At 43.2% G+C, this 121896-nt stretch overlaps 5 protein-coding genes across 8 annotated transcripts; all 5 read left to right on the top strand.

Annotated features, from left to right (window-relative positions):
* The first annotated feature begins 1207 nt into the window (after nucleotides 1-1207).
* Nucleotides 1208-59886, top strand: ERGIC1 (endoplasmic reticulum-golgi intermediate compartment 1). The gene is made up of 10 exons (XM_051631056.1): nucleotides 1208-1313; nucleotides 23389-23450; nucleotides 31208-31280; nucleotides 41045-41139; nucleotides 41778-41902; nucleotides 44270-44374; nucleotides 48323-48383; nucleotides 49482-49582; nucleotides 52311-52433; nucleotides 58147-59886. Exons 1-10 carry the CDS (start codon nucleotides 1294-1296, stop codon nucleotides 58252-58254), a joined length of 873 nt encoding a protein of 290 aa, XP_051487016.1. The 5' UTR covers nucleotides 1208-1293; the 3' UTR covers nucleotides 58255-59886.
* Nucleotides 59887-63307: 3421 nt separating this feature from the next.
* RPL26L1 (ribosomal protein L26 like 1) lies at nucleotides 63308-67501 on the top strand. Of its 2 annotated transcripts, none has more exons than XM_051631333.1 (4): nucleotides 63308-63376; nucleotides 64343-64515; nucleotides 65271-65411; nucleotides 67330-67501. In XM_051631333.1, the coding sequence occupies exons 2-4, from the start codon at nucleotides 64348-64350 to the stop codon at nucleotides 67456-67458; spliced, it is 438 nt and encodes a 145-aa protein (XP_051487293.1). In that variant the 5' UTR covers nucleotides 63308-63376; nucleotides 64343-64347; the 3' UTR covers nucleotides 67459-67501. The 2 variants fall into 2 exon arrangements, with proteins under 2 accessions (XP_051487293.1, XP_051487294.1); XM_051631334.1 differs by lacking the exon at nucleotides 63308-63376 and adding an exon at nucleotides 63600-63618.
* A 570-nt stretch (nucleotides 67502-68071) lies between these two features.
* On the top strand, nucleotides 68072-79391 carry ATP6V0E1 (ATPase H+ transporting V0 subunit e1). Its single transcript, XM_051631300.1, has 4 exons — nucleotides 68072-68249; nucleotides 70775-70822; nucleotides 75930-76057; nucleotides 78870-79391. The coding sequence occupies exons 1-3, from the start codon at nucleotides 68146-68148 to the stop codon at nucleotides 76021-76023; spliced, it is 246 nt and encodes an 81-aa protein (XP_051487260.1). The 5' UTR covers nucleotides 68072-68145; the 3' UTR covers nucleotides 76024-76057; nucleotides 78870-79391.
* Nucleotides 79392-81924: 2533 nt separating this feature from the next.
* CREBRF (CREB3 regulatory factor) lies at nucleotides 81925-108007 on the top strand. Of its 3 annotated transcripts, XM_051631065.1 has the most exons (10): nucleotides 81925-82037; nucleotides 91005-91182; nucleotides 92184-92309; nucleotides 93128-94208; nucleotides 94674-94775; nucleotides 98430-98624; nucleotides 100541-100730; nucleotides 101172-101245; nucleotides 101648-101770; nucleotides 102009-108007. In XM_051631065.1, exons 2-10 carry the CDS (start codon nucleotides 91174-91176, stop codon nucleotides 102122-102124), a joined length of 2016 nt encoding a protein of 671 aa, XP_051487025.1. In that variant the 5' UTR covers nucleotides 81925-82037; nucleotides 91005-91173; the 3' UTR covers nucleotides 102125-108007. The 3 variants fall into 3 exon arrangements, with proteins under 3 accessions (XP_051487025.1, XP_051487027.1, XP_051487026.1); XM_051631067.1 differs by lacking the exon at nucleotides 92184-92309 and having other exon boundaries at nucleotides 81948-82037; XM_051631066.1 differs by lacking the exon at nucleotides 94674-94775 and having other exon boundaries at nucleotides 81948-82037.
* Nucleotides 108008-108918: 911 nt separating this feature from the next.
* Nucleotides 108919-115813, top strand: BNIP1 (BCL2 interacting protein 1). The gene is made up of 6 exons (XM_051631406.1): nucleotides 108919-109025; nucleotides 109126-109218; nucleotides 109379-109470; nucleotides 109970-110071; nucleotides 110792-110910; nucleotides 113005-115813. The coding sequence occupies exons 1-6, from the start codon at nucleotides 108942-108944 to the stop codon at nucleotides 113199-113201; spliced, it is 687 nt and encodes a 228-aa protein (XP_051487366.1). The 5' UTR covers nucleotides 108919-108941; the 3' UTR covers nucleotides 113202-115813.
* The last annotated feature ends 6083 nt before the right edge of the window (nucleotides 115814-121896 follow it).

Below are 121896 nucleotides of genomic sequence, written 5' to 3'. Positions count from 1 at the left end.
TTTTTTTTAATCCAGCTACGGGCCTGGTTTCTAGGTGAAAAGAAAAAAAAAAAAAAGGAAAGATGTAAATCTCCAAGTGCAGAGATTATGACAGCAGGAAGAAGGGGAAGAAAGCTGCAGAATGAATTAGAAAAGCAGCATGTTGCACACAGCACATTCAGATTGCTGACATTTCCCTCTTTCTCTTGCCCTGCTTTTAAACCTAAAAGGCAAGAGTAGCTGTATTTTGTTCTTGCCCTGTAATCTAACATACACCACGAGTGACAGCACTTAATACAGCAGTGGATACACTTAACTGCAGCAATAAAATCCCTGACTGGTGACACTATTAAGGGAATGGGGTACGGAGCAGCGTGGGATGAGCCACACACATCCCATGGAATCTGGCAGGGATGCCCTCAGACAAAAGCACCAGTCCTTCAGGCAAAACGGCAAGACTGAGGAAATGTTCCACCTCAAGAATGGGCATATTTTTCTTATTTTAATTCACCGGCCTCCAATACAACTGCAGAAGTATTTCCAAGAGCAAGAGCCGCGCTGGGGAGCCGGTCTCTGCTGCAGGGCTGCTCCTCCTGCCTTTACGGACTCTTTGAAGCGCGAGACTTTCCCCAGCCTGTCACTGCGGCCTGACTCAGCCTCCAGACAGCGAGAACGCTGCGCTGCAGACACCATCACGAGCTGTTATTATTGCGATGTTGAGAACGCCAAGAGATGCCCAACAAAACCCGAGACCCGTGCGGGCTGCCGCGCCGGGGCCCGCAGGGCTGGGCTGACCCCGCGGCCGCGGCGGCTGCGGAGGGGCCGGCGGGCTCCGACGTGCCCCGGCGAGGCAGGCTGGGCTGAGCCCGCGCCGCCGGGCAGCACCGGCCCCGGAGCGGGGGCAGCAGCAGGTGCCAAGAGCCCCCCCGGGGCACCCTCAGGGCTCTCGGGGCGCTGCGGGCACGGCCGGGGGATGCGGCCACCGGGGGCTGAGGGGACCACGATGGCAGCGCCCTCGGGGCTGCGGGGCGCTGAGGGGACCCCTGGGGGTGCCGCGGGGGAGCTCGGCGGCCCCCGGGCTGGGAGGCGGGGCAGGCGAAGCCCGCCGGGTGCCCGCAGCGCCGGCCTCGGGGGGCTCGGCTCCCGCCGCTGCCCGTGACCCGGCGGCGGAAGCGGCTTCGGCCCCGCCGCCCAATGGGCTGGTGCTGCGCGGCGGGGCCGTCACTTCCTGGCCCTGCGGCCGGCGGCAGCGAGCCGAGAGCCGGGCCGGGGGCGGCGGCGGGGCCCGCAGCCTGCCCGGCGCCCGCCACCAACATGCCCTTTGACTTCAGGAGGTGAGTGCGGCCGGGCCAGCCGCCCGCCCCGCCGCGGCCACCGGCCTGGCCCGCCCCTCGGCGGGGCCGCCCTTCCCGCCCGGCCGGGGCAGGCAGTGCGGGCGGTGGGCGCCTCCCGGCCGGGGCGTCCGCCCGTGCGAGGCCGCCCCGCAGCATGAGGCCAGGCCCGGGCCCGGGCCGCTGGGCGGCCGTGGGCGAGGTGAAACCCGAGGGATGCCTGGATGGCTGGATGGAAGTAGGTCTAGGCAGTGAAGAGACCTGGGAAGCTGGGAGGCCGTGCCCAGCCAGCGGCTGTTGTTGTATAACACGGTTGTGCAAAACACAAAGGAGGTGTGTGGAGTTTCGAGCTGCCCCGGGCAGGAGGGGTGGAGCTGTGGGGCCTCGGGGGTGACCCCGGCGGGTGTTGGGCTGAGGGCCCCTTCTCCTCCCGCAGGCCCTTGGGCTCCCGGAGCAGCTCAGGAGGTCACTCTTGATAGTGAGGCTACCTGTGGGTAAAGCTTTCTGTAGCTCTCGTGCCTGGAAGCCAGCACAGGCACCCTCCACCCCTGGGCTTGGCGTTCTGAGCAGGTGTGAGCTGTGGGGTTTGGTCTTGTGGGACACCCGCGTCCTGTGGGCCACAGCAGTCAGAGACTGAAGCAGAAGCAAGAAACATCCCTTTGACTCAACGGAGCTGAAATAGTAACTGTGGATTCATTTTCTTTTTGAGCCATTCCTGAACCAAAGATTTGTAACTTTCCAAATTCATAGGTGCCATAGGGAAGACAAACAGTGGAGTTTTCTCATGTAGATTTTGCTAGAGCATTAGCATTACAATTAAAAACGCATGTTTTTGGGAATGCAGAGATACAGTTGTTACTTGATGCTTCTCATGTAGGACAGTTATTAACTATATATTTGCATTGCTTTTAGGTGACAGAGGGAAGTGATGATACTGCAGGTTTTTAGTTCTCCCTAGCCAAAGCTATGTATTGTATTTTTGTTGTTCTAAATCAGGCCTCATTTATACATGCCAACAGGATCTTGTATGTGATCAGTGGGACACTGTTCAACATGGAGGCAGTTGCTTCTGAATGAAAACTTGCTGAAGTTGGAAAAAGCATTTGCTGGATCATGTGGGATTCAGGGCCCAGAGCCCCGTTTCTGCTTTTGTGTAAAATTTGGTAGAAAAATTCTTCTCAACTTTGGAGACGTTTTACCAGCTGCACATCCCATTGCCATCTCTTTTTAGACTTGTACATGAACAATAAGGGGTATGGGGTTGTGTCTGTTACTTTGTAATAGCAGATAAAGAAAATGTTATTTCACATCTCTGAAAATGTAATTTTTGTTTGGTCTCAGAATGTGCATGTGGAAACACTGGCTCACCAAGAGTAATCATCTTAAGAGCCAGCACTAGTGCTTCACGTTGGAATGGAACAAAGACATTGAGTAAACGCTGAGTTGTAGAGTTTGTTTTAACGAGTTACAAAAACATACAGGCATCAGTTCAGATCCACCTTTTAAAAATTCACAGTTGCAAATCACTTATTTGTCATTCAGATTCGAAGCACCTTCTCAAATAATAAAAGCTTGCTGAAGTTCAGCGTTTCTGCAAAGATGAATTTTTAAAAGACAAAACTTTATCATCAAATGTACAGAGAAACTATTGTCCTGTTTTAGAAGCATGAACAGAGTTCAGGACCAAAAGTTTTGCAAAGGTTACAAGCTGTGTTTTAGCTGTTGTGGTTTTTGTTCATTGTGCAGTCAGTGGAAAAAAGTCTGCTGAGGTTGGAAAATTTTACTGTTGTAGGTAAAGTATGATGCATACATTAAAAAAAAAGTTCCGTTACTTCCTCCCACCTATAGAACATACAATACAGTACTCTCAGAGAAACAAGGTTACCACCTGTAGTAAGTTTGGATAGGTAGTGTTTTTCATGATGTAAAACACAAGGTTTTTCAGAGTTTCACCTGGACGTTCTCTTTGGCAGGTACAGTTTGGCAGCCTGTCTTTAGCACACACTTCAAAGTTGGTGTTAATGCCTGTTGGGTGATTAGAGGGTTGGATTGTTAAGAAACTTAAAAGTGCCCCTGCATATCTTCTGGAGTCCAAAATTCAGAGGTTCCAAGTGGAAAGGCATTGTGTTCTTCTGGATGCCACAGATTTCACAGGTCTGTGTTTCTAATATGTCTGAAGAAATCGCTGACCTTAACTGCTCTGCTAAGGCATTTGAGAAGGCCAGGGTTTTTTTTTTCTTTTTGTTGTATCCTCCCCTCACTTAGACCTTTTATTTTTGATATTTTAGAGTAGCAAGATATCAACAGCTCACATCAGTTGTAGAGAGGGGCATAGTAGACCAGCTAGAAGTTTGAGGCTCTAGCTCTGTTTTCACACAAAATAGGTCTAGGAGGAATAGGTTGCCACAGTGTCTTCTGGGGAAGATAGAGACACAAATTACAAGTGATGAAAACAGCCCATGGCCAAAAAGTCTGTATTATTCACCAACTACAGGTCAAAGAAAGCATTTCTGTCCATGTGACTAAATCTCTTTCCTTACAGGTTCATATTTGTCCAGACTGAAAAAGCCAAAGTGCTTGAAAAGGTTTCTTTGAAAGTTGTCTCCATAAGTTAGTCTCAGGCATATTTGTTGATAGCAGATATGGAAGTAGCTTGTTTTGTTCCTTGTACTTTTTTTTTTTCTTCTGTAGGACTTGTTTTCTTTGCTTATCAATAATTCCCTTTGCTAAAATAAAATGTGTTTAGTTTGTAAGTAAAATAATATTCTTCTAGTAATTTCAAGTGAACAATTATTGTTCTGTCCCAAGTATCTTTAGGGTTTTAATGATACTTAGCACTTAATACTTTTCATTTTTGAAAGCTTTTAATTTGCACTAATCTCTACAGTCCTGCTGTGATATTGGTAAGGACCCAAGCTTTCCTCTTCCAGATTGGAGACTTCAGTTCAGGTCTGCTCAATGCATGTCACGAGACACCAGCCTTCCTACAGAACTACTAAATCACTTTTTATTTCTGGGAGTCTGGGTTCTTTCTTAGTTTTTAAAACCTGTTTGGCTGCAAGACAGAGAAAGATTTTTTTCCTTGTTGCCTCTCCTCCTGGTTTGTTAGAACCTGTGTGAGCTTCATACTGATTTGATTGGGGATTTTGAGGTATGATCCTGAAGCTGAAAGGGTATTTCCCCCTCAAGCCTTTAAAACCCAGCATTGCCTGCGTACTTAGAGCATCTGTGGATGGTTAAAATCATAACTAGATTAAACTGTAGGCCTGGGTCATCTTGAATGGTGATTGTGGGCCAGCAGGTTTGTCCCATGTTGTTTCATCCAGTTAAAGGAGGGTTATCTTCAGCAGTGAATGCCAGTGCTGGACTTCAGGTGTTGAGAATTACAGAAGTAAAAATGAAGTGACGCGTAGAGAGAAATGCTGCTGCAAGATGCTTTTCTTAGCATCTGCATGTTTGCATGAAAGAGTTCCTGATGGCTTTGTAGCAGATACTGAAACTTCTGAACTATTTTGGTAGCTTTAACTGATTAGACTTAGAAAAACGAAAATATTCTGCTCAGAAAGCAAGATTTTGTTCTAATTGTGGGCAATTCTCCGTTGTGCCCTGGCCACTGTTTTTGGTAAAGAGTGGCATATATCCATGAATTCTTATTTTTATATTTAACTGAGAAATTAAGAATTTATTTCCCATGATTAATTACTGTGGTGGTTTCATTAGGGTTTTTTTCTTATTTGGTTCGTTTCAGTTTTTTGTAGATTTTTTTTTTTTTTTCAGTTTGATAGTCTGAATGAAGTGACAGTATGTTATACCTGGACTTTGAAGGTCATGGGAAAGGAGCAGGGATTAGAAGGGATTTAGATTTAAATGCTGATTTAGAGTGGAAGTTCTTTGCAGCAAAGGCTCTTATTCCATCTGCACAGCTCAACAGGCCCGCCCCCCCCCCCCCCCCCGTCAGCTGTTCTTTGGCACATCTGTGATAAAGGATACTTTTTATGTGGGTGTTCTGATTAATAAATATAAATATAAACAACATTTTTGTTGTTTTGGGACACAGGCTAGTCTTTGCTTCAGTTCCCATATGTCTTTTTAAATCAAATTGTCCAATCTTAAGTGAAGCTGACAAACTTCCAACCTTACTGCTTTTAGGAGAAGCAGTATGCTTGGTTTTAATTTAGACCTAAGAGTTGTGATGGCTAGTAGGCAAACTGATGCTCAAGATATCTGACCTGGCACAGTTGTGAAACCAGTTATAGAGACTGCTCCAGCAACATCAAGGAGGTCTAATGTCTGCCTTCAGTTCCCAGCCAGATTAATGAGGGCAAACCAGTAGATTGTAGGCGATTTAGAGTCTAAGGAAAAATATATTTTGTTAACTAAGCAACCCTTTGGACAACAATTTCTCATACAATTGTGAGCCCAAGGAAAATAATTTTATTTTAGTCTCCAGTCTTAAAAAAAGAAGGAACAAAATTGTCATTTGTAATCCTTCTATTTTTCTTTTGACAGGTTTGTGAGGGTCACAAAAAAAATCTTTCTGCAACCCCTCAAATTTCACTTAAATTGTATGGGATTTGTTTGGCCTATGTTTTAACATTTGCCAATTGTTAAGTAGAAAGGGTGACTACATAATGATTTGGCACTGTCAAATCAATATCAAATACTAGTGGAAATGTATGTGTTTGCTTAGAAGTTTTTATTTGGAATCTCTTTGTGAAGTCTCACCCAGCTCTGCGTTTCTCATCGTGGTGCTCTGTGATCCATCCACCTCCGAGCACAGTGTGTAACTAGCTGCATTAACACACACCAGTTCACTTGGCAAAATTACTTGCTGAACTTAATTTAACAAATGAGCTCATGATGCCTCTCCTATAGAACGTACATGGTGGTGATAGCAACAGGTAGGTGTGTTCTTGGCTGGAACAATTTGGGGAGGACAAAAGAAGAATAAATAGCTAAAGTCAGCTGGCTTGGCTTCTTTCTAGCTGAGTTGTGCCTACGGGTTTGTGTGTAGCAGTGACCTGTCAGAAGGGTTTACATGTGCACTGCACTAAGCTGTGTGTGGTCACTCTTGCTTCCACAGCCAGAGAAGTTGCCACTTGTACAATGATTTCATTCAAAATCTTAAATCCTGTCTGTGACTGAGCTGGTGGCCGTGGCTTCCTAAATTAATGCCTACATTTATACCAGTGACTGTAACGTTGTCCTGCGCTGGTTAGATTGCTGCCTCTGTGCTCTGAAGGGCCTTGCAGTTTTTCTGTCTAGCTACTGAAGTGGTAGCTTTATCACTTCAGAGCACCTGAGAATTTTGCAGTGTATTTTCATCTTGAACTGCAGCCACATCTGGTGAGCATGTTCCACTTTGCATTGTGCAATGTCACTGGTAAACAAGCATTCCAAGTGGTATTGCTGCCACCTTACGTAATTACCAAAGTTGATTTTGGTGCCAGGCAGTACCATGACTAACTTGGTTTCAACAATGGCCCTTTGAGGGCACCTGAGTAATTATTCTGCAGTCACAGCAGTCAGATGGGCAAGCAGAATTGTACAGACAGTGTCTATTGACATTTATGCCACAAATAACTGGTTATATAGAGCATGATCATGTGTAAATATTTCTTCCTATGTCTCCCCTAATGCATTATTTCTCTTAAGATATAGTTGGAGTAGAAAACTTTGCCTGAGTAAGTACAGAAGCATAAAGGTCTGGCTTTGTAGGAGAGTTTTGTATGGTTCTTTCTGAACTTAAACTGTCCGCCTTTGTTCACTCATCGATGACACAGATGCTTTCATAGTTCGTTGCTGTGAAAATGACTGAATCACGCTGTAAATGGGAGTTGAAGCAACACCACGAGCGTGGAGTGAGAAGCTGTGGAAGTTGTAGAGCTTGTATTCGGAAGTGTGCATGTGGATTTTTAGGCATGGAATTCAAGCGGTGGAGGTGGTGAGAAAAACATAATCTTACAATAAAAGAAGAAATAGTAGAATCATCTGGGTTTTGTTGTTTTTTTTTTTGTCTTCTATCCAAGCTCTGAAGTGTTGTCTAGGTATTTATGTCTTTATGTATTGAGTCAGCTTCACCCAAAATGCTGCCAAAAAATTGTTTAACCACAATTTTGCCACAATCTACAGTCTTCCTTATACTGAAACGTTGAATATTTTAGTAGTGTTCATGGGAGACATACACACATACAAGTAGGGACTGCAAGTAGATAGTTGGACAGTGTGTCTGGATGTTTGCTTTTTGTTTGGTTGGTTCTTAAGGATGTTTCCAAATTAGATGTATCTAGTTTAATCCAGAGAAGCAAGGAAGATTGGCATTTGGTAGAAGATCCTTCAAAATGCTATGTTACTGTACACAGGCATGTATTAGTACTAACAGGATTTCAGGGAGTCGTGGTGGCTTAGTGTTCATTACTTGGCTCCCCAACTGCTGTCCATTTCAGTAGATCACTGTGTGCCATGAATAAACAAGATTGGAGAGCCTGTTCTAACACCAGTACAGCCAGTAATGTAAATATGACTTTGTTTTCTGATAACGGTGAGGTCTGAGAGCCTCACTCAGATTCCACATCACTCTAAATCAAATGTGGCCTTACTGAACTGAAATCTGAGTCTGACTGCTGTGTTACAACAAGTTATATCTGAACTAACAAACACTTGTAGACCTGGTTCCCAACTACAAGTCTGTATCAGTCATGTTTTTGTAGTGGAGTAGCATCAATATGGATGTTTCTTGGAAAGTGAGTCAAAACCAGGAACTTCACTTGGAAGCCAGATAATATATAGGAGTTGTACTTGCTTGCAGGTAATGCAGTTTATATGCAACTAAAAAGTTGGACTGAGTTGTAGAAGCACATACAGAAATTCTCATCTCCTTGGATTGTGATATAAAAAGGAGAACGTGAACTGGTCACTGGTTTATTGATATTACTAGGTCAGCTACTGAAAAATACAACATTTGAATCCCTGCTGAATGCTCTGGGAAAGGGTATGCGTTTTGCCCTTAAATCTTGTGTATTAAGTGTAGCTTTTGTCGTATGGGAATTGCTTTGGAGGGTAAAGAAGATGGTGTGTGTTACGTGCGTACGTCAGTGAACACCATGGTCTGTTCTCTCAAGCCAGGGTTCTCCTATTCTGAACTCTTCAGCTTCAGACCAGTGGCAGTCCCTTTCCTGAGTCTCAGTTACTGGTTATTTTAAGGGGACCTTGCTTTGTTCACTCCCCAGACCAGTGGCTGAACAGTTTCTCTGTGCAGTGGTTTTCTTGGCCTTGTCCAGCGTGATGGCGAGTTTAGCAGGCATATAGGATTTTTTCCTTATTGATATGGAGAAATCTGTGCCATTCTGTAGGGTATGCATTGGCCTGTGTGCCTTTGAAGATGGAGCTATTTTTTTCACACACACACCCCCCCCTTTTTTTTTTCTTCTCCAGGTGCATTTGTTCATGATGTTTTGTACAAATCTCTTGATTTGTCTCTTTGATACAAATCTCTTGTGTGCTGTCCTAGTGCAGCTGGGATGTAAAACTTTCAGAAAGCAGCATCCACAAATTTACATGGTCCTGTTGCTAAATTAATCTTACCTGACATTTTCTCACTGTGTTCATCAGTACCAGGCAGCAGCAGAGTGTTAATGTTTTGTGATTCCTAGAAGCTATAGGAAAGACTATGGTACAGCTCTTTTTTTCCATAGCTGTGTTGTGGTTTTGCTCTGAGTTATGTGTAGGTAGTTTCTTGGAAGTCACTGTCCAAGCTTAAATTTTGTTAAGTGTCTGCTAGAGATCAGGAGTTGGTGTCTGTGGGGAGGGCTGAGGAGTTGGCTGCTGAGGCCAGCAGCACTGGCAGCACTGGGAGCCAGCAGCTGTGGGCAGCGAGGTGGAGGAACATGGCAGGAGGTAGGGGAACTCTGAGCTGCCAGGTCTTGAATTCAGAAAAGGAGTGATGTTTAACTGGGAAGCTCAGAAAGGAGGGAATGAGTGAGGAACAGTGCTGGAGGAAGTGTTTGGGGGAGATGAGGTGGTGGGACGTGCAGGGATGTGCTGGGGAACAAGGATATCTGAGTTTAAGGAGCATGAAGGCTCTACAACAGAAAGGGTTACAGTCTACTTACGACATTCAAGTATCTGAACAATTTACTTAGTTTAGGGAGCAGCCATATATGTTTAATCCTGTTCCTCATTCTCTCTGCCTCCTTTCTCTCTCATTTCCAGAATATGGTACTGCCACTCAGAAGATCAACAGTTTTTGCTTACAGTTCAGTGAAGGGCTGGATCCCTTTAAATACCAGTCCCCTTACATGAACATTTTTTCTCCATGACACTTTTCTTCTGTTTTGATGAAGCAGAATATAGTTTGCTCACTTTATTAAAAATACATTTCTCTTCCATCCTTCATTTTGACACCTACTTCACTGCCTAAAAGGAAATAAAATGCTTGCTGGCAAGACTCCGCCATTGAGTATTTGAGATTATAAGTACTTTCCTCCTTCTAATTACCTTTGAAATACGTTTGAGCCTAACATTTTAATTTGAAAAAAAATAAAAATCTGATGCACCACTTTCTCCCATTCTTCAGTTCCAGGTAGAATATTTTGCACTTTTGGCATATTTCAGCAATAGTAATTCCTCTGTATTCCTGGGCGATAGAGAACAAGCTTTTTATGCACTGAAAGAATAAAAGTACAAAATTTAGAACATGGTTGACAAAAAGGTGTTGTCCAAGACAGCACATTGGAGTCAAGGAGGCTGGCAGAAGTGAGAAAACAGGAGAACTAGCTCCTTGGAAAGCAATTAAACGGGAGCAGAACGTATTCATTTTTTTGGTGCCCTCTTTATGCAAGTGTTGTGGGGATTCATAGTCTTTTGAGCTAGAAATAACTGTTTGGGTTTTTTTCCTATACAAATCCTGTACCTGCTAAGTAACTAGGAGACTGGATGACATAATGCTGCAGGGGCTGATGCCTCCAATGTTTTCTCGGCCCCTTTCCCTAAATGTCCAATTACCCAAAGGCTGGATTATATAATTAATGATAGTCCTCCTGGCTAACCTTGTTTTCTTGTTCTTAGTGCTCCTCCTTGTTTCAGAAACTTCCTCTGTTAGTTTCATTATGTTCTTGGAACTAGAATTAAGAGGGAGGAGCTGGCTGGCTTGGAAACCTATTCCTGCATTTCACTTCTGGACTTAAAAGTGTGGAGAGTCAGCAGGTCAAAAAAAATATTTTGAGGATCATGCTTTGAAAACTGATGTGATGTTGTAAGTGAAGAGTCAATCATACAGAAATTGAAAATTCCAGACTTCACCTACTTGCAGCACAGATAAAACAGTTTAAAATCTCATTAGCCCCATCTCCTTGTCTGATTATTAGCATATCAGAGTGTGCTCAAAGCAGTTCGGGATTAAGCAGTTTCCCATGTAATTTTGAAGCCTTGAGAGTTTGTCCTTTAAAGCTCAACTTCTGCAGTGTGTGTGTTAATACCCACCCTATTGTGTGTAAATGAGGACTAGCTGATTACTTAATGGTGTTTGTATATTATCTGCTGTTACGCAGGTGTTAATCTTGTAAAGTGTGTTAATAACTGCCTGGTATTTATGAGTATCGGCTTATTTGTCCTGCTTTGAATCTGTATTTGCATCTGAACTCACATTAAGAGCCAGCCTTTGGTATTTGTATATTCAGTGTTTACTTTCCGTGTGAAACTTTTATTAACAGGATCACTTATTTTACTTTCCACATGCTTCAAAGTTTGTGTCCCAATTCACAAAACCATTCTTGATCAATATTGTTTGTAAACATGCACTCCAGGGACAACCCTCTTATCGAACCAAGGCTCAGCTGTTGCAGTGCACATCCAGTTTGTTTTCATAAGCACATCTTCCTGGAGCTTTCCTTGTACAGACCTTCAGCGTAGTTGGAACTTGGATCAGAAATGCTTTGTATTAGCAATATGATTTAAGCATTGGGCTTGGTAGACATAGTTTAATGGTTGGTAGAGTTAGGTTAATGATTGCAGAGTTAGGTTATGGTTGGACTCAATGATCTTAAGGGTCTTTTCCAACCAGAATGATTCTGTGATTATGATACTTCTGCAGAGTTTTCCAGTCGTAGATTTCAACATGCTTGATGAAAAGCAGGCAGATGTTGCCGGGTGTGTCTCTACAAAATGAAGATGCTGAAGAAGAAAGATTACACAGTGAGTCAGTGATGTGAGCAGAACAGAACTCAGGTCTGTAGGTTCCTACTGCTGCTACATCCCATCTGTGGGACTGCAGCTGGCTGTCCCAGAAGCTGTCCTAGGCTTTTCTTTGCACACTATGTTCTCATCTGCCGTCAGACAGGAAACATAGAAATTCCACTTAAACAAAGAATTAACAATTGCAAAATGAAGTGCTCAGAGAGTCATTAGTTCCTATTTTCTTCCTGTGCTGCTTACATCTTGCCAGTGTTTTCCCACTCAAATCAGGGTGATAGATTTAATCTACTTTGTTGGAAGAAGAGTTATTACATTTATTTTTTTTTAATCTGTGCTGGACTGTGTAGGAGGGAAGTGTTCTTGCAGAAGTGTCAGAGCACATGCTTGCCTTTGGATGGGAGTAAAAGCAGCAAGATCTAAAAGGATTTCAGCATGAAATCTTGAACTAATATTTCTCCATAGAAATAAAAAAATAAATAGTGGAAGGCATTAGGTTAAGGCACATCCACTTCCTTTGGAAAAATTTACTGGTGTGTAGAATGCTTCTTTCTCTGATAGATATGTGGAACAAAATCTTGGTTTTTTTATCTAGAACAGGTACAGCAAGGACCACAAGAAGTTGAAAATGCATAGGGAGTTGGAAGTCTCTGCTTTTTTTAAAGTAAGAGGTTTTACTTAAGAAGATAATCTGTTCTTGATGTTTCCCCAGTTAAAAACAAAACAGAATAACCCAAAAGAATTAGTTCTAATGAACTTCTACCCTCTTGTAGTTTGATTTTAATGCTCTTTCCAGTGTCCCCAGGAAAAGACCCTTGTGCATTCTGACATTCCTTTGGCGCTACCTTCCCTCTCTCTGCTGTTCAGAGGTCTCCTGCCCTCTCACTCAAGGGTTGCATAGTCTCTCAAGCCCATGGTTTCCTAGTTTAGACGCTTGCTCCAAACTGCTAGTCAGACTAGGTCTGACTTTTTCTTGTATCAGCTTTCGAGCATCTGGGGTACATAATCCAACCCACAAAACTGCTGACTAGTCTTCTGTGTCACCTTCCCACCCATCTGCTCATTCCTCCCCTCTCTCCCAGGGGATTCTGATGATGTCCAGCCCCTCTTTGGGTCCCTAGGCAGAGTGGAGTCTTACCCACTTGTTCCTTTACCTTGGTCCCCGATACTAGCTGTTCTCCAGGGCCATCATCTTTACTGTTTTGATAATTTCAAATATTCTCTAGTTAGGCACAAGGAATTAGTTAACTGGTCTTTCAGGCCATCTCTGCATACCCTACAAGTCAGCCCGCTGTTCCGCTGTTGAATAAAATCAATTTAACTAGTAAAAAGGTTAATCTTTTTCTTTCTGGTCCTGGTCACAGTAGCTCTAGGTATAGTTTTAACAACTGTGAAAAATAAAGGTCTCCCCAGTGATTCCAAACAGGTGACAGGGATTTTATTTTTTAAGTAGATGGTCTTTAGTTGATCAAAAATGCACTGTGTGTGCAACCATGAGTCAGCTGTGCTGTTTGTGCTACTTTTACATTTCCCTCAGCCGGAACAGTCACGTTAAAAACAATATTGGTGTTTCTAGATGTATCCATTGTACAAAAATAACAGTGTTGCTTTTAAAGATCTTATTGTGAGTGTCTGGTGTGCTTAATGGGAAGGAGCAAAGCTGGAAAGGTACGCTCTGTGTTAGAGGTACCTCTCTGCCTTTTGTCTGCGAGGGCATATGTATAAGGCTGCTTGTTTTTACTGAGAGTTAAATGGCTCCTTAAGAAGTTAAAAGCTACCTTCAGCTGAGTGCCTGGTGGCTTCTGCTGTGCAGTTGGTGTGGCTGCCCTGCTCCTACTGCCCAGCATTCAAAGGCTGTTGAGGCAGCTTTGTTGACAAAGCAGGGATTAATTGGCCCAAAGTCATTATTTGAGAGTAGTGACCCAAGGAAACAGAGGAACTGTTGCTGCCTATTAACTTTTTTTTTTAAGCTTTTAGCTAAGTGATTTGATTTTTTTTGTTTAGAATCTTTTGTTCTTCTAGTGGCACTGGAGTATCCTATATGCCTTCCAAGTTTTTCTTTGTTTTTCTAGCATCTTGTAATATTTTTTTTTCTTGTTTTTTTTTAATATCCGTCTCAAAGAAGCACTGAGAGATAATGTCCTGGGGCAACAATTTCTTCCCTTCAATCTGTTTTACTTCATATCTGTGTTGTAGAGTATGCAGAGGCAGGTGTGCCAGTTTCAGGCTGCTCTCTGTAAGCTGGCTCTTTCTCTGAAATGCTTTGTGAAACCTCCAAAACAAGTGGGTGAACACAAACCCCGCAGCACCTTCAGCTTTTGGGGAGGCAGGTTTTCTCTTATGCACTTTGTACTCTGATTCTTAAGCTTTGCTCAGATGCTGGACATCTCCTTGCCTGAGCAGACAGCATATTGCAAAGATACAAATTCTTGACACAAACGAGCATGCCTTTGGTGGGAAGGTTTCCCTAGAAATACCACTGGGTACTAAAAAAAAGGATGTTTTCCTTTGCCATTAATCTCCAGCCTGAATGATCTTGCTCTGACAACAGTTTCTCCATAACTTCCTCTTGATTCCATGAATTCGTATAGAAGATAGGCAACATGGCCTCTTTTTCTTTTTCCCCTTCTGTCTCCAAGCTGGAGGGGGACAGAAAGAAGCTCCTGAGATGTTGTGGTGATTAAATTTTTAATCTCCCCTTTGTAGCACCAACTAAAGTTTTCCTGGAGAGAGAAAATGGAGTCTATTTGTGCACATTTGTCTTTGAATGTCAGATGGACTTAATCCAACATTTATCATGACAGAGTGTCTTCCTACGTCCCATGTCCTTATAAATGATAAAGCATTTTATGCAAAGTGAACCATTGGGTTCTCAACTGTAAATGGTATCTCTGTTAAGAGCTTAATAGCAGCAGGTACTGAATGGATCATATAGTCTGTAGACACTTCTGCTGTCTCTAGGAATGCTTCTTCCAGAGGTGGCAGTAGTAGTGGTACAAGTGAGGTAGCCCATTCTGTGGACTGGTTGAAAACTCTTCAGAGCCATCGTTCCAGCTCATTTCATGTGCACTTAAACATGTTTCCTGAAGTGAGCTTGAGGTTGCTCATTCTTCTCTTCCCACTTCACACCCACCTTGATTTCCTGAACTGCTGATGCACCTCTTCTCTCATGAAATGACAACTTAAAAATAGATAACAGCTATACAAATCTTGTGGGAAGAGCTGATTGTGTCTGCTTCAGATCTATAGCTCTTGAGGGGAACCAAATAAAGATGACTTAACCAACCATCTCTGATTTCTGAATCGTGTCTGTAATACAGCAATAAAACAGAAATATTCAAGGAGGTGGATAGGAAATAATAAAAGGAATAATAAAAGTGTCTAGAGTGACAAGTCCCAAGGTTATGTCCTTGTCTCAAGGGAAGATGAATCCTTCTCAGAGTTAAGCATGATTCGTCTCTTAAATGGCAGTTTAATAGAAATAGATGGTTGGCTGGATTCACTGATGTCTGCGTGAAGTAATTAAAGAGTCTAGTGTAATTCAGAAGGATGTGGCCTAAAAATGAGTTTATTTAGAATGTCTAAATGGTAGATGCTCTCAAAGAAAAGACACTAGATGTTTTCTAACCTGTTATCAGAGACAGCTGCCTCAAGATGACTCTTACAGAAGATGAAATGGGTACCTGCATAGGCTTGACTGTCCAAGGTTGTGTTTGGCAGCTGCCTTACTCTTTGTGATCCTTCCAGAGTGTATATACTCTTCATCAAAAGCAGTCTCAAGTTGTTTTGTTTTTGAATGAATATACGTTCCTAGAAATGCACTGTGGGGAAGAGTTTTTCCTATCCATCTGAAAAAACAACAACCCAGTGTAATTATCAAGCAGCATACTTTATCTTCTTTTGACAAAAAGCTTTTTCTTTTAAGAATTAGTTTCTTGGTGTGTCTAACCTGAATGGGATGCCTCTGTGTTGCTGTATTTCTTGAATGTGACAAGTACAGTGTGTCATGGTAGAAATTCTCTCTTCCACTTTTAATTCCATTTTCTAGTGCATGTGTAATGCATGGACTTTGCAAGGAACAGGCAAGCTCTGTGTTATGTTAGTCAGGAACTGGCCTGTGTGTGGAGAAATACTGACATAAAGCCTTCTTGGATTCTTGGTATTTGAGGCCTGCAGCCACTCTGATTCACTTCTTTGGTTTCTCAGAGAGACTTAACAAATGGAAAAAAACAGCAGCAATATTGCACTTGAATGTACCTCCAGTTTGCAGGAGCTGTTACCTGCTGTTCAACTGCTTGAGGGCATTACCAGCACATGGGCAGAAGCAAAAGAGGAAACAAGTTTTGAAAACTGCTTTAACCATCTTGCATTCCCTTGTGCAGTCACAAGGAAACATTTCTTGCATTAAATGGCTCTTTAAAGGCCAGCCTAATCTTCTATCTCACTGTAGAGCAGAGGGCCTGCAAATTCAGTGCTACTGTCAGGTTTTAGAGCTTGCTTTCTTGGTATACAAAAGAGTCAGTGGTTTTAGTGCAGCACAGTTGTGTTTTTGAAAGGTTCTGAAAAGACAAGCTTATTCCTCCTTTCTGACCTGCACAGCTGTCTTGGGAGTGTATTAACCTGTACTACAGAGATGTAAATATTGTGTGAGAAGAGGGAATCAACAGAAATTTGAGTGATACAGTCTGTATCAATGCCCCACAGCCTCCTCCTGAAGTGCCAACTGCCACTGAAGACAAGGTTTATTATTGCTCATTTGTGCTGTGATTTAAACTTGAGCTTTTGACCAAGGGCTTTTGTTGATCTAGGAAGCAATCTCAGCTTGGGAAGGTGTATTATTCTTAATTTCTTCAGACAACCAACATGTCCCTCTGAATATGTGACCTTGGCCTTGCCACCCTCTTTTTCAATCTGCAGGCCCTCTGTTTCTCAGAGCAGTCATGTTTCTTGACTATGAGGATGGAGTTTTTGCTGACCCTAAACGGCCTGTGGGACAGTTTAGGCTGCAAGACTTCACCAGTTGTCTTTTTCTAATCCCTGTATCTTGGAAACCCTAGGGACATCTCCCCCACACCCTTTTTCTTCCCTTTGAGAGGAATGATGGTATCTGATAGGTTATGATGGAGGTGTTGCTCCCTACTTCCAGTGCATGAGCACTTACCCAGCGCTGGGTCTCCAACATAACACATGTTGAAATACAAACACTGGCTCCACAGTTCTTCAGATTTCTTACTGCAGTAACAACATAATCTTTATAGCATTTTTGAAGTTAACTTTTTGTATCTCTCCTTAATAATTTCCTCTTTGTCTAGTTTAGTCAAATCTGCTGTAGAATTGTCAATTGCTTGGTTAACTTAATAGTGAAGTTACGTTTTTGCTGCTAAGTTTGCAAGTCACTTTAAGTAGTTACTTGTTAATGAAGCAAATTGGTTCAGCAGCATCAGACTTTTTTTTTTTTTCCAAAGAAATCTCAAAGCTACTGCTGTGTAAAAAAATTAAGGTAGTTGTTCACTGTGCATCGGATTGAGAGTGAGTAATGTCACCAGGAATTAGTGATCTCAACTTCAAACGTGGTATCTGCTGAAAGACAGATGTCATTTCTAAAGCTGGTTAATACAGGAGGTGGAGAATCAAGCATTGTTTCAACACCTACATTCTTCTGTGTGAATCACAACCATGGACCCTTGCAGCTAAAACAAGATTACTTGATGTATTTAAACCACCATTGACCTGCTAAAGGTAGAATGTCAGCTGTGGTACTCATTTTTATTTTTTAATCATCTTTGACATCAGAAATGCAATTTGCTGTAATAAATGATGGTGTGCCACAGAAGTAGCTCTGATAGAGCCAGTATGCTTCAAAAAGAGGACTAATGTTTAAATATTCATTTCTTCTGGGAAAAACATAATCTGTCTGAAGAACAAAAAACATTTTTCCCCCTGCCTGTGAGCATTAAAGCTAAATTTCTCAATCCTCTGAGAAGTGGAAAGGGATAATCTGTTTGCTGCTGACTTACAGTGCCTGAATTCTGTTTTGTGGCCAACTGCCACATGTGGATGTGCTGCACTTTTCCTTGGCTGCTTGATTAACTGGAATCCAGAATCCAGTCCAAGAGCTGTGAAACAATCTTTCTCTTGCCCCTCAGTTAAATCAGTAAAACAGGCCTTGCAGAGGGTTGTGTGAAAACTTCCCGCTGCTGCTCACTCCAGTTGTGTTTCAGTGCTCCACAGCCAGGGCTAAAGCATCTGCTGTCCCTTTGCAGTGACTCCACGCAGTGAGTCAGTAGCACAGGGAAGTTTATAAGCTGTGCTTTGAATGTCCTCCCTAGGTGACATGGCCAGAGCATTGCTCCTTTGCTTCGTCCCTCTTACGTGCCAGGAAGAAGTGGGCACACTGAAGGGTTGCAACAAATACTGTAAATTGAAGGAGGAATTAGTGTTCTTCCTCCTCTGATGTGAAATCCTTTAGGTATCAGAGTTTCCCCTTCGGCATTCAAATTTAACCACCCTCTAGCTAGTTCTACTTACAGGTTTTTGGGTTTTTTTACTGCTTCGTGTTCTTTTCTTCTTGCTCATTAAAAAGTTAACAGCATCTTCCAGAGGTGTTCCTGTAGTATTTTATTGAAGCTCTTTTTAGACTCCAGAGATGTCAGAGAGTATTTTTTCTGTTTGGGGAAGTGGTCATCTTCAGTGAAATAATGTATTTATTACTTCATTTCCTGAAATACTTCAGATCCAGACTTGAAACTGTTCAGGTGTATCTAAAGCATACCCTGGCAGCAAGCCAGGCCCCTAGCAGCTCCTGCTGAGGGAGTGAGCTCATCCCTATACGAAGGGCAGGTATTTGAAGTATCTGTTCAAGAAAAACCTACAGTGTTTGGGTAGACATCATCTTCCCTCCCTGTCATCTGTGTTGTACTGTCAATCAGATAGATTTGAAAGGAAAGTCAGGAATCACCTCATGGCTTATGATGTCAGCTTCCTTCATTCTGTTGGGTTTGATCTATCATTGCCACTGCACAGCCTGCCCTGGACGTGACTGTGGCTGTCCCATTCAGGTGAGCTCTGCTGCGTCTGCGCTGGCTTGTTAAACACTTTGATGCTTTTAGTGGCACGTGAAAAGTGAAAACGAAGAGCATATCTTTCTGTCTGAAGAAAAAGAAATAAATATTAACAGCCCACAGTAGTCTAGATACAGCTTTCAAAGTCCCAATATTTACTGGCACTTGAAATCTGACATCCTTCAACTCCATTGAGGTGCACCCATCTGCAATTTTACCTCGCTGTCTACTTGTGCAACTGCAATAACATGAGACTAGACATGTAATTTCTGTGCTTCTGAGAGGGTTGCTGCACCCCTGTCCAGCAGACAGCTGGAGTTCTGCCTGGCTTAATCATGCTAAGGTCTGTGAATTCTTTGTTTGAACCTATTCATCAAAGAACCTTGTACTGCTCTTCTTTACAATGCTGTTTTGCCAGCTTGTGGACATTCCCATCAGTGAGGTGAGAAAGTTTTTAGTTACATTATTTCAGCATTGGATTGAAAAAAAAAGAATTGTAGCATTCTCTCATGTTATTTATGAATGTTGGTTCCTGCAAAACTCTGACACTGCCAAACAGCTCTTTTTTTCCCCTTTCTTTGTAACCATCCTGTTCATTGAAAGAAAAGACAATAGATAGACTAGAGGCGTCAGGAAATTCCTTTTTTATACTGATGACAGCCTAGTTCTATCTTTAGCCTTGATGTTCTGGTATTGCAAGGTCCAGTGCTTGCTTTATGAGGATACATACGATCTGGAGAAAGAGCTTTCCTGGTAAAAAGTTTGTTGTTTCCACCCTTCAGCTTGGTCAGTTAATTGACTTGAAGATACTACTTGGCCTTAGATGTCTCGCCATTCTGAGCAAAGGAACAAAGTTGCCAAAAGCTTGATACAAATCTCTTGCTGGTTTTCCTGTGGAAACTGTCCCTGTGTTTGCTTTGTAAGCGTGAGGGGATGTGTCCCTGCGTGGGAGTGGGGTACCCTGTGCGCAGCACTGCGGGTCCAAGGAGGGCATGGAGCAGTGACTGTGAGGCTGTGAATCTGCATCCTGGTGTCTCACAGTCCTTTTGGATACAAGACCATCAAGTGGATGTTCACAGTGCAGTGTGTCTCTCTGGGTTATGAGCTGCCTGGTACAACCTTTCTGAACATCCAGTCTTCCTCCAGCATTACTAATATCTTCCACTGCTTTGAATGTCCCAGTATCAGAAATCTGTAAGGCAGCTTTTGCAATATAAAGAGCACAAGGTTACTCTGTGTTCCCAGGGTACAAATACTCTTCCAAGTGACCAAGGCCTCAGGAACCTGGTGGTTTACTGTAATTTTTGCTGCAGGTTCTTGCAGGAACATCTGACCTGAGGGCAAGTAAAACCTGTTCCCCTTTACCATGTATACAACTCTATGGCCTCCTCCCTCATACATTACAAATCTTCCGTGGCGTCTAATCCTCATTCTTTTCTCTTCCCAGGACAGTGTAAGTGTTCCCCTGAAATTGCTTTGAGCTCTGTGACTAGGCAAGAAGGCAGTGGCAAAATTAGAGGAGTTTGTCTAGTGAAGTCTAGAAGTTAATCAGATTTTTAACCCTTAGGTCTGATAGGAGCTAGTCCTTTCACAGATCTCTGATTTCTTGGGGTTTAGGGTCTCCTGTTACAGTAAGTCTTGTAAACTTCACAGATTTGTTTGGGTTTACTTGATTTACTTACTTACTAGAATTATATGTCATTAATAAGGCCTTCTTTGGGGTTCCATCCTCTACTTACTATGAGGATCTCATCTCTCTTGTGTCTTACAAACAACTTCTTAAGCTGTCATTAAATCTTCTGCAATTTTAATCTTCTTCTGACTCAGAGTTTAAATCAGAGTTAAGAAGGTAGCTGTGTTCCCTGGCCATGCCAGCATCTCCACCATTCTCTTCAAAGTTTGATGTCTTGCTATCCTTTTGGGCTTCCAACGTGTCTTTCTCTGAATGCCTAATCCCAGCTAATGTTTTCATCATCCTGGATGATGATAAATAAATTGTACTTTCTCAAGCTATGGACAGTATCAGATGCTTTATGGGAAGATGCCTGGTACCCTCAAGAATATTTTTCCTTTGAGCATGTCTTTTACAAGCAGATGAATGTTCTCCCAGGATACATGCTCATACACAGTCCTTTTTCTTTTGGTTTGGTAGTCTTTTGGACTTACTGGTATCATGTGTCAGTGAGCAAAAGCTAGCCAACAGTGTTCGTGTCTTATTCCAAATCTGTCTCTTTCCGTTCCTTTGCTGTGAGTTGTTTTGATCATTTCAGCATCCCTCTGCAAGCTTGAATACACCTCCCCTGCTTGCCTTCCCTTCTGCTGCTTGAGTCAGGTTCTGGATGTCATCCTGCAAGCTTCTGAGTTAATAAAGTCTCGACCAAGTTTTCCTCCTTCCACCCTACCATGCAGCCTGTCCTCCTTGCCTCTTTTGCATGTGTTATCCACTCTGGATTCTGTGTTATTCCTTAGTGACTGCCCTTATTAAAAATATATATTAATATTACAAAACAAAACCGTAAAGCTTTTTGCAGTTCTCCTGGATTGTTCTGTACTCCTCTTGGTTGTACCTCTAAACTGCAAGTTCAAGGCTGGGCTGCTGTTTACCTGATGTTCTATGCAAAGCAAGTTGTGTATGCTCACTGTGCTCATACATCAAGTGACCCTTCAAGTGCTTTAAGGGCCTCATGTGACAACTGTTGTGAATGTGCTGTACTGTGCTTGCAGAGGCTTGAAACTCTTAAGTATAGACCCAGGAGTTCTCAAAACTCCAGGCAAATCCGATCCAGAGTCTTGCTTAAAGCCCTTTTTAGATGTGTGTCATGGTAGTAGAAGAGAGAGGGGATGTATCCTTGAGGTAGAAGATGTGGGAAGCAGAATAGCATAGAGAGGGTGGGCTGCCTTTTAAGCACTCAAAGCCAAGTGGTAAATGTGGCTGGGAGCTATTGATCGCTTTCTGTAGCATCCTTGTCTAATCCTAGCTTGCTTACAGCATGTAAAACTTAATTTGTGGGGTTTGGGAGTTACTTATGTGATTTAAATGGCAGTCTGAGATGACAGAACCCTGCCATGACATCAGCTTTCCACTGAGTTATTTTAAAAGTTAGATTTTTAATTTGTTAAATCTTGTGATGGGTCATCATTTAATACTAGTAAATATTTCTCATTGTAAGATCAGACTTCCTTTTATAGTATCCACATGCTGCTGTTTTTACTGAATCCAGCATAGAGCTATTTCCAATTGTTCACTCACTCAGCAGCTCTTGTATGTTCATGTGCTCTCTCTTTTTCTCTCTCTCTCAGCTTTTTTAGCCTTGTTGCTCTCTTATTGTGAGGCTTCCAGCGTTTGATGGGCTGTGAGCAGGAGCCATCAGCAACTTCCTCTGCCTGGGAGACCATGATGTCATCAGCTACTCCGGGTTGCTTTGCCATCCGCTGCTGCTGTTGCTCTGGTGTATGTGGAAAGAATGTAAACAGCACTTTCCAGATGTTCTCAGAGCAGCTGACAGCCATAAATGGACTGTTTGCTTCAAGAATATTACTAATCTATTTAGGAGATGGCGGTGAATAGAGTCATAAAAACACTTCGATGCATATCCTGTGCAGTGTGCTCTGTTCAGTGCATCACAGTGGGTTGTTGGAGTGGTTAAGTGGTTACATAGCACGTTCAGGACTTGGGCTGGGTAGGTGAACTACCTTTATACCCACTCTCCTTCCCTTTCTTACCCTTCCTTTCTCCAGCTTCAACTCCTGAATGAAACACAGCAGCAATGTCTCTCTAATGTCACACAAGGCAAACACTTTGTTCACCCAGAGTGCCTCCAAGTTGTAAGTGATCTCAACGGATGAAGAGTGAAGAAAATGGAGTCCATCTAGTTTTTAAACTTTCGGTCTAATGTTCAGTGTAGTAGGAATTACTGAATAATGGGGCTGTTTCATCTTGGTGTAATATAGGTTAGGAATTTGGAAGCTGGTGCCTCTCCAGGGTTGGAAAAAGCATCAAATCTCATCCACTCGTGGTATATCCAAAATAAACCTATTTTAGGGGAGAAGCAGACACTTCCTTCTTTTGGGCGTGTATGTGTTTTTAATACATTAATTACTTTTTATTGAGTGGTGGAAAAATTGATGTCAGAGCTGCACTGCGGCTGGACGTGCAGGAACACAAGGTTGTAGGAAATAATACAGCTAACATCATAAGGGCAGTGAAAGTTTAATCATGGGGAGTTTAAAATAGCAAAGCTGAGCCATATGGATATTAAAAGATGTGACTGAATCAAATCAACAGTCTAATATTAAACTAGATTTTGCTGGGGGAATAGCAAACTTCTGGGGTAAACTCCTCTGGTGTATCCAGTGTCCAAGGGTAGGTTTCTTGTCTCAGCACCTCGATTTCTGACTTTGATCTTGTTGATTTCTGGCTATCTCAGGATGCAAACTACAAGGGGCAATATAGGCTGTGTCTCTTCTTTTTGCCAGGCCCCTTTATTTGAGAGTCTTTACACTAAACTTTTCGTTTTACGGTGGTCTGCAAACTTGTCCAGCATGACTTCTTCCGTGGCATCTCTCACAGTTCAGATTGCACAGATCCATGACAGGGAGGTGGAGGGAAGTGCTTTGGAAATAGGAGCCAAGAAGGAGTGCAGTTACATAATTGTACGAAGGAAAAAGGATTGTTTTGTTTTGCTTTTCCTTCTCATACCCTTCTGTGAACTGAAAAAATGTTGTTGGAAAGCTGGATGGAAAAACTTCAGCATCATTCATCCCTGTGGGGACATGAAATGTATTGAAATGTTCCACCTGTTTTATGGCTGTTGCTTTTCCTCTTTCAGGTTTGACATCTACAGGAAGGTGCCAAAAGACCTTACACAGCCAACCTACACAGGGGCTATTAGTAAGTAACGCTTCCTTTTGATCTCATTGTGTACCCCTGGTCTAAAATTAAAGATCTTTTGGCTTCTCTGTCTAAAGGGAATATTTTAAAGGGATATTAAATACTGGAAAGGGTATCCTTTGTTGCTGAGACAGCTCATTTTGCCCGATCTGTCAGGTCATGCCGAACAGTGGAGTAGTTTGCATGAATTCAGAATTACAGCGACAAAAAGTAATTAAGATATATTGTCATGAAAGGGACCTCCTAAAAGTTAGTGCTGAAATACCCACCCAGCTAGCTACTGAAGGAGCTAGAGAGTTTTTTGCTAGTGTCTTCCCATGAACAGAAGCTGTGAGTCTGCTCCAAACACTGTTGGGGGAATGAGATGAGTGCAAATTATTTTTTTTACCTCTCTCTGGTAGGCATCTCCTCAGGCAGTGTGGAAACACCTGGTAAGGGTTGCATTCACAGTTAATGCACCCAGGCATTTGGCTTGCTGAGGAGACTTGAGGAACCAAGCTACTGCAAAGAGAGAATCCATGCATTGTGGATCAGTGAGGAGCAGCATGGGTGGCAATATGCCAAGGGCCACAGTGAAGATGATTTGGGAAACACTTATTTCTCTCACAATGTCCTCAAGGGATTCATCTGATGGTGTAGGTGGGACTAATGAGCAGAGATCTGATTTTGTTGGGGTTTTTTGTCATGCGTTTAAAGAAGAAAAATTACTTGGTCAGAAACCAGCGATAGCAATCCACTCTCACTCCTGTGTATCAATATAGAGACTCTGACTGATACGAATCTCTTGCCTGGGGCCCCTTTTCCTTCCTTCCTCCTCCTGAGGGAGGCTGTAGGCTGAGTAATGCAATTTCACACAATTATGTGCAGTGAGTGAACTGTGCAGAGTGGTAAACATTGATCAGGTTGATCCTGCCAGGCCTGTAATTAGAGGCCCTAATGCAGCTTTCCTGTTCCATTGAACACTGGCTTCCTTTGATCATGTAGCTGTGCTCCATTCATCCATTCTTGTAGATGGGTCAGTAGCCTTCTATGTCATTGCTGACGTGAGTGATGTCATATCCCTTGGTGACAGCAGGCATCAAATAGAACTGAGTCAGTAACAGTGAATCAGTGGACACAAAGGAAAGACTTTTGTGAGCTAAAGAACCCCCTCACTCCATACTGGGAGAATGGTCGAAGACTGGAACAGGTTGCCCAGGATGGTGTGGCATCTCCATCCTTGGAGGTACTCAAAACAACTAGACCTGGCTCTAAACAACTTGCTTTAGCTGACCCTGCTTTCAGCAGGGGAGGTGGATGAGATGATCTCCAGAAGCCCCTGCCAGCCTCAACTATTCTGTGCTTCTGTGAAGATAGCACATTACTCTAAATATTTACTTTCAGAAAGTCCTTGTCGTCTGTGTTCTGACGGCTGAATTACTTGTATGCTGACTCCCTTTCAGGTTTGCTGAAGCTCTAACAAAGGGCTTGAATAAAACTGCTAATTTAGAGGCTTATGAGATTGAGTGTTTTGAAGAACACTTTGAACTTTTTTGTGATCCTGCTTTCCCTTCTGTTTTGGAAACTAAGAGTTCCCACACTGTAACTGGACTCTCTTTGAAAATTTGTCTTGTTGTGAATCACCTGCAGAAGAGTATGTTTTAGAAACAAAAAAAAAACACATCAAAGCCTAGCCAGTGTTAGGCTTTCTGATTTGCAGTAAACAGCTCAAGTGATAAGTCTGTTGTGGGAAGGCTTGAAGGCTGTGACTCTTACTTAAAATTATTAGCTGAGTTATTTCTTTCTATTGCTATTTGCAGCTTCTCAGGCTTTGATTTTCTTCTTTAACTGGTTCTTCTTTTGTCAGAGTGTTTTTAGACAGGCTGATATAAGCCAACAAACTGGTGGCTTTGCATGTGAGGATCTTGAGTGCAGCTTTCCTAATGGGCTTTCTGGTTGACTAAGCCTGTGACTTGTAAATTGAAAACCAGTAATCTTACATGTTGTAGGAGGCCATGAATGGTGCCAGCCCATTGCCATGCCAGTTTGAAGCCTGGGAAGGTTGCATGATTTTGTGATAAATGCTTAAGGGAAGTCAGCTTATACTAACCTTGGGTCTCTTTAGTTTGGAGAAAAGGAGACTGAGGGGTGACCTCATCAATGTCTACAAGTACGTAAAGGGTGAGCGTCAAGAAGATGGAGTTAAGCTTTTTTCAGTGATGACCAGTGATAGGACAAGGAGTAACAGATACAAATTGGAGCATAGGAGGTTTAAGGTGAATATCAGAAAAAAATTTTTTACTGTGAGAGTGACAGAGCACTGGAACAGGCTGCCCAGAGAGGTTGTGGAGTCTTCTTCACTGGAGACATTCAGAACCCGCCTGGACGCCTTCCTGTGTGATGTGCTCTGGGTGACCCTGCTCTGGCAGGGGGGTTGGACTAGATGATCTTTCGAGGTCCCTTCCAACCCCTAGGATTCTATGATTCTATGATTTGAGGGCAAGGGAAGGTTCTGCCTTTCAAAAAATCTTTTAGGGTCTAGTCAATATGTGAAGCTAATATGGCTGCAACTATACTTCAGCTTTCTCTAAGTCCTCCAAGTTTTACAGAGCAGACATAAAATATCCCATTGTAGCTGACTGTTAATTTGGGCCCTTCCCATGCAATTTCTGCTGAAACTTTAGTTCATTATCACTTCTGGTGCTGAAGGTTTTCTGGAATAAGAATGGATTTACCTCAGGATTCCTACAGTTGCTTTTGGATTGTAAAAAGTCCTTTTAAAAAAAAAAAAAAGTATTTTAAAGCTAGTGATTTATTAGGGAAGAAAGCATAGATCACATTACAGAAGAAAAGATATGGAAAGTACCAGTTCTGCTCTGACTACCAGGACTAAAGCAGCTAACTCCTCTAGGAAAGAAGCAGCTCAGGCAGACTGTGAGGTTATTTTGGTGGAGAAGAGCAGACAGACTTGAGTGCAAGCAAGTTCAGAAGCCAACTGGAGGGTTATCGAGGCTTTCTATTACATGTGGCTTTGTAATTCCAGAAGTTGCACTGAACATGGTAAGATATTTCAGATCTGTGTAGCAACCCTTCCAGCTACTAAAAATTAGTAGGAATTAGTAGGAGTTAAGGAACCAAGGGCAGTCCACTAGAATTTACTGGAGTGAGGTTTGTATAGAACAACATACCCACTGCTGTGGACTTCTCTGAAAAGTGTGCAGAAGTTACTCCTTCCTTTTTCTCAATAAATATCTCTTATTTCAGGCAGCTTTGCAATCCCTGTGCCACTCAGCCATCATGCTGCAGAATCACAGAATTATAGAATGGTTAAGGTTGGAAGGGACCTTAAAGATCATCGAGGCCCAACCTCCTTGCTATGAGCAGAGACACCTCCCACTAGACCAGGCTGCACAAGCCTCATCCATCCTGAGGTGTTATCAGGTCTCCCTGGAGCCTTCTCTTCTCCAGGCTGAATAGCCCCAACTCTCTCAGCCCGTCTTCATAGCGTCACCAGAGCAGAGTAGAGAGGCAGAATCCCCTCCCTGGCCCTGCTGGCCACACTTCTTTTAATGCAGCCCAGGACACAATTGGCCTTCTGGGCTCCAGTGCACACTGGTGGCTCATGTCGAGCTTCTCATCTACTACCACCCCCAAGTCCTTTTCCTCAGGACTGCTCTCCAGCCATTCTCCCCCCCAGCCTGTATTTGTGCCTGGGATTGCACCAACCCAGATGCAAGACCTTGCACTTGGCCTTTTTGAACTTCATGAGATTGGTATTAGCCCACCTCTTTAGCCTGTTAAGGTTATGGCATCTCTTCCCTCTAGGGTGTCAACTACTCCACACAGCTCAGTATCATCATCAAACCATTGTTGTCCCTCCTCCATTCACCACTTGCTTGTGCCAGTCTTTGCAGGCCTTCCCACCCCTGTGCAGTGTGTGATGCCAGCACATGGCCATTCTAACAGACCTGACTAATGTGCTGAAAGCTTAGCCATGTTTGGGTGTGTAGGCAGCCACAGCACATGTCCAAGCTGGCTGACAGTTGGCATCTGGCTGGACAAGAGTACTCTGACTTCTTGAAAGAGGGGCCTGCAACTCAGACAGCTGCTGTAGCAATCCTGCTATTTAACAGTCACTGTGGATGCATAGTTTGCACGCACATGTTGTATGCGCACATGGTAATGTTTTCCAGAAATACTCTATGCTGTTTGGAGGCTGGAGTTTTAAATACACATCAGGAAATATCAAAGTTATGATTCACATGGCGTCTGTAAGGAGACCCATTCCTTGCACTTCATAGCAGTTTGCTCTATTGAACAATAAATTCTATTAATTTTATGCCTTAATATAGACATGGATCCACATTCTCAGTCTGTGTGATGTGTTAAACACTTTGTATTTATTTTCCTTCTTGTGGAGTGGGAAGGAAGAGTCTAGAATGTACATAGATATTGAGTATGTATCAGAAAGAATGTGTACTAAAAGGCTGGGTTGTTGAAGGCAGTGTAGGGAAAAAAAAAGTTTGGGACAATTTTCTGTCCTTTTGGGATTACTGATTAGCCAGCTGTGTTGCAGTGTGTCTTAAGAGCAGCAACCTTTGATATATTGATCGTGTTCCCATATTAAGAGTTTTAAGAAACCTATCTTAGATGGTCCTTCCAGCTCTGTGGGAACATTGCAGTGCTCTTGCAGTTAAGCTGAAGCTTTATGCATTAATCATTTTATTCTGTCTGATCCTAGCCTTTAATCTACTTTTCCAAATATCATACAGTTGTCAAATGTGGGTGGCAGGAACTGCACATTTGCATGGACGCAAGTAAAGGCCTTCACTGTGAAATAAGTAGCTGGAGCACCATGTATGTGAATTCTTATGCTGGGAACATTATACCTGCCTGCAGCTCCACGCTTAGGAGAGGAGCTAGTGTTCTGTGTCTGAAAAATTGTCTCAATAGACAGTTTAACACGTAAGACTTTCACATAAGTCTCATGCCAGAGACACCCCCCTGCACTGAAAATGTGTGTGTTCAAGAAGCATTTAACACAGGAGTGACCATGCTCATCAGTGCAAGTGGCCATGTAGCCTAGTGTCCTCTTGCCAGGAGTGGTGAGCAGCAGATGCCTGAGAAAGAGCATGAGGACAGGTTAAACATGTTGCCAGGCTTCAGTCAGTTGGCAGTTCTGAACATCATGAGCTAGGGGTGGTTCCTTTGTATTTAGTCCTCAGTGGATTTCCTCTGTGCGGCATGTCTGATTCCTTTTTGAAATCTTACAGACTTTTCTGTTTTAAATCCCAAATATCCATAGTAAAGAATTTTCAGAATTTAGTTAGGTTTTGTGTAAACAAAAAGTTCCTCTTGTTTTTAACCTCCCCTTTCCCTCCCATTCCCATGCTGGAAGAGGCAGTGAGTGCTTGTGCTCCATTTATCTCCTTCAGGCTGCTCATGATTTTATATAATCCTCTAATGTCCATCCTCAGTAATCTCTTTCACAGGTTGAAAACTGACTGTGCAATTTGAAAGTCAGCAAAAGCATTGAGGAGCTTTGGAAGTTGGTCTGTGCCATGTGTTTCAGGGCATTCTTGCAGCATTTTTTAGATATAGGTTAGTGGAATTTTACTGAACTGTCTTTGGTAAGCATTGTCACAAGCCTTCACTGCAAGAGCTGAGTTGGAAGATGGAATTCAAAGGAGTAAATACTTTGTATACTGAGAAAGGAGGAGATAATTTGATGATGTAAATGGCAGAGAAGAAAGTTAAAAAAATGAAAGAAAGATAAATTTCTGGGAGAGAATTTACAGTTAGTAGTACCAGACTTGCATAGAAGTGCTGGAGAACAGAGATCTACCTGATACTGTGGAAAGCCTTTACAGGATGATAACAAGCAGAGAGTAACATGGGAAGCAATTAAAGGAGAAAGGGTTGTCTCTGTCAAATGCTCTCCCCTGCATACTGCCAAAGATCAGACATCTTATGTCTCTGCTGTTCATGTTTAGCAGTAAGAAACACTGGATCAACTAGTCTTATGCCTAAGATGCTTTTTTGGTGCTCTTACGTAGGTGTGTATGTTCTCATAAGAATTTGCTGCTGTGCTTTAAGTAGACCTTTCTCCTCCCCCATGCTGCGTGGTGCTCTGTGCCAGTGGCTCAGCTGGGTTACAGCAGGGTTGTTCTTCTGTGTCTTGACAGCCAAGACTTGGAAGCAACTGTGTCCATCTGAGGTTTCTCTTTAGAAATTAATATCTCCACTTGCTTTCCATTTTTCTACTGGTCTTTGGCTATGTTTTTCCCTTTTTTTCTCTTTCTTCATCCTAGCTAATGGATTTTTTGGCATCTCTTGTAATCCTTTGCACTTTTCAGAGGGTCAGTAAATGAATCCAACCTTGAAATTACTCTGGTGAGGAAGTGGAAGCAACACGTTTCTCTTTCCTCAGAACTATAAACTGACTCATCTGAAGAATGAGGGACAAGGCTTTAGGTCACTTGAGGGTCTGTCTCAGTATTTGGCTTAAGCATCTTGTCTTTCCTTCCCTTGCCTCTTGTATTCTCTACCGAGGGAGTTTGGACAGGCACAATTGTGTGACAGAATTGCTCCCCCACCGGTTCTTGCTTGAGCTTCCCAAAGGAATGGGTATTAAGCTTCTATAGGTCATGTGGAATAAAGTTGAGGAACAGGGTTTTTCTTACGTATTTCTCAATCCTAATTAGTGGCTATGGTAAAGTGGTCATTTCCAAAGAGTGCTTGGTCATCGTAACTCTGCTGGGATTGAGGGCAAGCCAGACTGTACTCCTGTTGTTACAACCCTGGCATAGGGTGCCATTTCCTGGTTTACTCTTTCATATAGTGATTCATGGTGAACTTGGGTGTTTTATTTAGTACAAATACGCATTGCAACCTTGTCTTCTTGAGTGGTTATGTCCTTGTCTACTCCAGTCACCCCTACTCAAGAGGATTTACAGCTGTCCTTCCTTCCAGCCCCTCCTGCGTGGGTTAGTGACTATGTCACTGCTGTGTGAATGTCAACTGTACAATGTTCTGAATAGTTTCCTGATGAAGAGTAACCAGTAATATGCCAGTTACTTTAGGTTCCCTCCTTCTAACTCTAACATTCTTAGAAAAGACATGAGACTTGTTGTCCAGGTACTTTGCAGTTCCTTCACTGGGAATTTTCCTTCTCTGAATAGTGAATATATCAGCAAATGGAGAAATGAGAGATGTATGAGGCATTGGCTAGACTAGTTTGTTATCAACATTTCTCTGCTGTACCAGCTCTATCTAGTGGGTAGTGCAGACTGTGAGGTGACTTAGACAAAGCTTTAGACAAAGAACAAGAATGGATTCTAATCCACAAAACACCGTGTAGCTAACTGTGCTTTTGAAGCAAGGAGATGCTGATTCTTCTTCCTTTATGGAGGTTTAAGTAGTAATAAAATTACATTTGGCACTCCAGAGAAGTCCTATTGTCAAGCAGCTTTGTCAAGAAGGAGGGAGAGCTGGCAGACTAAGGTTGTGTGCTGGAGGTAGAGAATGCTGGAGCCATAGGGAGTTAGAAATCATGGTGGAAGAAATGGCCCAAGAATGAAGAAACCCAGCAGGGTGTTGGGTATTGGCATGCAATTGAAGTCACTGCTCTGATGGCCCTGTCTGGGTCACTGTCTCTAAAAAGTGTTTGTTCCCTAGTGTGTCTGGGTGGCATATCCATGGGAGAAATAATATGCCTGTGTGAAAACAGTTTTCAGAGATGTGATACTAACCTTTTCCTCTCCTTGCCTCTTTTCCAGTCTCTGTCTGCTGCTGTCTCTTCATACTGTTTCTCTTCCTGTCTGAGCTCACCGGATTCATAGCCACTGAAATGTAAGTAAAAATCATGTTTTCCTTTGTTTGAATGTATGTACATACCTGTTTCTTTACAGTGTTACTGTTATCTTGGAAAAATGTGCCTGTAGTTTCAGTACGTTCATTGGTTGTCTAATGGTTTTTAGATTCCTTTTAGTTGAGTCCAAATTCAGTCATTCATTCAGCTTTTTAACTTACTAAAGTATGCCAGGCAAACTTGGTTCTAAAATACTTCAGAGAGATAAAATAGTTTCAGACCTGCTTGCTCCTTTATATTTCTCTGTTGAGCACAGTGGATATTTTTCATGTGACCACAGATCACATCAAAAGCTTCTGACCCTTTTCAGTTCTCTTGTGATCAGGTGTAGTGTGAATGACAGTCAGTTCCAGATTCCTTCTTCCTCAGGCTGTAGATTTCCTTTCCTCAATTTAAATTTGCTTCCCCTCTCCCCCTTTCCTCTGTACGTGTTTGATTCAAGGTGATTTTAAAAAAACAGTGTATTTTTCATCAGTAATACCATATGTTTAAATGTGTGATGCCTCACTTGGTCTGTGCTTGGAGGCTGTGGGGTCCCACTACAGACATGGTGGGATTTCTGACATTTTCTTTTCCCCTCACTTTCCTGTGGATAAGATGGGCATCACATTTTGCCAGTCTCCACTGGGTGCTTTTGGAGATGCTTTCTGGGAAAATCAGTTGCATAAAATACAAATTATTATTAGTTCAATGTTAATAATATCTTTAATGTCAGAGCTGAATCTCGGATACATGTAGATAGCTTTACTCAAGCATAAGTTTTATTTTCTTTCTTTTTGCCTCTTGAGCCGTATTTAGAAACTTATTTGACAGATTTTGTGCCTGAAGGTGAGTTGTCCTCACCTCTTTGCCACTTTGCTTTGAGCAAAATGGAGATAATTTCCACTTTTAAAAATTGCTCATAGAACAAGTATTTTAGTTAATCCGATTTTTTTTTCCTTGTTCTTACAATCCTCCTGTCTTGAAGGAAACTTTTCATAATAATTATAACACAAGTACCTTTGTTTTGGGATCTAGGAAACATTCTCCATCATCCTGGTGATGTGGCAGTGAGCTCACTGGACTGTGATGCACAGTTCCTGGATAGTTAGGAAGGGTGGAACTTCTGTCAGACTTACCTCTTGCTATCTGGACCATCACGTGTCACTGCTGAGCAAAAAAGCTCTGAGATGCCCTGTGTTTGTGTGTTGTCTTTAGATTGACCGTGCCTTGCGTGGCTTTGGTAACAATGAGGCTTTTTCACTGGTTTTGTGCAGCTCTGGCTTGGCTCAAGAGTATAATTTCAATAATAAGTTTAACCTTGAGTAATGTTTAACCTTAAAAGAGTAGTATAATCTAGCTGTAGCTAATTTTTACGCCCATCACACATTTTTTTCAGAGATGGTATCTCCAGGTTTCTTACTCACCATTTCTTTGAATTCAGTTCTGTGCATTTGCTTTTAAAGGAGGGTCACCTTATCAACCAGCTTCTCTCAAGAGCAGAGTTTTCTTTGTTTAAAAGAGAAAATCTAGATAAATTTCTTCAAGTAAAACATTACTTTTTCTTTCGCTCCTGTTAGATCTCGTCCTCTCATCTAGTTTTCTTTGTTTTTTTTTCTTTTATTTAATACTTTGCTGGAGGAATTAGTAGTACTCAAATAATTTTGATCCAATTATTTGAGTGCACAAGCCTTTATGTAGTGGTAGTTTCCTGACTAGAGATTTCTTCCTGAACAGCAAAATTTTATGATTCTCTGAGGCCTCTTCATGCTTTTTTCTTAACAAAATGATGCATTTTCCACAAAGATATTGGAGGTGCTGTAAGTTCCTGCATGTTCAACTGACAAGTTCCTCATTAAAACCTCAGAGAGATTGTAAACTGCCTTTCTCAGCAGGAACGGCATAGGGGAGATGTGTTTGTAAGCAATAAAATACTAAAATTTTGGAAGAGGATGTCATGGAAGATACTGAGAAAAATAAATGTAGGGATCTGATTTGTCATGGACCATCCACCACAATAGCTTGCAGAATATGCAAGCCTCCTTCTGATGAGTTATAGGTCATCAAAACCTCTCTTGCTGGGAACAGATTTGTGACTAGGCTCCCCCTCTAACAGCAGAAATACTTCAGAAAGTCACATAACAAAGTGCTTCCAAGTTCAGCAACTTCTGAAGTAGAAGTACACATTTTCCTTTTCCTACTAATTTCTTTTTCTTCTGGGAAACCTGGTACCATAAAGGTGTTCAAAGATGTTTCTGACCTGTGCTTCCCTTTCAAGTGTGCATTACTGGCAGAGTGCTGTGAGGTAGTGTGGTCTCTTCATTGGGAATATGGTTGGAGCTCTGCATAGTCTGGAACAGTGTCAAAACTCTGTGCTACCATTTAAACTGGGTGGTAGCAAATAACAGCGGAGATAACATCTCAAAAGATTTTGAGCTTTGTTTGCCTATAAATCAAATACTTCTGAAGATACTGACAATTCCTTCTGTGCAAATTGTTCAATTTCTATCAGCTTTTATTGCAAGCTTTTAAGTTTCTTTTTTTGTGTTAAGAATCTCCTACAACAGGTATTTCTCCCAGCTTGAAGTTTCCTGGTCTCAGCCAGGATCTGAATGATTACCAGGAGTGTGCACTTACAGGGGGTGAGCTTTCTTGCTACGAGACTACATCAGTCTTACTCCTCTTGTGTAATACTTCCTGTAAAGCAGTCATGTGCTCCACAAAAGCCAGATTGCATGGGGATAGCTGCACATTTTTGATGGCAAGGTGAAATTGAGAGTGCTTGGCCTGCTGCCTCACATCAGAGACGTAGCAGGTTCACTCCTGTGGACTCATGCTTACCTCAGAGCCCTATTATGTCGAGTAATTGTGCATGGTATGCGAGCTGACAGCCTGCTTCAGGGCAAGTCAGCAGCAACCTCAGCAGCAGTGGTACCCACAGAATTAACTGTCTCAATGCTCACCAACAGGAGGTTTCTTTGGTATCTGCATCCAAGTGAGAGGTCAGTGTGGTTTGTTGAACTCATGCTGTAACATGAGAAAATAAGGTCTGCTCTGCACCGTGCGAACCGGTGCTACCTTCTCCCCACTGTTGGGCTTTCTTCTACATTCATATGACTGTAGCAACTTAAATTCCTGGTATTACTGGAAATCTCAGTTTGGTCACTCTTGCCCAACTTCAAAGCTGTTTTTCCTTGACCAGCCCATTGTCTTAGCGTTTATAGTCTCAACTGCTGAAGACTTGTCTGGATGGCAGAAGGCCAAGAAATCACACTCTCGTCTTGACAGTAACAGTCATAGCACTAAAACCGAACCGATTACCTATATAGGGAAGACAGTGTGCATCACAGTGGCTGTGTCATAACTCATGTGGGCATTTCTAATGAGCTCTAAGATTGCATCTGTGCACGGGAGCTTCCTGCAGTTCGGAAGCAGAACTAAGACACTGCGTGTTGCAGCAGACAAGTGGGAAGTTGGTGTGGCAAAGGTAACGTGCTGTAAAGGCACATCCTATGCTGCTGCTGCTCAGCTTCCTCTGTAGACCAGGCCCAAGAAGGGTATAAAACTCCTCATTTCATCTTCTAGGTTTTATTGTGTGACCCTAACAGGCAGTTCTCTGAGCAGCTATGAAGGAAATCAAAGGTTGGGGTTTAGGTGGGGCTACATCCTTTTCAGGAAAAGCACAGTGAAGGGCTGGTGAGGAAAGAGATTTTTCTTTCTTTGCTCAGCCACAGCCCATCATTGCAGTTAAGGGGAGGGTGAATTTAAGTCTGGAAATCAAGGGTCTTCTTGATTGTATTTTTCTTTTCTGCTCAAAACAAGAGTGACTGAAGATTTAGTCCAAAACAAGAACATGGATTAACTTTCTCAATTCTGTAAAAGACAGATAAAGAAAAGGAGGTCCATGCTCCAAATCTGAACCTGTGCAAAGCTAACAGTATGAAACATGGTTGTCCCACTGAGCAAATTACTCCAGTGTCTGAAGAAATGAAGCTAAAGTGTTCTCTGGTATTTCCTGGGCAGGATCAGTAGCAGGTTTAGAGTTGAGGGTAGATTGAGGGCTAGAAATTGCTTGGCATACCTTTAGCAGCCTTCCTCATTCATTGGGCTGTTATGTTGCAAATCAAGAATGTAGACATCACCTATCTCTTTTCTAATTAACTCAGATCAGTGCTAGAAGTTAATAGCTGGCAAGATTATAATCTTGCTGGTTTATCACTGTAATTAGGTCATGAATTATGTTTGTAGGATCAATGAGAGTTTTCCAAGTATTCCATCATTAAGGAGGCAAGATGTAATTAACTGATCTAGTCTGCCTTGTATTGGCAACCAGGGGAAGGGGTAGGAGGGCATGAATGTGATATTTGTGGTATGAATGTAGCTGCTCCACAGTAATTCATCTGCCACAGCACACTATAGAAAGCAACAGTCTGTTCTTGGCAGTGTTTGATTGTTTTTATTTAATGTAGTAACAGTCTGAAGTGACAAGTTTGCCACTTGGAAGACTGTGCCCCCTTGCAAGGCCATTAATTCCTTAAGCAGAGCATCTGTAATAAAAATACTGCCTTTGCATAAAAGCATAAATTATGAGCAATGCCCAAATAATTTGTTCATTTAAGGTGACCAGATCATTCCTGGGGGGACACCCGCTTGCTTTAAATCTTTATGAAAAACACATTGGCCTGTCTGTGAGTATCACACACCCCAGCTCCTGTGCTGGGGCCACATCATGTGCAGGACAATTTTCCTGCTCATGCAGGCTGTCAGATACCCCAAATGTGAGAGGAAGCAAAACACCGGGAGCTTCTGAGACCAAAGTTGCTTGTTCACACTGGATTCATTTGTACACCCGAGACTTCTGCAGAATTGTTATCATACCTGCCTTCAGAGGTTTTTTGTCCCTTAGCTCTCCAAGGTATGTGGAATGTGTGCTGTGGCTCTTAACCCATGAAAATTCTCATAACAACCTGCAGGGTCAGGCTGCACCTGCTCTAAGCGGGAGAGTGTGATCCTGGTGCAACAGAAGTTCCTTCTGCTGGAAACCATAACCTCAGAGCTGAAGCCATCTGCATCAGGAGCACAGTGCTGGAACTCGTATGTTCTGACACTATGCTGGAGATGCAGCTCTACCTCCACCAGCTCATCCAGTTGAAGTAGATGAAATTCTGGAGCAAACCAGACCAACATAGTGAATACAGCCTAGTAGTCAGAGAGGAATGGGAGTTGTAATCCTGCTTTTGCTGTGGACTGACCTCGAGACAGACACTTTTCTGTAGAAGGATGTAACACTTAGCTGCCTACCTCTCAGGGGTGCTAAGAAGCTTAATTAATGTTTGCGTAGTAACATGGAGATTACCTAATAAAAGGTCTTATAGACTTGTGTTGTTATGTCTTTGTCCTACTGTTGGTGTGTGGGTTTGCAGGAAGCGGAAGGTCGTGTCATGATGTCATTTGCCATTTGACTCAAATCTACGTCGGCGTCTTTTGAACCCTTCTCCTTCCTGGCTCCTGGAGAACTGTAATTCCTTCCTCTGTAGGACAGTTTGTTTTCTGTGCTTCAGAGCTGAGCTAAGACCTAATCTGGGACATGGACCTTCTCAATGATTGAAATTCAGGGCATAGAAGGAAGAGTACAAACGACTGAGCAACAGACATATGCACAATTTATACACGCTAGAGAATTTGTTGACCTGCTTGTTGTTTCTTTGCACAAATTCAGAAAAAGATGGGTTGTGTGTCTTGTGTTGAGTCTCCTCTGGTCTGGCACAACTGAAAGGATGGTAGTTCAGGAATCTCAGCTTTGGATGGTTGTGTTTCTGAAAGGTGGTTGATTAAAGTTGAAATTGCAAGCAGACCCAAGAGAGCTCAGCTGAGGAAGTCTTTGAGAAGCTCTGCACTCCCTCAAGGAAGAACAGTTATTCTCCCTCTTAGCCTTAGGGTCCTTAAGACCAGAGAGTGCCTCCTGAGAGCTGGAGGACAAGATAAAATGTAGCTAGCTGGAGCAGGTGGTTGTGTTCTCTGTATGGCTCATGACTGGGGAGGAGGGTGCCTGGTTTGCTGTGAAAGTGGGAGAAAAAAAGGCTAAAACTTGAAGCAGAGACTAGGACAAGGAGGACAGAAGACAAAGTTGTGTTTATAGAGTACCCAGGCAGTGTGTGAAGCTCTGAAAGGTCGATGCAGTATTTCTTCTCATGTATTCCAAGGGCTGCAGTCTCTTCAGCTGTTCACTTCAGCTAAAGTGCCTGATGTTGGTGGCCAGGGCAGCTGGGTGGAATAAGTTACTGGAGGAGTTTTGTTTCTGGGGAAACAAAGTTGTTGTGTCATAAATCCAAGTTGTAAGGCATGGGGAACAGGTCTGGCTTTCTTTGGATAAAATCTTAAAAGAAATGCTGAGCCTTCTTGCTGCTGTTTCCCCCTTTCATTCTCTCTTGCGTGCCATTTGCATGATCTGCAATCTTAGCCAAAGAGTCCCTCCAACTTCTTCTGTGTCATGCTCCAAGTCTGTAAGCAAACAGGATAAGGAACTGAGAAGCCCAGCAGCATCACTCAGGAATGTGAAATATTTCAAAGTGGCTTTTTCTAGAAGTGAAGCAGATTCTTTCTGTGTGGATCATGGCTCCTGCTGTGTGGAGAAACTTTCCTCCCTTTCTTTGAATCAGTGGTGGGAGGCCCTGTAGGGGGAGAATTCCACCTCTTCTGTCCTATTGCCCTCACTGTACTTCCCTACTTCTGCACCTCACTCCTGCTTTATTGTGCCACTTTTATTCAAATAGTCCTTAATATCAACCAGTAAAATATCAACTCCTATACGTGTAGGGTTTTTGGAAGAGATACGTGCCATCTTTGAAGTTACAATATGACCCCATACAGTGCCTCTCTGAGCAGCCATAGAAGCAGCTGTGTTCACAGTGTCCTTCTGCCTGACATCAGGTTTTATTTCCCATGTGAACATCTCAGATTCACTGGTCAGCACTGTTACTCCTGGGACACCTTATGTTCTAGGAGGGACAACTATAAATTGGAGCCAACTTCATTTCTTCTACTGGAGAAGCTATCCCTTCAGGGGGAATTCCTAGAGCTGGTAAACAGTGCTTTTCTCAACATCCCAGGATTGTCCGATTAAATAATAGGAAGGCTGTGTGCAAACTGGCTTCTTGGCTCTGGGGAGGAGGATGGCAAGGGAGGTGTTGAGTGCCAGTTCTCTGCCAGCTCCATCCAGGCTTAGGCAGTTCATGGGGATATCCTGGAAAGGAGTAGCCTTGATCCTGGAAGTTTGCTTTACCCGAGAGGTTTCCAGACTGTATTTTGGGAGTGAAATTTCCAGTTTGTTGAAAATGGTGACAGTTCTTCTGAGGTTTGCCCCAGAAAGCATAGCCCGTGGTGTGTTCTTGTGCACGTGATTCCCAAGAGTTAGGGGGAATTGCAGTAACAGTGCAGGTCAGCACAAAGGGAGCAGTTTGGAGGCTCTGATAAGAAACCTTGCGGGGTTTGTCAGCGCGGGCCCTCTGCAAGAGGTGATGCTATCAGGAGGAGACTGGCTGGAGCTGGAATGGAGAAGCAGGGTTCAGCAGGCAGGGTGCTCGATGAAAGGTGGCACTGCAGGGACGGAAAGACAGCCAATTATAGATGTCTGAGGAGTGATAGATAGGGTTATGAAACTGGGAACGTGAGTAAGAGAGGGGCAGGGGGCTAGTAGGTAAATAGGAAGAGGAGGAAGTGGCCCTGGGCCTTGCCCAGGGACAGGTTGGGATCTGTTGGTCCACTGACCAGAGTGGAGGACAGGAAACCAGTTTCCTTCATCTACAACTAATGGGCTATGTGATGTGGACAAACTGGCCTACTTCTCTTTGCCTTAGTGATCTGGTCTGCAACCAAGTGACCTCATCACTTGCCTTCCTATGTAACAGCTTCTGTAGACTCCCTGGGCACAGTTCATCCTTTGGCTCCTATCAGCAACCACTTCTTACTTGCTTGTCACTGAAAGGTTTATGTGTCTTTGCTTACAGACCACATCTTTTCTGACAGGTTCAGAACTGGAAATCAGCAAATACAAATATTGACCTTCCTACAGCTTTCCTCTGGAGAGCTGGGATGTTCAGCTGCACTGCTGAACCTGATGTGCTTCTCTACCAACCCTGGCTCAAATTCTTCCTTTTTGCTAGTAACTTCAAGTTGCCGGCAGCACCAGCTGGGCATGGCCCACATCTCAGAGGTTGAGAGCTGGGAAGGAGCCAGGTGCTGTTATGAAACAAGTTGGCTGGCAACTGGGAACTTGATGGGAGGACTCGAGAAGAGCAGAAAGGTGCATTGCTTTGGGGGATTAATGCCTGTCCTGGCTGGAGCTGCTCCTCACAACCGTATTTGGACATATGACTTAATCCCGATCTCTATCCAACCTGCCAGTAATAAACAAGTAGAAGATTTAATGCATTCTACCCAAGAGGAGAGGGCTCAGCCAAGAAGCTTCTAACTAGGTCACTGATGAGCAATCTTTCCCCTCCCTCTGTGTCATTTTTATTAATCACTTGAAAAATACATTGAGTAATGATTGCAAGCAACTTGTCAAGCCAATTAAAAACAGAGAAAGGTAGGGCTGTGAAGCTGAAGACAAATGCTGTGCTGGTTTTAAATGAGTGTCTGTAAACCCCACTGACCTGTGAGTAATTACATCCAAAAAAATTGGCAGCTGTGTGTTTCTCAGTGTGAAAGCTTGTTTCTTCTGAATCCACAGGGCAAACAGTTCATTATGGTCCAGAGATGTATCACCAGAGCAAAATCGCTTTGAATCTGTCTTGTAGCTGCCCTTAGTCTGTTTGTCTATTAGTATATAGACTCTTCAGCAAGGGCTTGTCAAAGGGTTTCACACACTTTGAGTGTGAAATAAAAATAATACAGAGCACTTACTTGGAAAGGTGGTTTATTCTATGTAGCTTGACCGTAACTGCCCTTAGCTTTAGAATCTGTCCAAATGGAAGGTAAATTGTCAAATCTTTTCATTCGATGAGGCTGAACAGTGTTGGACTTTGAGGGAGAAAGAGCTGCTAGGTAATCTTGCCATCTTCTTGGTTCAGTGTGGTGTGTTTCCCTCAAGGACCATTCAGCTGTGCTTGTGTTGTTTTTTTTTTGGTTTATGTTTTTTGTGTCAGATGGATTTTATGCGCCAACAATAAATATTTATACTCTTGTATTCCTTTTATTCTGTATCTGGATTTTGTCTTCGTGAAATACTTGCCAGCACTGTGGGTGCTATGAAACAAGATTACTCTTTGGGAGACTGTTGCGTAGTGTGTTAGATCCTGCTGTCCAGGATGTTTCTTCCCATCTGTTCCTGGCTCAAATCCTCTTCTCAATTTTAGTCATTGCTTTTGGTTACCATTCATAGATTGAAATGAGCTATTAAGGAGGGAGATAGATACAAGTATGCTGTGCTGCCTTCTCTTGCTTCTATTCTGTCAGCTGGGTGGAAATAACAAATGGCAATTAGTTACACAAATAAGCTTTTCTTAAAGGAGTAACAGCCTAGGTATGTGGAGGGCTAACACGTTAGCCTGCCACCTCTCAGGTCCTTGTTTTGTATCACCTTTGGAATCTCACATTAGGGAAGGGGGCAGGAAGCATAAATCAGAACAGGAGTTTTGTTTTCTGCTGGTGCAAGAGACTTTTAGAGCTTTAAATTCTCATTTTTTCCCTTCCCATGCAAGTTGGTTTTTTTGTCCTGTGGAAAGTAGCTTTGTGGCTGAACCCATCAGTGTTTTCTGTCTTCCAGAGTTAATGAGCTCTATGTGGATGACCCTGACAAAGACAGTGGAGGTAAAATAGAAGTGAATTTGAACATCAGTTTGCCAAACCTGCATTGTGAATGTGAGTACCTATTTTCATTTATCAGTTTTTCTTTGCATTTTGAGTAATACTTGAAATGGGCCCAAACTGGTACGGTGGCCCTTCTTCTGTAATAGGATGGATGGAGATCAAGTAGCTGCATCCTTTGCCAATACCTTCTGTTCAAGGCCAGGGCACCTGTTCTCTTGGACTCTGTGCTTGCTTTGCAGCCTGTGTAAGTGGCTGACCTCCCTTGCTGACATCTTTCTGAATCTTGTTTCCTTTCTTCAGAGCAATCTTTTTGTCTCTGGGAGCAAGAAACCTCCCAAGTTTCATTCGTAACTCTGAATGCACCAGGTAGTTGTTGGCTTTTCACAGGTCACCTGCCTTGTCCACCTTAATTTTTCTGTTTGTGTAATTGAGGTTGCAGTGAAGGTGAGGGTAGGGGAGGTACATTTGCATCAAATAGGCAGTCTGAAAAGTTTGGTTTAAAAGTTCTTTCTGAAGAGCTGGTAAGACATTTCATACTTGACAAATTATGTTCCAAGCACAGTTTAGTCCAGTGTCAGAAAAAAAAAATGTGAATTTTTTCCCAGTAAAACAATGTGTACTTTTCCTATTCAACCTTCCTGTTATTTCTTTTGTTTTGATTTTTGTCTCTTCACCTCCCACCCATGCAGTAGTTGGACTAGACATCCAAGATGAAATGGGAAGGCACGAAGTGGGTCATATTGACAACTCAATGAAGATACCTCTCAATAATGGAGATGGCTGCAGGTTTGAGGGCCATTTCAGCATCAACAAGGTGAGTAGGGAACAGCAAAGGCTGAATGTGTGCTGGCTGGGGAAATGCTATCAAGATGCATGTGCAAAATGTTCAGGAAAATCTGTGTGTTAGTGTCTCTCTTCTAGAGTGTGCATTCATGACCCTAATCATTGGTAAAGTTAACTCTGCAGAAAAATGTGGGCAGAAGTGGCTGCATAGTTAGACCACAGAGAAATGTGTTGGATCAGGCTTTTTCTTCTTTCTCTGGAGCAGGTAATTGAGACAGCATCGCACAGCAGCAGAGACCAGCTCTGTGCTGCAGACGGGGCTGCCTCGGTGCAGCAGCCTGATGTTTAGGGGTTGTATGAACTCCCTACAAATGCTGAATGGCTTCTGTGTTTACTCCTCATGACTTTTGCACCTCTAAAATGTGACTCACTATGCAGAGGTCTTTGGCAATGTCTCTATCCAAGTGCTCTTTTGTTCGAGAGCCGCAGAATGACAGGAATGTTCCCTACTAGAGGGTGCCAGCGTAACAGAAGCGGCTCCGTGCTGAGATGTTTGGAATCCATGCATGAGGCCTCTGCGCATGCTCTGTTGGATGCCCTGCTTCTGTCTCAAAGAATTAAAATCCAGGCCTGGAGGAGGCTCCTCTCTAGGATGGGTGTGTTCAGAATTGAATAATCTTGCTATGTAATGCTGAAGATGACTAGCTGGGGTGGGGGAGGCAGTGGTGTGGCCCACTGATGTCCTAAGAAGGGCACACCCTTTATTCACGCCTCCTCATGTACCACAGGCTACAAAATCCTACTTCCTTCTTTTCCTCCCAGGTCATGTTAAATCACATCTAAAAATAACAGGCAGAACCTCTTACTGGTTCTCTGGCATGGAAAGGATTAGGGACTTAAAAAGAGGACGTTTATTTCCTCGCCTCTAAACCACCAAGAATACTGGCAGCTGATAGTCCACAAAACTGGGAAAGGGCTTCTTGAAAGGTAGATCTTGTTCTGTTAATTCCCAAAGCACAGAGCTGAAATACTTGGGGTTTTGTCTACTAGATGTGGTGTGTTCTGCTCACCAAATCAACTCAAAAAAGGGCTGCTGTGTGAGGCAGAGAGGAGCTCCCTTCACTGCTTCGTCTGTGAAAGGCCACTAATTGCATTGTCTCATATAGTGGGTGGGGCTGCTGCCAGAGGTAGGGGACCAGACCCAGGACTTCTGGCTCTGAAAACCTGAACCTCTGTTTTGTGAGCTGGAAGTCCTCAGTCCCTTGGCAGAAACTTTATGGGCTTCTGTACGAGCTGGTATCTGGAGTGGGACGTGGCCAGGCTTTGAAACTTGACCACAGGTTGCCCTTGGGCGTTACTTTCAAACCTGAAGAGAGAGGACAAGGCAACAGTGAGAAGATTGTGTGTACTTCTTACTGCAGAGCCTGCCACCCTGTTTACCAAGTTTGTGTATGACACAGCTTGTGTCCACGCCTGAAAGTGTTCCCAGGAGTGCACTGCTGTTCCTTAAGTAATTTCAATTAGCTTTCCTGAAAGCACATGGAGCCGGCATGTGGCTTCCCATGGCCCTGCTGGTGAGGTGTCTCTGCAGAGAGCACAATGGCCACCAGTTGTATAACTGTCCTCCCACTCTTGTCTTAGGCTGTGCCAGATTGCTCCTCGGTGTTGCCAAAGGGTTTGCAAATCAAGACTGCTTTATTTCCCAACTTTTTCTTGCTAGGAAAAAATTCTTGCACCCTCCATAACAGAGATTGAGCTCAATCTGTTGAAAGGCTTCACAGAGTAGGGCTAGTGACCTGAATAGGATGTGCATGCTAGAGTGATCCCATTAGAATGACACCAGTGCTCATTTTTTGTCTTGAAACTGAGTCTGTAGGTGAGCTCATTCTTACGCACAATGTTCTCAAAAGTAAGGTTGCTCATGGCCAGTACTACAACAGGAATATATCCACAGCTCTCTTGGGTTGTTCTGCAGCAGTGGGCCCATTTACAAATGCAAGATGTGGGAGTAAAACATTAAGCAACTGTTTGTTGCCTGTCAGAGACATGAATCTTGCTTTAATGAAGATGAAAGACATAGCCTTAAGTGTTAGGAATCCCTAAAGTTGGGAGTGATCCACTCATCGCCTCCTAGTCAGCAGCAGTGGCAGTGTGAGGGTGCCAGACTCTCGGATTGTGAGATGTAACTGATCTCAGCTCTGTGCTGTGGTGATGCTGTTCAAGTGCAGGAGAGTATTTCAGAACCTTTCTCTGACATGCCACGGGTTGGCCACTGCTAAGCAGATACAGCCCACTAGGCTAGATGGATCCAGGCATTTCTGCTTCATATCACAGAGCCCAGCAATGCCTGGAGGGATAAAATGTGAAATCCTGTCTTCCTTGTCTTGACTAATTTTAGGTCCCTGGTAACTTTCATGTATCAACACACAGTGCCACTGCGCAGCCGCAGAATCCTGACATGACTCATGTCATCCACAAGCTCTCATTTGGGGACAAGTTGCAGGTGAGTGTCTTCCTTGAAAATTCCCTGGCTCTAGGGGAAGGAATGCAATGAGAGTGACTTAATATTAGACACTTTGGTTTTATGGAAGGGCCATGTACAGTGTCGGGGGGACATAAGAAAGACTGCCTGGGTGAACAAGCTCATCTTTTGCATTCATTCAATGTACACTCAGTGCAGAAGAGCTCACAAACTGTTCATATGCCACCACTTCAGGAAGGAGAAGTGTTCAGTCATGCAGTAACTTTGCTGTTTTCATCTGAAACTGAAAGTACTTTTGGAAAACTGCGTGGCTATCTTCCTGCAGGGAGTAGAAATGAGGATTTGTGGCTTTGCAAACTCCTATGCAATGCTGTTTTCAGTATTAATACAACAAACAAATTTTGACTGCCTTTGCAGAGGAGCAGTGAACATACTAAGGGAAGAAGTGTGCTCGCTACTGTCTTTACTATGGTACCAGCAAAGTTCATTTTAATTCACTTTACCTGTACAGCAGACACCTGTTAGTCAAATTTATTCTATGAAACACAAGTTAGACTTAGAGCTACCAGTTCCCTGCTGGGAAGAAGCTGAACGTGTGCACTTGCCCTGTGGATAGAGTTTCACCAGGTGTTGCAAGTTATGTAATAATTCCTGATTTCTCAATAAAGGCAGATTACAGCACTTCTCTAGCCTACTTCCAAGGAGCAGGCATCATAGGTGGGAGTTATATATGTGCACACCCAGTTTGCGACTCACCCTAAACATTGCTTACCCATAGTCTCTCTGTAATCTTCTTTCCTCAGCACAGACGTCTCATTAGTCTGTTTCTTGTACACCCACTTCCAAAACCCTTTTTCATGCTAACAAGTCTAAGCGTTGCTTTGTAGTCTTCTGACTCTGCTCCTGGCTTCTTTTTGGAAATATCTTGTGTGGGAACGCTGAAATATTAGCATATAAATAAGCTTTGCTTAATGTCTGTAAAGCATATTGAGATTATGAAAAATATTAGGTAAGTGCTAATAGGGAGTTCTGCAGTTTGCGTGGGAAATCAGTGCTCCAAGGTAGCGTTCCCATTGTTTTATCATGGAGTCTTTGAGTAATGGAACTCAAGTGTGAATCAGCATGAATGAGATGAGAAGTCTGGACAGTTGGAGGCAAAGGAGCAAGTGTGTTTGGTTCTGGTGGTGAGAAACCTGTCTAGCAAACATGTAGTTGGCTCCTGAGTTGGACAAGTTCTGATGAGTACTTCCAAAGCTCAAAATACTACTCATCATCTCCTTACACAAGAATAGAGCTTGTAGGTGCTGCTGATTCTGTAGGTAAACAGGAGTTCAACAGCACAAATTAAAGAAGGATATGTTCACTAAGTAGGTGCTACCAAGATTCAGCAAGCAGTGTAGAGCCAGCAAGTATGAAGAGCTTTCAATCTGTGTAGATACACCTTTGAATATTTTTGGTTGTCTCCACCTGCTTTGATGTAATATATGCTCATGTCTTGAAGGGGATGAGGAGCTTCTCATTTGCTTGTGTCATGTGCTGGGAGTTAGTTCTTTTAAGTTGTTACTGGGTTGTTCAGAGTGGTCCACTAAAGTTCATGCTGTGTTCTCCAGAAAAACCAGTATGTTTGAAGTAGAGATTTAAATATTGTCTGGCATCAAATGAGCTTCAGTTCTTCAGCAGTAGTTAATGCACAATAGAGGCAGTCTTTTTGTAGATTTTTTTCCTCAAGTAGATGAGATCAAAATTCAAACCAATGGGGTTCTTGCACATCAGCTAACCTAGTAAAAAAAGATGTGGAAAGTAAGAGATTATATGCTTTTAGTCATTATTCTCTTGAGAGCTAGATCATGGTGTTGAATAATCCTAGTTTTAACCTTTGTGAGAGGTCTTGTTTTCCCTTGATAGTTGTAAGGTTGGAATTATCTTAGCCTGCTGTTGGACTCTGCTTGGGTTATATGTCCAGTTATATGACATTGCATGTGTTTGTAGAGGTTAAGGCCAGGGTGTTCAAGGCCCTGGCAAGCATCTTTTTGAGCTCTAAGTTGCAGCAGAACTGAAGTGTTGGCACTGTTCAGCTACTAACTAGCCTCCTGTGCCACTGCTCCAAGCAGTAGATGTGGCTTTAGTAGTGCAGTACAGTCCTGAGAATGTCAGGCTGAACAGACTTGCTTATGTTTTCTGTTGCAAAGTAATTTTGTTATTGTGGCCAAAATGTTACTGCTTGTTGAAGTCCTTCCAGGTACTTAACAAGGTACAAACAAGTATGTTCCCCCAAGGAACACACCTGTGCCCTTTGTAGAGCAGAGATTAATTAGCAATCTATGCACAGCAGGTATTGTATTAGGAGTCCAGAGTATTCCACGAGGAAAATCATGGTAAAACGGACTGGGAGTTACAAACGTCATCCATTTTGCAAAGACAAGAGAGGCAGATGCACCAAAGAACCTGGTGGCACAGAAACAGGCAGTCATGGAGATGTCTGGTGGCTTTTTTTGTGTGGTAGCCCTGGAACTCACAGCTTTGCAGTTCACTGTGTAGGAAGGTGCAGAGCAGACAACTCTTAGGTATAAATAGATGTTTAGATGCTGGGGAGCCAAGAACAAGAACATAAGTCCAAATATACCGCTACCTCACAGGATAGATACAATTGTTTGCTGAGCGACCACTCAAATATTTACTGTTAGTGTTTGAAGTGGACCTTAGAGTCTCTGGCCCAGATATGCCATAAGAGATTTCTCAGCTGTACCAAGAATGGAACATAACACTGTAGCCCAGTCCAGGGGGTTCTCTTTCTTCAGATGTTTTTTACAATGAGTAAAGAATACGTGCAGTCTGCATGTGTAGTTTGGAAATGGTTGCTGTTGTGTAAAAGATTTGAAATGCCAGCAGACTGAAAAGCTCCGTAGAAGGTTCAGCTCTTGCTTTTGCTCTGTGCTTGTTACTAGCACCTTGCCAGGTGAACTTGCTGATGGTTTTGTCTCTCTAGAATTTCCTTTCTCAGGAGAGAACCAGGTTCAGTTGCTGCTTCCTCCAAACCACCATCCACTCCATAGCATTCAGAATAGGGAAACAGCCAGGATGAGACAAATACATCCGCATATTATCAGTTATTGAGAGGGTCTGGAAAGGAGATTGCATTGCCCTGTTAGTGAGATGAAACTCTCTCACACCCATGACCAAATACTTCCAAACTCTTCCCTGTTTTCTGGCTTAAAGGTCAGGAATTTCTATGTTGTGGAGTTAATTGTCCTTTCTGTATAGCATACTGTGCATTATGTGAATGTTGCAACCTCTCATCTACAGCTGTTGCTGTGGGGTTTTCCATGTCTAGAGAGTTCACAAATTTATTATTCTTTCTGTGGACATCAGACTCCAGATCCTAGTATGAGGAAGGCATAGGATGGAAATCCTGTTATATTTGCATGCTTGGGACCAGCTGCAGGAAAAGCTGAATGGATGGTAGTGTTGGCATGTGTCCTTCCCGTCTCCAAGGGCGCAGTGTGTGTGGTGTGAAAGCTGGGCTGAGAAGTTAGAGCTGTACAAGCCCAACTACTCAGACATCATCTATATTTACAGGAGAACTCTTGAGTTCTAACCTGAGCATGACTCTCATTTATTTCCCTTTCAGCCTGATTAATTAATTTCACAGTTAACTATGCAAAGCTCTTAGGAAATACCTCACCATGAAATTTCACAACTGGACTCTTCCAACTGCAATTCCTTTAGCTTTGGAGTGGTTTTGGAGTTTCACATTGTAAGATGTTGTGAAATCAACTTTTTTTACTTGGGATCAACCTCTGTGGTGACAGTCACTGAAAGATATTTCAAGTCATATTTTACTGGGTTGAGAATTTGGTTTCAGAAAGGTTGAATCAGGCTGATCTCCTTGTTACAGGATAGGACAGGGAAGCAAAGATCAAGGCTGCCAAGTTAGAGCATAGTTTCTTCATATGTCTTTTTGCTTTCCAGGTCCATAACGTTCATGGAGCGTTCAATGCCTTGGAGGGAGCAGACAAACTCAGCTCAAATCGTATGTATTCGTGGTGATTATAGGTCATAGCCACCCTCTGCAGGAGGGAAAACAAGGTCATTCATGCAGCCCTGATAAATCCAGGAGTCTTTAATTTGTCTCTTAAACCAAAATGATCCAGACATTGCAGACTGACGTTTGCATTTTCTCCAGAGCAATAGAGAAGACTTAGCACAAATGGTCCTTTGCAACTCTTCTGCAACCTGGACATCGTCTCCAGCTTTGTTATGACCAACTCAGAATTCATATCTTATTGCTATAGCTTCTCTTTACTACTGTCACTGCCACCATAACTTTTCCTTGTTGTTGTGTTGCAAGTTAGCTCTTACTTTTAAGTCCTACCCTGTGGCTGGAAGGACAGATGTTTTCATTGCCCTTCTTTATGACCAGCAAAACAAAAATAATTTTCCAGCACATGCTACAATTCAGCACAGTTTTTCTCCTTCCAGTGTTCAGGCTCCTGCAGGATATTGCTCTTGTCCACTTCTTTGAAAAAAATGTCCATGGCTATTCCTGAAGCTAGGCAATTCTGGTTTGTTTGTTTTTTTTCCCCTCCAGGAGCCAAATGTCATTTTGTTACATTTGGTCAAAGGATCCTGCAGAGAAATAATTTAGATTTCTGTTTTAGAACTGTTTCAGCAGACACAAAAAATGGCACAAGCAGCTGTAGGAAAAGATGGGGCTATGCTGGTTGTGATGCCTAAGATTTTCCTGTCAGAAGAAGTTCAGTGAGCTGCAGCTCTGACCTTAGCTAGTTCTTGATTTAAGTGTTTTGTGGTGCTGGTCTTGTCATTTATAGTTGCAAGCAGTTAGGAAGGTTCAAGTGACTGAAACTTATCTCCATGGGTTGTGGTACTGCAGAAATCTCAGAATGATGTGCAGGTTCTGGTGCCATCCAGCTGCTTTACCACATTTTGTACAAAGGACATAAATGTAGGATGTGAAATTGTTCCTTTCTCACAGAACCTGAGATAATGAGAAGGGAGATACCTTTCCTGTGACTTACTTTTTTTAGTTGATTTTGCACGTTTACTTTGAAATGTTGTGTAGGCTGTGATCCCTTCCCTTGAATGCTAACATGTCCTTTTCTGACCACAGCTCTTGCATCTCACGATTACATACTGAAGATCGTCCCGACCGTGTACGAAGACATGAGCGGCAAGCAGCGGTACTCGTACCAATACACTGTAGCAAATAAGGTAAAGAAGCAGGTAGTTCTCAGAGAAGCTCCTTATTGCAGCCCAGTGGATGCGTGGAGATTCTTCAGTCATCGTTCCTCCTCCCTCTTGCTCCTCTGCTCGGCAGCCTTGTGCGTTTTTTGTAGGTGAGCAGTAGCCTCTGCTGGGAGGAGGAGGAACTGAAGCCCTTCAGACCCTTGCTTCCTGTTGCTCCTGGTGCTGATGTTTTCCAAGGTTGGGATTGTGAGGGCTTGTCAGAGCAGGTGGTGGTGGTGTTTTAGTTCTAGAGAAAGGGATCTTTACTGCTGACTTTCCTGTATGTCAGTTTAACTGATCTAGGTTTCTGTAAATTCTGTGTGGAAGGTTCCTACATGCTGCAGGAGCTCCTGTGATTTATGTCAAGATGCATCTGGATGGAAACTGCAGTCCAGGTGACCATACAGAACAGCACTTACACGTGATTTCATTAGTAAAACAGTCTAAATTGTGGTGGATCTATCAGACAAATAAGCTAGTAGAGTTTTTAGCATTTTACAAATGTTGCTGTTAAGCAACTGGACCTGCAGCAGCAGTAAATAAATACTGGTTGACTATTTCACAGTCACTACTTTATTATAGTGGATTATGATAGTTATTCTAACTTTATAATTCTTAAAATAATTTACATTAAATGTGAATAAATTTGTATTTTAAGAATACAATGTATTAAACTTGAAAAAGTAAATAAGGACTTTTTTTTTAGGTTAAAAGCCTCTTTCAGTTTAAAATTATTTGCCAGTCTGGTGACAAATGAAAGTCCAGAATCTCTTTATAATCTGTGCATTTTACTGCTATTCTGCCATAACTGAGAATCAGGCACACACTTGTGGACTAGTTCTCAGATTAACATTCCTGTCTATAGGGGCTTTTGAGCTTGCTTGTACAGTGTGTCCCAGTGATTTGGATGTCTCCCTCTGTTCAGATTGCAGTGTATTTGTTCTGCTTAATGTCACAACGGTTGTTCTGATACGACGCAAGTTCTGAAAAGTAATTTGGAGAGTAGCAGGAGCTTTTGGCAGTTCTGTGAGCATGGTTGCAAACTGGGGTGTTTGGCCAAGACTGATTCATTAGGGCAGGATTGCTGGTGGGGAAAAGGGGAGAGGAAGGAAAAAATGAGGTCAGTTCTATCAAAACTGAAGTGCAGAGAGACAGTGTTGCTGGCTCTGCGTTTTCTTCTCATTAAAAATAAAAAATTCAATTATTGGTGCTTAGACCTTCACTCCCCACACTGGTTGGTCATAGACACAAACTGGAAGCCATTGCAATACAGATTGGCTAGTGTGAAGAGATGGATAGAGTCTGAGTCTCCTCTCCCCTTTTACCTCCTAGACCCTATGTTTCCTCACTTCCCCAGATAGCTGCTGTCCTAAGATATGTTGCAGAACTTCTGCAATTAAAGCTCTAAAAATATTATGACTAGGGACTTCAGCCACAGTTTGCCTCTCTTGTCATCCACGGGGAAAAACAACCCCAAACAAAACAAAACAACAACCTAATTTGGGGGAAATTTGGGATTTATATAAGATTAATGAGGGAGATAGATGCTATTTCACTAGCTCCCTATGAGCTCACAGAGAGTAAAATTATCTTTCTTGTCTCATGCTCATAGGTGACCTGCTGCTTGTGCTTTCTTAATCTTTCTGAAATATTTGAGGTTGTCTTTGCCTCTGTGTGAAGAATTAAAACACAAAAGGTTAGCTGAGTTGGCAGGCATGTCACAGGGCTAAGGAAGGGAAGAGCAGCTGGATAAAGAGGCAGTGTGCGCCAGTGTGCTGATGGCTCTCGTGGGATTCCTGAGTCCCCAGCCTGCTTTGATTTTTCTTCAGTCTGTCAAGATAAATGTCCTGGTCCTTGAAAATTGATATATATTTCTACTGAGAGCACAGACAAAATATTAGCTCAAAAAGATGTGACCTACCATACTAAGTTGATATTAGTACCTGTTCTGCATTGACATTGTGCAGTATCTCTTGTTGGGCTGTTGTCCTGTGGCTGATTGATTGCACTGTACCTGCTGTTAAAGAAGTGGATTAAAGGAGATTATCACTGGCAATCTGAAGATGTCTCTCCTAAATGAGGTTGGAAGACGTTTTGAACCTTCGCCAGTATTTTTCTGTATACAGTTTCATTTTGGCTTTCAGCATGATTTTTAAACATTCTCTGTGATTCATACTGAGTGGGCAAAGCATTTACATTGTTGATCCCAGTGCAAAGGGGGCTTTGCAGACAAGAGCTGCTGCTTGCTATTCTGAGTGTGTGGAGAAGGAAGGATTTTCAAGTTCTTGCAAGCTAAGCTCCATTTTGTTTGATGAATATCCCAGTATATGAGTTACATACTGATGGTACAAAAACTTCACCTACAGCCACTGAAGAGACTGCTTGTATTTAAACAGAGCAGATCTAAGCTAGAGGAATCAATGACAGTCTTTATTTACTTCTCTAACTTTGAATGAAGGTGAGAGTAAGCACCATCACTCCTTGTTCCCCGCTATGTCATTATCAGACTGTAAAGAACTTGGACTTACTTTCCTATTTGATACGGATGGGGTTGGGCAGTCATTCAGGAATTAACTGCTTTCTTCTTTCGATCTGGTCATTAGTTCAAACAGTAGAGTCAGGGCCAGATCCACAGAAGCAGTTTTACTGCAGACATTATCTGGAATGAGGTGGCTCACATTTTCTGCCATTTTCCCCCCACTTTCTTTTCTAGGAGTACGTAGCCTACAGTCACACAGGCCGCATCATCCCAGCCATCTGGTTTCGTTATGATTTGAGCCCCATCACAGTGAAATACACAGAGAGGCGACAGCCTTTGTACAGGTTTATCACATCGGTGAGTTGCTGTAAACCTCTAATTCTCTGTTCTCCTGCCTGCCTTTGGTTTCTCTTCTGAGTCTTTCTTGTCCAGAAGAATTGAGTTTCTGCTTCAGAGCATTGTGACACGATTGAAGTGAAGCAGTGCATCACTGCAGTTGTACTGAAGTGTAAGTGAGGTAACTGGTGAGCCCTGTGCTCTGACAATTTGATTTAATAGCTAGGCACAAGAAGAAGGAAAACTACCCTGGTCCAGAAGTGCCAAACTCTGTCTAGACAGGATGGGCAGTATTGCAGCATGTCCGAAACTTGGAAGTGAGCTAATGTAGTATGCAGTAAAGCATGCTGCAATAAACTGTCTCTAATGGTGAGATAGAACTTGCAGAGAATGCAGGGCAATTGTTTCACTCAGTGCTGCTGCTTGGCTTAATATGGGTATGCCAGGTCCAGGCATTTACTCCTGGGTGGAAGTGGAGAAGAGCTGTATTATCAAATTCCAGAGGTGTTTTTCTGACGAGTTATGTTTTGGTCTATCCAGATGACATCCTGCAGTACTGATCTCAGCATCTATAACAAAGCTGTGCTGTCCAAACTGCTAGTTAGGCAAAGAGCTATTTAAAGATCTTCCAGAACTTTAAAAAAATGTGTCCTAAGGGAGTTGTCTTTAAGATTTTAAGCTGCAGTCTGCTGTGCCAGGGAGGCACAGTAGAATGTGAAGTTGATAAATTGTCTGGAAGGAAGACTTCAGATTTTGATTTTTAAACTCTTTGAATATTTTAATTGAAAGTAACATAAACAGTGTTGCACTTGAAGATTTTGATTTTGCAGCTTGTGATAAACACCAAGTTGTCTTTCCTTAACTTTAGAAATGCGTGTGATCACATGTCTGTCTGGTTTCAAAACATAATCCTAAAAAAGATCAAACATCAGCATTTTATGACATGACATCTCATCCTGTCTCTACTTCTTGCCCTAACAATATGCTCTTATGGGTTTCTTATGCATCTTATTGGGGGTGAGGGTGTGGAGGTGTTTTTAACAGGAACCACTGTTGGCATTACTCTTTGTTATGTCTGTTGCTAGCATTGGTTTACTGTTGATGTGCCACTGTATGTATATAAATAGCATCTTTGTTGAATTCGATACCGTGCTTCAGAGTTTATAGAAGGCACCCACAGGAGGGGCTTTCCTCACTGGTTGCCACAATGACCCTTTGGATTTGAGGCGGCCCCAGCTAATTCTGCCCCATCCTGTCTGTAAAGTTAGCCAGGCCTAGGCTGGCTGCTAGACTGCTGAAGAAGAGTTGTACAATTTGTTTGTGTCATAGAAGCATAAAATTGTTTTGGTTGGAGAAGACTTTTACGATCATCAAGTCCAACCATGACCCTGGCACTGCCACGTCCAGTTCTCTGCTTTGTTTGGTCTTAAAAATGGCTGTGGCTCTCTTGGGGCCATTCCAGTTGAACATCCTTTCTATGATCTGTGGTCTGTGGGTGACACTGATATCTGCAGTAGTTGTCGTGCAATACATCAGGCAGGTGGGCCAGGCCCTTGTCAGATGTGGCTGACTCAGAGGCAGATCCTTGTTACAGATGCTGTATCATGGGTATCGGTCTGGACCATCTGGCCCTGGTACACATGACCTGCTCTTCTTCTCATTTGGGTTAGGAATGTTTTACAGTAGGACAACCTTGGCTGTGTATGTGCTGCACTTAAAGCTTTACAGCGTTCAAGGTGTCCTTGAAATGGTTGGAGGGGGAGAGCATTGCTGCAGAGGATCAAAACACCTTTCGTCCTAGGTTTCCTTGCCCTGTTTTGATGACATGATCTGTTCTGTTGTCCTTTCCACTGCTTTAGCACTTCCTGTATCTCCAGTGTGGCCTTTTGCATCACAGTTGGTCTGGAGATGAGTTAGTGATGATCAGCACTGGGCTGAGGTCCGGACAGAGATTGTACTGGCACATCTGGAGTCATTACCAAATGGGGCTGGCCATGGAAAGCAGCAGCTTTTTTTTTGAGCAGCAGCTGCCTAATTTCAAAACCAGAAGAGGGGCTCTTGAGTAGGGGCATCACCTGTGACTCCTTTCAGTGAGCAGATTGTTTACTGGAGCACCCATGTGGCTTTCCATGAATGTAAATGTTTTTGGAGATGGGGGAGGATCCTGTGGGCTTGAAGTGAACTTTAGGGGGAAAATTGTGTCAATGTTGGAGGGAAGGATACACTGTGAAGGGATGATCCCTTGTGGAGAGATCAGATGAGAGAGAGGTGTTGATTGTTCAGAGAGCCAAAGGAATCTTGTTCTGCTGCTGGGAGGGTTATCTGATGCTCTTTGTTAGTAATGAGTTTGCCCTCCAAAAACTTCAGCACTATAAAAAGCAGCATTATAGCACCATAGCAGTGTTCCCAGGTTTTCTGTGTTCCCAAGGGACCCACTCTAACTCGTGCCTGCTCCTTGGGTCTTTGTGGTATGAAGAATTATCCTAATATCCTGTACCAGGCGAGATGTGATTCCTGTGCAGAACAAAAGGCATAGATTTTACTTTACATGTTACACTTTAAAAAATTCAGTACTAAAGAAGATTGTGACCCACTGCTTGTGGGTCAGTGCTGCCACTGTCACTGTGCTGTGAATTTGCCATGGATCCTGGGTTTAACCACAGACACTTGATGTAATGTTAAACACAGTAGGTTTTGCCTGTCAAACTGTATTGCTTAAAAACAAGGCATCTCCCCATAAAGAGAAGCCATTCATGGCCTTGTGGTTGAGGTTATGGAGCAAGGGGAAAAGTTCCAGCTGCTGAAAATTTATAAGTTCCTGTAAGTGGCCAAGCTGAAAGAATATTTTATCATGAGGTCAGTGTAGGGGCTAAGAGGGGAGAGCAGGCAGAAAACAAGCCAAAGTTCTGCTAAAGCATTAAAAAAAAAAAATTATTATTTTTTTCCCTGATATTAGAGGACTTGTCTGCTGTCTAGGTGTGAAAAAAAATAAACTGGAAAAAATGGGGGTGAAGAAGGTTGCAGGGAGAATTATTTCAGCTATGGGACCTATTACCATCATGTATCATAGACTCAGTCCTGTGGTGTTTTAAGATGTTGTTTTCCTACAAGATGTGCTGCAGGTCAGCCAGAAATCTCTGGGTGGGATTCTTAATTTCCTAGGAATTACCTGGGGGCCCTGCTGGTCCCCTCTGTCCTTAAAAGTAATTTTCAGATTTTAAGACATCCCAGAGGAGGTCCACAATCATGTATCTGACACTTGCCTTTCTGTCATCCTGCTTGCAGCCTTGCCTCCTCCTACAAATCTGCTGATGTTTTCCTTTAGGTTTCAGCCCCCATCCCAGCCACTATGCTATAATCAGATTCTGTTCCAAACCCTTGTGTCCCCCACATTGCGTGGTCTCTCAGTGCTGTAATTGTTGCATTTCTGTGTTTCTTTTCCTTCCTCCTTTAATGGTTGGGCCTGAGTCAAACCATCACCTAATGGATCCAAACACAGATCATTCCCACTATTAAATTCCATTAGATATAAAGAAGTGCATGATGCCCGAGTCCCTTCAGTGCTGCTGAGGAGCGACGCTGCACACGCGTGAGGACTGTGATGTTAGAGAAACACGGTGGTGCAGCTTCTCTGCTGACCTAGAGACCATCTCTGGTGCTGCCTCTTTTTTGTCGCAGTGAAACAAGAGGGCTGTGTGCGTGCTGGGAGGCAGGCTCCAAGAGAATGCCAGGTGTGTGTGACTCATAACACTCAGCAGCAGGGAGCTGTGCAGATGAATATATTTTGCTTTCTCTTCCCCACCCCCTTGTGCTGCTGCACTGAAATCAGATTTTCCTACCATATGATGCAGAATCTTGGTGTTGGATGGTTTTTCTGTTGTTTGCGGTAGAACATCTCCTGTCAGCTGAGCTGCTGTGGACTGAAATAACCCAACTCCATTGTGGTCATTTTCCCTGAAAAGTCACCCTGCATCATGCTCCCAGGGATGGCAGGGAGGGGGGCAGCGGGGGCAGGAGCTGGACTTGTCCCCTAATAATACTAACTTTGCCACAGGCTGGTGCTCTGCTTTTTGCAGCCTTTATCCGCTGGAATGCCAGCTGTCCTGCAAAAGCCATTTTTACTGCAGCTCCTCATGTCACCAGCTCACGAAACACATATATCCTGGCTATAAATACCCATGTAAATGAGAGCTTTATTGCTTGCTGCCCTTGCTCACCGTTAATGAGCTGCTGGTCCTGTTGCCACTGCTGACTCCCTGCTGAGCCAAACCCTGCTGCTGTTGCCTTCCTCCTTTCTCTGTAACTTAGCCCATGGACAGCAGTGCTGTCTGGGAGACATGGCATGGTAGGTCTAGTGTGGCAGCAGTTCGCTTCTCTGTCTGTTGTATTGCATTTCTCTGATGCCCTGCTACGTTGGCTGACAGATTTTGAGTTCCCCTCTCTCTCACTCAGCTTTTAGCTCACAAAAAAAAAAAAATCCCTGTTTTCCTAGGCAGGCCCTGAGCTCTGTATCTTGTCCTTTCCTTACTGACACGGTGTCTCCAAGTCACAGAGCCACCTAATCCTGCACGATGCAAAAGTCCAAATGCAAAGAGCATCAGAGTTGTGAGGTAAAAAATGTGGGAAATGCCAGGTCCTGTATAATTATAACTTGGCTGTTAAATGTTATTAGGTTACATTATTGTGTATCATACTTTCCATGTGAGCCCTGCCTTGTGCACTGGGTGGGGTGGCACCCTGTGGGCAGCATTTCTTCCCATCCTATGGTATTTGACTGCTGCCCTGTTACAAGCAGGTGGTTTGTACTAACCCAGTCTTGAGAACAAGTCATAGGTTTCCACAGGGACTTGGAGACAGCTACTGTTGTGGTATTGAACCCTTCAAATGTGTTTTCCATCGCAGTTTCCCTGGGATGAAAGTTTGGCATTGTCGCTGTTTCACAGATAAGGGAATTGAAGCAGTGTATTGCAAAGTCCATAACAGGTGCCCCCTGGTTTTGGGTGCTCCAAGCCAAGGTTTGACATGTCAGAATACCTTAGTGTTCTTCTAGGACTGGAGAACTGAAGTAAGCTGTTATGCTAATCAGGAGATTAATTTTTTCCCTAACTCAGTTCTTGAAAATTATTATGTGTTTTTACTGGTGTTTAAGTAATTCAACCCATGACACCTTGCATGGAAAACTTTGGCCCACAGAGTGTTAAGTTGGCAGTACTTTTGTAATGGAAAGTGTTAGGCAGAGTTAGCTGTAGGTGTCACTGGTAGCTAGATTTCTCTGTTAGTCACTGTCCTTCACATGCTATTTCAGTGTCTTTTGCCTGTTTGCAAATGCTGTACGTTGTGAAATAGAGAAAAGACTATAAGGCTGTAGTATTTATAATAGAAAACAGAAGTTGGAAGATATGAGCAACACAGAGCTGCTAGAAAGCTTTATTAGGTGGCGTTTAGCCCAGAAAGGAAGAACATTCATGCTGCAGGCTCCTAGGAGCTGGGATTTATGATTGGTCAGGCTATGATGAGTTCAGGGTAGCACTAAGTTGTTCCACTGTAAGGAACAGTTTTCCTCAATGATTTTAATGTAATTACCTCCCCAGTGCTGTTACCCAGTTCTCACTGTGCTTCCAGAAAATATTGCCTCCTGGAAGCAGTAGGCAGTAATACCCTTCCTCCCAGTTTCAAGCTGCAGAAAGTTTCCCTCATCACTGACAAACCTGTTTCCTCTCTCTGTACATTTCAGATATGTGCCATCATTGGAGGAACATTTACAGTAGCTGGGATCCTTGACTCCTGCATTTTCACAGCATCAGAGGCCTGGAAGAAGATCCAGCTGGGGAAAATGCAGTAGCAGTGAAACTCTACCCTAGTCTCCAAGGACAGGAGCAAAGATTGAGACCTATTTTTGTCTTTATTTTCTATTTGATTGAATCAGTAAGTTTTTCTCTAATCAGGCTGTTCTCAGTGAAGATGTCTTCAACAAATCAAAGAAATCTCCATGCATTTCAGAGCTCTGAGAGTGAAAATTCAGTGGAAGTAGGGCATGGATTTCAATTCTCTCCCCCCAGGAAGAGAGGTTGGAATGCCATCTATGAAATACACTGTCAGGTCTAAGTAAGGATGACAGTCTGTTCTCTTGAAAGGTTCCTATGGCAGTACACAAACTAGGTAGTAGATTGCAAAGAGTTGAGGTGTATTGTGGCACTTTTTTGGAATTCTGTTGTATTTGCATGATTAGACAATCGACTTTTGTATAAGGCAAAAATTATACATTAGGAAGAAATTCCACCTGTGGTGCCAAAAAGGTGATGTATCTGTTGGGGAGGAATGGAAAGTGTTAGTCCCGGTAGCAAACTTGAGAGACAGAAGGCAGAAATAACATCAAGAAGTATTTTGTGCTTGTATTGAAAGCTCTTTTGTTCAGATATGACCTTTCTAATGAAATGAGCAAACAAGAAGAGAAAGCCTTCCCCCAGTTACCTTTCCTGGGTAATGTGTGACCCAGGCAGCAGAGGGCCTTTCTTTTACTCTGGATGTAAAAGTAGTTTCATTTCTTCCCAGAAACTGAATATCCAGTCTTGTGTTTACAGGTGGCATGAAGTAAAAACCAAACTGAGCAACATGGTTTTATGTGGCCTTTGCTTGGAAAGGGAATGGTTGTCTTTACAGCATTAGCTTTTATTCTTTCATATGTTTTTTAAACACAGACCACCCAGCAGTAGTTTGGATTCTGTACTTCTGCTTTGTTATTGTTGTTGTTATTTTGAAAAGGGGTTGTATATTCTACATGTTCAGAAAAATGGTGCAGTCTTCTGGGTGGGTGATGAGCACAGTTTACTGTCTTGCTTTGTGTGTGTATCGAATACACCTGTCAAACACAGGAAAGTCTGTTTTTTCAGGTTTTAAGGTGCCTCCCTTTTCCTTTAAAATTCAGTCGAGCGTCTTTTCTGAGCCCTAAACTGACACTGTTCACCCACAGGTACAGCAGTAGCAGGGCAGGGATTCCCACAAGCTGGTCCCTGATGGTAATTGTTTTGTTGTATTCCTTAAAAAGTACCTGAGCGTCCATGCCTATTCATTCAAGCGTGGTCTTCTGGGGCCTCCAATAAATGGAGGTGTGAGGGGAAAACTACTGCCAGGTGTGGCTTGCATTAATGGTAGACATGAGTTCACTAAAATTAGACCAGTACCCACCAGTGCATTTTCCATAGCCTCCTAAACATTCCTTGAGTAGTAACAGTCTCTGCATGCTTTGTAAATGTCAGAGCTGAGGATATACAAATGTTAAGTGTTCCAGGATGGATCAAAATCATAAAATAAAAATATTTTAACTATGAATTCTAAGACAGGTGCAGGATTTCCCTTGCGCAATATCTACTGCCCACGGCCCTTTCCTGGAGGCAAAAGTATCCAAACACGATGCTGTAATAGTATGAATCTTTGAATATTCAGTGTTAATAAAGTCAGATACATTTCAAAAGTATTCCTAATATGTGTCTGTTGAAATTATCTCATTGCTTTGGAAGTAGGGAAGGTAGCCAGTTTTATCCCCATGCCAAAAGGCAGCAGCCACCCTTCCATTGCCATCCTCTGCCCTATAATGACTTTGGATAAATTACAGCATTGGAATTTTTTCCCTGTTCTTGTTATGGACTGATTGCTATTACCTTAGGTGTCAACTGGATTGTCTAACTTCCTGTATCTGTTAATGTACGGATAGATTTTATACCTTTTTTTTTTTTTTTTTTTTTGCATTTACAAAAATCCAACTGAAAATGAGCTGCTTGTCTTCATTCCTCTGCGTGCGCCCGCGAGCGGTACCTGCTGCTTGGCAGCTGCCCGGGGGAGCTGGGATTTTCCATTGCAATCGCTCCTCTTCCTGGCTGAAGGATTTCCTCTAATCCACTGTGGCCAGCTGAAGCTTACAGCAAAAATGTCCTACTTTTTCCTCGTGAATTTGTTGAGTCTTTACTCACAGCTTATGAACCCAGTGGGTCCCAAGGACGTAACTGTCCGTGTCTTAGCGGTGCTTCCTGCTCCTGAGCTGTGTGAGAGAAGGTCCTGGTGGCGCGGTGGGTTGTGCTGCTGGTTCTCGGAAACTTCTCCCCTGTTTCTCCAACACAAACAAGCAAAGCTGGTTGCAGATTTGCTGTGTCCCATGGTGTGTTACTTCTGCCCTTCTCCCCATCCTCTGTCTGAATTAAATGCTGCCTTCTGAGCAGCCCAGGCCAGTTCTCTAAACCAGACCAGTGAAATTATTTGGCTGTTGTTGGAAATAACAGATGCATGTTTGAGTGTGCCTGCTTTCTCTGCCAAAAATGTCTACTGCAATAACCTGATAAATGACTGTTGTGGTTTTTTTTTTCCTTTTTGCTAGATGTGGAAACCAAATTGTACTCAAGTTCTGGCAAAACTCTGCCAAAGCAGCAGCCCACACCTTAGTTCTCTAAACCAGGTCTAAGCCTGTGAGTGCTGGCAAGCCAAGGCCACCTTCTGGGTCTGCTGTGAGGTGTGATGAGCTTGTCCTGCAGACAGGGCTGGCTTGCATCGTGTAATGATGCTGCACCCTGTGTTGACAGAAAAACCTCCTCATCTCTCCAAATGTGAAAGCGTGGTAGTTACTCCAGAGCAGTCCTGCCCTGTGTGTCTGTCTCATTGGATTTCACATTTCAAACTCTTTCTAGAGACAAGATGAGCTTAGTTATGCTTTTATACATCAATGTGAACAAAAATCCTTTCAGGCCAGAGTGGAAGGAAAAACACTGATCACAGTTGTTCGTTCATATTCCTGCCCCTGCTCTTTCAAGTCAGTATTTTTACAGAAGTATTTGTGGTTTTCCAAGACAGACATCCCTGTAGGAAGTAAAATACTTGAACTTGTATATATTCCAGTTTAAATAAGTCCCTCTACAGCTACACTCCATCATATGGTGAGAGCTTGTGACCTAGGATGCTTTGGAAAGGTGAAGATAAAATTTTTACCTTTAGGAAAAGCTGTGCTTAGATATATTCTAGGCAGTATGTGGACTGTAAAAGGTTACTTTTTAATTAGAAAAATGGAAATGGGGTAAGAAAAAAATGAAAGATGTGTTTGTGAATGATCTAATTTATCAAATAATTGCATTTGACTACTGTAAAATGTGAAGTTTGCAGTGTTGATGGTAACGTCTGTAGTTAATTTCTAAATATTTCTCATTTAAAGTTTATTTGTGTGATACACAAACTGTTGGGCTAAAAATGGCTGCTATGTGTATCTGCTTTAGAATAGTCATTTGAAGTTTCAGATTAAATATATCAATGAGGTATTTCTCCATAGTCCTTGGAAGAAGGGAAAGAGGGACAGTGAAGGGAGGATGTGGTCCTGTAGTGTGTTTTGCCAAAGGACAAGGCTTTTGCATTTTCACATTGGAGATTATTAAGGAGTTCTGGCATTTCCCGTTTAATTTGCAACCTTATGTTAAGAAAATATTAGCCTTTTTAGTTCTGTAATTAGAAATAAAACTCTTGTGTGTTTGGATTGGCTTCTTGTTGCACTACTATTGCAAAATCAGTCTAAAAGGGCTTTTTTTTTTCCTTTTGTTTTTAATTATTATTTCAGTGAACTAAGCATTATCACACAATGAAATCACTGTAAGCCAGGTCACCGTGTGGAAAGTTAACACGAGGCTCTTTTGTAATCAGCATTGAGTCATGTCTGGACATTCAGTGCCTGGTTTTGAACAGTACCAAGTGTCCCAACCTCCCTTTTCTTAAAATGTGAGGTGAGTGCACTGTGCTTGGAACTTGCTGGGCTTGGCTTTAGTCACTGTGCCACTTGGTATATAAAATAGTGCAGTTTTTGTTCCCCCCTCCCCTCTTTAATTTCCTTTTGTCCTTGCTTCATGGAGTATTTAGAAATAAATGTCTGAGGTAATGGTTGAAGACTAAATAGTAAAGGGTTACAACACAAGGAATTTAGGCACTGTATGTCTGCACCATGTTAAGAAAGCAATTTCTTGTAAGTTCTGGTGTTGCTTACTGACGTTGGTGTCTGCTGTGCATCATCTTCCTGAAGGAACAGAGCCTACCTGCTTCCAGTTAACGTCAAGGACTGATTGGAACTCAGATGTCCAGAAGCAATAGGAAGGTGGTGAATATTCCTTTCTCTGTGTAAAAGATGAGGAAAAGCACTGGGAAAGACATTTGTCCAACTCAGCCTGCTGCAACTCAACAGTCCTTAAACTTTTCCAGCCTGTCTTTGTAAACCAAAACCCAACCAACCCTCTCTACTGTTTCTCACCCGAGCACTGGGTTCATTTCTACCAACAGCACATTCTGCCATAAATAATTTGCTCTGAGAATAAAAACATGCACCAAATCTACCTGAAATGCAAGGAGTTTGTGCAGGTAAGTTAGTTTATGGAGGTGGAGATGTGGGGTGACAGTGTGCACAGGAGCAGGGTCTGTGACTGACGGACACGGGGTGAGGTGAAAGGAAAAGTAAAAGGAAGTGAAAGGAAAGTAGCTGGAGGGTTTTCTTCTCATCCACCTTCGAGGCTGGAATGGGAGAGATGCAGCTGCTGCTCAATAGCTCTGACTTTGGGCACGGTCAGAGGGGGGGATGCAGGAACAGATGCAGGGAAGCCCGGGTAGGTGTTGGGTGGAGGATTGCCCGAGGGAGAACCGGGAGGGGATTACCGGGGGGATGATGTCTGGATGGTTCCTGGGAGGTGCCTGGGTGGGTAGGGGGGATGGGTGCCCAGGGGGTGATGCCCGGGGATGATGCCCGGTGGGTCCCGGGGGGTGATGCCCGGGGGGTGATGCCCGGGGTACCCGGGGGGTCCCGGGCGCCGGTGCAGCCGTGGCCTCCGGCCGCCAGGGGGCGCAGGTGTGCCCAGCTCCGCGCAGGGTCTCGCGAGCTCCCGGGGCCGCCTGGGGAAGCGGAAGCGCGTCGCCTTCCTCTTTCCGGGGACCGTCGCGGCGGCAGCAGCGGGGTAAGGGCGGCGGGGCCCGGCCTGTCGTTATCCGCCGCCATCCTGCGCGGCCTGGTCCGGCGCTCTCCCCCGTGGGCCGCGGCGCGGAGGGGCGTCCGCGGCGGACCCGGCGGGGCTTGTTCGATGAAGCGGGAAGGGGCCCGGGCGCTCCCGGAGCGCTGGGGCGGCCCGGGCGCTGTTGGCGCGGGAGGGCTCTGCTCGCTGCCTGCGGCGGGTGTGCCGGGGGCCCGGCGGACAGGCCGGTGGGAGTGCCCGGGCCTGGAGCCTGGCTGCAGGGGTGTCCGGTGGGGCAGGTCTGGGGTGCTGCTTGGGGGCCGTGGGGAGCTCGGGCCCCAGATAAAGCTCACGGTTCTTTGCTCTGGTGGCCGGTGTTGTGTTGTTCGGTTCGCGCAGCCCGGGCGGAGTGTGGTGTCTGCCCTGCTGTGCAGGAGCTGCGAGTCCGCAGTACTTGGAAGTGTTGGAGTTGAGCTAAAGTGTTACTTAAGGGGCCTGCCTGTGTCAGTCAGGATGAACTGTGCCAGGACAGGCACTCCTGTAGTGCAGTTGTTAAATCAAGGGAGTGCCAAAGGTGTCTTGGGTTTACAAATCCCTTAACTGGTGTTGTGATTTATTGGTGATACCTGGGTGGTGTGAATCCCCTGCCTCTGCAAGTCCAGAACATGCCTTATTTTTATAAACGGAGGTGGTGTGTGCTGCAGTGCAAAATCCAGACTAGTCAGTTGTCTTGGCTTGTAGCAACAGCAAACTTTGGGTCAGAAAGAATGGTCTGAAGTGTGTGTGGCACACCTGTCAGTCATTGCCCATCGGGGAAGAGGCTTAAACCTTGACTGAAGCCCAGTTTGTGAGGGCACACGAGCTGGGGCTGACGTGTAGAGCAGCTGATGCTGCTTCCTCATCAGGAGAGGGAAAAGCACTGTGCGCGAGGGCTGAAGGCATCTCTCAAAACCGTGGTTTCTCTTGGTGCAGCCAAGATGAAGTTCAACCCATTTGTGACCTCAGACCGCAGCAAGAACCGCAAGCGACACTTCAACGCCCCCTCTCACATCCGCAGGAAGATCATGTCCTCCCCCCTCTCCAAGGAGCTGCGGCAGAAGTACAACGTGCGCTCCATGCCCATCCGCAAGGACGACGAGGTCCAGGTACCTGCTCTGCTGCTCCTCTTAGTGCTTCTGTCACACGGGAGCTCTTTGTCGTGGTGATCACGTGTAGGCTGTGCAGAAGGGAAGGGCTTGACAAATCCAGATCGATGTCGGGGCTTTGCCACGAGTCTAGAAGAAATAATAATGCAAGACACACAGTCACAGGTTTGCTTGTTGAGTGTTTCTTGAGATCATGTCACTGGGGAGGAAAATACAAGGAACACAAATGTGCTGGCAGCTTCCCTGCACTTTAGTTCCCTGCATTGATGATCACAATGGATTAAAGGCTTTTAACAATAAAGCACAAAACAAAGGAATGTTTCTCTTCTTTTTTTGTAGACTCTGTGCTACCCGTGATATATGAAAGATCACTTTAGAAATTTATCCAAGTTAAGTGGCTGTTTTATTTAAACTGAAATGATAGTTAAAAAAGAGAAATACTAAAAACTGTTGAAGTTAACCATTACCTTTTGGGTTGAAAAGATACACAGTTCCTTCATGAGGGTTTGCTGCAGAGAAAAATAGGGAAAAGGGCAGTTCTGATCCATTATGTTTTCCATTTCAGTGACTGCTGAAGTTGTCCAGTGGTTGATGTCTTTGTAGCACGTGTATACAGAGAGCAGAGTTGGAATTCCAATGTGGGTGGTTCTGTCTTTCTGTTGGGATAATTGGGTAGTGTTTCTTAGGGTCTGCTAAATGTTTAAGGATGGCTTGGAAGTAAGGGACACGTCGTGTATTCTTACGTTTGTCTTCAGGTTGTCCGTGGACACTACAAAGGGCAGCAGATTGGCAAGGTGGTCCAGGTGTACAGAAAAAAATACGTCATCTACATTGAGCGTGTGCAGCGTGAGAAGGCAAATGGCACAACTGTCCACGTGGGGATCCACCCCAGCAAGGTACAGTGGGTACTGAGGTCTGAAATGCACGAGGAGATCTTGTTGTTGGCATGTGAAGAACCTGCTGCTGGCATGAGCAGAACCTTGTTATGGTGCATGGAGCAATGGGTTGAGATACTACAGCATTGGGGGCATCATAAGGAAATGTTTTGGTGTCATGATAGCAGAGAAGTGACAGCTGGAAACAAGAACTCCTCAAGGAGTTCTTAAGCCCTCAAGGGCTTATTTGGTGGAGAGGCTGGTAGAGACTTTGGAGTCTTGCTAAAACACTTTTTAAGAGGTTGGTGGTTTTAAGATTTTTCAAACAAAATAGATTATCTAGAAGAGTTCTTCACCTTAGCTGTGTGCCATTTCACTGATTGGGGAGGTGTTAGTGTTTGGATAGATGTTCAGAATCGTGGTTTGCTGTTGTGGATTACTGTGAACTCACTTTGTCTGCAGCTCATTTTAGTGTGAAGTTACTTACAGTGTTTTGAGTTTGTGAAAACCAGGCGAAGCCTGTTTAGATCATAAGAGGAAAACATTTCAAACTAAACAGAACAACTAGGCAAAACCTGGTTTGAAGCAGATTAAATTAGTCTTGTCAGCCTTGCCATGTGGGCACATAGGCCAAAGTGTTGGTGGAAGAAATCCAGTTGTGACAAGTTTTCTGATCTAAATGGTTGGTATGTTCAGCACATGGAGAGCAGAATTATTCCAAAACAACCTAACGACTTGTGTGTAGTAATAACATTGGAGGGACAAGGTGACATTGGGATGGAAGCAGCTCACCTAGTACTTGTGTGGTAAAAAGCAGTGGAAGAACCTGAAGTTTGTGCTGGTCCTTCTGTCAAAGTTTTCTCTGGTTGTGAATCAGACCTTGATCAAGTTTTGTGCAAAGATTCTGGAGATAAATGCAAAAAGGACAGAAAAATGTTGTGTTTGTTCCAAACTTGCAGTGGGAGGGGAACAGTTTCTTCCTCTGTTAGGTAAAGAGGTAGGAAATAGTTACAGTTAAGAGAGACTGAATGCACAATGGAACTGAACAGGAGTGTGCAGCCTGCAGTAGCCTGTATGTTTTTTCTAGGATTGGGTTGTGTTACTTATGTTTTTGAAGTACTCCTTTCAGTAATATCAAAGCATTTATGTATTTCTTTGTCAGTTTGGGGGGCATGAAGAGCACTGGAGGCTGCTTATGAGCTGAAAAATCAGAGCTTTGGTTTGCTGCTGCACTTTTAGAAAGCTCCATTAAAGCTCTGGTAGCAAATGGTGTGTGCAGATTGATGATCTTTTGGTGTCTATGTTGGTAGCACTGATAACTGCCTGGCCCTTGGCTGCTGTTCAACAGCAGATGAGTTTTTGAAGTGTCTTCATGTAAGTCATGATGATGCATGAACTTCTACTGTTACCTGTAGTTTGGCCAGGTGTCTTGGCTGTTCCAGACAGTACAGCAGTGTTATGGTACTGGCCAGCAGCAGTACGAACACCCAGTGTTCCAAAGTTTAGGTAGCATTGCTTAAAGCATGGAGAAGTTTAAATAATGATCCATTAACTTTTGTGATGGTGGGAGGAAGATTCAGCTGTGTGCTGTGTTTTAGATGTAGTATCCATCACGTTTGGGCGGCATGATGGAAATCAGATTTACTTCAAAGTAATTATTAAGTAGATGAAGAGCAATTTGGCTGTTTTGTTTGTCCAAATATGGCTGTGGATTGAAAAATCTGCCAGTATGTTCTGATCCCTGCATGTACCTGCAAAAAATAACATAGCTCAGTGTTGTGAAGTGCAGAAGGCACTCGAGTGCCTCTGACCTGCTCAGGTTGGACATTTTGTGGAAGTAAATCTTGGGTGAGTTGGTGCTGTCTTGTCAGCTTTGATCTTCCTGGGCCGTGTGATGTTGCCTCAGACCCACCAGACTCAATTCCCTGTCCTTCCCTAGGTGGTGATCACCAGGCTAAAGCTGGACAAAGACCGCAAGAAGATCCTGGAGCGTAAAGCCAAGTCTCGCCAGGTTGGCAAGGAGAAGGGCAAGTACAAGGAAGAAACGATTGAGAAGATGCAGGAGTAGATGGTTTTCTCTTTGTTACAATTAAAGAACTGCTAAAATTAAACCTCTTGTGGTGTCTTCTGCTTTAGGAAGTCTTGATGCACCATGTGCCTGGTTAAAGGGTCGTTCTCATGTCTTGATGTTGGCCATGTGAAAATTACTTCCACTAAATTAAAAAAGCTTTTGGTACCTTTTTATTATTTCTGAGAGAACTAAAGACTTTTTCCTCCTAAGGAGTTTTTTCAACCAACACTAGAAAGAACAGTGCATCCATGACCATTGTACTTCTCTCTTCCACGGGTCTTTAACAGTTACTTCGCTGGCTCCACGGTTTTAGATGAACATGTTAATTCTTACACATTCAATATAATTAACTTATTTGTATTGGACAGAAAGGGGTGACACCGGAGAGGTTCTCTTGAATTTACTGGCTCATTAATGGGCCTATAGGGAAAGAAACCGCAGCGCAGCCACCGAGCTGCAGCGCTCCCGCCTCTCCTTCCTCCTGGCTCTTTGACGAGCTCCCCGGCAGCCGGTCCCTCCGCCCCGGGCCCTGGGCGAGCCCTTCCGCCCGCCGGGAGCCCGCCCACCTCTTACGTGTCGGGCGCTGATTGGCGGTGCCGCTGTGGGCGGGGCGTAGCGGCAGGAAGGGGCGGGGCTCGGGAGGCGCCGCGCCGGTCGGCCCGAGCCGCTCCCGCCGCCGCGGCCATGGCGTACGGTGGCCTGGCGGTGCCGATCATCGTCATGAGCGTTTTCTGGGGGGTGGTCGGCGGCGTCCTGCCGTGGCTCGTGCCGAAGGGGCCCAACCGCGGGTGAGTGAGCGCCGGGAGGCCGGGGCCGCGCGGAGGGGGCGGCGGGCCCCTTCCCTTCCCCTCGGGCACCGGGGGCTGTGTGAGGGCCCCGCGGCGGGGGCGGGCCCGGCGCCCCGAGGCTGCGGCCTGGCCCGGGCTCACCGCGCCCTTGCGGGCCCGCCGGGCAGCAGCGGCCTTGCGGCTCCGGCTCCCTCCAGTTCCTCTTCCCGCCGTCGTCCAGGCCCGGCGCCGCCGCGGTTCCCTGCAGCGCCGTGTCCGCCGGGCCCGGGGCCGCCTCTGCCGCAGCGCCCGCGGCTCCGCGCCCGGTGCTGGCGCAGCGCGGGGACGGGCGGGCCCGGGCGCCGGTGCCAGCGGGAGCCGCCGGCGCTGGGAGGCCGGAGCGCGGGCCTGGGGGGGTTTCTGGGCGTGCGACTCGGGGCCGGAGCCGGGAGCGGTGTCTCCGTGCCTTAATAATCCGTCAGGCGCGTGAGTTTCCCCCCTTCCCCCCTCTAAATGTCTGCACACCCGGCGTCCTGTGGCAGGGAGGCCTGTTGTTCGGTCAGGGGGTGTTTGAGCAATAACTTCCTTTTTCTCTTCTTACTCCGTGTCTTCCAGCGCGCTCCACGGGCCTCTCGCGCTGGAGGGGCCTGAAGAAGCGGCTGGGGGGGGTGGTTGGTCCGTGCTGGGTGCGCGGGGGGCCTGGCAGCCCTGCTGTCCTGGCAGCCCTGCTGTCCTGGTAGCCCTGCTGTCCTGGCAGCCCTGCTGTCCTGGCAGCCCTGCTGTCCTGGCAGCCCTGCTGTCCTGGCAGCCCTGCTGTCCTGGCAGCCCTGCTGTCCTGGCAGCCCTGCTGTCCTGGCAGCCCTGCTGTCCTGGCAGCCCTGCTGTCCTGGCAGCCCTGCTGTCCTGGCAGCCCTGCTGTCCTGGCAGCCCTGCTGTCCTGGCAGCCCTGCTGTCCTGGTAGCCCTGCTGTCCTGGCAGCCCTGCTGCCCGGGACAGGCCTGGGGCACCGAGCAACGACGTGTTTTCTGCAGTGCTTCTAGCTGCTTGGATTCCAAAGTAGACAAGTTTTTGTCTCTGTCTTTTCCCTAGGAGATAATGACTACTTAATCTCTCTTCCTCTCTCTTGACACCCCCTCTGCTCCACAGGTACCATCTGGCTTTTCTCTTAGTTGTTCATCTAAACTCGGAGGAAATTTTCTCAAATTTTATTTAGCTCTGATATTTACTCCCTCAGTTTCAAACCTGAAATGTGTTTTGTGCCTGAAAATATGCCTGTCTCTAGAAATACCTTGGAAATGTGTCTTCCAGGCATGTCCTTTAAAGTATGTGGGATGTATGTGGATCAACAACAGATGTTCTCTTGTTGTTCCTAAACGTGATTGTTTAACAAATGTGAACACAAATGTGAACACAAATGTGCCATGTTCTGATTCTACAGCACATCTATAGTAACACCGTGTAGTTTGTTAACTTCTCATAATTAAAAACAAAACAAAACAAAAGCCAAATACACTTCTATCCAAAGCCTTTTCTGATTAGGATTGGTCCTTTTCTAACAAAAGAAGTCAATGCTATCTTTAATTGACTTAAGAATTCACATTGAGTAGGTTAAGACTCCCAATGACTCTGAGACTCCTTAGAAAGGAGGGATTGAAGATTAATTCAGGCTGCCTTAACTTTGTAGCATTCATTTGGAAGTTGACAAGGTACATATGTGTTGATAGATGAAAAATATTGAATGCTGACCATGTCACAGAAAGGTTGGAAGTTACTGACCCAACATGAGTTCTTGTTACTCAGTTGGAGGGGGAAGTACATGGAAGGAAATATCTTTTTATCATTAAAAATAAAAAGGAAAAAAGGAAAAAAAAACAAACCCAAACTACCTTGCTACTGAGTTCCATGTGCTGCCCTCACTGTTAAAAAAACCCCCTCATTTCTCCTATTTCAAAATCGTGTGTAAAGCTGCAGTTTTACCATGTTCAGTTTCAAGGGCTGCTTGGTTCTTTTCAGCTCAAGTGTGGTTTCTGTCAGTTTTCTTTCAGGAAGAAAAGAAAATCTTATCCTACAGATAATTTCAAATGGCTTTGAGATTTTGTTTTGTATTCAATTTGCAGAAGCTTCATTCATGATATAAAATGAAAAATGTATTTTCCTAGTGAAATTTTCTATAAACAGGATTTTGCAAATGGTGAAAATGTTTATTGCTTACTGTTAGGATTAGAACATCCAGCTTCAGTTTGCTACTTTGGTAGCAGTGACTGTGAAATGGAGCAAGGACACTGCATAAAATTTTGCTCCTCTTCAGAGTGGTTTTGGTTAAATCCAGCTGTTTATCTCTATGTGCCAGAGCTGTGTTCTTTTTCAGAGCCTTAGCTGTTGCCTCTGCAGCTTACTCAGCTGGAAGAAGTTAGAACACTCATGTTGAGTCACCTTCCATATGATCAAAATTGTTCTTGTTTGGTGGATTATTTTTTTTTCCTGTGTATCTGTGGTCAGTCACAACATGACACCTAATCAGCTGTTTCTGTCCTTCCTTTTGGCAGTGTTATCAACACAATGCTGGTGACTTGTGCTGTTTGCTGCTACCTGTTGTAAGTATAAACAATGTCTTGCCTCTTAATCAAGGTGCAGTTCTGATATAATAAAAAATTCTGTATAGCTTCAAGACATGTAGGAAGAAGCTTTCCAAGTCTGTCACAGATTTAAACACATGGTATTTTTGACAGCTCTTAGAATGTACTTTTAAAGACCTCCAGCCTGCTAAAGGAAACATTTTCCTGTTGGTGGATACTGAATTCAAACAAACCTGAGTTCCTGTTGCCCTCTGACACAGCACTGCTGGGTAGTGCTCTGCACTGACTCGATATTGCTCCTTTCCAGCTCACTGGCTGATTTGCTCACAAGTATAATGGCAGTTTGTCAAGTCTAGAATTTTTCTGATTCACAGTAGAGCAGTGAGTTTTTGCTCTTTTCAGTCTTCATGCCCTTACACTTATTTCCAAGGTGATACCCATGTCAGCCTACTCAAGAGTTTTGCTTTACTGAGTTTGGTTGAATATATTCTCAAAACGTTGGTTTTTTTCATAGATGATAATTTATTTTTTTTTGTGACAAACTTGTGATGCTTTGATATATTAAGACTTCCTTTTCAAATGCACAGTATGTGTTCAGGCTGCCATTTTTCTACAAGAGAATTGGTAGAAATAACAAAATGGCTTTCTCTTTTTTTCCTTTTTTTTTTTTTCCTACTGTAGAGACTGATCTTGTCAAAGAAAGTGCTATGCAGAAATGACTTTGAAAGGTGTTTGGGAAGAATTTGTTGCAGAGAGTAAATGAGTAAAAGTCTGGTTGGATCTTTAGGGTTAAGTTGTAATAAAATCACTGTTCAGAGTTCCACTTGAATCTGAGTAGTATTTTAACTTCCTTAAAGTGTTTAGCCATTATTTATGCTACTCCAAGGAGCTTGACATGAATACGCAAGAGAAATACATCTCTAATCTCAAGTTCTTTAGAACTGGCAGCCAAAAGCCATTTTATCAGTGTCAGCACCTTCCAGGAGGGGTCTGTTTGGTTCCACGTTGGGTTGGCCTGTGGCACAGGCTTACGCAGGTTTGATCTAGTTTAATAATGTGTGATTCAGGTTTTATACAGGTGAGGCCTATTTATTTTTTTTAGTGAGAGCATTTGACACTTTAAGACATCATCCTTCTGGATGTTTGTAACAGTACAGCAAACCTGGTTCTGTGTTTTGTATCTTTGGCAGTTTTTTTTAAAGTAGTTTTGCTGAGCAGGTGCAGAAACTTGAGAAGAGCTCTGTAGTGCCAACAACTTGAATTTGGGAATCTCAGTGCTATAAAGGCTTCTTTGCCTGCACATAAAGTAAAGTAGTAGCACAGTCTTGTGGTAGGTCCCAAGTGCTTGGCTAAGAAAGGACAACTGGATGCTCATTTTTATTAGGGTACAGTAAGTTGGGGGGAGAGGGAACGTGGTGGTTTGAGTTTTGTTTTAAGTTTAAAGTTCTCACCTTAAGTTCTTCCTACTCTATATTGGAACAGAAATAATGTCCTACTTCTCTAAAATCTTTAGAGCTTGGGGTTTCTTTTTTTATTGTTTGAAGAAGGACCATTTCCTTGAAGTTGGGGCCACATGGGATCTGCAGAATCCTCTGGTTTATGATGTGGAATGTATTTGTAGTGGAATTTCTGAAATTTGAACGCTCTGAGCTCTTCAAATGTACCGTGGTAGTTCCCTTAGTGAGATTTTTGTACTGAAACAGACTTATTATAAATGTAGTGTAATTAATGTAATTTATAATATGTTCTTGCACATCCAGTGAGAGGTTTCTTTCATAATCTTGTGAGCTGTAATTGGTTTTCTGTATTACCTTTGGTTTTCTCCAATTACATTTTGAAAAAAGAAAAGCAGCAAAATCTTTCTACGTTTTAGCCATCAGTAATTATATCCAGCCACATCATAAATTACTTAATTACTTCTCTAGTGTCTGCTTGCCAGAATACAACAAAAAGATTTTTCTCATCATGTTCCAAGATAGAACTTCCCTCCTCACACAGTCTTGTTTGGGGTTTTTTTTGTCTTTTTTTTTTTTTTTCTTTCCCTCTATGAATTCTGTATAGAATCATAGAAAGTGCCTCAAAGGATCATCTGGTCCAACCTTTCTTTCCTCTGTTTTATGCAAACATATGCAAGTTCTTGCTGTATCCTTTTTGGGGGTAAGCGTTTCAAAAATGACAGACCTTAATTTCAATGACATTCTTGAAGGAAGCCCAAAGGAGTGGTTTCTGAGGATTTTTTTATTGGATATGTTAGGGTTAAAATAGTTTGCTGTGTTGTTCCAGGTAGGGTATTCTTCATCTGTGTGTCCTTAGTAGGTGGCTGGTGCTGTTACCTACTTCTTTTTACAGTTGTTTAGAACTCTGCTAGAACTGCTTTCATACTGTTTTGAGTTACCAGTTGAAAACAGGAACAACCCCAAATTTCCTATCTTCAATAAACACCACTGGATTGACAAATTGATTTGCACCAAACTGAATTTGCACCAACTAAATTTAAAGCTGTTTCTTCTGTGTTTAGATTTAACAGTGATAATTTTGAATAACCCTTTTGATCATGTGGCGTTAATTTGCTTGTTCTATGCAAAACATTTGCCTGGGTAAGTGCGTAATTTGTGTACAGAAATTGTACCCAGCAGTCTTTTGGGGGAGAATACACAAGCCTGGGAAACCTGATAAAATACAAGGCCCAAGTATAAGGAGTTACTGCTGCAGAAATTACAGGTTACACCATGTTTGAAGGTACTGTCAAAAGTCTAAATCGATTCTGCTGGTTGCAAAGCAGTTCCTGAAACAGTTCTGTAATACTCTACTAACAGAGGACAAAATCCTTGAAAAATGGTATTATTTGCTACTGATTCTAAAAGGATTAAAATACGGTTGCTCAAATTGACATTTAAATGGAGATAGCAGGACCTTAATTTGTAATATGCAGCATAGACAGATGGCTGCTATGGTACAAAGACCTTTTAAAAAATCTTTCTGGTAGAACATAAGGGACTTTCATTTCCTTGCCTGAGCTGGGTAATTAACATTAGCTGTTGTAAGTGGTATCTTGCAAAATTTAAGGACCCGTGGGTGGCTCGAGTGCTGTACCTGATTTTAGTAACTCTAGAACATTACACACTGGATACAGAGGCTTGCTTTGTTTTGCTGAGTGCCACGTTTTGTTTTGTATTATCATGATAGTTTACTGTATAAAGTGGCATCGCTTAAGCAAAAAGTGGGAAAAGCTTTTTCATGGCTTTTCTTGGATTCAAGGGAGGTGTGGTGTTCAGTGCCTAACTGCTGCTTTAAATTACTAGGCCCTGGCAGAGCAGGGAGGAGGAACATACTATTGACCTGTAATGCCACTGTGGCTCAGAGCTTGGGTATCCAGCGTGGTCCCAAAAAATAGCTTTTGAAAGCAGCACAGTGCTTGCCTAAAGCATGGTTCTGCAGCTAGGACACGTCAATATTTTGAATGTGCTTCCAGCTCATTCAGTTCACAGCCATGCTGGGGCTGCACTCAGGAAGCATAGAGCAGTGAGGTATTTGTGCATAGAGTTCCTTCCTTCTGTACAGTGAGAAAGAGAATAATGTGCTTTAACAAGCTTTTACCGTTCCTACCCTCCTCCCACTTCTGTTAGTTCAGGATACCAAAGGCAGATGGTACAGTGCTCTGGCATCCCTTCTATCTGTCTTTTGTATCTGAGTTATTAACCCTTGCAAAATAAATTCTGTGGTATTTTTAGGAGTTGATTTGCTTTTCCCTTAAGTAAATTTAACATAATCATTAACGTGGTTTCAAAATTCATTGTTGTAATCGCTTTGGGTAGCACAGTGGAAGCACATCAACCTAAAGGTTATTGGTCCTTCTTGGTGGGGTCTTGCTGGTGTTTTAATTGCTTTGTGGAGCCTGCTGTACATTTCAAGGCTTGCATGACTGATAGACTGCTGCAGACTCAGCATGTCATTTTAACTAGAGTCTTACTTTGTGCAAAACTGAAAGGGGCATTGAGACTAAATATTTCTAAATTTTAAGAGGATTGACGTGTTTTCTTTAAGTCTGGCCCACATCTTTTGCCCCTGGCTGCTCTAGCCATTTTAGAGCCGACTTCGTTTGCTGGTCAGAGCATCAAGGTTTGTGTGGAATTTTCCATGACTGCCTAAGCACTCTGATACATTTGTGGCAGCTCCCGTTACAAAGCTGCTCTGCTTTTTCTCCTCCTTACAAAGCATTCTAGAAATAGCAGACAGATGAGCCGGTGTGTTCACTAAACGTGTTTATATAGTTAGTATTTAACATAGATTTAAATCCATAGAAGCACCTATTGCTTTTTCTGAATCTTGTAATATTTACAAAGCAAATATATCTTTTCACAGTGGAATATTTATTTCTGTTTAGCTTTCCTGGATATTTTCCACAAACTACATTCCTCTTGTTCTCCGTTCTGGCTATGGCTTCTGCAGTGTTAGTTTGTAAGCTGCTCTGGTGACAAGGCTGCTGTTGCTGGTGATCTGGGGTTTGTTGTCATGTTAAGTTTGTTGTTACGGGGCTTTAAATTTTTTTCTGCGTGTATATATTCCTGTACCATTGTACCCTTTGGCATCAGGTCCCTGTTTCTTGATCTCTGTGCTAGGTTTCAATTCACATTTGTTCAATCTCTGATAAAAAAGACATCGTATCCGCAAGGGGAGGTTGTCCTATACTGAAAATAGGAGCAAAGGAGAGTGTGTTTCTCAGAGGTTTTTTGTTTAAAGGATGCTTCAAAGGCACTGAGAAAAGGTCAGTCTCTCTTCTGTTTCTGTCTTCTGAGCCCACAAATACCCGAGTTTCATGTTTCAAAACACTTCCCTGTCAGAGGAAACATACAAGAGAAATGCGCTCAGATGGTTTTGTGCTGCTTTAAATCCAGGGGGACCGTTTATTGTTTCAGTTGCAGAATGATTCGGTACCAGATCTTCATTGCTGGAGTCTGGTCTTTCTGTATGAGCTTGAGTAAAATTTTTATTTGATACTTGACCTTCTGAAAATAATATTTTCTTCACTGGCAGTACTTGTGCTTTGGACAAGCCTTGCCATTATCATAAGCTTTGTCATTTGGCTGATGTTCTTTCTTTTTGGTTGGGGGGGGTTGTTTTGCAGTTGGCTGATTGCAATTCTGGCTCAACTCAACCCTCTCTTTGGGCCACAGTTAAGCAATGAAACAATCTGGTATCTCCAATATGACTGGCCTTAAGGATGCCTGTCCTCTGCTGCAATTTATTGACTAGGTGAGTATAATCAGATTTATTCATATATTTGGCATGGTAAAGCTTTAGGAGACATTGAAGAGTATTTTAAGCAGTATGTTCAGAAGGGCTAGCTTTTTTGCAGGAGAAATCTTACCTTTCTATAGGCTGCAACAAAATGTATTTTGGATGTTCATATTGACTGGATACCATTAAAAGCTTCAACAGAATGTTTGTAGTTATTTTTCTCTACTTTCATGTCATGTAGTGCTGTGTTCAGTAAGCAGGGGTTTGTAAGGAGAACAGAACATTTATTCTTCCTACAAAAAAAATAAGTAATTGGGCTGAGGTGTCTTAATATCTGGCATGAGTGGATTTCCTCATGTTTAACAGTTGTTAACCCTCTCTCCAAACCTACTACCTGCTGCTCTGATTTCCAGGGCAACATACAGTAGCCCTCATTCATCTGGAACATCAGACTGAGAAATGCAATTAGGATGTTTCTTTATCTCCTGTCAGCATTGAGTTTACAGATGAATGTTTAGTGTTGTGTTTTTTTTAATGATAGCCTGTGTGCTACTTCTAATCATAGGTGAGCCTGGTGGTTGCTATCTGGGTAGTACGGTTGGAATGCTGTTGTTGCAGTTCTTGGGTGTGGTTTCTGCCATGACCATCAAAAATACAAAGTCTTGTACTAAAACTACCGTGTTGAGTTCAGGTTTCTCTAGAACCAGTAGCATTTGGAGTTGAAGATTCAAATGGAGGATAGATGTGAAAAGAAGTAGCCGTGATTCTAGTTTTTTCTGCTGGCAAGGGAATGCCAGTTCAGTTAGTTCTGAACACACTTAGTTCTTTAGCTGTGGGTTTTTTTGCTAGGTTTAACTGCCCACCCCCTTGCTGTTACTACTTTAACTTCTGTTTACAGAAGTCCAATAGCAGCAGACAGATGACAATTGATGTTACAGCTCAGTTAAATGCTGTCTGTGAAGCATCCTGAACATTTACCCTGAAGCAAAGCTCCACTGCTTCAGAGCAGGCTTCATCTGAACGGTGGGGTTGTCAAGGCTGGCGTGTGTGTCTCTAGCTTTGCTTTATAAGCAGCAGGCAGAAGCTCAGGGTAGACTTGGCCCTGTTTAAAGCAGAAGCCTGTAATTATCTAAGTCAGCCAAGCTGAATTTCTTAGGTAGGTTTTCACTGCTCACGTGTCAACATACAATTAATTGGCTAAAACAGAGACCAGCATGTTTTGGTAAGGGCCATACAGGTCTTGAATCCCACAGGATAATTCAGTTGCCTGGGATCTGAAAATAAAATGTAGTTACCTGGATAAGTGGATGCCTTGCATGTAAAAAATTTGCCTTCCTTTTGACAAGTGGTCTGTGTGTTGTAACCAACAAGGACAAACTGGAGGTGAGATACAACTCTTGGTCTCTAGGAACTGCTAAAAGAATCAGGACTTTTCCTCTCCCAGTGGAGGATTTTCCAGAGAACTGGAGGCCAGTTTGTACCAAAGAAGAGGGAACTAATGCATTCTGGGGTGGCCAAAGAGTTTATGTGAGGAGCTGTCATTTAAAAACATATTAAAGGAGAATTTGAGACCTTCATAGTGTATGCTGCTGTGTTATATGGAGCAGTTTGGTTTAACCTTTATTATATTTGATTTCATCAGCTTAATTTGGGAATAAAATGAAGGTTCTTGTATTTGTGAAAAAGAATGCTTGAAAAAAGTAAAAGCTTAAAATCCTTCAATATCATAGAGAAATATTTTGTTCTTTCTTGCTACAAATGTGCTATTACAGGACATACTATTCTCCACAATCTTGTCTGAATTACTCTTGCAGAGTTGAGTGAGCTGAGCAGCAAGGAGGTGGCTGCCTTGATCAGGCTGCAGGGTCCTGTCCTCTGTGCTTTTGTGCCTTTGCACTCAGAGCTTCCTGTTAAGTTTCTCAGCAGGCAGAAGCTGTGAATTAGATTCCATCTGAAAGAGCTGGGATAGGTCTCTGACATTGCACAGAATCCTCTAAATCTAGCTACAGTTTCTTGTTTGACCACTTATTTTTGGCTTTAAAGTTGTGCTTCTCCACCACTCAGGGTGCATGTACTAAACGTTTTTCTGCTTCCCATTTATTTTTCAGTTGAGGTTTGGGTGGATTAGTATTGACAATGCAAAGAGAATGAAATAGTAACTCCCAGAGTAGAGAGATCCTTGTTGAAAACAGGGATAGTCTTAAGTCATTTTACTTGAGCAGGGGAGCAAGCTGAAAATGCAGAGGCTCCTGCAAAGAGCTTCCACACAGCTGGCTTGATTGACCTGTGCCAAATTAACAGAAGTTTGGTCTTTTTTTTTGGTCAGTATTCTCCAATTCAAGTGATGATGATGTATCAGATGACTTGTCTATACAATCAAGTTAATGGCTTGTAAGAACATGTAAACTTCTGTAAATAAGGGCTGTGGCCTCCTCTAAGCCATGTGATCTAACGCCACCTTTTCTCCTCAAACTTGTGAAGGTACAGTCTGTGTTCTTGGACCAGGAACTTCCTTCATACAAGTGCAAGAAGGGCTGTCCAGATCACTGGATACTGATAAAGCATTGAAAACTTTCTAATGAAATAGTTGTTCTACCAGTTTATAATGTAATAAAGCTACTTGAAGTAACTCCAGAAATTAAAAAAATGCTAAGAAAGCAAGAAAGTAGAAATTATTCTTGAAGCTTCATAAAGATTAATTATCTACAGTTCTTGACCATTTCTTGGTGCATTTGTGGAATGGAGATAGTTGTTGCTAACAACCAGGTCTTCAGTTAACAAATTTTCTCTGTGGAAAGGAATAATTAAGTTGCCTCTTGCTTTGCAGGTAAAGAAGATATTTCCTCCAGATGAAAAACTCCAGTGACCCAAAGATGCCCTTAATATAGTTTGTTGGATACCAAGTCTGCATTAATGCCTTAATCCTTCTATTGTGCTTTAAATGGCTTGTTCAGAGCCTTATGTTTTTTCCTACTCTACAGTTTATCACTGTGCCTAATACAATTTATACTCCTCTTTGATACTGTAATTTTTGCACTGTTAACTTCAGATGTGATGAAAATTTATAAAGTTTTAATGGGTCATAGCGTCAGCTTTCCTCTTCATTCTACTCATTCTATAGGAACACTGTATATACTTTACAGGTCTTACGTTGCCTGGTGCTGTGCTGTTCACCCCTGTCCTGTTAGCACTTGAAAAAAATTGATGCAATGAAACTGAACGCAGAGAGAAAAAACAGTGGTGCCACATGTGATGGCCTTTATATTTTAAAATTAGTTGTATTTTGGGGAAATTTCGTCTTAAATTTCTCATGCCTGGAAATAAAACTAATCCTCTGCTTTATATCAAATGTTCTTGTGCCATGTTTAACTGTCACGATGTGCTTTTCATCCGTTCTAGTCAGACAGCAGTTAGCCAGAGTTGAGCTGAGGAAGCTTAGATGATGTGGATAAACTGTAGTGAAGTCACACAGTGTGATGAGGGCACTTTCTGCCTGTATTGGGACCTCTCGGGCAATTCTAAAATAGGACAAAAGTTTGGAGTCCAGCAGTGCTGAAAGGTCTGCAAGAAGAGGTGACTGCTTAGCTCAAGAGCCTCTTCTCCATAAACTTCCCACTGTCTGGTACTAGAGGGACTTAGTAGCGGAGGTAACATGACTAGTTTTAAATAAGAATAAGTACTAATTTTGATAGGAGATTGATTTACTCCCTGGCCTTTTAGGAGGATGATACATATATAGCAACAAGCAATTTGAATTGGACAAAAGGCACAGCAATTGTTTTATACTGACTTGGTGCTTGCACATGGAATTGCAGACCTGATAAAATGTGTGGCAGTGAAGGCCGCGGATGAAAGATTGCTGAGGCTCCTCAATGTCAGCTGAGTCTGCAGGGTTGGGAATGAGTTTACTCAGTCATTTGCTAAGGAATAACTTCAAGGGATATAAATCCTGCCATGTGCACACCTTCACGTGTGCTTTCTTACTTCCTTACATCCTGTCCAGATAAATTGCAGTTGTTTCTTACAGTCTTTTACTGTCTTGCACAAGGACATACTGGTGTGGTTTATTGCTTTTCCTTTCAGGTAGCTCTGTGACTTGTTCAGTGGGGCAGTACTCATTACTGTGCAGGAAATTCTGAGATCCTGACAAAGTTCTGTAGCTTGAAGTGATGAAAAACTGGACAGCATTAACTGCCAAAGAAACAAGAGCACGTCCACTCTTACCAGTGAGCATAGGGACAGTTGGGACTGCAGCAGTGGGTTGCTTCCAGGTAACCTGCTACTAGCTGCCTTTGAGCAAGTGAGAAGTCGTGCACATAGTATGTGGCAAGGAATTCCCAAGAAAATTGGACACCAAATGATCTTCTAAAACCTCAGGTTGGTGTTTGGTTGTGTTTTTTAAAGGTGTGGAGGATAAAACACATTGACATCATATGGGGATGGGAGGAGAAATGTTTCAAGATACTGAGAGTTTTGAATATGTAACAGTTTTGAAGGATGTTGACCTGCTTCTCATGTTTACCCTAAAGTGAGACATCAAAAAGAAAACATCCAGCAACAAATGGTGCTACTGGTATGTTGGTATTACTGGTATGTTGGTATTACCACTTTCTTGAACAAGCTTTCTGGTTTAGGTTGTAAGCTGTCACTCATGGGAGAAGTAAAAAAGAATTCACATGGCACGTTTCACTGCTGGTGGATGCAATCAAAGAGTGGTTCAAAGGCTGGACAAGCACGCCATGGTGGAGTTTTTATTTAGGTGCTTTACAGATAAAGAAATTTCCCTCGGTTAATATTCCCTCTGAAACAGCAGCCAGTAGCATGAGTGAAGAAGTTGAAAAAAAAAATCATGTTTTGTTTCTGTTCTGCTGAATGTTGTGTGACCTACTGTCTGCATCGTGATTGTGGAATGGTCTGCTCCATGTGTGCCAGGAATTAACACTGAGACAGTTAATTTCTGGTTTTGCAGGAAAGGGGAGCAGACAGATCCAGCTGCTGGTGTTTAACAAACAATGCAGGTATCAAAGCCTCCCACAGTGTCCCCTTGCTTTGTGGCAACAGAAGAGAATGCAAAATGTTAACCTATAGATGAAGGGAGGTTGCTGGGGCTTGAAATAGCAGGGGAGCCAGGGTCTGCTGAGGAGCGATCTGGTCTGCAGAGGTGAGGTGGCATTTTGGGGGAAGGTAAAAAGTTAGATTAAGGAAACCAACTGGATTCGTACTGTTCAGGGAATTACAGCAACTGCATCTGTGCCCCTCCTGGGAGGTTATGAAGAGTTTATGGAAGTTTGCTTTTCCTCTACGGAAAATCACGGAAGCGTTTTAGTCACGGGAAGGGCTTTAAGTTACGTGCCACAGGTGGGGTCTGGCCCGTTTTCCAGAATCACATTACGTGGGGCAAAAAAAGGTTTAATTTGTATCGACAGGCATGATGGGTTTTAGGTACAGCACACAGAACTTCTATTACCACAGCGGGGTGAAACGCAAATTGTCTAGAACAGTAGAAGAAACGTTCTTTACAAAGATTAAGAAGGGCTGGGCCTTTTTATTTTCTTAAGTCATTTCTCCAGTTGTCTCCGGGTGATGGAGGCCAACCAACCCCCGTCCGGGGGGGGGGGGGCTGCAGAGAGCGGCAGAACCACAGCAGGGCGTGGGATGGACCCACACCCCGGCCCCGCGGACTGAGGCGGCCCTCGCCGCGCCCTGCCTTAAATACCCGCCGCGCGCCTCTCCGCCGTCACGTGCCGGGGGAGGCCCCCGCCTGGGCGGCGCCTCATTGGCCGGCGGGGCGGCGGCCGCTGATTGGCTGGCGCGGCCTTTCCCCCCCGTCCCCCCGCTCTCCTTCCCGCCCGCCCGCCCCACGTGAGGGGGGCGAGTCACGCGATTTCCGGGAACCCGTCAGGAAGGGACATAAACAAAACAAACCCCGAAGCCGCATGGAGGGTCCGGGCCGGAGCGCGCGGGGCGGCGCCCCCTGCTGAGCCCCGGGCGCCCGGTGAGTGCGGGGGGAGGCGGCGGCACAGCCCGGCGGCCGCCCCGGCCGGGCAGGGCGGAGGGCAGCGCGGGGGGCAGCGGGGCCGCCCCAGGGGAGGTGGTGGCCGCCGGCCGCGTTGCCGCGCTGGGGGGGGCGGTGGCGAGTGGAGGGGGCGGCGTTGGTGTGAGCGGCGGGCAGGGGGTGCGGGCGCGGGAAGGGGTGTGTCTGCCCTGCTGCGGGCACCGAGGAGGAGAGGGCAGAGATGGTGCCCGGCGGACAGGAGGGGAGCGGAGCGGCCGGAGTCCGCCGCCTCCTCCGCTCCCCTGGCTGCGCGGGGGGTGTGGCTGCTGGTGCGCGGGGGGCGTCCGGTTCCCGCAGCTGGGGTGCCGGGTGCGATGGCTGGGGGGGGCAGCGCCGATGTGGCGCGAAGGGTCGGTGAGCGGGGCTGCGCGGGGGACGCAGCGCGGGCTCGGCAGCGAGTTGTCAGCGTCCCTCCCAACCTCCATCCCTTGGGAGCGGCCCGAGCCCTTTACAAGGAAAGTGAATCTCGCAGCGAGCACAGGGAAGCGAAAGCGCCGTCCGGCCGGGGGAGACCGGTCGTGCTGGTTGTGCGGGTGGAGGGGCTGCTGGGCTGCACGGGGATGTGGCCACGGAGCGCTCGGTGCAGGAGGGCTGGGCAGTCCCTGCGCTCTGTTGGTTTTCGGGCTCCTGGTCACCTTCTCCGCTTTCGACCTGTTTGAGCGCTTGGGACGGCCAGGGGTAGACCCGCGGGTGTGGGGGGTCCTGTCCGGGACGCGCTGTTGTCCGACGGGGCGGGTCCCGTCCTGGCTGCGGGGCCGGGGGAGGCAGAGGGGGGTCCCGGGCAGGCGGGCGATCAGGCAGCGGCGGGGCAGGGCGGCGGGCGGGACTCTCCCCGCTCCGGCGCGGCGTTTTATGTAACTGACTAGGGCGGGGGGGGGGGGGGGGTGGGGGTACGGAGGTTCACCGGCGAACGGGGAGCGGCAGCCCTAGCCGGTTGGGAAGGGGCTTTCCCCGGGCAGCGTGGGTCGGGGGGAGCTCCGGTGGAGGCCGCGCCAGCAGCCCCCAAGCCCCGTCGGGGGCCCCAGGGCGGGGGCTGCCTCCTGCGGGTCAGGGGAGCCTTCCGCGCCCTTTCCGCCGCGCAGGGGCCTGGAGGCAGGCTGGCGGGGGCTCCCGGTGCCCCCCAGGCGGGCGGAGGCGGCTCGGCCGCGCTGGGGGCGGCCTCGGGGGGCGCGGGGCCGCGGCCGGTCCCCTCGGAGCGGCGGAAGGGGGTTTGTTTACATGTCGCCTCACCCTAGCTTGAAAGGACCGCTGGGCGGGTGAGCGGCGTGGGCGGCGGCCAATGGGAGCGCGCGGGGCTGAGGAGCGAGCCAATGAGCGGGCGGGGAGGGCGGGGCGGGGAGGCGGTGGCCGGGTTAGGCTGCGCTCCGCGCTGGCTGGCGGGGCGGCCATGTTGGCTGGGAGGTGTGTTAGTGGGTCAGGGGCGGGGGGCGGTGCGGGCCGTGCGGGCGCTGCCCGGGCCCGGGGCTGCCCGGCCGTGCCCGCGGGACGGACGGGGGCTGCAGCGGTGCCGCGGCTTGCGGGGGTGCCCGCGGCCCCGTTCCTCCGGAGCGCGTTGCCTCAGGGCGCCTCTCGCATCTGGGGGTCGAGGCAGGCGCGGTGGAAACCGGCGGGCGGGCGGTGCACAGCCCGAGCGGGGCCGGGGGGCCCTGCTCAGGGGGTGCGGTTCCCCCCTCCGCGGGGAGGACGGGGGGCGTTCCCGCCTCCCGCTTAAAAGCCAGTTCCCACAGACTTTACTTGTAAAATACCGCTGACTTCCCCGGGACGCCTCAGGAGCCGCTTCCAGGTGTGTCTCGGGCTGTCAGCCTCCCCGCACGGGGCTCTGACACCTCTCCGGGTCTGGCCTAAGTTCATGCAGACTTGGAGTCGGGGACAGCTTGCCGAAAGCCCCTCGTGTCACCAAGGGCCGAAGCCTGAACTTCATGTCCTCCCCTCGCCCCGAAGGTCCCCCGGCTCGGCCTTGGCGGGCTGTGACGCTGCCCGGACCGCATCCCTCGGGTGGGTTGAACGCAGCCTGCAGCCGCGGTGTTCCTCGGGGCATCGCCTGGTCTGACTGATCAGATATCAGCGTTCATTTCATGACCAGAATTTACTGTGTCACGCTCCAGTATGAAACACATGCTCATTTTTCAGGCTTTTTCTGTGGCAGAGGCTGAAGAGTTGCAGTCGTTCAGCTCTGCCAGCTAAAATGTTAATTTCTCACTTAAAGTAGGCATAACCTTTATGTTGTTGCCACTTGAGGGTAACTTGTTGAAATAACGCAATACGTAACCCGCAAAGTGGTATCAGATTCTGATAGTATCTTTCAGATACTTCAGAATGTTTTAAAGATGGTGATAAAAGATTGGTTAGCCTTTGGTCTAAGGTTGCTTAACCAAGTTGCTTCTAAGCATCTTTGTGGGAGGGATTAATCATTATTATGGCACGTTTTAATAGTAAGAATTACAGAGGGGCAGGCACAGGTGTTTCAGAAACTTGGTTGATATTTACTGTTGTCAACTTCAGTGTCAGAATTTCTATAGGAAATCTATTGGGTGGTTGTTTCAGTAGGAATGGTTTCTTGTAGATGTATCAATGCTCAGTGATAGTAATTTTTAGTTAGTAATAACTCAGAGACTTCATACAGTCCTTTGGAGCCTGTAGTTTACCTGATAAAAGAAAGAGTTGTTCTGTGTTTGGTGGGAATACTAACTGATGGGAGAAATCTGCAGCAGAGGCATCAAGCCATTGAGCATCCTTGCTATGTGTTTGTTTGGTTTCTTTTGTTTTTTAATAGTGAGAGTGACAAAAGAGCTTTTTGAGGGACAAAGATTTCAAGTCCCTTCAGTGTTAGCAGGAATTAATTGGGAATAAGTAGAAGCTTCTGTCTGACTAATAGACTAATAGTGTGGTATAAAGAAGTATATGTATCACTGGTTTAGATTCCTGTGAGTTGCATGTCTGTGCCATGTGCTTTGTGAAGCCTAATGAGAGGATTTTTTAAAATACAAGTTTGATAAGGACGTTTGACACTTCATATGACATGCTTGAACCTTGGTATTGTCTCAAAATTCAACTTAAAACTGTTCTGAAATCATAGATTTTAAGATTTAAAACTTGCTAGAGTTATTTTCCTGAGTATATTATATTTTTTTTAAATCCTCCTGTTTTTGAGCTCTCAAGCCCTTTTTTTACTCTATGGACTGTTTTGATTGGTGCATTTTTCTGACTTCTTGCTGGCTTTGAAGTAAGCTGTACTGGCAACCCATTTCTAACAGATGAATAAGAAAAGATAAATTTACAGTATGAAGACTACTTCAGATTGCACCATTCCCTTCATTATAAGAAGTTTGTGTTTTTTTCTGGGAACTATGTAATTATTTTTTTCTTACCCTGAAAGGCTTTGCGCTGTCAGAAAAAAAAAAAATAAATAAAGGAACAACCATTATGAAGGGATGTAGAATACTGCTGGAGATCGTCAGCTAAATTGTTGTCTGGTTCTGCTTTTGTTTTCTGTCTTTGCTTCTGGTCACACTCTGCTTCAGGGGAAATCTCTGGCTCAAAAAAAAATAAATTGAATGTTTGTCTTACTGCTAATTTTCTTGTCCAAACAACTCCCCTAACTCTACAGTGGTATATTCATAATGGTTTATGCAATTTGTATTTCAACGACAAGAAGTTTCTTAAGTGTACTTTTAATAATTTTAACATGCTGCACATCCCACTCTTGGCACTGGAATAATAATAAAGTTGCAGGTTTTTTTCCAGAATGTACAGAGCAGCTATTGCTTCTAGTAGGAATATATTTATTCTGAACATAATTGATATAAAATACATAGATGGAAGACGTTGTTTGTTGACTGAAAGTAAAAAACAAGACAAACAAAACCAAATCTTTTTTGGGTTTTTTTTTCTGCCTCTTGCGTTATGATCAGTTATTGGCATCTCCCTGTTTGCTTATGCAGTCGTGCTGAAGTGGACTCCAAAGTTGGGTAGCTGGCATGGATGTGCAGGGGTATTCGAGGAATGAACGTGGTGCTGTGTTCTTCTTGGTGATTCATCACCTCTTCTACCTGAAGCCTTGACATGTGTGTGACTGGAGACCAGAGCTTCTGCTTAGTGGTATCGCTTCCAGTTCTTGAAGTCTGTCTGCTGTGGGGAAGCAGGATTAGAAAAATAATACTGGGGGCGGGGAGATGAGCAGAGGAAAAGGAACAAAGACAGTAAAGTAGCAGTTTCCCTCTCCTAAAGGGAGGAGGCTTAAGAGAAGTGAAAGAGCCTTCCGATCTTTAGTTCTTTTGAATGGCAGTGCTGTGTGAGACTTGGGACCTGGGTGTCCTGAGCAGCCTCGTTTGCTCTCCAGGATAGAGAAGGCAAAGGACATAATGTCTTAGGTACTTATCCTGGCTTTTTAATACAAATAGAACCCTGAGAAGGTAGAGGGGCTTGACTTGTTCAGATGGGAAGGTGAAGGACGCTACAGTGGGTGGAAGCGGAGAAGACCTTTTGTAAGTGTCCTTGCTCATCTAGTGCCAAAAATAAAAAAGGGAGGGGGCAGAAAAACCCCTAAAAAACCACCCCCAAATAACCTCGCAAAAGAAAGTTAGCATCTCTGTGGTGGGGGAGGAAAGTGAAAGAACCTTTAAAAGTCTGGGTAATAATTGAAGGATCACGTAGAAAGAAATAAAAAAAAACCAAGAACATTACACTCAGAATCAAAACTGAAAAAAATGCTTTCTGTGCTTGAAGGCTGCACTGAGCAGAGGATGTTCTGTAATAGGAAGGAGATTGGCACAAACTGTGGAAGGAAAAGAAAATTTCAAGTGTAGGAGAACTTCTTGCCTCTCTAACTGTAGTACTTCATCAAATGTCCAGATGCAACAACCACAGCATAGTACATAATAGTTCTTTTAAAATACATGGCATAGTTTTTGCAAGTTCTCTGAAATTCAAAGTTTGGCATTTTTAACATTTTAGCCTGGGTTTGTAGGTTTAGTATTGACAGGCTCCCGTGACCTGCTGGTTTTTTATCTGCATCAAAAATGTAACTTTGACAAACTGTGCTGTATGATGCACAGTCACCATCCTGAAAAGTGTAATTGTTCATGTGATGAACAGGCATTTAGGTGCTGTGATAATAAGCACTGTACAGCCAACAGAATGGTGTAGCGACGCCCTGTGCTTTTCAGCTTGCAAAATACACTTCTGAATTGAGACAGAAATAGCAACTTCAGTTACAGCTACAGTAGAAATTATTTGTACAGGTGGCTGAGGAAGACTTGTAGGGTTGTCAAGCTAAAAGCTGGCAGTTGAGGTTTTTCTCTTACAGGAACATCTTAGCAGATAATATATTGTCCCAGGAGGGTGTTTCACTAGTCTGGGGCAGTGGCACGCAGGTGGTAACTGTCGTGTCTCCTTCATGCCACATGTTTTGAGTTTAGGTCCTGCCATCCTGCCAATTTAAGTGTCCTGCTGCATCAGTAATATCATCTCATAAGCTTGACATCCACTTGGGTGAAGTTATTCTTCCCAGGTGTCTTGGGACCACTATTAAACTATTTCAAATGTGTGTATTCAGAAAGTAAATAGACATGCAGAGGATTTTCATTAGGATTTGTCATTAGGTTAATTAATTATTAACTCTATAGGACAGGTTTGGGATACTTGTAGATGACTCATGGAGATTTTAACCAATGTATATATGCATGCCTCCATCAGTACCCCAGATTCTTAGGTGAACATAGGATTGCTGAGATGTCTTGCCCTTCCCCATGCCCAAGTGAAGGAGTGAGCCTTCTCCCAGGAGCAGGGGTGCAGCTCTGAGCTGATGTGACTCAAGAATCTGCAGAGACAGAACCAGCTCAGGGACTGGTTCCTTAATCACCTTAATCTGATTTAACTGCAGGCTGCTGCCAAAAGGAGTGGCACTCTGCCCGGGCCCTCGGGCTGTGTATTCCACCTGCAGTTCAGTCGGTTCATTCGCTGTGAGGCAACTACAGGATTTCACCTGTGTATCTCTGCATTTGGGAAGGGCTGATCTAAGGCATTAATGAAGATTGTCCCAAAGTAGAACTTCCTGTTGCGTTTGTCTTAGTAATTCTTACACTGCTGCTCTTGAGCTCTGCCACAGATCCTTCAGTTAATTCAAATCTGTATTCATTATAGATCACCTAACAACTGTACTGTTTTGTTCTGACTCAGTCTTGAGCTGAGAGTGCCAATAATGATAAATTCTGAAAAATGGGACTTCAGCTCTGGTCCACAAATCCATTTTCCTTCACAGGAACTTCATATTTTATATCTGTGCTTCCATAAATGTTGTTGACTTGTACTATACATCTTAATTTACCACTTCGTAAAAAGAATACTGGTAGTTAAATGTGAACATGGGGGTCTTTTAATTATGATCTCGATTCTGGGAAATTTACAAAGCAGTTAGAAGTAGGTCTGCTTTGTAGGGAGCATGAAGCATGCCTAGATTGTGCAGCTCCCTCAGGCAGTCTGTCTTTTTATGGCCTCACCATGTTTCCTCCCTCCATAGAGCTACAAAGAAAAATCTTATGTTGTAGAATAGTTTCATAGATTTTAATGGGATTCAAATCACATTTAAATATTAATATTATTAAATGTAAAGAATGAAATATAAAGAGAATTAGAAGCTATACTGCTTTGACCTGGGAGGACATATGCTGTCATTCTTAAATGGTGCTACGAGTTTATAGCTGAAAGATTACTCCAGACTTTGAGATGGCAAAAGTATTTTGAACATTTAATGTCTGTTTTGAGTATTTGAAAATGATCCAAAAGCTCCCTGGTCCTGACACTTGGACACATTGGTTGTTACTGAAATCATTGTCAGATTAATTTTTACCCCCCTTTCCCAGTTGTGTGTGAAAGACGGTGGGATGACTTGAGGTACGTGTTCTAACTCACAAAGAATAACCAGTACAGAAGCAGCAAACATCACCTTGCTTTCCCCTTTATGTCCTGCAGTGGCAGAACTTTGCCAGCCTCCCATGTGGATGCAGCTGGTGGTGATGTCAAAGTATTAATCTGATGTTCTGCTGAAAAAGACCTCAATCTCTGCTACTCTGTGTGGAAAGAAAGGTGGATACTACTTGGGTGTAGATTGGTGCTAAAGATTCTACACTTCTTGTCTCTTTGTTTGCAGATGAGAACATTATTTATTTGTTTTTAAAAACAGCCCCTGTCTCCTGGATCAGGCCAGGTTGAAAAAGTGAACTAGTCCTTCGTGCCACTTCAGTGGCATAGGCAGGACTAGTTCTGCTGGGTGAAGGGAGACAGGGGTTGTTGAGGCATGTGGCTCTGGGACACCAACTTAACTTTAAAATGTCGCTTTAGGATAAGTAAAAAGAGTTCCCTGGAAGCGCTAGAGCAGAAAGATGACTTTCTCAGAAGGAACTGGCTCTTGTTTGACACGGGCCCTACAAGGAATGGCTTTCTTTGGCAGCAGTAATGTGGTTTGACTGAGCACTTGTGTACAAGGGGACTTGTTTTTCTTTATATTCTAGCCACTGTTTGGAAGGCAGCATGTTTGGATAAATTAAGACTTCTTTGCATAGTGTCTTTTTTTGCCACAGTCTGATGGTATATATGCTGAATAAAACAAAATAGCTGAGATACTATCTGAAAGTAGGAACAATCAGAGGGATGCTGTTGTGTGCTCGTGGGAGGAGGGCTGAGTGCAGCTCCACTGGAAGAGAACACTTTTACTTTCTTTTGTGTTGTGTTTTTGGTTTTTTTTCAAAGGGAATAAACACAGCCTAAGCAGACAGCACCTACATCTGACTTAGAAGCGATGCTGAGTGAAGAATTCTGCTCAAAGAAGCAAATCTATTTTACCTAATAATGCTGAAAAACTGTGCAAGTGTGATGGTTTGGGTTTTTGATTATGCTCTAATGCTGCTTTTTAGCTAAAGTGACCTTTTACGTAAGGGTAGGGATCTCACAGGCAAGCAAACAGTAAGAAAGCAGCATCCTTGAAGACCATGTAGATACATTAGATACTGAAGTTTGATATCATGGGTTTTTTGGTTATTGTTTTTGGTACAACATTGTTCTTTCTTACTTCCTGCTACTTATTTTATGAGTCTTTTGTCATCCTTGTAGTGTAGATGTAGTTACTGGTGTCTGTGCTGAGGTGTTTGCTCTATTTCAGTTCAGTTTTTCCTTACGTTGTTAAAAAATGCAAGATTGAGCTGGATATGAGGCTCAGAAACCCCTAAACTGGTAAAATTACTAATAGATAAATTGGACCAGTTTCAACATGTGTCTTGAAATGGACAGAAGTGACACCTCTTAATTTGGCCCAAACTTTAATTTGTTCTGTTGGGGAAATCTGTGTCTTCCTCTCCAGTTGGATGGTGAGCATAGTTACTGTGATCCCTCTACCACTAGATGTTGCTATATGAGTGATGGATATAATCTTGTCTGATGTTGGATGGATTAATCTCCTAAGAAGATGAGGAGATACCACTGAAACAGTATTTCTGCCTATTCTGAAACTAGTATTTTGAGACGTTTGCCTGAGACATTTTTAGGATTTATGAGCTCTGTTACATCAGTCATAAGGATTGTTTCTTGTATACCCAGAAGTATGCTAGTCATTATTTCCAATTATGCAGCTTTTCTTTTCATCTGTCTTTAGAGTTAATGGTCTTGGTAGTGATGGAAAAAGGCAAAAAAAATGTAACTCAGCCAAAAAGTTTTTTGCAGGAACTCTGTTCTGTAGCATCTATGACTTTTCATTTGATGAAAGATGGCAGGGGAAGAAAATCACTATACATTTCACCATAAATAATCACTTTCCAGATGAAATTTTTTGTCTTTATTTCACTTTGGCTGTTTTTTAACCATTACTTTTTTGATGATTACTTACTTCCTTGAGTCTTTGCTGTTTATTCTACACAGAAGTCTACAAATAGAAGAGCTCCATCAGGGTGAGCTGAAGTTATCTTAAGGAAAAAATTCATTGCATGGATTGTGTAAACTCACTGAGACCGAAGTAAAGCTGGAAAGGAATCTACAAGTGAATAAAACAAGCAGTTTGGAATTGGATTTGGGGAATCTGGGCTTGGAAATGCCTCAGGTAACTCTGATACGATTTTATTTTTTCTGTAAATAATTTTCCTTATTAAAAAAAAAAAAACGGGGTTACAAGTTTAAGAGTGAATATGACTGGAATTAGTGGGAAGAATTTATAAGATACTAAACGGTATCTATTTTTAGGGTCCCTGTAGTGCCTGCAGTGGAAGCTGTGTTGCTCCTCTTGGTACTTTATTTGTTCACACAGCGAGATTCAGCAAAGTTGTGGTCTTGATGAGGGTGGTTGTCTGGAGAGCAGCCTTTTATTACTGCAGTGAATCACACATCAGCACACTGAATGACTCTCTGCAGTACAGGGTTTCTCCCTTCCCAGCCTTCAGGGCGAGTGTGCTAGAAGTGAAATAGAGGTCTGGAATTAAATGTAGCAGGAAGCCTTGCTGCCCATTCCCTGCATGCCCAGTCATCCTGCAGAATGTTTGTTGGCTGGGTTTTTGTTTGTTTTTCAAAATTCTGCTTAGTTCTTTAGAGACATAACACTCTTAATTTAGTTGTAATAATTTTGCTTTTGTTACAATCTCAGGTGGAAGTTTTATGAGTTCTAATGGTTCTGAAAACAGTCAACACTGCCGTAGTACAGAAGGGTTTGTATTTGGGTGAAGGCCTGCAAGCATGTGGTGCCCATTGATACTCAGAGATCTTGCCAGAACTCACTCTTCTCTTCTACAAACACTAACATATCCCTGAACTTGGCAAACACATGAGAATTTCAAACCAAAAAAAGAATTAGAGCAATGCTCTTGCAGCTATATGATGAATACAAATGTGTCCTTTGATTGAAGAGCTGTGTGTTGTTAGCTGGTCTTAGCATTCTCTTACTCTGAGAAATGCTGTGCTTATCTGTGTAGATAGAAACCTTCCAGATGCAAGTATAGCACAAGCTCAGAGACTGGAGTGAAATGGCAATACCCTTCATGTTTTGTTGAAGAAAAAAAACATATGCCTTTTCATAGCATGCTTCAGATGTCAGTATCAATTCTGTTGTAGCCCAGTGTGAGTGGAATGGACCCTCCTTTTGGGGATGCCTTTCGGAGCCATGTGTTTTCAGAGCAGACTCTGATGAGCACGGATCTCTTGGCAAGCAGTTCAGATCCAGACTTCATGTATGAACTGGTAGGTCACCCCTCCTGTGTGTCTCTGTAGCTTCCTCTTCTTGTCTAATGCCCTGCGTTCACGTACTAATGAAGGAGGATTTGTTCAATGCTAGCCACTGATTAGGGAAGGGCCTAACTGCTGGTCCAGCAAATGTGATGCTTCCCCCCTAGATGCTTGTTGAAGCTGCCCTTCGGGTGACGCTCCATATGCACGTCTCAGATACAGCTGGTGCTGATGTTACGGGATGGTGCTTGAGACTCTTCCTTTCAATGTTTTCTGCAAGAGCAGCTATATGCTACTTCACCCAAGCTGTAAATGCAAGGGAAGCAAAACAAAAGTTGATTCGTGGGCTGCTTATACTAGCATTCTTTTTCTTTTCTTTTTTCCCCCTGGCATCCAAGTCCCCAGCCCATAGTCATTACTTGATTGTTAGAAGGAGGTTTTCTGGCTACTGATAAACTTCAGCATATTCTCGTAAGCACCCAAGCAGGATTGACCGAGGTTAATCAAGACTAGAGCAGGCTGCCTGTGATGCCTTTCATATTTTAAATACATGGACATTGCTACTAGTCTAGTTCCTGATGACCAGTAGGAAAAGAATCCAGCAGCATTTGACTTGTATCCTTAGCTGTCTCTTCAGAAAGGTCTGCTGCCAAACGCAGAAGCTGGACTTCGTTCTAACCCTCAAAAGAACCTTTTATTTCAAAGTTGAGGTATCTTCATCTGTTGTCATTCTTACATTTCACTGGAATTAAGCTCACCATGCTAGATTAAGTAGAGGATAGAGATTGATACTTTTTTAACATTGATTTTTTAATTTGTCTTATTATGCACAGGACAGGGAAATGGACTATCAACAAAGCTCCAGAGACAACTTACTTTCAATGGAGGACTGCAAAGACCTTGAGAACTTGGAGTCTTTTACGGACATTCTGGACAAAGAAGTTGCTCTCACATCAAAGTGGGAGCAGTGGGACACCTACTGTGAAGACCTCACTAAGTACACTAAATTAACCAGCTGTGACATCTGGGGAACAAAAGAGGTGGATTACCTGGGCCTGGATGACTTCTCAAGCCCATACCAAGATGAAGAGGTGATAAGCAAAACACCCACACTGGCTCAGCTTAACAGTGAGGACTCCCAGCCTGTTTCTGATTCACTCTATTACCCTGATTTGCTCTTCAGTGTGAAACAAAGCCCTTTAAATACTTTGTTACCTGGCAAAAAAATTGCAACCAGAGCAGCAGCCCCAGTCTGTTCCTCCAAGAACGTTCAGGCTGAGGCACCTTTGTCGGACTGTGTTCAGAAGGCAGGCAAGCCTGCAACTCAGCCTGCTTCCAGTACACAAATTGTGGTGAAGACCAACGTGTACAGTAATGAAAAGGTGAACATTCATGTTGAATGTAAAGACTATGTTAAAAAGGCAAAAGTAAAGATCAATCCTTTACCACAGAGCAGACCAGTGCTGAGCCAGACACATGCTGATGCAGCAAAGGAAAACACCTGCTATTGTGGTGCTGTAGCAAAGAGACAAGAAAGAAAAGGAATGGAGTCCCCACATAATCACAGTACGCCTCCTGTTTTGCCTTTTAAAGACACTCAAGAACTGCTCCTTGGTCCACCCCAGGAAACCTCAGGGCTCATTGTGGGGGAGAGCAGTCTTTCTGCCAGCACATCTGTGTCAGATTCTTCACAGAAGAAGGAAGAGCACAACTATTCTTTGTTTGTAACAGACAGTTTGGGTGAACAGTCAGCCAAAGGAGACCCTGAGGAAGATGAGGATGATGAGGATGACATTGAAGACGAGGACCACGATGAAGGATTTGGCAGTGAGCATGAGCTGTCTGAAAATGATGATGAAGAAGATTACGAGGATGATAAAGATGATGACATCAGCGATACTTTCTCAGAACCAGGTACCAGCAATTTTGGGCTTTGTTAAGATGGAGGTTAATGGATTTGTCTGCCAAGTGGGAACGAATGCTTTTGAATGCTTTATATTTAGAGATGAGCAACACTGATCTTAACTTCTGAACTTTCATCCCAGATTTCCTAATGTTTTGCAAAATGTAATTAATAAAAGCTAGACAAGGTCTCTATTGCCCTGTTTTGTGAAAAACTGCATAAACTGTGGTCATGCAACAAAAACAGTAATAGGAAACCTAGCCTGAGGTCATAGAGCAGCTACCTGCAGTTGTTGATGTGCAGATTTTCCTAGTGCTTGAGTAGGTTGCTTTAAATTTATCCAGAGTTGTATCTCTTCATGAAATCATAGCCTTAATTTCTTAATTACGGAAGTCCTACTGTAGGTACAGTTTTCCACAGAATCCAAAGAATACCTATCATTGAAACTAATAGAACCATTTCTTGGTGGTTTTCAGCAGTAACACTTAGTGGGTCTTCAAAGGATACTGAATTCCTCTCTTCTGCATGTAGAAATGGAGCCTTAACAACAGAAATAAGAACTAACCTTCATCTAGAAGGTAACAAAGCGGTAACGTTGTGTAAAAATAAAATCTGAAGGGAAAGGGACAGGACTGTAACCAAGTATTAGTTTAATTGTGGAAATAGTATAGTATTCATGTTTTATAAATGCTTTGTAGTAGAGTCTAAGAATTAAGGTATTCAGACATTTGGCAATGTGTAACTTCAAGGGGGAGAGCAGCTGAAATTCTGCCTTTTTAAAAACAGCAGCTTCCCTAAAGCTTGTCAGTGTTTGTCATAATGAACTCTCAGATAAATTATTTTCTAAGTAGATTTCCTGAGTTGGCATTTAAACTTGTGAAGCATTATGCCCTTTATGTTACTTTTACATGTACATAACACATCTTTATTAGCATTTTAAAACCTCTTCTTCCCTAGCTCTGAGCTGAACTCCCTCTGCTTTCTGTGGCTTTGAGTAGCTATTACAGCTCTGTAATGATTGCTGTACTGCACAGTGCTTTGCAGCCCACAGCGGCATGTAGCACAGAAAGCCTGGTAACCTTGAGAAAGAGATGTGTTAAAATGCTGGGGTTTCAGTTGGTGGAATTGCAGTAACTATTTGCTGTTGGCTCAAATTTTACTGACAAGCAATTGCTCTCACCTAAGTACAGCTACATTATGCAGTACAGCAACTGAGGCACTTGGCTTACACAAGCTTGTTAGAACTCCAAGTGAATAAAGCTATTCACTTAGAGTATGGTGATATTAAAAGCTTCATCATGTGTTTTAATTACATTTTAATTGTACTTTGTGTTGGTTTTTTACCTTTAGAGTAAAGGTAAATACTGTGGATAAAGTTTCTAAAAATAGGAATGGCAAAGGAAGATTTAATAGCACTGAAACCAGAATTAGTTGATAAATTTAAGTCAAAGACATAAGTTACTGAAAGGACAAAAAGCTTATTGCTGACCTTCTGTATTTTTTACACAGTTTGCTTTTGTTCTTCTTCGTGTATGTTTTTGGAGTGCATGAAATGCTTTCTTAAAGCACTAGTGTTTTCTGAGGAACTACTTAGACTGAACTTCAGGAGCTTGGAGAAATAATTAAAACTGTGACTGGCTGTCGGGCAAGTTTGGGCAACAGTGGTTTTGTTGTCACCACAATACAGATTTTGCAATTTTGGTCACCTGCCGAAGTAATTTATAATAGGAGTTATCAGCCCAGGTCTTTTCTAGCACTTCAACTTATTTTGCCATTACTAGTATATTTTACCTTTCTCATTTGATAGAAACATTTTTAAGTGACTGATTCTCCCATAAAGTAGTCAAGAGATCCCAGAAATGGGATATGCAGCAACTGATTCATTTTTCAATAGTACTGGAGAAGAAATAGCTGAAAGGGAAGAGTGCTTCTAGAGACATGGAGATTGTTTAAAGAAGTTGCATTGCATCTCTTTGGAGCACCTGCACCATCAGCTCTGGGGAGAAGACTTATCATTTGACAGAAATCAGTATGATTAAATGTTAGAGAAAGGCTTTTCTGGTTTTGTTATAGTGGGGCTATTTTTGCTTTTAATTTGACACGATGCAGAAGTCTTGTCTGTCATCTTCCCTGTTTTACTTAATTTATCCCTAGTGAATTTAGACCTAAAAAACATAGGTCTAAAGGATGTGAACAGAGATTTTTTTTAGGAGGCACTTGTGGAGGGCTTGAATGGTAAATAAAAAGAACCCTTTCAGATTTCTGAGAAGCCTGCCAGAGAAAGTGAGAGTGCTATATGATCTTTGCTAAGAGGAGAATTCAAGGAAGGTAAATACAGTGCAGAAAAGCTAAACAGGTTTGTTGCACTCCTGTATGTCACAGTCTTGATGAGGACATTGTGCACTAGATTATTCTATGTAACTTCAAAATTATAGCAGGTCAGTGTTAGAGTTGCAAGGCAAGATGCATTAAGTCAACATAATTTTAGTTGCTAACTTAATTATAGTTTAAACAAGCAAACAGGAAGTCTTGGTTTTAACCTCGTTGTACATTCTTACCCATCAGCTTTCAAAGAGATTTGTTTTCATTGGTTACCTTAATTCTGTGTTGCTATGGAGATGGGCCACGTTTCTGCATATCTATTTAATGAGTTATGTAGCTTGATGTGTATTTTTTAAGTGGAAAGTAAGTGGGTTTTTTAAGAGTACTTTGATACTTATGTCAAACAGCATTTGGGTAATACAGAAATACAGTTAAAATATTTATGGTATTTGAAAATATATTTTATGTAAATTGTCATAATAATCTTGGCTATACAAGAAAAAGTGCTTTATAAAGCATGTTTCATTGTTTGATTTGCCTTTAAAGTACTGTCTTTTTAATAAACTAGAGAATCAAAGTAAATGAGTGGATGAAATTATTAGAAACAGTATTTTAGAACTGATTTAATCCTTCTGCACACCTGAGTTTTATTCATCCTTTGGTTATGAGGTGAGAGACAGACCAAAGCAAAAAAGTTTGGGTTTTTTCCCTTTTCAGCTGTTTTTTTCAAGTGCAAACAGACTCATTGAATGGACTGTTTTAAAAAGAAGAAAGTGTTCTTTGTGCTGCTGTGAAAAGATGAAGCAGAGCTCAAGCACATGGAGTCAAGGCTTGTTCAGCTTACAGTCCATTCAGTGGTTGGCTTTTCTTTAAGCTTCTTCAGTGTAGGGGGTGTTTTGAAATGTTTTATCTTTTAAGTTAATCTGAACTGTTGTATAGCATTTTAGTACAAAAGGTGATGCAGTGCTTTGGCATTTTTTAACCTTAGTATAGGTTATCTTTATTTTCTAAAGCATACATAGGATTTTAAAAACTGTGCTTTGTATTTGCATAATTATGGTATAACTATTAATGCAATGTGGATTGTGGCATTACAGTTTCTGTGTACTTCATGCACAAGCCATCATATCAAGTGCATCATAATACACCTCTAAAATACTATGTAGCTTTACTGTGGATCATTTCTTTTTATCTCCCTAAGGAGGTGCGGAGGAGATTGAACAGCTTGTGTCCAGATCCCTTCAGTTTAGATGGTCTTTTCTTACAGGCTTTAGGTCATTGTCCTGCTAACAGAGGCCCCTTCTCTCATCTAGTAGAGATGGGTGGTTTGATATATTTCCCAAAGGCCTTCAAACTCAAGGAAGAGCAGGAGTTGGACTCTGATCCTAATGGATCCCTTCCAACTCGGGATATTCTATGATTGAGTAATTTTGCTTTCTTTTATAGTATTTTGCTAATCCATCTTTATTATCTGCTTCTTTTCCTGTGCTTTTTGATTAGAGATTAATTAAAATCTGGAGGCAAGTTAGGATTATGCTCCTGCAAATTCATGAAGAAAATGGTTAGGATGGTAGAACTCTCTCCAACAGCTGTTGCCTGTACTGTGCAGTGATAGGGTTGTGGGGGAGAAGAGCAATAGAGCTTAAGGGGTCAGTGAACATAAAGGGTCTTTCAATGTATGAATAATTTGTCTCTTTTCAACTAATGATGCACCATCACTGGCTCAATGTCTATCCCTGGATTTAAGGCAAGTAGGCAGTAGCAGCTGACACTGAAAACCAAGTCTGTTAGATAATGTAAACCAGGCTTTGCCTGTGGTGTTGCTCTTAACTTGAATTCTCAGTCCACTGTTAAAGGGCTAGGAACAGTTTTGTCAACATGAATATAAACAATGCAATGCATCCTTTCAGGGTATGAAAATGATTCTGTGGAGGATTTAAAAGAAATTACTGCAATATCCTCTCGGAAAAGAGGGAAGCGAAGATACTTCTGGGAGTACAGTGAGCAACTAACACCATCACAACAAGAAAGAATGCTGAGACCATCCGAGTGGAATCGAGATACGTTACCAAGTAACATGTACCAAAAGAATGGTCTTCATCATGGTAAGAACAAAGTCGTAGTTGCAGAAGTCAAACTCCCATAATTGCAAGGGCTGAGAAGTTGTGTTTTGGCCATGACAATAAATCATTAGAACACTGCAAGTCTGTTGCTCAGTTAGCGGAGTTCTGCACTGTGTTCCAGGAATGCACAGAGAACATACAGTAGGAACTTTCAGTGTGGTTTCTTCCAGAGAAAGGTGGAGGAATTGAGAATTGTAACTTCTAAGTGCTTTCAGTGGAAACCCCAAGAGTTTGAAATGTTCTCAGTGCAATAGTCTAAACTTCCTGGATGGGTCACTTGACTGATACTTGCTCCTTATAGCTGTTACTTTCAGACCTGCTTGTGTTAGAAGTAAGCTGGAAATGATCTGAGATGCAAAGTTCACATTAACTGCAGCATGAGCAAACAGACAAATGGACAAACAATAAGGTGTAACTGTCTCTTTTTGCTCCTTCCTACTTGTTTCTCCCACCTGTGGGAATGCAGCACAGTGAAGCTGTTACTCTTTTGTGAATAAACTATTTATTCTAAATATCCTTTTGGAAACTTAAACCAAATGGTCTAATAATTGTGTTTTAGTCTCGGCACTTTTTGAGGAACAATTTGCTGTACCACACACATGACTAACATCACCCAGAACAAACCACTCTTAGGAGTAATGTTTGTTCTCTTGTCACGGGACCTGTTAGGTAGGCTGCTCCCTTTGATTTTGGCTTTGAAGGAGAAAATTAAACCAGCTTCTTTGGTTTTAATGTTAACGTTTCCTTGCAGTTGACAATTACTCTCGTTAACAAGCCAGCTTACCTTCTGCAAAGACAAAAGATTTTGTTGTTGTGGTTACTTGTAGATTTATTCAGGGAAGAAAACATTTGTTGTTTTTTTTTAACCTGCTTAGTTTTTATATGGTTATTTATCTTGTGAAATACTGGTACCTGAAGTCCCTATCACTGCTGCTTCTTATGAAGGCTTGTATCTATACTTGCTATTAAACAACAAATAACTAGACATGTATTGAGGACTCAGTCTCACCAGATACTTGAAGGAGCAAATGACCTTTAAGTCAGGTGCATACGCAAGGTGTATGTAGGATCAAACACTTCTTAACATCCTGAAGCTACAGAATATAACACATGCAGGATTTTCTTAATTGTCATGTACAGAAATCTACCAAAGTCATCTGCTACCTCAGATAAACCATGCTAAATCATCAGCTATCTAATAAATATTTTTGGAGTTTATTGATTTTAGTTTTATTTATGTTCTCATTCATGTCTGTTATAACTGACATTTTAATAGATAGCTAGAAAAAGACCCATTGCAGTGGCAGAAAATCTTAAGGAATAGCAATTTTGTCTTGAATATGAGTATTTCCCCAGGAAAACCAGGCCTTAAATAGCTTCAAATACAAATAAAAGGGGTTAACTAGCCTTTATGTGGACCATTTAAGCTAAATATTGCAGAAGATCATTTCAGTATCAGGCCTCATCACTCTTACTTAATGCAGAGCTTTAGCAATAAGATTATTTAGGAATTTAATCAATTGGAGTGTGTAAGAGGATATACTGGCTGAACACATGAGTTAGCAAGTTACAGGTGGGGCAGAACAACTGGGTTTGAGCTTGTGGCATACATTTTTCATCACAGTTGTGTGTAGTGTTTATCACATGCAGTAGTCTGGCCAGCAGTATTTGCTCTTATCTGATCTGGATATAATATGAATTGTACAAAGCAGTTTGTCTGGAAATGCTCTTTCTATTGTGAAAGGCTGAAGAAATCACATGATTTCTTCCTTCACTACCAGACAATGGACTGGAACTTAAACTGCACCCAAAAAAATACATATTTAAGAATGTTTTTTTAGAGGTTTGTGTATGTATTGTGTCACTTCCCAACCCAATTTTCTCCATATTTGAAATAGGAAAATATGCAGCAAAGAAGTCACGGAGGACTGATGTAGAAGACCTGACTCCCAACCCCAGAAAACTTTTACAGATTGGTAATGAGCTGAGGAAGCTGAATAAGGTGATCAGTGACCTGACGCCAGTCAGTGAACTTCCCTTAACTGCCAGACCGAGGTCAAGAAAAGAAAAGAACAAGCTGGCTTCCAGGTATATATATTAGATAGCACTACATGGATGAATAAATTTGGATTACTACAACTGTGCTCTTAAGATCTAATTAACTTTTGCCTCAAGAGATCCTGCTTCATGGTGGCATTTCCTGCAATGGGCTAATGACCAGTTTATCGAAAAGCGGGGCACTGCTTGGAGAGGTAGTTTGCCTGTTCCTTAGATAATGATGTGTTTCCACTGGAAGTTGGCTTACTGAGCTGCAGGGCAAATGATGGATACAGTGATAAAGTGCATAAGTGTGAAATGTGAGCAAGTGTAGGTAGCAGCTTTCAGTGAAGGTGAGTGTGTAGATAGATGGTTTTGTACGTCACAGCTCTGGGAGTACTGGTTGATAAGTTTGTGTGGCAAACAAACAGATGCTCTTAGTATTCTGGAATTTCTGTTAGTGTTCTAATTCTTCCCCTCTTCTTACTATAGGGCTTGTAGACTAAAAAAGAAAGCCCAGTATGAAGCCAATAAAGTAAAACTCTGGGGTCTCAACACGGAATATGGTAAATACAACTCTTCACATCTTAATTTTTCTTTTGTTCAGACGAGTCTGTGTTTGCACCATCATGTAACCTGGGTCATACCTGGCATTTTGTAGACAAAACAGAGTTGGTACAAACCCAACAATTTTGTTGGTACAAAAAGAGTCCACTCCATAAAGTGTATGCAGTTGGGTTACCTGCAGTGTTGAGCTACTTTACAGATGTAAATTATGTATATGTATGCATGTAATGTAAATATTTTTAAAATGTTTATAGATGTAAACTATTACATCTATGTTTTACAGTAAGTGTGACGTGACACCTTTGATTACTTACAGATAACAGTGTGTGGAAAACTGTGGATCTCTCTTGCTCCAGGCGGGGAATGTGCTGTACATCTAATCCAGGTTTTTTTCTTTGCAGATAATTTACTGTTTGTGATCAACTCCATTAAACAAGAAATAGTGCATCGGGTGCAGGAACCTAAAGATGATAGAGGAGTCAACATGGAACAAAAGTTGAACGTACTTATTAAAGACACTCTGGGTAAGCAACCAACTTCATGTATTTGCCTGTATGTGAAGAAACATTTAATCTGTGATACATTAGATTGCAAAATTTCTTGAGTAGAGCAGAGAAAGTAGCACTTCCTAATTGTGGTTGTCGGTGCCTTTTGGTTGATGACTAACCAAAGTGTTCATTGGCTTTGCATTACTTAGAGGAACGCACAGATATGTGCAATGAACAGTAACCTTGCAGCACATTTTCTTACCTTCCCTTTTAGGACTACCTGTAGCTGGACAGACATCAGAATTTGTGAATCAAGTTTTAGAGAAGACTGCAGAAGGAGACCCCACCGGTGGCCTTGTAGGGCTACGAATACCAACGTCAAAAGTTTAAGACCTGACATCAGCTGTTCTCATTGGTCAGATTCTACATGTGTTGTCAAGTACTTCATTGTAAATTGCATTCTGGTCTGCATGACAGTTTAACATGATGTAAAACACTTACAATTAGGTTCCATTGTTTTTAAATAACCATGTAGTAAAACAAATCAAAGCATGACATAAAATGCTTAATAGCATTTTTGGAGCATAAACCAGGTAGTTTCAAACCCGCTTTAAGCTTAAACAGAGAGATGAGGATTCTTTTAAAAATTATCTAGGACCAGAATATATCACTTTTGCTTTAGAAGCAACACCATGTTTTTGCTAGTAAAAAATGTTAGCATATGCCAGACATTGTGACAGGTTTATGCTCCAAGTAAAATAAGAGGAAGCATTTTTTTTTTTTTTGTAAAGCTGTCAATTTAGGGAGTTTTTTGTTTTGCTTTGTTTTGGTTTTGTTTGTTTTTTTGTTGTTGTGGGTTTTTTTTAATATAATTGGATTTTCTTTTGTTCTTAAAAACCAGTGAGCTTTCTTTGCAACCATTAACTTGTACATAGCACACGTGGCATTAGAGCTAGTGTGCCTATAAGACTTTAATTTTCTGAGCTTAATATAGTATTTAAATGTCTGTGCAAGCAAGAGAAAAAAAAGTCTATTCTTTGTGCCTTGTATTTTGGGGGGAGAGCTATCAGTATAAGCTGGTAAAGTTTTGTATGAAGAAAAACCCCGAGGGGAAAAACCAAGATGTATAGATGGTAAGATTATAGGTTTTAATGTATTTGTTCCAGCTCTTAAAAATTTTTGAATGTATATAGGAATATGTTGAAAATGTAGATATATGCCACAGAGTCTATGTATTGTATAAAAGATGGCTCTAGAAAACTCAATTTCGGTACTTTGGCCGGAAGAAAACAAATACTTGCACATTAATGCGATTGTTTATTTTTGTACCAAAGACAAATGCAACGGATATGGCAACCTGCCAGTCTAAGTAAAGTTTTGCACAGCTTATATGATACTGTACTGAATGTAAAAACAAATGAGAAAAAAAAAAAAAGAAAAAAATAAGAAAAAAAATTAAAGGTCAGGGTTAGGGATCTTACTGAACTGTGAATTTTTTTGTTTGGGTCCAATTATCTACAGAAGGAGCATTCATACATAACAATATTATTTTGCTGTTCCTGTAGTTCGCTTCCATGGTAGATAAGTTGGTGGCCGTCTTGGAGTCTTTAAATCTTTTTTTTTTTTTTTTTCCTCTGCACTTACTGTAGGAGATTTTAATATATTTGGATTTTAGTAAGCTATTGGTAAAATAGTTTTCAACTTTGAGAATTTAAAAAAAAATAAAAATATTTAGCTTGTTGTAGTATACTTCCACCAAACAACCAAAATAAAATTATTTTTATTGTAATGTGTATATATGTAAAGAGAAAAAAGAGCTACAAATATCTAATTCTTTAGTTGCCACTTTTCCAGTTGATGTATTATTATGCATGTGATGTTTCCAAGGATCAACACAGGCTTCAGACAAAACAAAAAAAAATTTATAGACTTTTATATTTTTGTACAGATATTTCGAAACTAGCTTCTTCAAACTTATATGTGACTTATTCTTGTTAATTCAGTAGTTTCTATGATTGAGGAATATTAACACACAGTTCTTATTTGCTCTTCTGCTAATAAGAGTTGGCTTTGTAGTCAGTGTTAACGTACAGATTAAAGCTTTAGCCTTTAATGAGAAAGTCCTTTATCTCAAGGCAAGATCATTCTCTGGTTTCATGGACCCCCTCCCCTGCCCCCTTTTCCTCCCTGTTCTTTCTCTCCCTATTTAAAGATGACAAAACACTGTTTACTGAAAATAGAAATACCAAATATTTTCAAATGTAGCTGCTGAAAAAAAAAAATGCAAAAGTCCATGAAGGCTTTCTCCCCATTCCCTTTGGGGAATTTCTCCACTTCATTTCTGGTTTGTCTTTGTTTGTACTGTGATTCCTTTTTGTTTATAAGTAGATTATTTTTATATCCAAACTTGTACTATAAAAAAGAAAGTCTGAATCAGTGCAGTAAGAGTGGCTGATGCAGGGGGCAGCCCTGCCACGTCCTTGTGAGTGTGTACACAGCCTGCTTTGTATCTAAATATTTTGGAAGACTCAAAAGGGAGGAGGAGGCAAAAATACCACTACTGAGCTGTACAGAAAGGCTTTCCTACAAGAGACTGAACAAATACCCAGGGCAATTTATTCAAAACTTTGTCAATCCACTTCAGACTCACAAAATCTGAGTGGAATGTGAGTGGTTTTGTTTCAGGTGTTTTTGTTGTCGTTAGGGTGAGGTGGAAGTTGGCTGCTGCTTTACACAGTGGGTCAGATGTATTCCTGTTGTCATTATTGCCAACGTTGCAGTTACTCTGGCGATGCACATGGCCCATAAAACCCCGACAAAGAATGTCTCTTGTGAAGTTCAGGCCCTGCCTGTACCACCATTTGAACACTGCTGTTCCTTTCTGATGGATGGTGTTCACGCACTGCTCAGATCTGAGAGGTCCTTACGCTATATCCAAGCTCTGCAGGCAAGGCAGCATTTCTAAACATGAAGAGAGCAGTTTTGCAATGAGGAAGAAACTTCTGTAAAAAATTAAACTGACAAGGTATTAAAAAGTCCCCTTTCTATCGCTCAGAAATACTGGGCAAATACAACTTTATAGCTTTTAAATTTTTGTCTGAAAACCAGAATATGATTTTGGTCTAGCATTTCAAGGTAGACTTTGAATCTTTAGTGAATTCCATACCCTCGCATTTCAGTGTTTTCTATGTATTATTTTAAGTTAAAGCTTTTAAATAGTTGAGCTTTTTAATGTTGACACTTTATTTTGTACCTATTTATATGTATGTATATCTTAGAAAAGCACTTTGTTTAAAAAGAAAAAAGAAACAAAAAAAAAAGGAAACTGCGTTTTATATGATTCCTGCCACTTGCTGCTAACTCTGGGCTGGTCAGAATGCTGCAGCGATACTTGATATAAATAAAACCTGGCAGTAAAATGTAGAGTAAAGATAAGACCTTTTGCTGGTTTAACTTTATCATAAAGGTGACATAGGCAAGCTGTGCAGCTTTACATTTTAACCAGGGGACTCTGTGGCATTTAAACCGTCTAGAAATGGTTGTACTTTAATGCCAGTAACAATCTGCTTCCTCTAGTGTCATTAAAATATATACATTTAGTGTATACTTATCACAAACAAAAATCTTATAAGGGTATAAAAACCAACAAATGTACATGTTCTGTTTCTTGGCAATTGTGGCATGCATTTTTGGATGATCTTTAGAGAAGACCATTTTCTAAAGATTTTCAGTGTTCATACATGGTATGTGGATCTTAATTAAGTCCTGGATTTTTTGTTTGTTTGTTTTTGAGTGTAGGCATTGTGAATATTCACTTTTAATCCTATATCCAAAAACAATGATACATTTTTGATTTAATACAAACAAAAGCTCTTCCTTTTTCTGATACACTGGATTCTCTAGAATTTGTTTCCATATTAAAAGCATGCTGTCATAACTGCTCTTGTTGAGATCTCATCAGTCTGAACTTAGGTGCCACACTTGGAATTGCTGGACTGCTTGTTCTACTGTACCATGTATGATTCTTGTCCTTTCCTACTTCCTTCATGACAGATGATGATGTGGCTTTATATTGTGCCTTACTTGTACACCTAGAACTAAATGTTTTTCATTCCCTCTGAACTCTTCAAACCTAACCCTTCTGAAATTGAATCAGAACTGATAAAAGCATCCTGAAGAAAGTCTGGATAGGTCTGATTTCAGTTTCTCTCAGTAGCAGTCCTTTTGTATTTATATGGAAGACCAGTTTTTGAACGGCCTTGCAAAATGTGGGGGTGCTCATGAAGGGTGTTTTTTAGCCCGAAACCCCTTTTGCTAACGTTTCCCTTCTCTGGTTTATTGAATACATTTACTGATACTTGGTGAGTACTTTTTTTTGGATGAGGGAGACTTATTACTGAAGCTACATTTATGTGTGGATGGCTGGATTTTATCATACCAATTGAAATCATTGTGATTTAATGAAGTTGCATTGCTGTAATGCTGATGTGAGAGTCAGGCTCAGCTGTGTTCAGTTTCTAACTCTTTGTAGATAGACTTCTTTTCCTACTAAGAGGGCCAGGAAAAAAGTCTTGGTTTGTTTGGGGTTTTTTAAAACAAGCAAATAAAAAAAACCTAAAATGGATGAAGGGTCTTTTAACTAACCTAAAAGCAACCAGGCACTTCTGAAATACAGTGGTGTCAGTTTTGATTTTATTTCAAAAAGATCCACCCCCAAATATTTATCTGATATTTGCCTTCATTAATAAAACAGCTTAGTCATAAAATAAAAAGACTGGATGTGCTTTTCTTTTCCATGAATCATTTAAACATAGCTATTTTTTAAAGCTCTAAAAGGCTTTATCAGGAGAATTTCAAAGGGTTGTATACAAGTTGCCTTCAGCAGAAATAGCAAATGCAATTCTGTTCCTCAAACGTGCTTGCTAGTCTTCCTGAAGTTCTGTTGAGGCATAACCCAGTTATGTACCATGAATGTTAGGATTTGGATTTGGCCTTGAGACCTGAATTTCAAGAATGCATCTAATAATGATTTTATTTTCTTTATAAGTTGGAGGCTTCAGTTGGAATCATCTAGTTAAGTGTGCTGCTATATGTGGTCTTGGCTTATTGACACAGCCTTGCACACAGCTGATGTTTATTTTGTTTACCCCAGGATTGTGTGAAGTACATTTCAAACAGTTACTGCTGCAGTGACTGATTCTTGTAACTGTATTAAGGGCATTAGTATGTTGAGACAACAGCACTCTTGAGTATCTCCCAATATAAATTGGGATTCATAACGTCATGAATGAAAGATGGCACTTTTAGGTTTTATCTTCTTTGCAGCATACAAAAATGTCTCTGTTTCTATGATTTACATTTCACAATATGCCATGTTTTCCCCCCCAATGCTTCTAGCATGATAAGAAGGTGTGTGCACTGAATTACAATCCTCAGCCTCTTAGACATTTGTGAACTTCCACATGAGCAAATACTGATTATGCATTTATTATCTAATGAGCTGTAGAGCTAAAAGTGGAGCCAGAAGTATTTTAAGCTACACTTCTTTTCCCCCATTTTTTCATTAAAAAATAGGTGTTAAAGAGTTTATCTTGAGTCAAGAATTTTTTATAGTCCGGTATCTCTAAGTCAGATTTGGGTGAGTTAACTAGCTGCTCAAAGGGAAACTTCTGGATTGGATTTGGTATTGTCAAAAGCACACTCCACCCTATCAAGATGTTCTGATTAAGAAACAGAACCTAGTAGTAGCAATTAATTTTATTACTATTTCTTACCATTATTGATAGTGATATATTCTGATTTGAATCCTCTATCTTCCCAGAATATTATGTCCAAGCAAAACTTCATGCTCAGTATTTGTGGTTGGATGAACTCTTGAGGCTGATGGCACATGCTAACATAGGTGGTTGTCAGGCAAGAAAAAAAGCATTTTAAACAAAACATGGCATCCTGTACTTGGGGTTATGATTGTAATGCTGTCCTTGATATTCCATAATCAACTTCCAACTGGAGCTCAGAAAAACTTACTGAGAGTCTTGTCTCTGTCAGAAAATAAATTTACCTTGTTAAAAGCATGATCTGTTAAGAGTTGCGATGTTTCATGTTGGTTAATAGTTGTGCAGTTTGTTTTGGTTTATTTTGAGAAGAGGCACAATTAAACTATTGACTTTGTTTACTCTGTCACCCTTGATCCCTAGCACTTCTATTCAGATACAAATTCATCAATGTATGCAACATCCTTTGTAATTTAAAATAAAAATTGTGGAGGAAATACATCTGGCATCATTGTATGTTTGGAGTCAAAGAGAACGGAGTGTGTCCCCTTGAAGCAAATGCCCTCCTGGCACCGTCAGCAGCTTTCCTTTGGAAGGGATCACAGCTAGCTAAGGGAGTAACTTCTTTCATCCGAACAGCTGCCTTAGGAAGGCTGCAGGATCAGCGTGGTGGGACCATCAGGAGAACCTGGGCTGCAGCCACCACGCGCTTTGGCTTTCTGCAGTGGCCGTGAAAACGGTCTCCGTTTTCAACACCTGCCCTGTCCAAACCTGCTGTGTCAGGCACGAGGCGGGGAGGAGTGTGTGGAAAAAGCAGAAGGGCCGTTGTGTTATCTCCCCTTTCCTCCTTCCAGGGGTACAGAAGGTACCGCACGTCGTTCCCGCAGCCTCCTCGTGCTGCCTCCGGCCATCCCTGCTGCAGGGAGGGCCAGAGATCCCACCGGTCTGGGCCTGCCCCCCCAGACCCCGTGGGAGCTCTGAGGGGTACGAAAGCGCAGCCTCCCAGGCCGGCGCAGCCCCGGGGCTCCCGCGGCGGGCAGGGCAGGGCAGGGCAGGGGCTGCTTGAGGCGCGTTTTCCGCTGGTGCGGGCTGGGGGGCCCCGCCTCGTGCCCCGTTTGGCAGGACGCGGCGCAGGGGGGAAAGCTCCGCTGCCCGCGGCGCTCCCGGCGCGGTCCCGCAGCGCTCCCGGCGCGGTCCCGCAGCGCTCCCGGCGCGGTCCCGCAGCGCTCCCGGCGCGGTCCCGCAGCGCTCCCGGCGCGGTCCCGCAGCGCTCCCGGCGCGGTCCCGCAGCGCTCCCGGCGCGGTCCCGCAGCGCTCCCGGCGCGGTCCCGCAGCGCTCCCGGCGCGGTCCCGCGGCCCCGGCCCCTCGTGCCCCCGCGGCGCCGGCAGGAGGCGCCCGCGGCCCGGGCGGCCGCTCCCCCTGCTCGCGCAAGATGGCGGCGGCCGGCTCGGTGGCCGTGCGGGTCTGTCACCAGGAGATCGTCAGGTTCGACCTGGAGATCAAGGCGGCCGTGCAGGTACCGCCGCGGCGGGAGCCCCTGGCAGGGCTGCGAGGTGATGGCCGCCTTGCGCGGGGAGCCCCGGCCGGGCCGGGCTGACAGGGCCCTTGTCTTCCAGGACATCCGGGACTGCCCGGGGCCGCTCGGTGCCCTCACGGAGCTGAACGCAGCCGTGAAGGAAAAATTCCGCCACCTCCGCGGCCGCATCCAGGTGAGGCGACCGGCCTTTCCGTGCGGCCTGCCCGGGGCCCGGGCCGCGGGGTGTCGGACCGACCTGCTGATGATCCGCGGCCTGCCCGGCGCTGGGGCCTGCGCGGTGCCGGGAGCAGCAGCCGTTGATCGGGCGTTCGTGTTTCTGCTTTTCACTGAAGGACCTCGAGCAGATGGCGAAGGAGCAAGATAAAGAGTCGGAGAAACAAGCCTTGCTGCGGGAAGTGGAAAACCATAAGAAACAAATGCTCAGGTGAGGGGGGTCGGGCAGCCGGTGCTGTTTACAGGCTCCTTGTAACCTGAGGTGCTCGGTTCTGTACAACGTCTTTCGGATCCTGTTTTGCAAATACAGTTGCTGACACGATGCTGTTTTGCCCAAGACCGAGTGTGGATCAGGGATGGAAAGAGTAGAACTCCTTTCTCCTTTCCTTTCCCCTGTCCTGATTCCCCAGCCATGGTCTGTCCCTTTCAACAGCTGAGCATGTAAGTAGGTGGCTTGAGAGTCTGTCATTTGACAGCTGGTAAGGGTCTGTGTCACTTGACAGCTGGCACAGTTTTCTTCTTCCCTTGATCCATAAACCATACACTTAGGAAAAGCAATTGACAAGACAGTATATTGTTATTCCGTGGTGTAATGCAGAGAAAGTCTGTGCACATAGCTGGGGTGCTCAGGTGGTGATTGCTTTGTGAAAATTGTTTTCACTTGCAAGGAGTTATCATCATGTTACAACATTGTACTTCTGTGATTTCAGCAATCAGGCAGCTTGGAGAAAAGCAAATCTAGCTTGCAAAATTGCTATTGACAACTCTGAGAAGGATCAGCTGCTGCAGGGAAGAGACTCCTTAAGACAAAGGTATGAACTGTCCCGCTGCATGATCTGAGATTTAAGCACTGTATGCTGTACTCATTAGTTTTAAATAGAAGTGGCACAACGTTTTGAAGTTATTTAATTGTATCTGGAACACAGCTCTGCTTTTATGAGTGCATTTACCTTTAGTGGAGATGTAAACTGTTAAGAACTGTGATAATTTCAGGTTTTGTTGATGTTGGTATGTCTAAGCAGAGAAGGGGATAAGTCAACCTTCATAGTTTTTCTGTCTGTCATTTACATTCATGCTAATCAGGGTTTTAAACAAGTAGTGGATCATTATGCAGGCTGTTTTCTCATGCAAAACTGGGTGTAAGCTTATGTAATTGTAATAAGTTGGCATATTTAGTATCATGAAGCAACAAATGGGATACCCAGGGTAATAAAGTAGTATTATCAGAGCTTCCACACCATCTCATGAAGCTGTATAGGTGTGGATGAATAAGCAGGGAAATACAGGCCTCCGTAAGATACTGAGATGGTTGTTTTGGCTCATTATTTTAGTATTTTCTGATTATTTTTTATTGTTTAGTGAAGATAATCTGAATTTGTCATGCAGTAAAAACTAGTTGTGTCTTTTATACGTTGGCAAAGATCTTTGGGGCCAGGCTCTGTTCTAAGCTCCCTGACAGCAGCATTTTCCCCACAGTACCCAGAGATGTAATTTCATCCCTTCCTGCTTTACTTTTTCTGTTTCTTTTTCAGGAAGACTACAAAGAAGACTCTGGCAGAGAGTGCAAGTAACATCACGGAGAGTCTGATGGGCATTAGCAGGATGATGTCACAGCAAGTCCAGCAGAGTGAGGAAACCATGCAGACCCTAGGTACAGATGTTATTTGGGTGTTTGGGTATGGATGGGATGATTGAAGCACCTTTTGCCAGTTCTCTTAGGATGGGGAGAGACAAAATGACATGGTGTGGAGTATAGTGCAAACCTGCTTTCCTGTAGGAGAATGTACTACAAGGATAATTAAAGGACCGTTCAGCAGAATTCCTGTAAGAGTTTGACATAAGCAGAGAAGAACAACATACATTGCATGGAGTTGGTTCTTGGAGTTTCTGTTTCATTGTTATGAAAAGGAAGAGGGGGCAGAATGAGGAGCTTTTGCTTTTGTTTCACATAAAAGCAACTGTAAAAGCAATGTGAGTTCACAGGGTGCTAAGAGTGTGGTTGGTGTTACTCTGTGCTACTGTCCTGGCATGCATTTGGTAACAGCAGAGAAAATGAAAGCATAAGTACAAGTCCATGCACAGGAGAAACTTATGGCTGGAAGACTGTTTTCACCCAGTCTCCAGCTGGGATGAGTAAGAGACGGGGGGATCAAGTGACTTGAACCTGAGGTCACTCGCTCTGTCAGCAGAGCATCAGGGACTGTGAAACTGAGATTTCACCCAGTTCTTTGGCTTAGACTCCTGAGACAATAAATCAAGTGACCTGGCAGAACTGGTGATTCATGAAGTATTTAGAAGTTGGATCTGTGTTGCCTGGGCCTCTTACTAGCTGTGCTTTTGAGCAGAAGAGAGAACAGTTTAAAGACAGGGATAAGTAACACAACTTTTGCCTTCCTTGTTCTCTGCCCCCATCTGAGGATGGCAGCTGGGCATGGTTTTGTTTGTGCAAATGTAGCATGTTTCTTCTCCCATTAAAAAGACAGTTTGGCAGACACTTTTTCACCCCATTTCTGACTGAACAACACTTGGAGTTCATCAGGGAAAAAACTATCAAAGGTCATTTACAACACCCAGCTGCAAATTCCAAATAAGTCATTAGAATTTCCTTTTTTCTGATCAAATCCTTTCCTAGCGTGCAGCAAAAATATAAAGCTGTGAAGTAGGGAAGTTCTGCTTTGTCATGAATTATGGGAAACAAGGTTTCTGTTTCACTTGGATCACAGTGCCTCTCGAAGATGGGACATAGTGGTTTGCAAAATACTACAGAGGTATTTCTGCTGTGCTTGTTTTTGTGAACCAGACAATGCTTAGAGTTTGACCTTTCTTTAAACAATCAGTTCACTACAGAGTCATCTATCAGCATTCCCTGTTGTACAGGGTATGCATTTTGTAATACAAGAAAAATAGGACTCCTGGGGTTTTGCTTTTGTTTAGTAATTTAGAAGGAGGAAGGCTGAGGAGTTGGGGGCATCTGTTTGTTTGCTTGTTTGTTTTCTTACAGGGAAAGAGGAGGTGAAAGGGGCCAATGTTCCTTCAAGCTGTTTTGGCATATTCTCAAGTTCTATCTTTAGTTAAGACCAATCAACACACTTTTCCTCTAGCTTTGTTTCTCTTTTTTATTAGGAAAAAACAAAACAAAACAAAAAATAATTATGTTTGTCAAAAATAACTACTAAAAACTGTTTAAGTTGTTTGAGCTGAACAATTAAGGAGCTCTTACTGCAGCATGTTTCTTCTTAACTTTCTCCAACTCCATCCAAAACACTGATTTACTGTTCTGGCTTGAGGGAACAGTTGCAGTTGTGCAATTAATATATTCAAGTATTGACCTGTCATGCTGCTGCTAGAACTGATGCTGATTTTGTCTCTCTTAATTTGGTGTTTCTAGCACCATTCTTACTTCACTCTGCTTCCAGTGAGCTCTCAGGTAGCTCTGACTTTGTTCATAAAAAATGTGAACTAGGTTTGATTTGGTAACCTAAATATTCTGGAACAGGACATGGGCCTGCAAGCCTTTCTGAACTCTTATTTTGCTTTGCGTTTTTCCTTAGCACTTCAGGACTATTTACTTGTGAAAGCTTCTGCAAGAACAGTCTGCATTTGTCTTGCCCATGAGTCAGTCTGACCCAGGAGGCTCTCACAGGCACTATCTGTATTGCCAAATATTGCATGCTTATATCCTTTGCTGTGGTGTTTTTGAAGCTCAGCCAGCTGATGATTTTCTTTTCCCCCCCCTTGATTTCAGCCAATTCTTCACGAACCATCCTGGAGGCAAATGAAGAATTTAAGTCCATGTCTGGGACAATTCAGTTGGGGAGAAAGCTCATAACAAAGTACAACCGCAGGGAACTGACGGACAAGCTGCTCATCTTTCTTGCCCTTGCCTTGTTCCTCGCCACCGTGCTCTATATTTTGAAAAAAAGACTCTTTCCATTTTTGTAAAATTCCAAAGTTAGACTGAAGTATTACAAAAGATCAGAAAGAGATGGCATAATTATGGTAGGGCTTTTAAATAAAATAATAAAGGGCTATAGCAATGGCTGACAGAGTGTTAGAGCAGGCGTGACATTGTACTGTCCCCGTGGAGCATGTGACCTGACTAAGAAGAGAATGAGCAGAAGTCAGGAAGAAGCAGGTAGATCTAGGTGTGGAAAGAAGAAACACCAGTCTGCCTGTAGGTTTGGGGAACAAGATGAACACTTGAGGAACTAGGCACTCAAAGGTGCCAGTATTAACTTTCAACCTCTCTTTATTCTGCCTTGAAATTAACTTCTGTCCTTGGCTTGGACTGGAAGTTGCTTTGACATCAATCTAAGGTGCTGAGAGAAGAGGAAGGATGGAAGAAAGAAACTCACATACATTCCATTAATTAACTATTTATTGTATCCATGTAAGCTGTGTTTTGTTTAAAAACAAAGTCTAATGGATTGAATGAGCCTGAATAACTTCCAGTGTAAAAATCCTACGTAATACTTAAACCAGTTGTTGCTTATGGAGTTTTTTTTCTGGGAGCATAGCACACATGCAGCCTGGCTCTGTTCCTCTGGCCTCAGGGGACTCTCACCAAAGCGAAAATGGGAGATGCATTTGTTACTAATAATTGGTGCAATATATTTGAGAATTACATTTCCAATCTGTTGAAATCAAAGCCGTTTTGTTCCTTTTCTTTATAAAATTCCACTTAATACTTTATATTTGCAAAATACTGTCAAGTTGTATATTTGAAAATTTTTCTTTCTTATACAGCTGATCTTTTCTCAGTGCAGTATTTTACAATTACTACATTGCTTTTCTCTTGTGCTTTAGTAATGGGAAGTGATTTGCTTTAGTAACATAAATACCAGCTTGCAACACTCCATGTCGTACCTTGAAGTACTAAAAACTGCACTGTGATGGTCTTAAAACTGACGTTGTCTTGTCTTCTGGAAATTGTTTCATTGCTTCTTCAGCGATCTCTGGCAAAGTTTGCATTCTGTTCAGGGAATTCTCACACAATGGTTAAATACTGCCTTAGTTTAGCCGATAGAAACAAACTTTTTCAAAAGGCAGTGCTACATAAATCCTCAGAAGTGCCATGTCAAGGAAAATCCAGTGTGTAAGTTTATGTGGAATCTGAGGCTGGGTTACCTTTGTAGTTAGTTTGCAATAGTATCTTTAGAGAGAAGAGGTGACCAGTTGATTATCTTGTAATACTTATTTACTAGACCTCTTCAGCAGTCCCAGTTTATCCTTTTGCTGGCAGCTGCTACAAGTGGTGAATCCAGAAGTGGCAGGAGGTTGTGGGAATCCAGCCTGGAGTGCGGGACAGTTGAAGTGGTGATTTTGTGGCCGAGTGCATAAACAAGAAAAGCTGGCATTTGGAATCCAGTTCAAAATCAAGGGCTCTGCCTGAAGAGTATGATCCCTGAGCCTTTCTTCTTGGGGTAGTAACAAGGCATTTGGAAACCTCTGCAGTAGGGTTGGTACATCCCGCAGAGGGCACCACTGCCTGGGAGTCGAGAGTGTTTTCTTGCCCTGGAATTCCTGTCCTACACAGACAAGACAGAATGGATGTGGCTTTTCCCGAATGGTTTCCTCATCGTGTGTCAGTGCAGCCTTCCTAAGAGACAGAATGACACAAAGATTGAAAGAAACTGACAATGTGTGTGTTCTGCTTTTGAATAAGAGAGAAATTACTCAGCTTGAAAAAGATGTACGTTGCACGAAATCAAGGCATGTGTGCTTTTTAATGATAAGAAAAGCCTTGCTTTGGAAGAAGTCCGCTGCTGAGCAGACTGCTAACTGAGGAGAGCCTGTGTGATCTGCAAGTTGGGGCCACAACGGAGCAAGTTTCATCTGGGTCAGTGATCCTGGCTGTTGCATTTCACATGAACCATCTCTGGTGTCAGGCTCCTGCCCTCTCTGGAGCCTGCTTGTCCCTCTCCCCCCAGGCACAGATGTCTACAAACATACAAAGGGTGATGAAAGTGTGTCCACCTTTCCCTTGTCTTGGAAAATATGGCTTGAAATACAGATAATATTTTAAGACATGAAGTTTGTTTAGATGGTGAACACATTTCAAATTAATTGCTGTGCAGCAGTTCCTGTTTTCCACATCAGTGCAGTGCCATTTTGTGCAACTTCAGAGCAGTCAATAAAATTATTTTTATGGACTATTTCTGCTTCTAGGCCAGCTGTAGCACTGCAGCTTTCTTTTTTTCAGCCAGCTTGAAAATAGTCTTGTCTTTCTGAAACACAGTACCTGCAGGTGGTCAAACACCAGCTGCTTCACTGTTTCCTCCCTCATGTGGATGCAATATAAAAACAGGGTGTTGCTTATCTCTGAGATACTGGGATGCTAAGCAGAGGAGAGGGTGATGCAGCATGACTGTCTACAGGAAGTTTCACTGGGTTTATCTTTGCAACATACTCCTGTCAGAACCTAGATCAACCTTAAAAAAGCAGCTTCTCTCGGTGCTGAGAATTTCAGTGAAGTCTGTTTTAAAGGAGTGGTCTTTTTGGATGGGTGTTGTAATGTAGCAGTTTTGGGGGGAAATAAAAGGTCTATTGCTGAATGTCTTGTTTTTTCCTCTCTTCTCATTACTGAAATTTTAGCTTTCAGACCTTGGCCTGCTGGAACACTCTAAGGGCAAAAAATAACTTCTAAGGACCTTCCTTATGGCATTTTCTTAACATTGCGTCTGGATTTAATGAAAAAAAAAAAACAACACAAAAAAACCACAAAAACAAACCTAGTCCTTTTGTAAGCATACATATCTGCCCTGTATAAACTGACTGTCAATTCCCAATCCTTAGGGGCAAGGAATTAAGTGAAAAAAGATCAAGGACAACTGAACCTTTTGGGAGAAGGGAATAGAAATCCTCCCTGGGATGCAACAGGTCCATTTGCAGCACTTAGTTCAAGAACTGTTTCCTTCCACAGGCAGCCAGAAAGCATCCTGATGGGCCACAGCTCTGAAAAGAAGTACTAAGTGAAGACTGATAAATGTTATTTCCTCTTTGGGGTTAGAAGGGTAATTTGGTGAAGCACCATCTCTAAGATACAGGGTTAGCCACCCCAGGTAGTACCCCAGTATATACCCTGGCTTGGTGGTTGGGTGCTGGGGCAGGGCCAGAGCTGGTGGTAGGTGCCTTTAAGTTTCTCCTGGGCAGGATGGGATGCCTCAATCAGCCCTTATGGCCCACAGCTGGGGTGGCTCAGTCAGTGCACTCAAACATCTTCCCTCCAGGCTGCAGTATGGTGGCTGGCTTGCTCCACACCTATAGGCCCTCTTCCTGGTTTGAAGGTAGGTCTGTCTATCTGATCTTTTAAATAAATGAGTGGGAGGAATATTGTGGGAAGAAGGATTGGTTGTGCCTGGCTTTTTGTCGTCTGACACATGCAATGTTTATCCAGGGAGTGTGGATGGTTGTGCCTGTGCAGTTACTTTGTGACTACAGGAGGATTTGTATTTGGATTATTTGCCTTTTGGAAAGCCCACTGGTCTCTCTGGCTTCTTCTGAATACGAAGATGGGGTTTGAAACACACAGTGTGGTGTGTCTTGGGGGTCTTTCTTTTGCTGCATGCTCGAGGTTTTGTTGTGAAGGCTAAAAATTGGCATTGCACTAATTTATTTGTAAGGGGGCAGTGTTTTCTTCAGTGCTTCACTCAAAGTTTGCTCTGACAAGTACAGCAGACTCTTCAGGGATGGTGAGAAGAGGATGGCCTCTGCTTCCTCTGTACTTTGGGACTCGGGTGTGATTTGGGGGTTAAGGATTGGAGCTCTCCTGAGACCAGGAGCTCCAGGACTACAGAAAGTGTTTAGGAAGCTTTGGTGGAAGAGAGAAACAAAAAGGGCTCTGGATGAGCGTTCAGGGCTATGCCAGAAGGTTCATGCACAAGTGAAAACAAATGTGAATGTTTCAGTTCCTACCTGGACCATTCCTCCTTTACCTCCCTCAGACAGCAGGTATCAGATGTGGGCACTGCTAGCTGATAGTGGGATTCATTGTAGCAAAATAATTGCAGTGAAAATCTTTCTTCCAAAGAATAACACTCTTTTAAAACAAGGAAAAAGGAACTTCTGTGAGGTTAAAAAGGTTCTGTAATCTCCTTGCCCTGGAGCTTACGGGCTGAGACAGGCAGCTGGCAGCAATTGAGCAGCTGTGGGTTAATGAACCCACAGCTCATCAGCTGCATGGAGATGAAATACCTGTGTCCTCCAGCAAAGGGGGCTGAAGCCATTTGAAGGACTATAGATGTTTTGCTGCGCAGCTGGAGCTGCTTAGGAGTGAGGAAGGGGCAATTCTGATTCCTCAGTAGATTTAGAGGTTTAGAGCTTGCTGGTTTGTGAGAGTCTGTGTCAGTTCCTGCCTATGGAGTTCAACCTACTGAGATCAGTTTGCTTTTTTACTGAATACCTGTGGAAAGGGGAAAAGGCCTGGAAGTTGACCTTTGGTGTGTCAGGAGGCAGATAGCACTGCTGGTTATTTAGCTGTGTGCCAGTGTGTGCTTAGTGGGCTGCAGGCATAGATCTGATCCTGGTCTCTCTGTTCCTACGTGGCCACACTGCAAAGCCTGTGGGCAGGAACAGGCACCTGCCAGGTGTCCATGTTGCTGTAGCTGGGGTCGTGGGCTTCTTCCCCACACATGCCTGAAGTCTACAGCATGGTGGTCACTTTCTAAATGTTTAGTTAGATGTATGTTTTCAAGGAAAGTCTCCTTTTAGTGATTGCAATAAAACATGAACCCAAGGGAAGGAATTTCAAGTAGTTTTAACATATGGTGTAGCTGCTGAAAAGATTGATTTGATTTATTTCATTATTGGTTACAGTGTCAGCAAAGACAGAAATATCAGAGCATGAGTCTATGTGGGAAAATAAATTAAGAGTGTAATATTGTTGTTTTTTTTCTTGTCTAAAAATTGAGGCAAAATTAAGTCTGTATTTGAAGTTCTGCTTTTGAAATGCTTTCCACATAACTGGCTTTACCAAAATGGAAGGGTGAATTCATGCTTGGAAGTTTCTAAAAATGTCTCTGCCAAATGTGCAAGGCTGCTATCACATGCCAAGTGGTCCAGAGCAAGCCAGGCAAGTCAGGCTGGAATCTTTGGGGGCTGAGAATATCCAGGGGGCATGTGCATACTTGTCTGCAAATATGTGGGGCTCTTCTTTGGAACAGGGAGGTGTGGGGGGGTGGGAAATCAGTTTACCATTGTTTCCCCTCCCTATTTGTAGTAGTGTTATTACACCAGAAGAGAAATCTTAAGCAAATATTTTAGCAAGTGTCTTTGTGATTGTATATTGCTGCTAAGTGCCCAAAGCCCTTAATGTAATTGGTGCCTGAACACTTGCTGGGCGTCTGTCCCTTAGAGGTGAGACAAGTGTTCTCCAGGTAGGCAGCACGTGCTGTGTACCACAGCCAAACACACTTGGAGCTCCCAGAGCAGAGTGGCAGCCACAGGATGGGCCAGTCCTCATGCTCTGCAGTATAAATGCTATGTATCCCTCAATGATGTTTTTCTAACTGCTGAATGATTGCTGCAGTTCTTTCTCTGAGGCTAGCTGGTGAGAACAGGAACCTTGCTTCAAAACTTAACTCTTTTAATAGGGCTGGAAGTTTGCTCTGCTCTTGTTCAGTTCCCCTGGTTATGTGTGTTTCTTAAGAGTCACAGACCGGTTGTGGTTGGTAGGAACATCTGGAGGGCAGCTGGTCCAAGCCCTTGCTCAAGCTGGGTCACCTAGGGCTGTTGCCCAGGACTGAGTATCTCCAAGGATGGAGACTCCACAATCTTCCTGGGCAGCTTTCTCCAGTGCTTGGTTACTCTTACAGTAAAAGCATGTTTCCTGGTGTTCAGAGGGAACATACTCTGTTTCAGTTTGTGTCCATTGCTTCTGGTCCTGTCACCAGGCATCACTGGAAAGAGCCTGGCTCCCTCCTCTGTGCAGCCTCCCTTCAGGTATTTACATAGACTGGTAAGATCCTCTTCTGATTGACAAGAAGCCTTCTTCTCTTTTCTGAGCTGAACAGCCCCAGTTCTCTCAGCCCTTGTTTAGTCCTGGTTTGTACTTTTAAGTATGGTACTTTTATGTTAGTTGAGAAATGATGGCAACTTAAGAGGTGGAAAGAGCTTGTATTCGTACTTCAAATTTTAGTACAACGTTTGGTTCTCTCTTCTCATGCAGCAGTTGATGATATTGAATATTTCTCAATCACATTAATTTTAAGGCATGCTTGTTAGAGAATGGGATCAGTTGATGATGATGTCATCTTTCCAACATTTGATGATTGCAGGATTTGTCACTTGTCTGTAAAGAGATAAGAAGATCAATTGAATCCAAAATGTTCACAGGTAGAGAAGTCAGACTTCCTATCCTGGTCTCTGTGTGCTGCATTGCTCAAAGCTTGGTAGGAAAATAATGACAATGCCAGGGCTTCCTGAAAGCACATCTCAAAACACATAACTTAAATTCCTGTTGTGTAAGTAGTAGAACTAGCTACTGTGGTATCTGGAGCAGTATCATCTCTATCTTTCTGGTTGCCCAATGTACTGCAAATGTCCGTGCTCCCATCAAATATTCACTGAATAAACACTTCTCAATCTGCTGGTCAAACGGGGATGACCCATTCCTGAAAACTGATGTCCTCCTGGTTACGGGCAGTGCTGGGATCTTCAACTCATGGACTAACTTCACCTGGGAGTCACAGAACCAGTTATTCCTCCATCTGCTATCTCTGCATCTGTCCCATTGTGCTGTTGGGGTTTCTAGCTGTATAAAATGAACCCAGGGGCTCTTGCATCATCCTGCTGCTACCTAAAGCTGTTTGTGGGCTGGCTTAGTGCAGGTGTCTGTCCTTGCAGCTGGTTGTGGACTTGTTCAGGCTGACACTGTTACACTGAATAGATTTATTATCTGCTTGCTTATATAAAATGGTACAAAGAGGGTCTGGGCTGCTCTGTGCAACAAGGCAAATGCCACTCCCACTGAGCTGAAGTTTTAGTTTTCTCACAGGAACATATAAAGGAAGAGTTTGTACCAGTTTCTTCAGGTGAGGCATCAAGAGGGATGCTCTGGATGTACCGGAGCATTGCAACTGTGCCTTGAAGATTTGATCTTCCACATAGTGAGCTACAGTCTGATGGACTGAGAATCTTTACTGACTTAATTTGGTTTAGGGCCTGCCCCTTCATGTGCTGTACACTGAGATCTCTACTCAAGCTAGCAGAGACACAGCACATGTGGTTAATATTAAAGTCCTTTTCGGTCTATAACTATTCACACTTCTGCAAAGTCACTGGAAAATGTTGCTCCTGCTTTCTCCAGGTGCACAGGAAGGGCTCAGCCTGCCCTTCCCAGGCTGATGTGGTGTTGAAGGAAATGGCACAGTTCTACCGGGGACCTTGGGTACTCCAGTAAAGCAAGAGCTGTGGAAATCATGGCTGTGCATCTGCCTCGAGGTGATGTCTTGGGTGCTAAGATGCTGGATGAACCATGAGGCTCCTGCAGCCATGCAAAGTCATTCAAATTAATGTGGCAGGAGTTGTAAGAAGCAGATCTGGTGACTGCCTCTCCCTGGGGTGCTGTGACATCTCCCCATACCTAACCCACCACGGTCTCTCGCTTCCACTTGGGCTTCCTTTTATTTTTAACCTCGCAAGGTGAGACTGCTCAGATGTTATCGCTCCTGACCCTTGTCTCCTGCTGCAGCAGCAGAGCTGACTGCCCTTACCCCACTTATCTCCTGCTTTTGGAGGCTGCCAGGCGGGGTCGCGGGCTGTGCCGCGGGGCTGCCGAGCGCTTTGCCCTGCGCTTGGTGTCGGTGGCTGCATGAAAGGAAAATGCCACTCGGCTGCTCTGAGCCTGGCCTGGTGATAATGCTGCGTGTGTCCCTCTGGGCCCGTGATAAGAGCCCAAAGGGCAGGCAGGGAGAACGTCTCCTCAGGGATCAGCGCACACCAGGCCCTATAGATAGAACCACATATATATAGAACAACATGAAAGCTTTTTGCTTCCTTCTTTTCAACAGCATGATGGCTGAGTGTCCCATCCAGGGACGCTTTCGGACCTGACCCCTCCAGGGGACTGGTCATCTTGTACCCGAAAGTTCTTCAGTTTCCAGTTTCCCAACAGGAATGGAGATTTGAAACCCAAACCCACACAGCATGAGAAGTGTAATTTCATAGTCCAAATAAATGCACAGGGACTGGGGAGGGGTGGGTTTATTTCCTTTATCTTCAAAATGGACAGTGGTACAATTTTTTTTCTGTTTGGGTTATTTGCTTTACATAGGTGTCACCCAACTACCAAACAGTTATTGCTGTGGCTGAGGGGAGATAACTCTGTCAGTGGCATCTAGGTGCTGACACTAGGTCTAGCTAGTCCAAAAGGAAGATAAGGTTTTTCTATATTGAGTAAGTCTATTGATCCAGTTGGCCTCCTGTCCTGTGTCTGATAATAGCAAATACTTGATGTTTCCAAGAGAAGCGAGCATTCCCCCGTTCTGTATATTGTTATATGTTATGTATATACACATATATTTAAATGATCTATTATATGTATATCAATGCTGTATATTTTAGATTAAACAATGAACAATTCCTTTTTGAGCTGGGCTCTTCAAAGTATGCTGGTTTTGCTTCTTTTCATTTGGATATA

This window comes from Apus apus, chromosome 13, assembly GCF_020740795.1.
Source record: "Apus apus isolate bApuApu2 chromosome 13, bApuApu2.pri.cur, whole genome shotgun sequence".
Classification (NCBI taxonomy): Eukaryota; Metazoa; Chordata; class Aves; order Apodiformes; family Apodidae; genus Apus; species Apus apus.
This window is presented reverse-complemented; position numbering and strand designations above follow the sequence as displayed.

What these genes read in the sequence shown, in the direction of transcription:
- ERGIC1 (XM_051631056.1), top strand. Translation starts at nt 1,294, where the DNA reads ATGCCCTTTGACTTCAGGAG. An exon ending in GCCAAACCTGCATTGTGAAT is followed by an intron (nt 41,140 to 41,777) that starts GTGAGTACCTAT and finishes CCACCCATGCAG; the next exon opens with TAGTTGGACTAGACATCCAA. An exon ending in TGTACAGGTTTATCACATCG is followed by an intron (nt 52,434 to 58,146) that starts GTGAGTTGCTGT and finishes TGTACATTTCAG; the next exon opens with ATATGTGCCATCATTGGAGG.
- CREBRF (XM_051631065.1), top strand. An exon ending in CAGACTTCATGTATGAACTG is followed by an intron (nt 92,310 to 93,127) that starts GTAGGTCACCCC and finishes TATTATGCACAG; the next exon opens with GACAGGGAAATGGACTATCA. An exon ending in AACTAACCTTCATCTAGAAG is followed by an intron (nt 94,776 to 98,429) that starts GTAACAAAGCGG and finishes GCATCCTTTCAG; the next exon opens with GGTATGAAAATGATTCTGTG.
- BNIP1 (XM_051631406.1), top strand. Translation starts at nt 108,942, where the DNA reads ATGGCGGCGGCCGGCTCGGTGGCCGTGCGGGTCTGTCACCAGGAGATC. An exon ending in AGATCAAGGCGGCCGTGCAG is followed by an intron (nt 109,026 to 109,125) that starts GTACCGCCGCGG and finishes CTTGTCTTCCAG; the next exon opens with GACATCCGGGACTGCCCGGG. An exon ending in ACCTCCGCGGCCGCATCCAG is followed by an intron (nt 109,219 to 109,378) that starts GTGAGGCGACCG and finishes TTTTCACTGAAG; the next exon opens with GACCTCGAGCAGATGGCGAA.
- RPL26L1 (XM_051631333.1), top strand. Translation starts at nt 64,348, where the DNA reads ATGAAGTTCAACCCATTTGTGACCTCAGACCGCAGCAAGAACCGCAAG. An exon ending in GCAAGGACGACGAGGTCCAG is followed by an intron (nt 64,516 to 65,270) that starts GTACCTGCTCTG and finishes GTTTGTCTTCAG; the next exon opens with GTTGTCCGTGGACACTACAA. An exon ending in TGGGGATCCACCCCAGCAAG is followed by an intron (nt 65,412 to 67,329) that starts GTACAGTGGGTA and finishes GTCCTTCCCTAG; the next exon opens with GTGGTGATCACCAGGCTAAA.
- ATP6V0E1 (XM_051631300.1), top strand. Translation starts at nt 68,146, where the DNA reads ATGGCGTACGGTGGCCTGGCGGTGCCGATCATCGTCATGAGCGTTTTC. An exon ending in CCGAAGGGGCCCAACCGCGG is followed by an intron (nt 68,250 to 70,774) that starts GTGAGTGAGCGC and finishes TCCTTTTGGCAG; the next exon opens with TGTTATCAACACAATGCTGG. An exon ending in GCTGTTTGCTGCTACCTGTT is followed by an intron (nt 70,823 to 75,929) that starts GTAAGTATAAAC and finishes GTTGTTTTGCAG; the next exon opens with TTGGCTGATTGCAATTCTGG.